This window comes from Toxotes jaculatrix, chromosome 18, assembly GCF_017976425.1.
Source record: "Toxotes jaculatrix isolate fToxJac2 chromosome 18, fToxJac2.pri, whole genome shotgun sequence".
Classification (NCBI taxonomy): Eukaryota; Metazoa; Chordata; class Actinopteri; family Toxotidae; genus Toxotes; species Toxotes jaculatrix.
Window position 1 is genome coordinate 2,297,431 of NC_054411.1, and position 109,938 is coordinate 2,407,368.

The 109,938-nt window shown below is 42.6% G+C and overlaps 9 protein-coding genes across 11 annotated transcripts; 5 read left to right on the forward strand and 4 right to left on the reverse strand.

Annotated features, from left to right (window-relative positions):
• Positions 1-5,547: 5,547 nt before the first annotated feature.
• elac2 (elaC ribonuclease Z 2) lies at positions 5,548-13,818 on the reverse strand. Its single transcript, XM_041061756.1, has 24 exons — positions 13,270-13,818; positions 13,075-13,125; positions 12,900-12,970; positions 12,591-12,655; positions 12,428-12,485; positions 12,270-12,338; positions 12,057-12,176; positions 11,736-11,791; positions 11,571-11,629; positions 11,138-11,210; positions 10,925-11,037; positions 10,714-10,812; positions 10,466-10,604; positions 9,843-9,928; positions 9,444-9,565; positions 9,242-9,338; positions 8,782-8,920; positions 8,634-8,672; positions 8,387-8,496; positions 7,833-7,932; positions 7,619-7,739; positions 7,089-7,167; positions 6,553-6,697; positions 5,548-5,973 (listed from the first exon to the last, which is right to left on the reverse strand). The coding sequence occupies exons 1-24, from the start codon at positions 13,641-13,643 to the stop codon at positions 5,725-5,727; spliced, it is 2,634 nt and encodes an 877-aa protein (XP_040917690.1). The 5' UTR covers positions 13,644-13,818; the 3' UTR covers positions 5,548-5,724.
• A 497-nt stretch (positions 13,819-14,315) lies between these two features.
• map2k4a (mitogen-activated protein kinase kinase 4a) lies at positions 14,316-24,326 on the reverse strand. 3 transcript variants are annotated; one of them, XM_041061757.1, is made up of 13 exons: positions 23,885-24,326; positions 22,923-22,958; positions 21,861-21,893; positions 19,818-19,920; positions 19,506-19,680; positions 19,225-19,344; positions 19,017-19,136; positions 18,869-18,920; positions 18,642-18,769; positions 15,823-15,900; positions 15,473-15,621; positions 15,230-15,275; positions 14,316-15,085 (listed from the first exon to the last, which is right to left on the reverse strand). In XM_041061757.1, exons 1-13 carry the CDS (start codon positions 24,033-24,035, stop codon positions 14,972-14,974), a joined length of 1,305 nt encoding a protein of 434 aa, XP_040917691.1. In that variant the 5' UTR covers positions 24,036-24,326; the 3' UTR covers positions 14,316-14,971. The 3 variants fall into 3 exon arrangements, with proteins under 3 accessions (XP_040917691.1, XP_040917692.1, XP_040917693.1); XM_041061758.1 differs by lacking the exon at positions 21,861-21,893; XM_041061759.1 differs by lacking the exons at positions 21,861-21,893; positions 22,923-22,958.
• A 969-nt stretch (positions 24,327-25,295) lies between these two features.
• tmem220 (transmembrane protein 220) lies at positions 25,296-27,309 on the forward strand. The gene is made up of 6 exons (XM_041061761.1): positions 25,296-25,431; positions 25,547-25,576; positions 25,654-25,714; positions 26,011-26,134; positions 26,444-26,503; positions 26,618-27,309. Exons 1-6 carry the CDS (start codon positions 25,324-25,326, stop codon positions 26,748-26,750), a joined length of 516 nt encoding a protein of 171 aa, XP_040917695.1. The 5' UTR covers positions 25,296-25,323; the 3' UTR covers positions 26,751-27,309.
• Positions 27,272-31,134, forward strand: LOC121197969 (protein SCO1 homolog, mitochondrial). Its single transcript, XM_041061760.1, has 7 exons — positions 27,272-27,549; positions 28,086-28,205; positions 28,422-28,512; positions 28,663-28,860; positions 28,947-29,039; positions 29,630-29,745; positions 29,878-31,134. Exons 1-7 carry the CDS (start codon positions 27,403-27,405, stop codon positions 30,004-30,006), a joined length of 894 nt encoding a protein of 297 aa, XP_040917694.1. The 5' UTR covers positions 27,272-27,402; the 3' UTR covers positions 30,007-31,134.
• A 1,661-nt stretch (positions 31,135-32,795) lies between these two features.
• LOC121198246 (myosin-1B-like) lies at positions 32,796-45,864 on the forward strand. The gene is made up of 38 exons (XM_041062239.1): positions 32,796-32,996; positions 33,163-33,306; positions 33,430-33,586; positions 33,824-33,851; positions 33,936-34,050; positions 34,164-34,256; positions 34,446-34,509; positions 34,643-34,741; positions 34,840-34,943; positions 35,160-35,298; positions 35,479-35,597; positions 35,683-35,832; positions 35,920-36,090; positions 36,170-36,476; positions 36,561-36,634; positions 37,006-37,093; positions 37,170-37,287; positions 37,375-37,498; positions 37,877-38,013; positions 38,529-38,784; positions 39,179-39,421; positions 39,501-39,677; positions 39,785-39,930; positions 40,223-40,313; positions 40,411-40,800; positions 40,886-41,012; positions 41,106-41,224; positions 41,409-41,605; positions 41,685-41,868; positions 41,978-42,143; positions 42,245-42,369; positions 42,455-42,763; positions 42,860-43,063; positions 43,477-43,602; positions 43,716-43,886; positions 43,960-44,064; positions 44,186-44,281; positions 44,377-45,864. The coding sequence occupies exons 1-38, from the start codon at positions 32,796-32,798 to the stop codon at positions 44,518-44,520; spliced, it is 5,808 nt and encodes a 1,935-aa protein (XP_040918173.1). The 3' UTR covers positions 44,521-45,864.
• LOC121198247 (myosin heavy chain, fast skeletal muscle-like) lies at positions 44,244-59,781 on the forward strand. The gene is made up of 40 exons (XM_041062240.1): positions 44,244-44,281; positions 48,955-49,166; positions 49,665-49,808; positions 49,902-50,058; positions 50,340-50,367; positions 50,485-50,596; positions 50,695-50,787; positions 50,934-50,997; positions 51,083-51,181; positions 51,261-51,364; positions 51,440-51,578; positions 51,655-51,773; positions 52,098-52,247; positions 52,337-52,507; positions 52,588-52,897; positions 53,006-53,097; positions 53,281-53,368; positions 53,503-53,620; positions 53,711-53,834; positions 53,965-54,101; positions 54,176-54,431; positions 54,521-54,763; positions 54,891-55,067; positions 55,146-55,291; positions 55,381-55,471; positions 55,561-55,950; positions 56,054-56,180; positions 56,266-56,384; positions 56,478-56,674; positions 56,925-57,108; positions 57,192-57,357; positions 57,455-57,579; positions 57,674-57,982; positions 58,152-58,355; positions 58,454-58,579; positions 58,673-58,843; positions 58,931-59,035; positions 59,148-59,243; positions 59,329-59,463; positions 59,758-59,781. The coding sequence occupies exons 2-40, from the start codon at positions 48,963-48,965 to the stop codon at positions 59,779-59,781; spliced, it is 5,844 nt and encodes a 1,947-aa protein (XP_040918174.1). The 5' UTR covers positions 44,244-44,281; positions 48,955-48,962.
• Positions 59,782-60,821: 1,040 nt separating this feature from the next.
• Positions 60,822-71,872, reverse strand: LOC121198243 (myosin-4-like). Its single transcript, XM_041062237.1, has 38 exons — positions 71,669-71,872; positions 71,114-71,257; positions 70,722-70,878; positions 70,610-70,637; positions 70,411-70,519; positions 70,216-70,308; positions 70,052-70,115; positions 69,867-69,965; positions 69,656-69,759; positions 69,415-69,553; positions 69,175-69,293; positions 68,727-68,876; positions 68,464-68,634; positions 68,063-68,369; positions 67,776-67,852; positions 67,163-67,250; positions 66,950-67,067; positions 66,750-66,873; positions 66,527-66,663; positions 66,177-66,432; positions 65,828-66,070; positions 65,563-65,739; positions 65,333-65,478; positions 65,094-65,184; positions 64,613-65,002; positions 64,401-64,527; positions 64,186-64,304; positions 63,913-64,109; positions 63,650-63,833; positions 63,231-63,396; positions 63,010-63,134; positions 62,614-62,922; positions 62,317-62,520; positions 61,816-61,941; positions 61,567-61,737; positions 61,311-61,415; positions 61,123-61,218; positions 60,822-61,019 (listed from the first exon to the last, which is right to left on the reverse strand). The coding sequence occupies exons 1-38, from the start codon at positions 71,870-71,872 to the stop codon at positions 60,822-60,824; spliced, it is 5,862 nt and encodes a 1,953-aa protein (XP_040918171.1).
• Positions 71,873-75,412: 3,540 nt separating this feature from the next.
• On the forward strand, positions 75,413-102,218 carry gas7a (growth arrest-specific 7a). Its single transcript, XM_041063523.1, has 14 exons — positions 75,413-75,502; positions 79,004-79,127; positions 81,677-81,754; positions 84,029-84,105; positions 86,280-86,342; positions 90,803-90,892; positions 92,054-92,169; positions 94,376-94,450; positions 94,868-94,946; positions 95,683-95,814; positions 97,225-97,348; positions 98,869-98,948; positions 99,281-99,379; positions 100,252-102,218. Exons 1-14 carry the CDS (start codon positions 75,500-75,502, stop codon positions 100,363-100,365), a joined length of 1,254 nt encoding a protein of 417 aa, XP_040919457.1. The 5' UTR covers positions 75,413-75,499; the 3' UTR covers positions 100,366-102,218.
• A 3,470-nt stretch (positions 102,219-105,688) lies between these two features.
• Positions 105,689-106,721, reverse strand: rcvrna (recoverin a). The gene is made up of 3 exons (XM_041062956.1): positions 106,341-106,721; positions 105,898-106,009; positions 105,689-105,807 (listed from the first exon to the last, which is right to left on the reverse strand). The coding sequence occupies exons 1-3, from the start codon at positions 106,719-106,721 to the stop codon at positions 105,689-105,691; spliced, it is 612 nt and encodes a 203-aa protein (XP_040918890.1).
• Between the last annotated feature and the right edge of the window lie 3,217 nt (positions 106,722-109,938).

Here is a 109,938-nt window from a genome sequence, read left to right on the forward strand (position 1 = left end):
AAAGGGGCAATTTCAGTTGCCAGGCGTGCAACAGCTTCTGACGAATTGTCTTCAGATGGGTGTTTGGCGTTGTGGCTTCGCTTCCCATGCTGCCTCCTTCCCAACACGCAGAGTTCAATCTGATTGGGCTGATTGTTCGTTTGTTTGTCTATATTCGTCTTTTATAAATACAGGGTGGAATGCTGCAGGCAGCAGAGGAGAGTGGATGCTGCTTGGCTTCAGGGACAGAGACAAAGTGTTCGATAAAATGTTTTTTGACATTAACATTAACAACTACGATAATAACTGTGTGGACTGTTGTTGTTTTCCTGTCGGCCATCCTCACTCTCGCAGTTTATGTTTACACCCCTACCCACACTCTTTCCTGCCCCCTCTTGCTTTTCCAGTTCACACAAATACATTTTCCCACACAGCTTCAGATTTTCTTAGAAAGCCAACATCTTCTATGGCACCTTCTAAATGGGAAAACTAAACAGAACACAGCTGCCGTTATATGTATTAATTACACCTGTGCGTGTCCTGCTGTGCCAGGTCAAAGTGTCTGCAGCAGGAAAAGGTCCATTCTCACATGATGTCCTCTCTCTGCAGATGAATTGTGTGTTTTCTTTGCGTTGGCTTCTCCCTCCGGAGGCACAGACTGACATCTCCTCTGTTCAGAACACCTGGATCCAGTGCCGATTGACTGAACGTTTTGATGAGCAATTTGCTGTTATTCTACTCCTGTCTGATTTCAGTTCACAGACATACATCCACAATGCTCTAGTTAATTGCTACAAGCTAGTAGACAGTCAGGCGCTGGCAGCTGTGTGCAGCAGCGTCTTCATCCCGCCTGTCAGAGCCCACACACGTGGAGTCCTGACGCACATAAACGCATCTTTGTGTGCTGTACGTATTGCAGGCACCTTCACGTTTCTACAGGCAGTAACAAAAGCTGAATCTTTTCCTTTGGAAAGACGCTGTGTTTTCCCACCTCTGTCAGCTTTCTATACAATTCAACTCAAAGCCAACAGGGTGTGAAGAAGCTGTCACACATGATGCTACGATCTGATGCTGCTTCATGCCTCTCTCTCTTCTCTGACGTTCTCCAGCCAGATTATTTTTACCAAATTACTCAACTCTAAAAACATGTATGTATATACTTGTTGCTGTTTTCTGTTCACATGGACTCTTGTCTCTTTTTAATTTTGCCTGCAGACACTAAGAGACGGTTAATATTCACATTTACATTTGTTGGTCCTAATCCCTCAGTTCTGGTTCTGTATCAGACCAAAAACCTACTTCTTTGGAATAAGGTGCATTTTATTTAGAAATCCAATGTAACATGTTACCTGGTCGTATTCACACTGGTCTGGTGCAGTAAACAAATGAATGAGCCCCTTTTAAAGTTTAATCAATGGGATTAAAAATCACTTCATGAATAACTATGAGGATAATTATACTGTTCAATGAATACAATAAATGGATCAGCAGAGAAATTATGCCCAATGTGTGATTTTGTTGCGACGTACTTTATTAATAATATTGAACTTAAACGGGAAGAAAATGAACTGAAAGCTGCAGGAAGGGCGGCATGCAGTGGATAACCACTAAAATAAAAGTCTGAGTTAATGAAGGGTGTAAAATCTGTTGAAAATGGGGTTTCAACAGCTCAGTGCCAATAATATAATGATCACTCATATCCTGTTGAATTATTCCTGTCCTGACAGGAGTGGCCTCTTCTCCTCCATCTGCAGGGCATGAGTGCTCTTTGATGGTTTTCATTATTACGTTAAAGAGCTTAAAGCGCACCATTCAAATTAAAAGTTCACATGTTGTTTTTGTATCGTATAGAACAAAGTCAGCAATTTTACCCCAACACCTGGAACACAAAGCAGTGCTTCACCTTCATGTCACCTCTGAGATAGAAAGTATGAGGTTGTTACATCTTGTTCTTTGTCATTTTCTCCAGTATTACATGCTGTCCTGGGGTGTAGCTTTATTTTTTATTTTTTTTAAGCTGAAATTCATCAGTATTCCCCACAGCATGAGCTACAAACCACATCTGTGTCAGTCACCAGCTCTCAAACACTGAACCGAGAGATTCTGGAGCAGCAGCTACGACGTTTTCCTCCATGAACAAAGCATCAAAAACATGAGAAGCTTGACCCAAAAAAAAGCTGCCTTATAATCCTCAGCTTGAGTGATATTTTGAGGAGAATCTCCCTGAACCACACATTGCACACAAACTCTCATGGGAACTTTATTTCAGAAGTTGAGAATAATGCATGTAAAGCATCTTTTTCTGTTTCACTACGGGCTCTTTAATCCTCTGTGAGTCTTAATCTGAATGTCAAAATAACAAACACAAGAAAAAAGAAAAATCAATGTTAGTTTATCCAGCTCACCATGTAAAAACAAAGATTTTCAATGCTTCTTCTTTCTCCCTCTTTATCGCTTTCTTTTCTTTTTTTTTTTGTTTTTATAAAGGAGCAAGCAGGCGTGATTTGTGTGACGACCACTTGTGAATATCAGAGCAGCTGATTGTTTTCCTGGCTGAGGGAAGGTCTTTACTTTATTCACATTCAGGTCCAGGTGAGTGCCAGTGCTTCCCGTGCCTCCTGAGGTTTCTCTCTCAGACAGTCTGTTAATGCAGAGCAGCCATGCTGTGGGAGGTGGAGGGGCTAACCCAGGCAGAACTACATGGAATATTAATGCCCCGTGTCGCACCGCCTCTTCTTTCCTGGCACAAAGGCTGCTTTACCACGTCTAAAAAAAGCCATTTTCAAAGTATTCTTCAAGCTACCGAAGTTTGGTTTCAGATCTTTGATCTCAATTTTGTAGTCTTTTTCATGCTATGGTGCAGGGAGGGAGGGGTGGAGCGCTGGATTTGTCCCCTCTGGCTTTAGAGTGCTTTACAGCCGACGGATAAAGGTGTCTGAGCAGCCTGAATGAAGATCTAGATGTGAGGTGACAGCTGACGGACAGTAATGTGGGAATAGATGGTCAGATCAGCAGGGATAGATCGTCTGCCCACAATTACCGACCTGTCCGTGTGAGTGTGCCGCGCCGGTCTGGACTGTGACCTCCAATCTGAGAGGCTCCGGGCCCCGGTGCCTCCCTCTTTCCACACAAGTCCCCTCAGATTACCTCACACTTTGATTCCTGCCAGAGCAGAACCGGGCCGCTCTCTGAATCAGCAGCCAGGCAGAAAATGCGAGGAGAGGCGAGCAGGCTGCATAATTGACTTTGGACTGAAGCGGAGGATTCAGGTGGAGGAGGTGTATCTGATTAGTGGCGTCCCGCTCTGTTCAGATCTGTCTCCCCTCATTCCACGCCAAATAAACAATGACAAACATGAATAACGCGGGTGCCTGTTAGTTTGATGATGTTATAGTTTAATGACTTCGCCTCTCATCCACAGTTATTTCTGCTCCTCAGTCTAAGGCCCGTAGATGTTGAACGAAGGGGCGTCAGAAAAGTTTCCTCTTTTAGTTTTAGGAATTTTTAAAACGAATCAAGTGACAAAACCCTGTTCACAAATATCTACAACAGGAGAAACAGCACAACACCTGATGCTGTGTAAATGCTGCTTTTTCCAGAGAGCAGGCTGAAGGGTCCATTCAGCCATATCACAAAAGGTCATATTTCCTCATTCTCCTCTGCTGATCTCTGGCCATGTGGATAGTTCAGGTTTTATTTCTCTGACTCCTTCCAGCACAGTAGAGGTCAATGAACTTCTATTTGTGGGGCTAAGAGCAGTTTAAAAAAAGAAAGAAATCAAAAGCGACATCTCTTGTCCCTGCTGTCAACAAGCTGGAGCTACTTTCTACCACGGAGGTGTTCAGCAGTCTGCACGTAGGAATGAATCTTTAAGCTCCAGTACACTGATCGTCATTGACTCTGAGTGAATCAGTAGTTTTTTGAAGAGAAGTCTGACTCACTGGAAACTAAAAACTGATGTGATGTGAACGGTTCGGAACCATTCGATTATTTTTGGGAAATAAGATCGGTGTTGAATTTCTGATCCACCCGGAGCAACCTGTGGAGCGCCGCTGATACGTGGGACAAGCAAGCTTCTGTCCGAGCTACACGGCGAAGCATCATTGACAAAAGAACAACTAATGAGCCAGAAAAGCAAGAACTGCTGGCACTTTCTCACAGTCTGTGAGTTCCGGTCTCACATGGCCACCAACCTTCCATGCCACCAGGGTTCATAGGTCACCAATGCACTCAGCTCTAACAAGGGAAAAAGCTTCGATGAGCTGGATCATCAACGACGACCAACTCTCTGGTTCAACTTTGACTCGATAATTTCTGTTTTACCTCCAAATCTACGGACAATACAGTGTTAGCCTGCATCTATAAACAATAGATATTTTGGTCAAACCTGCAAAAATAACTGCTAATAAATTGGAATAAACCTCAATTATCCTTCAAGTAGTAGAATACTTGACCACTTGAAAACGTATTACCAAAAAAAAAAAAAAAAAAAAAGAGCAGGTCATTGAATCCTCAGGTGGTTTTATTAAATATAGCATGATAAATGCGTTTGAATTGCACCTTCAATATTCATTTGCTGTGGTCCACTGCTGGTCATGTGATGATTAGGTCTATCAATCCACCATTCTGACTCTGCAATGCTTGTGTCAAAACCCATTTCTGCCCCCCTCCTGCTTATCATCCATGCCTGCTTTGATAGAAGCGACCTCGGCAGAAGCAAAGGCCCCTAAATGGACTCCAGGCTCGGGAGCGATGCATCTTCATCTCACTGCTTCACACTCCAGAAAATAGGCTAATCGCCGGCCCACCGCTCAACCCACTAATCTCTGAAAACTCACATTTACTTCACAGTTCTGGCACCTGTCTTATCTGTGGAGAGAGGGGGATCCTCTCACTTTAAGTTTTACCTTTGGCCTTGAATTTAGAGCAGAACCAAACCAAATGGTAAATTTGACAAATTTAACTTAAACATTGGGCTAAAAATCATAATGCAGGCAACGTGCTGGGAAACAAAGGCAGCCGTAAATGTTGTCTCTGAGGTCTGCTTCTTCTCTGTAATTGAAAGGTCAAGCCTCTGAGATCAAAGAGCACTCACGCCTGCAGACTGTATGTGGATGTCATGTGTTAGATGTCAAATCAAAAGGCTACGTAAACAAACCAAACCACATTTAAGATTCTTCCCATACTGAGCAAAATCTTCAGCATCCCCTGGTGGTTTTACCGACACAGCTGACCCCTCTACCGGCTGAAAACCTCAGCCTTTTCCTCACTGCTGCTGTGGGCTGAGGAGATTCCTGCAGTCATCGCTCCCTCCAGTGGTGACAGATAATAAGTCACTCCTCATGAGCTTATTACCATGTTGGCTGAGCTTTTCCTTTAGGCCTCAGTAACTGGCTGGCATGAGCACCGACGGCTCACTGAAGCCCCCATGTGGGCTGAAGTGGAAATGTCCACTGTCACTGTGGACGTGTGAGCCTCACCTGCAGGTTACAGCTTAAATCTTCCAGTACACCAAATATACTGGGAGGTATATTTGATGTAAATGAGTCATGACTGTATGAAACTGCAGACTGTGTGGCACTGCTTTATTCAGTTTAATCAAAAACAAAAAACTAAACTCGCAGCTTAGCTACACTGCAACGAAAGAAACATCAAACCACACCAGCCAAATAAAAATCTCAGGTTCATTTAAATAAAATAGCTCAGGATGATCTCAGTTAAAGTCCTTTTCTCTGAGCTCATGTTTTAATAGAAGTTGCTGAAGGAGGTTTTTTGTCTCTTGGTTTCTACATCGTGCGTCGCTGCCTCCTCCTGGTCTCGTTTGGCGCCTCGGATCTCCTCCGCGGCTCCGGTCGTCCTCTGATCGCTGCTCCCTCCCAGATGTCTCAGCTCCCTCTTCTCTCTTCTCTCCTCCATCCCTTCGATCTCCTCGGCAAAGAGGGCTTTAAGTGCAGGAATGAGTCTGGGGAGGATTTTAAAGTCTCCAAAGTGAATCTGGGAGAAGAGGAAAGAGAGAAAATGGTCAAGAGAACGTACCAAGTCTGAATTTTAACTCCTGGAGGAGCGAGGCTCTGAAATACTGTGACAAAGGACAGAGTCTCATCTTACAACCTACTTCTTTCCAGCCTTTAATCTAAAACGGAAGATTTTTTTCTACACTGGAGGAGCAGCTGAACTAAATATAAAGCGCATGAATGCAACTGTTCAGGCAGATCTACTTTAACAAGGACAAGAAGTTCTACATCTAAATCAATTTTTTGAGCTCACACTGAATCTTCGCCTTAATAAAACCATCTGACATGAACAAAGTCTTTCTAGATAAATTTCCTGTCAGATAAATATCAGGTTCAAACAATAATTCAAACGAACTAAGTATCTGAGCATTTTAAGCCAGTTTTAGATAATTATTAAGTCAGAATGGAGCCAAAAACACAAAACATCCAGTGAAGCAGCAGCTCTGAAAACGAAGATGCTGTGTTGATGAGAGAGGTCAGAGGTCAGACTGGTTGGAGCTGACAGAAAGGCACTGCTAACTCACATCTAAATGTAAGTGCTGGATGAACGAACACTTACTCTCATGTGGTCGAATGATATTCCCACTTTGTCGCTGAAGTCTTCACTGAAGAGCGGGATCTTGGCGTAACGTTGGCTGAAGTGGTTCAGCATGATGAACTCGGCGTTCATACTCATGCCGATGCCGATGGCCTGGGAAGTTGTGCTGTCAGAAAACAAAGAGGCATAAAGCCAGAGGTTCACATTTCACTGCTCTCTCACTGAAGCTGTATTTCACCGAGCTTCAATGGGAAAGTTTCAATGGGAATATTGTTTTCTACAGACATAAAAGACGAGTCTGTGAAGACAGACGCTAGCTCCGCCGCCATAAAAAGGTGCAAAAATCAATGGCAATCGTCTGCGGAGAGTAAAGAAATTTAACAAGCCACTCAGAAAATAACTTCAACCTCCATGAGCCAATAAAGTGCGTTTCTTTTGTTGGCTGACGCGCAGCTTTAACTGCTGCCATTTCCCTTTTCAACCATTTTATTTATTTGCATAAATTGCATTTAAAGTCCTGCTTAGCTCTGTGGTGACACACAGTTTGTTTTCCTCACCTGTGCCTCTTCTCCACAGCTTCCTTCTCCAGCCCATCTTCCAGCGTGGCCTCGTGTATCAGTAAGGTGGAATTCTTTCCTGCACAAATCAGAAGCTTGAATCACAGACAAGCACTTGCAGTCTCTTCCTGTCCCACAGGAAATCAATCAGGTAGTCGGCGTGATCAAGAGCCGGCACGCCCCGTTTGTCTGGTGAGCTGAGCCATTTATAATGAACAGGCATAGGATACACTCGCTGTCTCTGGGAGACTCTGGACTGAATCCAGTCAAGCAATTTAAGAGGAGTCAATGAAGTGGGATCCCACAGGAACCATTAGAAGACCCTGCCAGCTATGAGAGTGATCGAAAGCATTAAGAAATATCGGATAAATTATTCAGAACAACCCGTGGAGTCGAGCTACAGTTAAGATGACCTTATATGAATCCCTGAAATATTGAAAGCATACGCTCAATTTGCTATTACCTACGCTGTGTCTGTCTAGATACACTTCAGTGAAATATGGACTCTAATCACTCTGAGTGGTACTAACCGATGTGTACAAATCTATCGCAGGGCATGGTGTCGCCGGAAAAGGCAAGTTTCCAGCCTGACTGATGAGTGAAGCTGCAGGCGAAGGCGTTCTTACAGTGATGCACCACGCACGTCTGGAACTGAGGCACACAAACAAAACAATGAGCAACTTTAAAACACGTACAACAAGTATTTGTAATGCTGAAGTGTGTGAGGCTCAAACAGCTGCAGACCTTCCTCAGACCATTCTCTTTCAGCATCGCCGTGATCAGCGACTTCGTCCACTCTGTGGGCGCCTCAGTGTTTCCACACAGAAATGCGTTAGGGACCAGACTGAAAACCAGAACAGATGACGTTAGAGACGACGACATCAACTCGACCAAAACAAAAGTCTACGGCCTAATTAACGACCCCCTGAGGCTGCGATGCTCATTACACGTCAGAAAACTAAAGAGGTGCAGGATGAAAAACTTTAGTACTGGAGAAATAGATGAAAGACCACGTCGTTAGTTAGATTAAAGAGGGGACTGTCTCTGTGCGATGGCCACAGCTTTCACTGCAAGCTTAATGATGAAGAAGTACTAAAAATGTTCAAAGTAACATGCTCATATTACCACATAACATGCTACCGTTATCATGTTAGCATCAGTACAGCAGCAGCATGGTTCACAGGTTTTAATCCAACATCACTCATCAGGAGCAAATACTGCATTTGTGAGGGACTATTTTCAGCTGCGGATCAATACACATTTATTGATTTTTTTTTTGTGTCTTCATGTCCACGTACTTGATGTGGCTCAGAATTTCCTCGCAGTGGTCATGATACTGGTTGAGCCAGGTCATGATCTGTACCGGGGCAATCAGGTAGACGGGGCTAAACGCCTTCCCTAACGTCGTCTACAAACATAAATAAAAACAAACAAAAGATTTCAACCTTGATCTTAACGTGACTTTAAAACATTAATGGAACAAAGGAATTAATAACAACTAAAAATTTGAAAATTCGTTTATTTATTTATTTATTTATTTTTTACCATCGCTCTTTCCCTCTGGTACAGCACTTTCAGCAGCCCCTGAGACAAAAAGGTTGAACATCAGAATCAGTATTTATGCTGAACAGGCCTGAGAGAAACGCAGGATTGTTTTTATATTATCAGTTCAACATGGCGCACGGCTGCTTACTGTGTGGTGGTCAGCATGCAAGTGTGAGATGAAGACAGTCGATATCTTGGACAGAGCATCGTCCACATCGTCGCCGTAGTGTCTGCAGAGCTGCCCGAAGGTTCCCTCTCCACAGTCCAACAGAACCGACTGACTCGGGCTACAAGCAGGTACAAACACAGACAGGAAGATCAGGCTAGAAAGGAGGAAAACAATTCGAATGCACTCACTCGGCAGTTTCTTAGGAAACGCCGAGCTAAAACCGACGCAGTCTAACAACAGTCCTGCAATAAATCCTTGTGACGAAACCGTTTTAGATATTGATTCGGCCCGTTCACGGTCTGCAAATGATAGTTTTATGATCCAGTTTTAATCTGGATTATATTCCACGTTTCATTTCATGTTATGGCAGCAAAACAATAATTATCTAAAGACAGATTAACAGACGTTTGTGCCAAAAAAAAAAAAAAGAGATTCATACCTGATATTAACTAAAGTGCCACTGACGTTTCTGATTTTCATTGGAAGTGCTGATCCTGTTCCCAAGAAAACCACCTCTGGGTATTTTTTTTCTTGCCCTGCAGCAGAAAACATAATCTTGTGTGTGTGCAAAGAAAGAACGCAAAGAGAAAAAAAGCAGTTTAATTTAAAATGAATAAAAATATACTATTTCCGGAACTGACCGGAAACCTCTGCGGCGTCAGCGGAGAGAGTCTTCCTGCACTTGTCCACTTCCTCCAGAAAGTTTGGGACCTCAGAAGCTTCTTTCACAAACTCCTCAGCGTTGCAGGAGGGGATGGCATCTCTAACGAATGAGATACAGAATCAAGAAGACACACACCACTGCCCACGAATACGCCGGCGGGGAAAACAGGGATTCTTTTCACATCTGACCTTGACACGCCTCCACAGCACTTGACAGAAACAGTGCAGAGAAAACACTGACAATTGTAAGACGAGTTTAAAGGAGAAGAAAGAGGCTGAGTGCAATGGTCCATTCCAGATTGTTTTCTGTGACAAGGCAGTGCTGGGAGCTGCAGAGTAATGTTGACTAAATTGGGGGGATTGAAGGACAAACCAACCTTTGCCACTCCATTACGGGTCTGAACTGGAACTTGAGCAGACACTCGGCTCTGACGCTGGGTACGTGCAGGGCAGCCTGAGGCTCCTGGGGATGAAATATGCTTTTGATGTTTTCTTCATGTACCGTACCTGATTTATTACTTTGAAAACTTTTGCTTTTAAAGCAACTCACCAAGCACTTCATTAGAAACACCACACTCTTACTGGGTGGGGACTCCCTTTGCTCTCAGAGGATAAAGTGTGACCTCAGTGACTTTGACGGCGGTGTAATTGTTGGTTTGAGTGTTTCTGAATCTGCTGATCTCCTGGGATTTTCACACACAACAGTCTCTAGAGTTTAACTCAGAATGAAGACAAAAACAAAAACCATCCAGCGAGCAGCAGCTCTGTGGACGGAGAGACCACAGTCTGAGTACTGCTGCTGACCATGTTCACGGCCACAGTTTACCATCGTCAAAGGGAGGAACTACCCAGTGTTAGTGTGGTGTCCCTAATAAAGTGTTTCTTAAGTGTGTAAATTAATTTTAATTAAGTAAATAATGTGCTGTGTGTATAGTTATTACAGATATAAGCTAAGAACTGTCCTGATAATTGAAGGATTAAATCTGACCACCAGTGTTACCGTTGTTTTGTAAGTCCTGAGTTCTGGAAAGATCTCGGGGTGAATCATGTTCAGCTGGGCCTGAATCTTGTGACTCCTGATGTTGTGGACTGTGCAGACTTGTTCGTTAAGGATCAGGTGTTGTGTGGTGCGTGGAAACCTGCACAAACACAGAGCAAACTCTCAGTTTGTCAAACTGAATGTCAAAAAAAAAAAAAAAAAAGAAAACAAAAAGCAGGAGTCTGGTTTCAAAGTGGGACAAATCAAACCTCTCCATCCACTCTTTGTATTGATCTGTTTTCAAAACAGACTCTGGGGTCATGTGGACCACCAACACAGCAGGGTCCTCCGTCCCTCCTGCTTGGTACCTAGAAGGGACGACAGACTGAACTGAAATACAGCTTTTTACATACATTCAGTTGAACTGAGCTACAGACACAATCAGTTTCTTAAAATGTACAACCAGATAATCAGCGTTACCTTCTCAGTTGGGAATTGGTGCAAACGGGTTTGACAAACTCCTCAGACGGACACTGGACAACAATGAAGGCTGGTCCCGGGTAAGTGGGAGTACAAACCTGCTCGGGTCGGATCTGCAAGCAAACAGCAACAGTGTCAGCTGATACTGATGCAGCTAGGAGCTGCAGGGTGAAAAGTCAGGCTCATATCAGAGACTCCATCTTCATACAGCACCTCTTTCCCTTCGAACGTGATGCTTTGCCCGGCCTTCAGAGTTTTGATCAATGGACCGATGGCTGCCGTGCCTCTGTGGGGAAAAAGATTTTCAGAGCTGGAATAATCTGTTTCACAGCAACGTTCAGCATCTTTACATTTTTGTTATTTACACCCCATAAAATTAAGTTTAAAAAAAGACAGTGTCCACCCACACTCAGACTGACAACAATAACAAAACTAATACAACTAACAACAGCAAGACACTGATGCTGTATGGATCTGTTGGTATAAACTCCACAGTCAACCCAGTTCAAGGGCTTTCCATTGATAACCAGTGTTAGTACTGAATTCAGTGCAGCCAATGAAACCTCACTATGTCAGACACCAAATTAACTTTAATAAAAGACCAATAGCAGTTTTTTTTTTTTATTTGATGCAAAAATCCACTTACACAGGCAGTCCAAGCTCCCTGGCCTGAGGGACCAAGAAATTTCCCTTCTTAGGGTGAAGCTGTAAAAGAGTTTGGAGAAGAAGAATCTCAGACACAAAGCTCCTTCACTTTCTACATCACACACTGGATGACTTTTTTTTTTTTTTTTTTTTTACAGTTTCCTACCTTGCATATAAAGGTAACCACCAATGACGCATCTCTAGTTGCTTTTTGTCTTTCACCTACAAGATACACAAATAACGACGTCACACCGGCGTCTACACACGTTTTTATTCCTTCTGTTCTGTAATTTTCACTGTGTGTTGAATTGTGGAGGAACAATGTCCATCAACACTCTCAAGAACCTGTTGGGGACCTGAGTTCCCCAACAGGTTCTTGTTCCCAGGGGAGGGTTCCTGCTGTGGAGCCAAACCTCATGATTACATCCTTCTCATCAGGACTCAGTTTGTGCTCCAGGTGAACCACATACTTGGCTCCTGGACTCACCTGGACTTCTTGGATTGTCTCCGCAGCTGTTGAGGTGAATGTTGTCTTTCTTTGAGGCAGGACTTCGAGAGGGGCTGCTCGTCCTCGGGGAGAGCTTCTTACCGTGATCCCTCGACTGAGCTGCGGAGCGAAGATTGAAAACAAGTCAACAGAGAATCAAAACATTTTCAGAAGTCGAGGTGAAAAAAATCAAAAAGAAACCTTTGAACTCACCAAATATTGGAACCTGATAAACTGTCATTGTTTCATCTGTGTAAGCCTCCTCGGTGTACGGTCGGACCGCTGTGAGAACACGACACAGTCAACAATCACACTGATATCATGAAAAAAACAATTTAATTATCTGATTCAGTTCAGCAAAGTCAACATACACAGCTTAATGTCTTCCAGTGGTCCAGAAAATGACTTGATGGCTTCCACATAATTCTCCTTTGATTAAATAAAAAACAGACAGAAGAGAGAGAACAGAAGTGAACATGTGTCACATTTAAAACTCCTGCAGGTGCGTTCGTACGGAAAGATTCAGTTTCTCACCAGCTGTGGAGGTCCAGAGAGGACACACTCAGGAACGCCGATGTCCCTCAAAGTTAATATCATCCCTGCAGAAAAAACAACAGGCATGGAAAAGTGTTGTTAAAAAAAAAAAAACTATCTTCAACCTCTGATACTGTTTTAATTGATTAAAACATCATACTATTATCAAAATTAATAATAAAAATCATCCGTAATGCTGCCATCCCTCAAGACAGAGTATACAACCAGTGTTACGATGGACCACCACAGTCAATAACATGGACTATTTTGTTAATTAATCTCTCAAATTATGGGACAGATGTTAATCACCGGATAAACCTCCCACATTCTCCCAGTTCAGTCTGGTCAGGAAGATGTTGTCCAAGCGAGCAGCTTTAAGTCTGTCAGAGGAAAATGAATTTGTATTAACCCTCAGTGTTTTTGTCCATCAGACCAACTGAGATGATGACAATGTGCTCACACCATGATGGACGAACCGCCTTACTTGTACTCCTGCATGAGTCTCTGTGTCCCTTCACCACAGTTGAACAGGTACCTGCAGCAGAGAGGAGGAAAGTTTGAAAGCTTTGTTATGTGCAGATGGTAAAGGAGCAGTGTGACCACTTTTCATGAAAGGTGGGTCTTGTGATTTTAGGAGTCTTACACCTTCCTCATCTGCTCATATCTCTGTGAACAGTACCTGTTAAACTCGGAGAAAACATAAAGTGACGCAGCATTATCTCTGCTTCCAGCGCCGATCACCTGCAGGTACACCGTGGATGGTCCGTGAACGTCTCCTCGTTCAGTCCGGATCTCTTTGCTTTTCAGTTTCCGCAGCGGCTCCTTCTGTCTGCCTTTCCTCGGACCCAGCAGCTGTCTGCTCCCCGAGTTATTATCATAATCTTTAGAATTATTATTATTATTATTATTATTAGTCGCCATTGTTCGGAAAAACTGTAAAACAGTCCGAGAATCCCTGCGTGCGAGCGGCGGAGCAGCAGCAGCAGCAGGGAGAGCTCTGCCTTTCACAAACAGAAACGTAAAGCACCTGAGCTTCAGAGGGGCCGTATTCATAATAAAAAACGTCAGTCGATATCTAAAACAACCAGCATCTATAAGTCACACGTACAAGCAGTCAGTTAACGCTTGGACAAACATTTCTACTCGCTTTTCGATGCATTATTTAGCTAAACGATGCTGAGCGTTCGTTCAACACGACCCTGAAGGGTTGGTTGACACATGTGACACTTTGTACGTCCGGCATCTAAAGATGACGTTGCCTCTATCTAATCGCTTATTGGTGTGAGGGATTGTTTGGCAGGTCTGTGGACCAATCACAGTGGGCTATTTAAAAAAGGAGGCGGGGATAGAACTACTACTCGACATAAACAAGCTACTACAAAATAAAACACCTGAAATGTAAATTATAAAAATTGTAACTGCTCTTTTAAGTATGTTAATGATCAAATAATCAAAAATGTCTCGCTCAGGAAATAAAGAGCGAATAGAAATGAATATAAATATTCATAGTGAGACATGAAAACATGTTTATGCTGAAGCCTGACTTTTAATAAATTATACAATTGAGAATATTTTATTAGCAATTTATTTTCTTTTTATTATTAGAATTCACCTTCATTCATCTTGTTAAAGCTTTGAGTTCAGTGAACTGACTCCTCCCCTAGCTTATGTTCGACACATTCAGAAAAAAAGACACACAACACACAATTCCCTTCTTTCTCTCTCTTTATTCATTTATCAGCATATAGTCCACTGCACAGTGAGCACTAACTGGACTGCAGGTCTAACATGACTCTGACGACCAACACTTTAACCTTTTAAACTGCTTTATACCCACAGAAGCAAAGTTCCATTAAGATACCAAACACAATGCTTTCATTCACGTACATGGAAGAGGTGGGACAATTCACAAAGAGCATGATTCCAGTATGTTGAAGAATCTCCAAGTCAGATACTCCACATGATTTTGGTTCTATAAATACAAGTTCCAGGTTATCTGCTTTTTTTTTTTTTTTTTTTTAAATCACTACTAATCACTGAGATGAGTCCTCATCAAGATGAGTCAAGACCATGATTGACTGATTCAGCTATTATACTTACGTGACTGTGCGTCAGTGTGTGTTTGTGAACAAGAGAGAAACAGAAGTGTGTTAACGTTTATATATTATACAGACATGACTGAAGTGAACACCATTTTTATTGCAAGTGGTGTTTTTTTTTTTTTTAGGCTTTACAATTCTCTTTTAACACTGCAATAAGGGGACCAAGCAAATTTACATGAGGATTTGTTTTGTTTACTTTGTTGTCTTTTTTTTTTTCGCTGTCTTTACTGTTGCAGACTTGTGTATATTTTTTGATGTATTTTTGTTTTCTTTCTGCATTCAGTCCATATACATAGGGGAGCTGGGAGATGCTGGCATCTGATCCAGGATTCTGCAGACGTAAGCGGCTACGTCGACCGGGCGCTCTTCGTACATCTGGATGAACGGATCTTTCTGGAAAGGGGAGAGAGATACATACAAACAGATTAATACAAACTCCTACAACATACTTCTGAACTCTATGGAAGATACAATGCACTGCAAAAAAACATGCTAAGAAAATAAAACCTAATGACTGGGACTGAGTTATAAGCTCACCAGTAGCTCTTTGTACTTTGGCCTTTTCGACTCATCCTTTGTAAGGCTTCAGGAAAGGAAGAGAAAAAAAGAGGAGTTATAACATTGGAGGCTGCAGTTCAGACATGTGTCCACCAGAGGGACCAAAGAGCAAACAGCTGGAGTTTGTACTCCATGACACAACAGTAGAACCAGTAGAGCCAATTTCCTGACATCAGAACATCACAGACACTGCTGAACACGTTCACGGCAGTCTCTCCTCACCACACGTTGACAAAGGCGATGAATTTGGGGGAGAAGCGCCTCTCCTCAGAGTTGCTGAGCTGTGGAGGGTCTCCTCTCACCACCTGGGTCAACTGGTCAAACACACTGTTCCACTTCGGGTAGGGAAACCGTCCTGTGGCCAGCTCATACTGAAACACATCATATACCTTCAAGTTAAATCGATGTTTAAGGAAAACCAATACTGTCGGACTTTTTGTGAGTGTTCCTCCTGACGATTTCGGGTGTAAAATTACAAAAAGTTATAATGCTAATACTCAGCTCAGAGATAATCAGCTCAAATTGATTCTTTCTGTTTACCAACAGAATCAGGATAGTAAGATAAGACTCACCAGTGTGATTCCCAAACTCCACACATCTGAGCGGACATCGTAGCCTTGCCTGGATGCGCTCGGGTCTATTCTCTCTGGCTGAAAGTTAAACAGGAAATTATATTAAAATTTGGGCCCAAACACGAGAGTAAAGAGCCAAAAGGTCCAAACTGAATTTCAAAGAAAGGTACGAAAAATGTTTTTTGAATGAGACACACAATTGTGCATTTGTACTAATGATTTTACTGGAGTACATTGAACTTAACTTGTAAACTTAACAAATAATGCTCCTTGGACATTTATTGGACACACGAGATTGAAACTGTCGAATCAGTTGGAGGACTGAGGTCAGTTTTTTTAAACCACCAGATGTCACTATGTTTCCTGGGTTTAAAGCCCAGAGGCTTCAAATCTTTATCAGCACAGTGATAAATGAATTTTAGCTGATGTTTTATGCTGTAAACACGTCAGTTTTTGAACCGATGAGGGAACCTAAGGTGATTTCATGCTGTTCTTTGTGTGAATTCTGAGTTCCAGACTAGATCATCAGAAAGAAACAGGTGTTCATGCCAAAAGGGGCCAAAACAAATCCTACACTAGACAAGCGCTCCCCTGAGAATACCAAGCCAGCTCATCACCTCTGGGCATGTTTTCACCTGCACAACAAGATGCCATCAGCTCCGGAGCTCTCACACAGGTTGCACGTTCCCTCATTCCTGTCTCTCAGGACTGCAGCGTGGCCCCGCACGCCTTAAGAGACTTACTTCTGCCCATTCTGTCATTTACAACCTCCTCTTTCGGTTCATCACAACTCACAGAGCAGACGTGGTAATGAAGTGTGGCAGGAGGCTGCAGAGCCCGCCTGCCTCTCCTGCTGCTGTGCTGAGAGGAGGGAGCACCTCGCTGGCCCATTTACAGGCCTGAATTAGATGCTGACGTCACCCAGCAGAGTGGGACAGTGTGTGCTGCAGCACTGATGGGTTTTATAGAAGAGCAGCTGACTACTGCAGAGAGCCTGCTCACATCTGCCAAGGCTGGAAGTGTTTGGTGTCTACAGTCATAGCATATACATTTCCTCGAATATAAACAGCATTAGTGGGGAAGCAATTAGATAATGATGCTAACATTTGTAAGTTGCACCCTCTCTTCTCTTATCTGTTGTATAAACCGTATCCCTGTGGGTTTTTTTAATTGCTGTTAAAACAAAATATGCAACCAGAGGGTGACACAGGAAACTTTCAATGGGTATTTATGCTAATTTTTGACATTTCAGACATCTCCCATTCATTTGGGAGATACATGCTGAACAGTCTGATCCTGAGATTCGTACCTTAGTTCACTGAAAAAGTGAACTAAGCACAGACAAGTACGTGCAACCAAATGTAAAAAACTGTAAAGGCTCTGCTTTGTGACAACAGATGTGTGAGATTATCACCACATACATAAGAACTATGACAAACAGCTACTGGTTCTACAGAATCCACATACCCAAACAGTAAGTCCGGCTCTCCAGCTGTACTGAGGTCACCTTTTCTATGTCATTAAGCCTGCAGTAACGCGCAGCGTGGTGATAAAACACCTGGTGAGCGTGCCAGCAGGAAACAAGAAACTGGAGCTGAGATTCCTGCACCCTGAGTTCACAGCCGCGGGAAGCTCCCGGGTTACCTCGCTCAGACCAAGTCATGAATGAAGCGCCCTGCCTCGGTCCTTCAGAGGGCAGAGCTCGTGTGGTGGTGTTGATGTGTGGCCAGGTCCTGATAGTGCCTAACCAAATTTAGAATGGAAACTGCTGTGGAGTGACCACGGAGGCTGGGGGGTGGGGGGGGGAGGTGCCCCCAGCTGACGTAACCCCGAGACAGAAAATAACCTCAAGTGATGACGACACCATGAGATCACCTCTTTGCACTGCCAAAGATTTGGTGCTGTTCAGTTATGTTGCATGCACACACATGCATACGCAACACACACACGAGAATCACTCTGGGCTTCAGGAAATTCTGATCTATCATCATATATCATATCATGGTGCCTTTGAGATAGAAATGATAATTCATTTCATCACATAGGATGGATCCACTTTTAAAAATCTGTCTCGTCAGTCACCAAAATTTTATGTTTTTATTTTATTTTCATTAGCTTTTAATGTTAAACAGAGACAAACGTGACTGAAATCCAATCTTTCACCTCTCGCTTGGTGACATTTTCATTTTGTCACTGTTAGAAGTAGAATTTCCTTTTCCAGCACAACACAGAGGCGGTTAATGGAACAAAGACTCAGTGTGTAATAAGATTATTCCTGCTCCAAAGCACTAAAGGAACCGGAACACAGAATTCAGAATCTGCAGCAGGTTGTTGATTTGGTTTCTGATCAGGTGCTGAGACTTCTAGCTTTTAAAACTCAGTATCTGGCTCAGACGTCAGAAACCAACCGCAGCTGACATTTCAGGACTCTTGCAAACACAAATCGAAGAGCGACTCCTGTCAGTGCACTGCAGCCCATCCACTGAACTTTTTCAGGTCATGCACCCGATGACCTTCTTCTCACAGGTCTCAGTCACAACCAGGTCATTCAGTTTTGTTAGTTTCACAGTTCTCAGCACCATCCATATCAGCAGTACTGATTCATCATGAATCATTTTATCGACAGCACAGTAAAATTTAACTGCCGTCAGCAGACGAGTCAGACGCCTGTTCTGACTCATATCTACCTTTTTTTTTTTTTTTTATGGGATCCAAAAGGTAGAAATGTTTGCTTTTGTGACCTGGGTCTCTGAGACTGTTAAGTTGATCAGCTCTTCTATGCTCATCTCCCAAAACCAGCATGACGTGTTCACACTTACTGCCATGTATGGTCGGCAGCCTGCATCTCTGGTTTTGGCAATGGAGTCCACCAGCTGACCACTGATGCCGAAGTCACACAGCTTTATGTTGCCGTTCCTGTCCAGGAGGATGTTTGACGGCTTAATGTCTGAAGGAGAAAGAAAAGACACAGTGATTGAAAAGAAGCCTGAAACCCAAAGTCAGAAAAAAGACAAAGACAGAGAGAGGTCCCCTGGTATTGTCTTACCTCTGTGTATTATTTTCAAGTTTTCTTTTAAGTGGTTAAGTGCTTTCACAGTCTGCAAAATACCAAAACAACTCATTAGTAGCAGCAGCTGATAATTAGGCTTATTTATTTTTTTTAAAAAAAGGATATAATCTTTACAAAAACTTACAGCTAATGTTATTTTTCCTAATATTTCTTCTGGAATCACTTCGTCTAATGAGCAATATACAAATTTGTAAAATTTGTCTAACGAGGTAGCCATAAGTTCCATACAAATCCAACAGTCACCCTGCAACACAAGGAATCCACAAATTAATTTCTAATTCCAGAAACAGAAAAAAGATTTAAATAAAGTTTTATATGTGACTTGAGCTCACCTCTCTGAACAGAGCACCATAAAACTGCACGATGTAAGGACAATCACTACTTCTCATGACCACGTCCAAGTCCATCAGCAGCTGCTTCTGCTCCTTTTCATCAACAGTTGAACGAATTCTCTGAGATAAAAACACAACACAAAGAATAATCAAAGACATGATCACACTGTAAAACAGTCACGACTTTACCTCTACCTGGCTGCACGCTTCAATTTTTCACTTTTAATCTAAACCTGGATATCTGTTCCCGTGTTCTGGCCTAGTCTGAGGTAACTGATCACCTTGACCGCCATGATCTGGTTACTCGGCTTGTGCACCATCTTGTTGACGGAGCCGTAAGCCCCGCGGCCAATCTCGCCCAAATCTTTGAGATCCTCAGCTGTGAAGTCCCAGTGCTGCTCCGGAGAAATCTTCAACTTTCCTGACGACTCGATACTGTGCGTCCTCAGCCTCTCTCTGAGAAAATCCATAAATATACAGCGAAGTGTGTAAAAGGAAAGAGAGAAAAAAATGCAAGATAAAAAGAAATATCTGAATATGAGGCGGCTGGATTTCTTTTCGGGGAGCCGACACGAGCTCTGCGGCTCACTCACATGTGCGGGTTTTGAAAAGGCGGCCCCGCCGTGTTCAGTGTGAACCTAGTTGTGGGTTTGATTGGAGGGTTGGCAAAGTTCAACTTCAGGGCTTTGCGTTTACCTGACCGGGAAAAGAAACAGTGACGTGATCGAATTTTTAAATGAAGCAACAAAACTTGAGGATTAAGCAAAAACCAAAAAAGCAAACTCACCCCACATGAAAGGTCACAGTGAGTGAAAACAACACAAACCATGAAACGAGATGACGGGATGAATGAGGAGACAAGTACATTTATCCAAATTTACTCAAATCCATGGATGTCATGCTTTCCATAGAACCACAGGATAAGAACTGGCAACATCTGCATCGCCATATATGGACATTTTACAGAATTAAGTCAAACTCTGCTGTAATATCTCCAAAAACATACTCATCTATGAGCCTTAAAAATCTAATGTTGCCATGACGCAGTGCTTCTCTCTGGTTTGTAATATTAAATGAAGATCAATCACTCCATACATTCAGTTTCCAGTTTGTAATTAGGTACACTTAGCTTAAACTAATGCATCTAATACAACGGTCATGCAGTAAATCCTACCTTCATAAAGGTCATTACGTTGTGATCACTTTGGCAGATGTAGTTTAACTGTTTGCTGTTGAAGCGTTCTGCATGATACAGAAGTGTGTAACTGATATAATAATTGGAGCAGACACAACAGAAACACCTGTCAATATGACACAGCACAGTTCAAATCTTATTTTATTTATTTACTGATATATACCAGGACGTAGCCTCTTTGTCACATGATGCAGGGAGGTGCTTCTGTTATTAAGCCTGTCCTCACTGGTTTAAATGGGGTGGACAAAATAAAACATCACAATCTTCACGAAGGTGGGATTTGCTTTAGATCGCATCAGTTTATGCTGAGCCTAATACACTGGCAACTGAGTGTAAATGATGTGGGAAAATCTCTGACAAATTTATATCATCTCACAGTATATATCCTCACATCGCTGACTTAAACAGGTGTCACCTGTTCAGCAGCAGCCTGACACATTCATTTATTTATCTGAGGCTTTCGGAGGAGAACTGAGCCTATCAACACCCACTGTATTTTCTTGCCACTTTCTTGCAGTGCTACCTACATCTGAATCCTTTATTTGATGCAGAAACAGAAACTGTAGCGTGCTGCTAAAATCCCAGACACCCACATTCACAATGCAGACACAAATCCACCACAAAAACAGGGTAAAAAGAAAACACTAATGTATATATCTTGATGAAGGCATGCTTCTCAAGGCCAACTGCTTTGATTTCACCTTGAATCGTAGGACAGCGTTCCCCGCTCGCTCCACCCAAAATACCACAAGAATGTGTGTTTGGATTCCAATAGGGTTCGATGGAAAACATCGCTTGAAATGACAACTTCTGAGTGTGTGTACCTTGTCTCGACAAGCAAGTGCTATGCTGAAGTGCACCCATGCCAAAAACAAAAAGAAAAAAAAAAAGACAAACCAGTTGAAAATAAAACGGTAAGGTGACAACACTACAGGCACTACTTTTGCTTGTTAGTGACACACTGAAAACCAGTGCAGTAGAGCTTCCATCACAGTATTTAATTTGGAAAACACTTCTTCAGTCTACTTCTTTGCTGGGAGAGCTTGTCTATCACACTGAGGAGGTGAATCAGCTGAGGGGATCTTGAGCCAAAATCTCAATTCAATGGAAGCTCTGAATTTTAGGCTTGTGCCGATGAGAACAAACACAACTTTTGACACAGAAGTTACTAAATTAACGAGACAACAAACGGCATTTTTCTGCAGCACAGAGATTTTAAGGAACGTATCTTACGTGAAAAAGCTGCAGCTTTTCTCTATTATCTGAGCAAGTCATATTAACCAATGAACTGTGAGCGACCGGCACAAGCCTACTTGAACCCATCAGAAGTCTTGACTTGGATTAGTTGAGAACAGCAGGACAGACTCCCCCATACCAGACTGTCAGGCGGAAACAAAGGGATGAGAACTGTTGGTGCTGAAGCAAAAGAGGTTTGGCTTACTTGGGGGAGCTCCAGACAGGTTTATCTGAAACCCTAGAGGTGAGAAGACAGCTTTTATTTTCTTCATATTTCACCTTCCACAATCTGCCAGCTTGTTATGTCTTCCTCAAGAGACTGCTTTGTTAGTAGACTTCCAGGATTTAATACGGCGTCAGGTGCTCAAAAGGCTCTGAAATAACCTCTTCCTGGAATAAAACGGTGTCCATTTCATTCAACAAACCCACGGCTAAAGGGAATCCTGCAGTTTCAGGGTTGACAAATAATCACAGAAATTGGCCTTGCTGTGCTGAGGTATTAAACATACTGGAGCATCCTATTGCAGGTTAAATGCATCATCTGGAGGGTAATGCATTAGCATGCACACGCATTTATGAAACAGCTACAAGCACTTCGCTAAGGTGAATTATGTCATGTGTCAGTCAGTGTAACAGCAAATGAAGGAGACAAAATGACCTGCAGATGTAACAAAAAAGGGATCTAGGAGTGAGTATGAATCACTGTCATGAAATGGTTTTGCAAGGAACATATTACAGTTTAATAAACATTTTTTTTTCTTGGGACAGCTCACCATTTTTCAGCACCATGTCAGAAGTTAGGAATCATTAGTTAGCAGCATTAAGGTAGAAAGTGAAATACGGTCAGGGAAAAGGTGAATGAAAACAGGATTACACAGCACGGATCAATGTCAGATACCTGATAAGTTATGATTATAAAATCATTTTAATCAAAGTATTTAAGCCCAATTCATTGCTTCTGGAAAATAATAAAAAATAACATGCAACTCAGATATAAATCCATAGGGTCGATGAGAAATCATCTGCTAACTATACAAACATCATGAGGCAGTAGCTCTAAAATCTAATTTGGTCTAGCATGAAAACCAGAGCACATGGCAGATGTGAGGGACTGACTAAAATACCATGCCTAATTTATGATTATGTTAACACTGATACTGATAATTAATATGACGACTGATGGCTCTTTAACTAAAATGAGCTTTATCTGGATTTCTAATTAAACAGCGAATCCTACTCTACTAAGTCAAATGAAGTGTGTAGCTACCTGTTTCACTCTGACATCTCCAGCAGGTGTTGGACTCTGAAAGTTAAAATGAGACATCGTTTGTACAAAAACACAGCATTTTAATGAGCATTTGGTTTAGCCCTGGTGTGAATGAAGAGACTGGTTTAGATGTTTCTGTTGACAAGCCCTTATAAGGACAGAACAGCCTCAGGTTTCACTGGGCTCACTCCATACAGGCGGCAACCAGCCTGCAACACAACACAACTCACTACTTTAACTAGCTGTAAAGAATGTATGGAAACCCACCAAACTTTGAAATTATATTTGGTATTTAGCAATTATATTTGGTATTGCATAATGTCAACCATAAACACCAAGTGTAACATGACTGCTGATAATTTCTCAGTTGTGAGGGTCTTTTGATAAATTCGGCATATTTAATACTAACATAGCTCTGACTCAAAAGCGGTGAAATGCATTGTATTAATACAGAGGTCGAATGAAGCCTAATTTGGGAGTAACAGACGCCATGAATGTCAAGGTAGCTGCAATTCAAATACAAGATGACACACAAATTAAATCTATGTGGAATCGAGTGTTTTTATGGTTTGTAAGGTTTTAAAAATGAAAAGGTTCTTCAACTGGCTTGTATGATATACGTAGCTATAGCTGCGATTTAAAATCGCTCATTTTTGGAATGGAGTTTGGTAAGATTCTCTCGAAACGAGAGAGAGCAGAATGTAACGGGGCTGTAAAATACCAAAATGGTAACACGCACATTATTTGCATTTTGAAATGTATTAGAAAACTATATTACTCGGGCAATTAAAAGTCAGTACGTTCCTCTTGGGAAAATTACCGGTCCGTTCCCCTGGGAGTATTTTTCAGTCCTGGGAGTAGCCTCAGCCTCCCACGGCTAGCCCTGCTAACATTAACCTTCACTGCAGCAGAATGAGAGCCCCCAGCTACGAGCACATATCCCCAGCTTCACCTTCACTTACCCTGCATGCTGCTCATGGTGGTAATGTGCTGAGACTGGGACTGGTGGTGGTGGTGTGCTGCGGATCCCGCGTTGTTGCTGCTGTTGTGGCTGCTAGGTGTTGTTGAGTTGTTAGGACTGGGAGTCGCCATTGTTGTGTGTTTGAATTCCATCAGCAGCACCGGGCTGCAATGCAGAGACACGGAGAGCAACTTCACCCTTCCCTCCCAGCCTCAGTAATTACTGCCTCACTAACGGAAACTTCACACCGCAAAGCGAGCGGCCGGCGACCGCGGAGTACTTCCGAAATGCTTTAAATTATCTAGGATTCCTAAAACTTCGGGGCTAGATTGAGCGCTACCTGTGTGGTAACGTTAACAAAAACAAACATCCAGCTAGGCTAGGCTAACTAAACTGGCTAGTGAAGAGGCTTTACGACCCGCAATCAGCTGACCAACTGACACTGACATGTCAACACCCACAGCCGCTGCACGCTGTTAGCCACGACCGCACCGGATGTTTGTTTCAAAATAAAACGAGACTCGTTACTCGTTCAAAACGTTGTTTGAAAAAAAAATGGGCCAGATTAATCCAGTCCTACACTGTGGGAAAAACTTTAGATGTGGGCCTGTAACTCTCTAATTGCACAAATGAAAGCATTATACCTGCCTCTGCTCCTCTGTTCTCCTGCTGGGGTTTTTTTCTGCCTCAGCTTTGTACCACGCACAGTTAGTATAACTAAAATAAATAAATAAATAAATAAACAGCATTAAATGTTCCTGTACTGTGAGATATTGATCATATAAGAGTGATCAGCTTCTACACATACACAGCTCTCTCTAATATTGATGATTATGTGTATGTCGTGCCGGGCCATAACTGCAAAGTATTAAATTCACATCCGTTGGTGATTTTGTTTTGTAAAGAGCCATCAGAGGCAGCGCTTCTTCATTGTGTCCGCCTTGACTACACTGCGGTCTGGGGGGATGTGTGCTCGTTTTGTTGTGCGGGGCAGCAGGAGAGGAAAACGTCCGAGATTTACTCTAATGTAGTTATTTAAAGATAGACCTGTATGGGCTGATTTTACTTACACATTACAAGACAGCTCTGTCAGAGTACGTATGAAAACGGCATTGTAATCACAGGGCCGTATTCTTGGGTGCAGTGCTGACAGTCATGCAACACAAAATTTAAACAGCTTTAAACATCCGCCTGCGCCTGAGGTCTGTGGGCTCACATCAAATCAAAAAGGAGTGTGTGTGACTCACCTGGGAGACTGTGGCATTGAATCATCGGTGAATCGTAGTTTTAAACGGTTCACTCCGGGTCTGGGGTGATAAAAATCAAACACACCCTTACTGAGTCAGGAGACTGGGGGCTGCGGTGGGACCAGTGCGTCTGCTTCCTGACGTCTTTACGTCCCGTACGCGCGGGCGGGGACGCGAGAGGTTAGAAACGACAATGGGAGAAGTTTGTGAAGCGCAGAAGTCCGGGACTTGGCTTTTTGTGATTTGGCAAGTCTGCAACGTTTGCATGTCTTTATTCTTCGCTCTTGCCACGTATGTACAGGTGAGGGTTATACCCCCGACCGCCCCCCCCACCCCCGACCTGACCCCGCTATTTTTCTCCTTTATCTTTGTAATTCGTGATCAGTAACAAACATTTAACTGTGTCTTGGCCTTAGATCAATGATCCAGACGCGGGGTTGTGGATGGTAAGATAACGACCATGCCTCACTTCATTATGTCTTTGGGGATTCTTTGTGTTATTTACACCACGTTTCTGTTGCAGGTTGGTTACGGTGTTCCCGCAGCCCTGTGTGCATTTATTGGCTTTAAACCCCATGTGACAGGTAGGGAGACAGGTGTGGATCTGTAGTTGATGCATCGTGCACTGAGAATAAAAACCGTACTGGCATGTTCATGGACACAGTTGTTTGGTGAGAGTTTCTTTTCCTGTGGCACTGACAGTTCGCATTTTCCTGTTTTCCACATTTCACAAGCTGCTGAACTCCGCTCCAGTGCAGTTTTCCAGTGCTCAGAGCGCCATCAAGTGGCTGTATGATGTCTGTACAGCTCTGTGAAGAACACCTGCAGAGCACGATTCAGCGCATGTTTACTTTTGTTTTTGTCTATGTTTTCATTGCAGAGACTTTGCCCTGGAGGCGCGTCGCTGATCTCCATGTGATGATATCCAGTGCCGTCACTGCCATGTTAGGATGGACGCTTTATAAACAGAGGGTCACACAGATCTTCCAGCAGGAGGAGGGAAGGTACCACACCTTACTGTTCTACTGAGACATAACAAATCAGAAATTATATTTGAAAATCACATCAAAGCAAAAAATCTCAAAGTGATATTGTATAAAAGGATTTTCCAAATCAGCCTTATATATCTTTACTGGAGTGTATAGACTGTACTGTACTATTGTCATTATCTTACAGTGAAAACATGATGATTGAGTTTCACAGTTTTACCAAATGAGTTAAATTAATGGCAATCAAAATTTGAAATGAATTTGAAAGCAGAACTGATTTAGGTTAAAAAAAAAGAAAAAGTAATATGTTTTTTTCCCCTTTAGAGAATTTTCTGGCCTCATGCTGACGGTTGTTTGGCTTCTCCTGTGTCGTCACTCTGGAAGGTAACGTGAAGATGTAACCAGGCGATTTAAGTCTCATTTCTCATGAACTTAATTTTTAAGAATTATTTCAGCGTGTGTCTGAAAGATTGAAGCCATTCCGCTCCTCTCTGTCAGGGCTCCAGTCGGGATGCTCAGAGTCTTTACAGCTGCTGCCATCACAGTGTTTCCCATCGTGGCCTGGCTTTACTACTACATCAATAAGGAGCTGAGATCAAACTGGCCTTCACATTGTAAAACTGCTATTTAGACAAAACGCTTTGCCTGTTGTTTAGGTGATTAAGTGTTAATTTTTGTGACATTATGACTGAATATCCTGGACCAAGAATGCTGCTTCTATCATTCACTATATACGAACATATGGCAGCCGAGCTGCATTGAAAAGTGTTATTTCCCAAAAAAGTACTTTTTATCTAATGTTTACCTGCAATCTCAATCGCATCAATAGTACAAACTCTCTTTCTCTTTAAAGTTCAATTTAAAGCATAATTCTGGACTGATGAAGATAAATAGATGTTAATAGATGTTGATTTTTACATTAACGCAGATATTTTTCTTTCAGATGAAGTGCACTGTGTAAATAATATAGAATGTAATAATGAAAAAGTGAATAAAGTTGGCCTTAAATCCAAAGTTTCAGCCACCAGGAGGCAGCAGAGAGCAGAGGCACTGACAGGACCGTAGAAGAAGATATACGTCATTTCCTGTGTTCAAAAACACCTGCCTGAGCACCGATCTGAGAGCAGTCTTTTCATTTTTGAATGGACCATGTTGGCCTATGCTGAATATGAAGAACTGACTTGAGAACAGCAGTCTGTGTGCCGTCTTCCCTCTCACTTTTCACGTTTTGTAAACCAGTAACCGCTTCCTCGTCTCAGCAGCGGCTCTGCCAAGGTCCAAACATGGCCCAGAGCGTTTTATATCACAGGCTGTTTCACAGTAACGCCAAAGTCTTACAAAAATGTACCGTCAGATTCACACACACTGTTTTACGGAGAGAAACTGGGCCGAAGAACGCACTGTCACCGCGGAGAGTTCACTGCTGCCTGGTAGGTCAAAGCTAGCTACCGAGATCAGCTGTGACACCAAACTCCATTAAGAAATTCCATAATTAAGCGTACGCATTACTGACGAGGCTGTAGCCACGCTTCTTAGCGTACAGCCCGTCATGGGACACTGTTTTCACTTTTATACTAATCCTAAGACTTTAGAAATACTAGAAGGAACACTTGAAACACTGATGTGTGGTAGGTCAAACGCTAGCTACTAATACTTTGCATAATGCAGTATGGATATAATATTACACCAAACTCCATTTAGAAAATTGTCAATTTAGCATTTGAACTTGGTCTTGAAATGCTGCTTTGCTTTTCCGCCCGCTAAGTTTTATTTTTATTGTAGAAAGCCTTTTCATACGAAACCATCAGTCGATCCATGAAACAGCACCACCTTAAATTTGTAAATGTTTGAATAGAGTCTGGTATGTTGCGAGCTGTTTTGAAGTTTTATAAGAGCTACATTTTGTGATTCATGATCTTAACTCTAACCACATCTCCTTTCCTGTGTTTGTTCATTTATTTAACAGGTGAATGTGAGTCAGTGGTACACCTGCAGAGCAACACAATGGCTGAATCAGCACCACTCAAGAACATTTTCCTCAACACCTCCGCCACCTTTATCAGGGGGTGAGCCGAAGAAGTTTGGGGTAGGTGATGAAAGTACACAAAAAGGTTTTAAATCCCCAGTTTTATCGTATCTCATCATCATTAAGTGGTAAATAGTGAGTGTAGTTTGAAGGGTCAAACAAAGAGTATTCACACGTCCTTAAAAAGTTTGGAAAAGTGTTTTAAAGTATTCTCAAATTTAGCAGCAGTTCATAGAGGCATAATTGTTTGTTTTTCTCGTTGTCTCCTCTGTTAAGCCTGTGACATGGAAATCTTTAGCAATAACCTTTGCTATTGGAGGAGCCCTGCTGGGAGGGATGAAATTTTTCAAAAAAGAGAAGGAAGAGAGTAAGTATTTTACTGAGCAATATACTGTTAGCATTAAGGTCTAGTTAATATGTAATACAGATTGATTAGTTTAATGAAGCAACTGTGTCACATCTGAACCAAGTAGATTAATTTAACGGCTGAATTCTGTTTAACGATTGAATTCTGCAGTGCTTGAGAAAGAGAGGAACAAATCAATAGGGAGACCAGCGCTGGGTGGTCCATTCTCGCTCACGGATCACAACAACAAGTCCGCCAAGAGTGAGGACTTCCTGGGCCAGTGGGTCCTCATCTATTTTGGGTTTACTCACTGCCCGGACATCTGCCCGGATGAACTGGAGAAAATGATCGAAGTAGTCGATGAAATAGGTAATAAAACCGTTTATATCACAGACTGTGACACACGACAGGAATTTATCTTACCAAACATCCTGTTTGTGTTTGGCTTCCCACAGATAAAATAAAATCTCTCCCTAACCTGACGCCTCTGCTCATCACCATCGATCCTGAGAGAGACACACCAGAGGCCATGGCTGCATATGTGAAAGGTACAAAAAACACATAACCTGCCTGTGTTTGTATCTGAATTTTCTTTTTCATACTATAGGTGTGGAATGACCTGTGGTTCAGTAATAGGGTTGAATATTGAATAAGGGAACTTGAGATCCTGGAATTTCCCAGGAATTTTCACAAAAACCAGCTCCCTTTTCCCAGGAAAAGGGAGCTGATACCTCATCTGGTACTGTTATGCAACTGTTGTAGGTATGCTCTCATTACAGTAATATAACTGGATTACCGTTCATGCAAAAATGGGAGCTTACAGTCCATCTGTGCTCAGACAGCAGCAGAGGAAAATTCCACAGATGAAACATCAAGTGCAGAAAGTCTAAACTACTAAATGTCCAAAGACAATTTATAAAACCACGAAAAAAGAGCCCCCTTCAGCTTCGCAGGGCTGCGAATGTAAGCAGCAGTAAGTCTGATGAATCTCAGCTAAAACACCACCGTTTAGCTTCTCCCTTCTCTTTCATTAACTGTATTTCTGGATATGAATTTTTTTTTTTATCTTGTCCACTCTACTGAGTGTTGAACCGCGTCTACCATGTTATGTCTAATATATAGATAATGTACTTTTCAGAGTTTTCCCCAAAGCTGATTGGTCTGACGGGAACAACAGCTGAGATTGAGCAGGTTTCCAGAGCCTACAGAGTGTATTACAGTCAGGGACCAAAGGACGAAGACAACGACTACATTGTGAGTGATGATCGGCTTGCTGTTTCTCATACTACACATCTTAATGATGGAAGGATAATGCAGGACAATAAATTCAGGATTCTGTGCATTAAGAGAAGTATGTGTCTGAATTCCGCCTCTTGTTGTCTTTAGGTTGATCACACCATCATCATGTACCTTGTGGGACCAGACGGACAGTTTATGGAGTATTTCGGACAGAACAAAAGGAGCGTGGAGATCACCAACTCAATAGCGGCGCATATGAGAAAGTACAAGAAGTGAGCAGCAGCCTGTTAAAGCCCACGGACAGACTGTCCTCAGGTCCTTTGGTTGACTTAAATCATTATTATAGTCGTTATTTATTTTGGATACGCTATTATATAAAGTTAATGTGTCTGCAGTAACATTCCTGTAAATGGATGATGTGCAGATGGAGACAGGTCTACAGCCTGGTGCTGTCATTGTCCTCCGTTATCATCTACAATACATTTCACTTCTGCTGCTGCATTCACGTCATTTGGAAAAGACTGAAAGATCCTGAGAGAACTGAACACATGAGCTTCAGCTTCTCAGTGTCTCAGATTTCTGATGTAAATGAGAAGGAAAAACAAAACCTGAAGACACAAATGTAGGAGACACAATAAACATTTAAGTTTATGAAAAAAAGCCAAAATACAACACACTTTTTGGCTTTGTTTTGTTTGTACTTGACAGGCAGTGCATGGGTTAATATAAGGTAAAAACTAAAAGTAGAAACTCCACATGGAAAATGTTGTGTCTGACAGAGGTTAGCCACAGATTGATAATGCTGAGAGATTCTGATCACCTCCAGCGACAGTCTCATTTAACATCCCTCCCTTTGGACAAATGTTTCAGTATATGAATATTTCATAGACAATAGGAGCTAAGTTTACATTCAGAAAAACGTTTATTCAGACCTGAACTTAGCACCAGCCAGTACTGATTTATTAATATCTTGTCTGACTGCACACCTGTCGTGTTCCTCCTTTAGAAATCAGATTAGAAAAGCAAACACAGCCAGACACCGCACTCATTCCTGGAGGAGAGAGGCCTTTGAGCTCAGACTGCTGTCACATGGGGAACTCAAAATGGAACAAATTGATTTCTGGATTGATAAGTTATTTTAAAAGCCCCTTCAGTGCCTCTCCTGAGCCTTAATTCATTTCACTCATAACACAAAGATCTTTGTATTCCTGACTTTTTCTTTGCTGTGGTGATTAAAACAAACAATCAACTAAAATCTTCTTTCTGACATGTTTTATATTCAGGACCCCGTCACTTTTTGCACACTGATTTATTTTTAAATGGATAAAATTGCTATTTTTGATAAACACTCAGCGACACACCATTCAGCTTCTGCACCATTTTATATTTACTTGTAAACCTGAACTGCAACAACAGTGAAATCGAAAGTTAAACTGCATTTGGACTGACAGCGTGATGGATCTGTGAGGCCTCCAGGCTCTGCCAACGCCTCCCACTATCAGCCCACCTCTGAGCAGATCAGTCACGCGGTCAATCCAAATGCAGTTTACTGATTGTTTTCATGGTTCTTGCAGTGGAGGCTCACAATTGACACAGATCGGTGAAGAAGCAGTGTCTGCTTTGAGTGCTGGGTTTAATCCGTGTCCAGGAAAGTGGCCTATGAATGACAAAACGCCTGAAGTGTAACATGTAAATCAAAGAAAACCCACGATGAGATGTTTTGTCTTTTTGTACATTTATCCTGTGTGTGGTTTGTAGTAGCTTTGCTCTGAAGCGGGTCCTTGTCTCTCCCGTCGACCCCCTAATCCCGTACAGATGCACCCGTCGTCAGATCTATTTTCCACCGGGGTGAAGCATTGGCCTCTCCCCAACACGCCCAGCTCATGGGATTTTCTCCCTGCTTCTTCTCTTTCTTGTCCTGTGACCCTTGGATTCACATGTCATGGCCTCCTCGCGGTCAGACTTCCTCATGTACATTTGCTGCTGTGTCAAGGCGTGACGGGGGGGTCGGCGTACTGTAGGTCCCTGTGCTGGTCTGCCTGCCCGGACCGTGCTTGTCTACCCAGAGCCAATTATAATCGCAGCTGTTGCCAGACCTTCAAGTGACATTAAGAAGCTATTAACTCAGCACCAATTAGACTGTCTGTGATGCACTGCCAGACAAAATGCCCATATCATTCATCTCCTTTCCCTTTAGAACACATATGATTTCCTCAGCCCTGAGCAGGAGAGCAAATCATAAAAGCAGCAACTAAGGCTGCATACAAAAGACTTTATGTGACATGTCAAAGAGCAGATTTCAGTTTCAAATGGACAATGATGGACAGCCCAAGATGAATATAACGCTAAATATTAATCAAAACCGTATTTAATGACAAATACCATAAGAAACACCTTTAATAAATGTGAGTTAATGGAGGCCGGCCTCTGTCTGGAATGTGCTAAACGTTGCCGGCGAACCCCGGCTGCTCCCAACACAAACCCAAACTGTCGTGTGATCAGCTCTGCTCTCCAGACAGCCAATGCCAGAATTTCAACGATGCCCTAACAGACCTAATCTTCCCTGATCCCAGAAAATGAGGCCCGCCGTGTCGGCACCGTAAGCCGTCTAAGCCGGCGTCCTTAGCATTCATTGCTTTTTAATGGACAGTCTGAAGGATTACAATTGAAACCGTTTAAAAATGACACAATACAGCTATACATAGACAGTTTGAAATACAAAATGGACATATTGACTTTTCCAAGGTGGCGTTGCAGCCATCTCCAAATATAGGAGAAGGAGCAGCCACAAAATAGGCCAGACCACGGCTTATAAAAAGCTGCCAAAGTCTTGTTAGGACGAGGGACGTCTGTGGTGTTCTGTTGGAACAATTAACAACAGTACAGAGCAGGTAGTCTTACACGAGTTGAACCTTCGAGCATCTTGTGAGTTGTCTTTCTGGTCTGCAGCACCCAGGTAAGTGTGATGCTACAGAAAACCAACTTTTAAAATCATGTCTAATATCTGTGTGAGTCTTATTAAGTTTTCAGTGCATTTGTTTGTCTCTGTCATGCAGCTGGACAAAATGAGTGAGGCCGAGATGGAAATATTTGGGGTGGCAGCCCCGTACCTCCGCAAATCAGAACGGGAGAGGATCGCGGCCCAGAACATGCCGTTTGATGCCAAAACTGCCGTCTATGTTCCTGACCCGAAGCAGGAATACGTCAAAGGAAAAATCAGAAGCCAGGACGGCTCCAAGGTCACTGTGGAGACTGAGGATGGAAAGGTGGGTGTAGTCAGCAGCATTTGTTTTAAGCAGATAAAAAAAATCTTACCTGAGGTGGAAAAGGAGTCGCACAGATTTTAGAAAACTTAAAACATCCCACTTCCTTTACGTATTTTTGTTTTTGTCTGTTTCTGTTTGTCACTGCACCTTTGAATCCGTGTTTCAGGCAGTGACAGTGCACCTGGATGACATTCGGCCCATGAACCCTCCTAAATTTGACAAGATTGAGGACATGGCCCTGCTGACCCATCTCCACGAGCCAGCCGTGCTGTTCAACCTCAAGGAGCGCTACGCTGCCTGGATGATCTATGTAAGAACAACAAATACAACATTTATATAAATTCAATTTCTTTAAAAATCAAACCAGCAATTTCTAAATGACTAAAAATCACAGATGACCTTTTATATAAACATATCTATATTATATTCACAGACCTACTCTGGACTCTTCTGTGTGACTGTGAACCCCTACAAGTGGCTTCCAGTCTACAACCCAGAGGTGGTTGCTGGGTACCGTGGGAAGAAACGCCAGGAGGCCCCCCCACACATCTTCTCCATCTCCGACAACGCATATCAGTACATGCTCACAGGTGTGGCCTCATCATAACACGACATAATGTGCCTGACTAACTCCAGCTGCTTCAGTTTTCAGGAAATGCATCATTGAGTTTTAACTATTGATGAACTTCCTTAGAAGAAAAGTTAAAGGAAAGAAAACATTTTCTCATTCATCTTGTTACTGTTGGTGACGGGGTCTTAGATGAACACACTATTCTCTGCCAAATATAAACGTATCAGCTTCCACCTAATTTCTTTCCTTTCCGCAGATCGAGAGAACCAGTCTATCCTGATCACGTAAGTACGATTTAATGTGCTCTATCACATGTACTTTCATTACTTTATTTCCCATCATTCATTGAAGTACTGTACATGTGTCAGCGGAGAATCTGGTGCCGGGAAGACAGTCAACACGAAACGCGTCATCCAGTATTTTGCAACAATTGCATCAATCGGAGACTCGAGTAAGAAAGAGCAACCTCCCGGCAAAATGCAGGTTTGGTATTTTATAATTTAACAACAGATGATCAGAAACATATCTGAAATCACATGCTGAAAAAAAATGACATTGAAAATTAAGTTTTTTTTATTCTTGAATTTCTTTTACAGGGGACTCTGGAGGATCAGATCATCCAGGCTAACCCGCTGCTCGAAGCTTTCGGGAACGCCAAGACTGTGAGAAACGACAACTCCTCCCGATTTGTGAGTTCATTATTCATTTTTTAAATCCTGATATCATCCGTCATCATGAGAAAACAATCATGTTGATTTAAAGAGTCAATAATATGCAGTGATGGCTGCTCTCAGCTTCCATATGTCCAAGCAGTTTTTATTTGTAATATACTGTGACTCATCTGTCAAACATAAATAATAATTTTATAACTGTTCCAGGGAAAATTCATCCGCATCCACTTTGGAACAAAGGGGAAACTGGCATCAGCTGACATCGAAACTTGTAAGTTTGCTTCTGTCCGTGTCGTTTACAGATATATTCCAGATAAACAGCAGTGATATTCCGCTGCTTTTCTAAGATTTGCAATATATATTTTATCAGTTAGTTATCAGTTAATCTTTATATTTATGCTTAGACCTCTTGGAAAAATCCAGGGTGACGTTTCAGCTGCCGGCAGAGAGGAGCTATCACATCTTCTATCAGATCTTGTCAAACAAGAAGCCTGATTTAATTGGTGAATATACTCGTTGTGAATTTGAAGATTATGATTAAATGATTAGTAGATTAATGCTGCACGGAAACATCTGGACTGTGGACTGCGTTTCATTTCAGAGATGCTGCTGATAACCACCAATCCATATGACTACCCTTTCATCAGCCAGGGTGAAATCACTGTGCTGAGCATCATTGATACTGAGGAGCTAATGGCCACAGACGTGAGTGAATATGGATCATATCATGTTCAGAAACAAATTCAGACCAGGCATTATGCTTAAAATCATGAAATCAGCCTGATGTTTGGTTCACTGAACTCTGTAAATAATTCAGTATCAATTAATATTAAAACAAACAAGCAAAATGAGTTCAAGTTCATGTTTATTTGTACGGCATAAGATCATACATATGTAACGTATTCTGTTTCTGTTCCACAGAGCGCCATTGACATCCTGGGGTTTAACATGGAGGAAAAGGTGGGCATCTACAAGCTGACCGGCGCTGTGATGCACAACGGGAACATGAAGTTCAAGCAGAAGCAGCGAGAGGAGCAGGCAGAGCCCGATGGCACTGAGGGTAACGCTCCTGAGCCGTTACAGTCGCCTCACGTTCAAACCGAATTAGGCTTCAGTGTTATTAACATCACAGCTTCACTCTCCATATCTATCACAAATCACGATTGTTATTCTATACGCTGCTGAAGCCCGGCGTGTGCTTTATAATTTGACCTGTCCTCCTGTGATATAAATCCCACAGTGGCAGATAAAGTTGCCTACCTCATGGGTCTGAACTCGGCTGATTTGCTCAAAGCGCTGTGTTACCCTCGAGTCAAGGTTGGGAACGAGTATGTCACCAAAGGACAGACTCCACAGCAGGTACTGTATGTTTCTACATCTGAAAGCAGGTCAACTGTGTTCAGTCTGATCAGAAATTCAATTCACAGATTATTTTTGATTTTAGGTGAACAATGCCATGGGTGCTCTGTCTAAGGCCGTGTATGAGAAACTGTTCCTGTGGATGGTCACGAGGATCAACCAGCAGCTGGACACCAAACTACCAAGGCAGCATTTCATCGGTGTCCTGGACATCGCAGGGTTTGAGATATTCGAGGTTAAACGGGATTCACACCAATAACAAATCAAACAAATCTTTCTTAAAGCGCGAATGTTAATTTAATCTGTGTTGTGTTTAATTCAGATGAACAGCCTGGAGCAGCTGTGCATCAACTTTACGAATGAGAAGCTGCAACAGTTTTTCAATCACCACATGTTTGTGCTGGAACAAGAAGAATACAAAAAGGAAGGGATTGCGTGGGAGTTCATTGACTTTGGCATGGACTTGGCAGCCTGCATCGAGCTCATAGAAAAGGTACATTCCCCTAAATATAAATATTCATGTTAACCGCAGACACATTCAGTCCAATGCTAATCAGCTCTCTGTCCTACAGCCAATGGGGGTTTTCTCAATCCTCGAGGAGGAGTGCATGTTTCCAAAAGCAACAGACGGCTCCTTCAAGAACAAGCTGTACGACCAGCACCTGGGGAAGAACAGCATCTTTCAGAAACCCAAGCCCTCCAAAGGAAAGGCGGAGGCCCATTTCTCACTGATGCACTACGCCGGCACCGTAGACTACAACATCAGTGGCTGGCTGGAAAAAAACAAAGACCCTTTAAACGACACCGTGGTGCAGCTTTACCAAAAGGCTGCCCTCAAACTGCTTTCTCAGCTTTTTGCCACATATGCAACGGCTGACGGTCAGTTCACCTTTAATAACAGATATCACAGGGTTAAAGTTGATAACACAATGAGAATGTCTTGACTTTCTTACGTCTCTGTAGCTGCTGCTGATGGAAGTAAGAAAAGTTCCAAGAAGAAGGGATCTTCTTTCCAGACCGTCTCTGCTCTTTTCAGGGTAATAACCAATAATAAGATCATAATTACGTTGATAATATGCATTTTTGGTAGTAAAGGTATTAATGCATGGACTTAACGGACTTAGGACCTAGTCAGGATAAACAAATCAGATATAATGTGTTAAAGTGTTAGTGAGCTTTAGAGGTGCTGGTAGGCAAGTTTTGTTGGTTTCAGGCAGAGCCAGGCTAGCTGCTTCCCCAGTCTTTATTCGAAGCTAAGCTAACCAGCTGCTGGCTGCAGCTTCATATTAACCTTAACAGACATGAGAGTGGCATCAGTCTTCTCATCTAATGCTTGGGCGAATAATCGTTTTCCCCCAAAATGTGAACCTGTTCCATTAGGAGATCATAACCTGTTAATGTCCTGCAGGAAAACCTGAACAAACTGATGGCCAACCTCAGGTCCACACATCCACACTTCGTGAGATGCATCATCCCAAATGAGACCAAAACACCAGGTAAAAAAAAAAACCTTGATCCTTGATTACTTTTCAATATGAACTTACCCTGAGAAGAAATGCTGTCTTCATGTAGGGTCAATGGATCACCATCTGGTCCTGCACCAGCTGCGATGTAACGGCGTGCTGGAAGGTATCAGGATCTGCAGGAAGGGCTTCCCCAGCAGGATCCTGTATGGAGATTTCAGGCAGAGGTAACACGGCTCACTTTGCTTCTGTTGAACAAACAGCAGAACTCACTCGGGTTTGAAGCTAAGCTTCTCCATCTATCTGCGTGACAGATACAGGATCCTGAATGCCAGCGCGATTCCTGAGGGGCAGTTTATCGACAGCAAGAAGGCCTCAGAGAAGCTGCTCTCTTCCATTGATGTGGACCATTCCCAGTACAGATTCGGATACACAAAGGTATTTTTCAGATAAATCTGAGGTAAGGCTTTATTTTACGGTCCCGTATTTTCCAGATCATGTCCTACAAACCTTCCTCATGATTTCCTAAACCTTAGCTGGTATTTAGCTGCTAATTGCAAGAATATTTCCCTGACAGCCCTACAAAATTTAGCTCTAATTAAAAGAAAAATAAAGAAGGTGTTACGTGCTTCAGAAAGTAGTTCATAAAAAGATGTCAGTATTCACCAGAGTATCCTAAAAAGACTCCAGGTAATGACTGAAAACTGAGCACAACAGTGTCTTTTTCAGTCTGTAAATAGTGCTCAGTCTGTCCCAAGCCGCCCAAATGATATCAAACTCAGTTCCACTGAAATGTAATGTCTTGACAACATGCAGGTGTTTTTCAAAGCCGGCCTTCTGGGTCTTCTGGAGGAGATGAGGGATGAACGTCTGGCTGTGCTGATGACTCGAATCCAGGCTGTGGCCAGAGGTTATGTCACCAGGCTCAGGTTCAAGGAGATGTCGAAGAAAAGGTCTCGTCATCACATTCATTTCTTTATAAAACCTGGAACTTCAGGTTTATGAATGGGTGTGAAATTACCTGGGTTATTAAACAAGTTAGAGGCAGAGAAATTTAGGGAATTATATAAGAAATGTCAGGGGAATTTATGGAATGTGGGCAATTTTACCCTTTACAGTGGTACAGCAGAATATTTATTGTAACCTGTCTGTCATTTTCATATTTTCATGGTTGACAGCAGTGGAAAATGTGCTCTTCATTCAATAAAATTAGTTTTTTCAAATCTGCTCTGCAGAAACAGAAAGTTTCTCAAGGAGACACAACTTTAAACCCTTTCTGTTTAAGTACTTTGATTTTGTTCAGCTTGTCTTTATGAATGTAAGGAGGTATCCTCTGACATTGTTGGCAGTGAAAATGTTAGTTGTAGAAAACCTTGGAAAGTTTATAAAGTTTTTCTTCACATTCACAGTTGACTCCTGTCATGAGGTTGTTGAACATAATCTTTACTGTTTTGCGTTTTCACTCCAGAGAGTCCATTTTCATCATCCAGTACAACATCCGCTCATTCATGAATGTGAAGAACTGGCCTTGGATGAGGCTTTTCTTCAAGATAAAGCCTCTGTTACGAAGTGCAGAGGCTGAGAAGGAGATGCAGACCATGAAGGAGGAGTTTTCACGACTTAAAGAGGAGTTTTCAAAGTCAGAAGCCAGGAGGAAGGAGCTGGAGGAGAAGATGGTCATGCTCATCCAGGAGAAAAATGACCTTTACCTTCAAATCCAAGCAGTATGTAAACACCCAGCCCCGGGTAGAACAAAGTGGTCTGTGGTTTCACCCAGGTCAGGAGGGAAAAGACAAGTTTTAGCAATTCAGAAATTAAAAAAATCAGCAGTGAAGTAAGTGCAGGAAATTGGGCACCACAGAAAGAAAATCCATTAAAATAAAAAAATATAAAAGCAGCAGAGCAGGCAGAGGCATTAAACCAAAATTTAAATGATGATTGTAACAGTAGAACATATGAAGAGAGAAATATATGAATGAAAATCTTTAAAATCATTTGTATTTCTGCATAAATTTAAAAATAAAATGTTAAATAAAAATATATTTAAAGATATATCTGTTGGCTGTAGTTGAATAATCCACCTTTGCTGCAGTGTAATAATTCCCCAATGCATTTTAGGAAAGGGAGAACTTGTGCGATGCTGAAGAACGATGTGAAGGCTTGATAAAGAGCAAGATTCACCTGGAGGCCAAAGTGAAGGAGTTCTCCGAGAGGATGGAGGAAGAGGAGGAGATTAATGCCGAGATCACTGCAAAGAAGAGGAAGCTGGAGGACGAATGCTCGGAGCTCAAAAGAGACATAGACGACCTGGAACTCACCATCGCCAAAGTGGAAAAGGAGAAGTACGCCACAGAAAACAAGGTGCGCTGTGTCGGGTCTTTTAAACAGGCTGTGGTTTAAGTATATTAACACTGACTTAAAACAATGCTTCTCTCCTTAGGTTAAGAATCTGGTGGAGGAGCTGACTACTCTCGAGGAGAGTCTGATGAAGTCCTCAAAGGAGATGAAAGCTTTGCAGGAGGTGCACCAGCAGACTTTAGATGACCTCCAGGCTGAGGAGGATAAAGTAAACTCTCTAATGAAGATAAAGATCAAGCTGGAGCAACAGGTTGATGATGTAAGTGTGGAAAGTAATTCTTCAGTTATTGGACCATCCAGTCCATGGACATAATTTCCCAGGTTTGGTTTCCTTGGTTTACTGGTTGATATGAGCGTGTCTTGCAGCTGGAGGGCTCTCTGGAGCAGGAGAAGAAGGTGCGTGCAGACTTGGAGAGATCCAGACGAAAACTGGAGGGTGATATGAAGCTGTCCCAAGAAACCATCATGGACCTGGAGAACGAAAGGCAGCAGATGGAAGAAAGACTGAAAAAGTATTGTGTTAATTTGCTATTTAGGGCCACATCAGTTGTCACGCATCAGCTAGTCCTCAGCCTAAAAGGCTTTTATTTTGTAATGTTAAATGTGAAAAGAAGTATGTGAGCTGAGTGACTAATTATCTGCACACAGCCAGCAACGCTGAATTTTGATGATAAATCTGCCGCCGTTATCTCTGTAAACTGCATCGTGTGAGAAAACAAAGACTGACACGTGTAGAGAGAGTAACTGAGGGGGGGGGGCTACGCGTGTTGTCTGTTCTGATACAGAAAATTCAATTATTTTCAGGAAAGACTTTGAAATCAGCAGCATGCAGTGCAAAATTGATGATGAGCAAGCCCTCGGCACTCAACTGCAAAAGAAGATAAAAGAGCTTCAGGTGTGATTTATAACAACAGTGCTGCAGTTTTTCAAAGCAATTTCAGTAATATCTTAAAAACCCCCTTTCGGAACAAGTCAATACAATTTCCCTGCAGGCTCGCACGGAGGAACTAGAAGAGGAAATTGAGGCTGAGCGTGCGGCTCGAGCCAAAGTGGAGAAGCAAAGGTCTGATCTGTCCAGAGAGCTGGAGGAGATCAGCGAGAGGCTGGAGGAGGCTGGAGGAGCCACCGCTGCTCAGGCTGAGCTGAACAAGAAGCGTGAAGCGGACTTTCAGAGACTGCGCCGTGATCTGGAAGAGTCCACCCTGCAGCACGAATCCATCGCTGCAACTTTACGCAAGAAGCAGGCCGACAGTGCTGCCGAGCTCAGCGATCAGATAGACAACCTTCAAAGGGTGAAGCAAAAACTGGAGAAAGAGAAGAGCGAGCTGAAGATGGAAGTCGATGACATGGCAAGCAACGTGGAGAGTGTTCTGAAAAGCAAGGTAAAGACATTCTGCAGGGACGTGTTTGATTGCTTGTTTGTTTTTTTTTGTTTGTTTGTTCTTTAACCAGTGCTCCATATTTCAGGCTAATCTAGAGAAACTGTGCAGGAGCCTTGAAGATCAAATTAATGAATACAAGACGAAAGCAGATGAAGCCCAGAGATCTCTGAGTGACTATACCACACTCAGTGCTCGTCTTCAAACAGAACACGGTCGGTTTCTGGTCTTAAAAACTGAAAAAAAGGTACAAAAGAAAATGTAAGGTCGACAGAAAAGTCACTTTGCTTCTTCTTTTTCCCGAACAGGCGAGCTGACACGTCTGCTGGAAGAGAAAGACGTCAGTCTGTCCCAGCTGAACAGAGTGAAATCTGTGGGGAGTCAACAAATCGAAGAGTTAAAGAGACTTTTGGACGAGGAAATTAAGGTCTGAAAAACCAAAATACTGCAAATATCATAGAGCATATACGTCATTCGCAGCCATATTTCTTAACAAAGTGCATTGTGTGTATCTCTGGGGTCTGTTACTTGATATCTTGGTTAATGCAGCTGTAACTCAATAAACCACTTGTTTACTGTATATGTACTGTATATGTTTTTGTCTTTGTCAGGCGAAAAATGCCTTGGCGCACAGTTTGCAGTCTTCTCGTCACGACTGTGAGCTGCTAAGGGAGCAGTACGAGGAAGAGCAGGAGGCCAAAGCTGAGCTGCAGCGCTGCCTGTCCAAGGCCAACGGTGACGTGGCTCAGTGGAGAACCAAATACGAGACCGACGCCATCCAACGCACCGAAGAGCTGGAAGAAGCAAAGTAAGAACTGTGCAGCGGGTTCTGAAGTCAGCGCTGATTGGTTTCTCATGCTTTAACACAATTTAACTTTGGTTCAAAGGAAGAGGCTGGCCCTGCGGCTGCAGGAGTCTGAGGAGATGACAGAAGCAGCAAATGTCAAATGTGCATCACTGGAGAAAACCAAGCAGAGGCTGCAGGCTGAGGTCGAGGATCTCATGGTTGAGCTGGAAAGGTCAAATGCAGCCAGTGCCACCCTGGACAAGAAACAGAGGAACTTTGACAAGGTGTCTTTTCTTCATTTTTCCTTCCCTCCTTCTCTCTCTTCAGAAACGTGTCCTCACTTGCATCTTGTTGAAGCTGCACTGATTTTACATGTGGTTTTTCCTCTAATAGATTCTGGCTGAATGGAAACAGAAATATGAGGAGTGTCAGTCAGATCTTGAAGTCTCCCAGAGAGAGTCTAGAGTGCTGAGTACAGAACTTTTCAAGCTGAAAAACTCATATGAAGAAGCTCTGGATCACCTGGAGAACATGAAGAGAGAGAATAAAAATCTTCAGCGTAAGAGCTCTGCTGAAAGCAAATCTTTTTGCTTCGGTGCTGTGGAAGTTGTAGCGATTGTGTTCTGTTTATGATGAGCGTGTTTTTCTGTACATTTTTAGAGGAGATCACAGACATCACAGAGCAAGTTGGACAATCTGCCAAAACTATTCACGAGCTGGAGAAAGCTGCAAAGCAAGCTGAACAGGAGAAGAGCGACACCCAGGCTGCTCTTGAGGAGGTTGAGGTCCGTGTTATGTCCTTAAACCACAATAAATCTCCACTATCAGTAATGTGACCACAAGCTTAGGTGTTTGTTTCTCTCCCTTTAGTCATCCCTGGAACATGAGGAGGCCAAAATCCTACACCTCCAACTGGAGCTGAACCAGATCAAGTCAGAGGTGGACAGGAAGGTGGCGGAGAAAGACGAGGAAATCGACCAGCTCAAGAGGAATCACCAGAGGACGGTGGACACTCTGCAGAGCACACTGGACGCCGAGACGCGCAGCAGAAATGATGCTATCCGAATGAAGAAGAAGATGGAGGGAGATCTGAATGAGATGGAAATGCAGCTGGGCCACGCCAACCGACAGGCATCTGAGGCCACCAAACAGCTGAGGAACCTGCAGACTCAGCTGAAGGTTTGTGAACGCATCAGTAAATACTCAAAGGTAAAGCCGAGATATCTGGCTGATGCTGGTCCCTTTAAATCCTCCGACTCTTGCTTTTTGTCCCAGGACACGCAGGTCCATCTAGATGAAGCCCTCCACAGTCAGGAGGACTTAAAGGAACAACTTGCAATTGTAGAGCGCCGCAACAATCTGATGCTGGCAGAGAACGAGGAGATGAGGGCGGCGCTGGAGCAGTCTGAGAGAAGCCGCAAGCTGGCTGAGCAGGAACTGATCGACACCAGCGAGAGGATTCAGCTGCTGCACTCTCAGGTTAGGAGGCATTATTTAGGACAGAACCGGAACAGGAAAGGGCAGGAGACGCCATGACAGGGCAGCACTGTGTGTCACAAATAAGTCTGCTCCTACACAAGCACTCTCTGTGACAGCCCACTCTTCACTCCACTCAACCTTCTGGTGCGGTTGTCCTGAACAGGTACAGTATAAACATGGCGTAGATGTGGTTGGACAACACGTCAATTGAACTAGTTCTAATCAAGCAATCATCAGTCCCAGAAAAAGACACTGTCATGCAGCATGGGACATGTGGGATCCAGGGTTTTAGGTTCTTGGATATCAGACAGTGGCTAATTCAGACCATTGGCTGTGTCATTTCCTTTTTCCTGCAGCTGTCATTCACTGTCATTCATTTATTTTATGGCTCTTAAATGTTATGTGTTGATCAGAACACCAGCCTCCTGAACACTAAAAAGAAGATGGAGTCTGATGTAGCTCAGCTGCAGTCAGAGATGGAGGACACCGTCCAGGAGGCGAGAAATGCAGATGAGAAGGCCAAAAAAGCCATCACGGATGTAAGTCTCCCCCTCCGATCCGATTTACCGCAGAGACTCATTTAAATGAGCAACTGCTGGACTTTGATGTTGCGTAGATTAAATTTCACGCTGAGTTCTCCATTTGTGTGCAGGCTGCCATGATGGCTGAGGAGCTGAAGAAAGAGCAGGACACCAGCGCTCACTTGGAGAGGATGAAGAAGAACCTGGAGGCCACAGTGAAAGACCTGCAGCAGCGCCTGGATGAAGCCGAGCAGATGGCTCTGAAGGGAGGGAAGAAGGAGCTTCAGAAATTGGAAAGCAGGGTATGAATCAACAAAGTGATTCCGTAAAGTAGAAAAAGAATAAAAAGTGATTTAAACTAAGAACATTTTTAAGGTCCGTGAGCTGGAAAATGAATTGGAGGCGGAACAGAAACGCAGTGGCGAGGCTATGAAAGGTGTGCGGAAATACGAGAGAAAAATCAAAGAGCTCACTTATCAGGTAAGAGGTATATCCCATTACGTAACAGTGCATTTCGTAAGCTCTGATTTGACTGCCTGAAGCTGAATACAAATTATGCAAAATAAGGTGTGAGAGTAAAACCTCAAATGTTTTATTTTAGGGTGAGGAGGAGAAGAAGAATGTGGCAAGACTCCAGGATTTGGTCAACAAACTGCAGCTGAAAGTGAAAGCATATAAGAGGCAGTGTGAGGAGGCGGTGAGTAAAAATACATGGATACTGTGTGAAGTGTTGGCGTGATGTGCACCTTAAAAAGAAGTCTCCTTTCGTATATTGTTTTCTGTGACACACAGGAGGAACAAACCAGCATCCACTTGGCTAAATTTCGGAAGGTGCAACATGAACTGGAGGAAGCTGAGGAGCGAGCTGACATCGCAGAATCTCAGCTGAATAAATTACGGGCCAAGAGCCGTGATGTTGTTGGTAAAGGGGAATAGGAAAACACACTGTCTCTTGAAAACCATGTGTCTCCACAATCTCACATTCGGTCTAAACCTATAAGAGGACATTTAATCTTTTAGTTTGTCTGTAAAAATCAGAATCATCACTTTTAGAAATACATGGTTTTCTTTGGACAGTGACGGGGATTTGGACAAAATCTTTCATATTATTATGTTATGTTGTTTGATCATGAGATGGCAGATAATAAACACACATTACAGTAAGCTAAAATATCATAGATCCCTCTGATGTATTCAGCTTAACAGAATCGTATTATTACATTAAAGGGACACCACTGATTTTATCCATAGTGGTTCAGTTTCCTCAGCATGTAGAGCACTAATCAGCCTGTGGAAGCAGTTGTGTGACGTCTTCATGCTGACTGACAGAAAGCTCAGCTGTAATGCTCTGTAGAAATGATGAGAGGCCGCTGAACTGAATGCACTGGCAGGAGGTCGAGAATCTCTGATCTGACACCAAATCCATGAATAATAATTACGTACAGATGCACAAAACAACACATGAAGGCAGCCTGTGAGCCGTGATGAATAACGAATGCTCTGCACATGTCGCAGTCACGTCACAGGTGTCGCTGACAGCGGGTGAAGTCAGGCACATGCACATGACAAGACAGTAGAATTTAATTTGAGTTTCTTCTGTCAGTCGTTGCAGCATTGGATGGTTATTTATCAGTTTGCGAGCTCAGGTCTCTTTTGAGAATTTTTTCTTTTACCTTTTCTTTTTTTAGAAAAGATTTTCTGACATTTTTATCTTCACTTTATTCTCAAGCCAAGATTCAGTCACATAGGAGATAACATGAAGACTGTCTATGGGCAGACTAGTCAGAGCTGGAACAGGTTTAAAAGAGAAATCTTGAACTTAAATCAGAAAAAAAAATATCTTGCATATAAACAGAATCTGGTCACCATTCTGTCGTTAATCCTGGGATCTGTCTCGACCGAGCAAAGTAAACAGTGACGGCTCAACATGTTCCAGGAATAGTGTCTGCGCTGCAGATATTTATGCTCTGACCTGAAATAATATGGCATTCTTACAATGTCAGAGAAAAATGCATTCAGTGAAAGTCTGTGTAACTGTGAAGCACTGAGAGGTCCCACTGAACTTATAGCTAAATGGATAATCTCTCATTGATCCTCCGTCAGTGGTAAAATCTCCCTTTATTTTGTTAAAGAAGATCATATTTTAATCAATAAAAGAAAAATAAACAGTAACATTGTTAAAAAAAACAAATATCACAGTTTGTATGTAAAAGGCTCATTAGAGGAAAAAAAAATCTTCATTTTCAACCATACTTTAATTATTAGTCTTTTACAAATTCTTCAGAGGCTGAAATGGATAAGAAATAACTCACCAGTTGTCGAGTCCTGCTACCTGCAGTGGAAACTGACTGCCAAAAGATGGAGACACTTTATTCATGTTCAACATTATTCATCAACCATTGTTTAGTCCCTGGAACCAATAAAGACCACAAAATCTGATGTTTATTTCCCACGAGAGGCCGTTTGATTTGCTCACCCACATTCACATCCTGAATCCGTCAAGTATTTTTATTTCATCCACTAAGAACAAAAAGGAAAAGCAGCACTTTGCAGAAGATGAATTTGTGATAATACCACTCCAGATGAAGATATCTGTAAAACTGAATCTGATCGGATTGATGAAAAATGTAGATACTTACCAAAACTTTGTGAGACATTCACCAGAAACAGAGAACTCTGATCTTCTGCTTTTAAAAAAATGAAACGACATAGTCTAGTATCAACAGTAAAAGTACTATAAATGCAGTATTGTGCAGAATGGCCCCTTTTCACAGTATAATATTATAGAATATTATATTATCCTGTTAGCAATAAATAGATGTGAGAGCATTTTAATGTTGTAGTTTGTCAATGTGGATTTTATGTGTTGTACTTCCTGATACCCTATCTGCATATGTTGTTATGGGTATGCTTTGATAAGCATCAAAGCTGAATATATTAATTTTTAAAATTCATAACACACCATGTATGTAAGCACCAGCTTTGTATTTCATGAGCTCATTTTAGGTTTTTAAAATATTCATCAGCAAATTCTAAAACTGTCAGATAAACATGGTGGAGTGGAAGTATAAAACAACAAGTACAACACTTGAGTAAAAGTTACTTGCCACAACTGGAGACATGCAGTTTGATTAAAAAAAAAAATAATAAAAAAAATGCAGACACAAACAGACAAGTCACAAAAGATAAAATGAAAGCATTAAGCCAGCACGGTTACACTCAGATGTCACTGCCACACTGCTGATTTGAGCTAAAATCCAAGGCACATAACTGATAATGAAAATCTGCTCATTAACACCACAGTCACTCACCAGTTCAACTGCAGAAATCACATTAGCGCCGGCTCACAGTTATAACTGAAAACTGAAACATGAGATGAAACCCCCAAAACACAGGACTAACATTTGTTTTGTAAAAGAACCTGTGAGTTGAAATGGACCATCATTAAAATCCACCTTTTTTTCCCTCCTGTCAGCGGCGCAGTAATCAGCAGCAGCTGGTATGTTCATGACATTTGTAGAAATCCCTGTGAAGCAGGGTTAGAGTTACTGCAGTGCATATGTGACTTTCAGCAGGGGAGGGCTAGGCACAAGTGCTGAAGGTAACCTCCATGAGAGGAGACAGTACAAGGAGGAGGACTTGAGGAGCTGACAGGTTGTTGTTTGCACTAACAGAAACAGGACACTGAGTGGACAGGCAGGGACAAACACTGTCCACCAGCTCGTCAGCATTTCAGCCTCTCACCTCACTCAGACAGGAAGGCTTGTTTTCACACTGAGAGCATTACAGAATACAGATTTCAGTTCAGTACAGTTCACATCAACTATAACATTAATATGAAATCAAGCAAAACAACATTTCTATTTTATCAGACACGGACAAAACTGACTTTTAACTTGCACCAATTTGTATAAAGAACAGAAAAGCTTTGATTTCGTGTAAATTCCCTTGCTACAGAGCCTATAAACACACTCTCTGCCTTAGTGTTGGATATTAAGAAATGATGTGATGTATTTTCAAGATGACAAGCTGCCATTCACACTTGCTTCCGCCCCACTGCTCCCCCTAATATGATGGGAGCTCAAGTTACACACTGTCTCGTATGCTTATTCTAAATGTGGTACAAAGTGGTCAACATGTGTTTCCACTCACTTGTGATGTTCACACTTCCTTAAGTACGGCGCACACAGGACACCGTTATGTGTTAACTTGCAAACATACCAGACAAACCAGACAACTCCCCTCAAGGTGGCTGGTTCTCGCTAACCTTGGCATGGAACACAGTGAGAAAACAGGCAGACAAATTAATTATGATTTGAATAAGTACTAGTAATGTATTTGTAGTAAATTAACATAAAGGCAAAGTTAGTTAATGTAGTCTTTGTCCAAAAATATTAAAATCTTCTCTTTATAATCAATATCATCAGTGTACATGTCTCGTGTCTCTGTACGTGATTGTGTCTTCACCGTGCCTGTTTAACGGGTGGTGTGGCACAGGACGCGATCCTCAGTCCATTTCTGTTCTCTGTGTAGAACGTCTAACTAAGCCACGTTATCAGTCTTTTAGATATGTCTTTCTATGTTGACGATACACCACTGTGTGTCTCTTGTCTTGATTTTAAACCAGTTAATCCAAGCAAGGTGTTTTAGAGGTGAATGAGCAGCTGGTCCCCAGGTCCAAGGTCATGATGCATTACGGAGACACTGAGTTACATATGGCTAATACCCATAAATACACACTTTCTAATGCTAAATCAGCATTATCACAGTAAATACACTGATCAAAGAGTTCACCAGGCATTGAACACAAGATGAAGACCTGCTGCACAGCAAACCCAAGATGAGCATTAAGTGGCTAACGATGGTTCCTGACAGTATAGAAGGCATGTAAAAATAGTGCTTGAGGATCATCACCTGTCACTGCTGACATGTTCCTATTACCACTGGAAGATCCTGTGCCATATTTAAGTGTTGAGCAGAGATCGATAATGCGACTTCATTGACATTCGAATACAGTGACATTGCCAAGTTTGGAGAATCCGGTTTGCCTCATCAGCACATTCATCTTGATAAAAGGAGCCTCAGCCTCCCGCTGGTCTCCACTTAGAAAGCTGCCATTCACTGACCCTTGGTAAGATCTGTCAGCTACCCCTCGGACACAGGCATCTGTCAGCAGTGGTGCCTGGGAACTGCTCGTCTTCATTATCTTTTTTTTTGTGTGTGTGTGTGTGTCTTTTGATTCAGTCCAGCTGGGTTGTGTAGACCTGGTAAGTTGGAAGCAAAAATATATTAAGTTTCATTGAAAATATTTTGTATATTTGAATTGGTTGGGCTAAAGTGCGCTTTGGTTTCTTGCCTTTTTGTCTTAAGGTATCAACATGAGCAGCGATGCTGAGATGGCCCAGTACGGGCCCGCGGCCGTCTTTCTCCGCAAACCTGAGAAGGAGAGAGTCGAGGCTCAGAACCGGCCGTTCGATGCCAGAACTGCCTGCTTTGTGCCCGATGCCAAGGAGCTGTACATCAAAGGTGTCATACAGAAGAGGGAAGGTGGCCAAGTCACCGTGAAGACTGAAGCTGATGAGGTGATGTACAGCATCAGTGATTCATCCCTTTTTCTAACAAGCCCTGCATACTTTAAATTATTATGAGGTGTAGACTTTTCAAATCAATTTGCTCTTTAAACTGCAAAAATAAGATTTCTTTCAATGCAATGAAAACATACTGCACAGAAATGAATTGGAACCTGTGGCCTAAACACTGTAGAACACTACAGGATGCTTTATAAACTATTTAGTGTCGTGTAAGGGACACAAAGAAACCCGCATTTTATTTATTTTGAATTTAATTGTTTTTTAAATTAAATTTTCTTTGTTGCTAAATCCTGTAAGTTATACAGCAGGAATATTCTATTTGTTCAGTTCAATTTTATTTCACGTTAATTTCACTTTCTCTTCCCTTCTCTCCTCTCCTCTCCTCTCCTCTCCTCTCCTCTCCTCTCTTCTCCTCTCCTCTCCTCTCCTCTCCTCTCCTCTCTTCTCCTCTCCTCTCCTCTCCTCTCCGCTTCTCTTTTAATTCTCCAGACTGTAACAGTCAAGGAGGAAGATTGCCATCCTATGAATCCGCCAAAGTACGACAAGATTGAGGACATGGCCATGATGACCCACCTCAACGAGCCCTCTGTGCTGTTTAACCTCAAAGATCGTTATGCAGCCTGGATGATTTATGTAAGTAATGACAGCCATGTTTTCACCTCTTTAGCTGCCTGGGTGATTCTCTCTCTCTTTCTCACCTCACATACTGTATGTTCTCCCGTGCAGACCTACTCTGGGCTCTTCTGTGTCACTGTTAATCCTTACAAGTGGCTGCCGGTGTACGACCCACAGGTCGTGGCAGCCTACAGGGGCAAAAAGCGCATGGAGGCCCCACCACATATTTTCTCTGTCTCTGATAATGCGTATCAAAATATGCTAACAGGTAAGAAACAGTAATGAGCATTTAACAAAATCACACAGCTTTGAATGGCACTGAAACATGTTCTTTAAACCAGGACAGCATCAGATATTGGCCTGGTTTGTAAATCCTGGCCAATATCTGAGGCATAAGAAACTATGGTTGAAGTTTCTTACTTCCAAAGACATTTCATGTTTATTTCTATATTTAGAATAGGGCCTTTAAGCTTTTACCAGTTTGGCACTTTAACCAAGCGAAATGAATCAGGTCACTGAAGCTTGCTGATGTTTCCCTGTCACTGACAGATCGCGAGAACCAGTCTGTCCTGATTACGTAAGTCTGCTACATATAAACTAAAAAAATGTGTTTTCAATTCAATTAATAAAAGATGCAAGTGTGTGTTTTTTTCTATTTAGTTGACCTCAGGTCTCGTTTATTCTGTGTTCACAGTGGAGAATCTGGTGCAGGAAAGACTGTCAACACCAAACGTGTCATCCAGTACTTTGCGACAATCGCAGTGTCTGGAGGTGACAAGAAAGAGCACTCATCTGGAAAAATGCAGGTAGTGGAAGCAGGATGGAAATCCATCTCATCATCCCTAAGCAAGATTAAATCCTAAAGAAATAATGGGATTCTGATAAAGCTGGCTGTGTTTTCCAGGGGACACTGGAAGATCAAATCATTTCAGCGAACCCTTTGCTGGAGGCTTTTGGGAATGCCAAGACTGTAAGGAACGACAATTCCTCTCGATTCGTACGTATGAGCTCTTAAAGTGTGGAAAATTGATTTATTTTTTTTAATGACCCACAATATGTTACAAAAAAGAAACCTTCCTTATTATTTAAAACCTATTTTTAACATTTTTTCACATGCAATTTTGCTGATTTTAAATTTCATAGGGTAAATTCATCAGAATTCATTTTGGAACAAGTGGGAAATTGGCTTCTGCTGATATTGAAACCTGTAAGTTTGTCTTTCCAAATTAATAATGTTCATAATTTTTATACTTGCGCTTGTTAATCATTGCATGATTCATAATTTCATGTAGACTTACTGGAAAAGTCGAGAGTGACGTTCCAGTTGTCTGAAGAGAGGAGCTACCACATCTTCTATCAGATAATGACTGGGCACAAACCAGAGCTTATAGGTATGGAGGCCATCATATCTTGCATTATAAGATGTTCTTTAAACTATTTTCAAGTGATTTTATTTGTTTCCCTCCACAGAAATGCTTCTCATAACAACAAACCCATATGACTTCCCCATGATAAGTCAGGGGCAGATCACTGTGGCCAGCATCGACGACAAAGAGGAGCTGGTGGCCACAGACGTGAGCTGTCTCATTTCAATAACATTTACCTGCATTTTATTGGCTTCTACTGATACTGTTAATCCAATTTAACAGACTGCCACTGATGTGTTGGGCTTCACCAATGAAGAGAAAGTCTCCATCTACAAGCTGACTGGCGCTGTGATGCATTATGGGAACATGAAGTTCAAGCAGAAGCAGCGGGAGGAGCAGGCGGAGCCTGATGGCACTGAGGGTGAGACTGTTTCCTCAGGTCACTTTGTTAACAGTGAAAACAAAATTAACAGAAAAAACTTGTGTTTGTCTCTCAGTTGCAGACAAAGTCGCTTTCCTCATGGGGCTGAACTCTGCCGACCTGTTGAAGGGCCTTTGCTACCCGAGAGTGAAAGTGGGGAATGAATATGTCACCAAGGGCCAGACAGTCCCCCAGGTACAGTAACAGCTCAGAGTTTTAACAAGTCACAGTGCAAAATGATCTGTCCTAATATAATTCACACGGCGGAGGTAGATATCACCATGACGGTAAGTGGCAGGGTGTGTCCTCCCTTCACCAAGACTGTTAGTTTTATTATCACAAAACCTTGTTGTGCGTTGTGTATGTACAGTATACCATGAGCAAAGGAACAAATGCTAGAGCGAGATTTCTTTTATCAAAGTTAATAATGTTAGGTAATTCTAATGCTAAACCTGTGAGTGAAATCACCCAAGCCAGACCCTGTTAGAGATTCATGTATCTTCAAAATCTGCAAATCAGGTCACCAATGCAGTCGGTGCTCTGGCCAAGTCTGTCTATGAGAAGATGTTCTTATGGATGGTCATACGAATCAACGAGATGCTGGACACGAAGCAGCCCAGACAGTTCTTCATTGGAGTGTTGGACATCGCTGGATTTGAAATATTTGATGTGAGTTTGATGTGAGTTATCTATCATGTCTGTTGTTTCTCAGTTTTATGTGGATGTGTCATAAGTTGATGGTTAATTGTTAATCTCAGTTCAACAGCATGGAGCAACTCTGCATTAATTTCACTAATGAGAAGCTGCAACAGTTTTTCAACCACCACATGTTTGTTCTGGAGCAAGAAGAATACAAAAAGGAGGGGATCGACTGGGAGTTCATTGACTTCGGTATGGACCTGGCAGCCTGCATTGAGCTCATTGAAAAGGTAGGATTAATCTACCGCCCAGTTTGATATTTCACTTCTTGAAACACAATACCTCAACTGGGCCTGTGATACTTCAACAGCCAATGGGCATCTTCTCCATCCTTGAAGAGGAGTGTATGTTCCCCAAGGCCTCGGACACTTCTTTTAAGAACAAACTCTATGACCAGCATCTTGGAAAGACAAATGCTTTCCAGAAGCCAAAGGTTGTCAAAGGCAAACCCGAGGCTCACTTCTCTCTGGTGCACTATGCCGGCACGGTGGACTACAACATCGCCGGCTGGCTGGAGAAGAACAAAGACCCACTGAACGAGTCTGTGGTGCAGCTCTACCAGAAATCATCCATGAAACTGCTGTCCTTCTTGTATGCCTCGTTTTCTGGTGCTGAAGCAGGTACAACATTTATGCGATAGAAACTGAAATCCTCGGTAAGAGACCAGTGGGTGTCTGGGATGGAAACACCTTAGCAGAGGACCACTGATATTTCTGTTTTTCTTGTAGAATCAGGCGGTGATGCTGGAGGTGGAAAAGGTGGAAAGAAAGGTGGAAAGAAGAAGGGTGGCTCCTTTCAGACGGTGTCTGCTGTTTTCAGGGTACAGAACTGATATTAATCAGTGTAGTTTGTGCCTTGCAATGATCCTCCAAGGTTGTGCATTCATATAATTTTCGTTGTCATGTGATGCGTAAGTTTCACTAGTCAGTTATTAATGACAGGTTGGATCGTTTAATTATTGTTAATGAAAAATAATTGTTTTTTGTTAATTGTTCATTTGCAGGAAAATCTGGGAAAACTAATGACGAACTTGAGGAGCACACATCCTCACTTTGTTCGCTGCCTGATTCCAAATGAGATTAAAACGCCAGGTACAGATTCATGAGCAAATACTGGATATCTCCAAATACAATAGCTGTTGTTTGTCCAATTAAAAATGAAAATGTGATGTTTAGATGTGTTTCTAGAATCTGTTTCCAATCAATACATGCTGACTTGTCTGCAGGTATCATGGACAATCACTTGGTCATCCACCAGCTTCGCTGTAACGGTGTGTTGGAGGGTATCAGGATTTGCAGGAAGGGATTCCCCAGCAGGATCCTTTATGCTGACTTCAAGCAGAGGTCAAGATTAAAAAACTATATCAATAATACTTGTTTTTCATCTACACTATTCCCGATTGTGATAATATATCTTTATCCAAATCTTCACAGGTACAGAATCCTGAATGCCAGTGCCATCCCTGAGGGACAGTTCATTGATGGAAAGAAGGCTTCCGAGAAGCTTCTGGGTTCGATTGACATCGACCACACACAGTACCGATTTGGGGCTACAAAGGTATGAGTCCGAATGCCTCACAGGGTAAAGTTGTTAAAGCTTTTGGTACCGCTGAGAAAATACTTTCCAAAGAACAAATGGATTCATTTTAATGAGCTGAATGCAGCATTACCACGCCATGTCGTTGCAGGTCTTCTTCAAAGCCGGTTTACTTGGCACTCTGGAGGAGCTGCGAGATGAAAAACTTGCTTCTCTGGTGACGCAGACTCAAGCCCTGTGTCGTGGTTTTCTGATGAGAAAAGAATTCTCCAAACTAATAGCACAAAGGTAATATTATCAGCAAAAATAGTCTTTGATTATTAAGGACATTAACATAACACTGATACCGTTGTATCTGACAGAGATTGCATCTGGATTCTGCAATATAACTTGCGCTCATTCATGAATGTGAAACACTGGCCGTGGATGAAGCTGTTCTTTAAAATAAAGCCACTTCTGAAGAGTGCAGAGACCGAAAAGGAGATGGCAACCATGAAAGAGGACTTTGTCAAATGTAAGGAGGATCTGGTGAAGTCAGAGGCCAAGAGAAAGGAGCTTGAAGAGAAAATGGTTTCTCTGCTGCAGGAGAAAAACAACCTCCTGCTTCAAGTACAAGCTGTGAGTATTACAACACATGAAAACCCCTGATCTCAAATCTTTGTCCAAGCAATCATACGTTAGTTCTGTTCTCTCTGGGTTTTTCTTAGGACTCGGAAAATCTTTGTGATGCAGAGGAGAGATGTGAAGGCTTGATCAAAAGCAAAATCCAGCTTGAGGCCAAACTCAAAGAGGTGACCGAGAGACTGGAGGATGAGGAGGAAATGAACGCTGAGTTGACCGCCAAGAAGCGGAAGCTGGAAGACGAATGCTCTGAGCTTAAAAAAGATATTGATGACCTGGAGATTACACTGGCTAAAGTGGAGAAGGAGAAACATGCCACAGAAAACAAGGTTTGAGATTTCACTTGGACTGGTTGGTTGGTACATCTGTTTTCCTACTGCCTTATGTTTTTGGGCAAGTAGCAAGTTTCACGGGAATCCATCCAATCCATGTGTGTATTCACATTACTCATTGCAGGTCAAAAATTTAATGGAAGAGCTGGCTGGTCAGGATGAAAACATTGGCAAACTGACCAAGGAGAAGAAAGCCCTTCAAGAGGCTCATCAACAGGCACTGGATGATCTTCAGGCAGAGGAAGACAAAGTCAACTCTCTGACCAAAGCCAAGTCCAAGCTTGAACAGCAAGTGGATGATGTGAGTTGCTGACAAAGACATTTTCCAACAGTGATGCCGCTAAACATTTTAATTAACTTTGTGCGATTTGTTTTCAAGCTTGAGGGTTCACTGGAGCAAGAAAAGAAGATCCGCATGGACCTCGAAAGAGCCAAGAGGAAGCTCGAGGGAGATCTGAAGCTCACACAGGAGTCCCTGATGGATCTGGAAAATGACAAGCAGCAATCCGAGGAGAGAATTAAGAAGTACAATAATTCACTGATCATGGGCAACATGAGTGTGTGGAGGAAGCTTTGGGTTTAAATTGACAGCTTTTTTGTTTTTGTTCTCACAGAAAAGAATTTGAAAACAACCAGCTGCTCAGCAACGTTGCAGACGAGCAAGCAATTAATAACCAGCTCCAAAAGAAGATGAAGGAACTCCATGTAATAAAGTTCAGATTTAAGTCAAACAGATCAGATTCATTACAACCAGTTTTCCCCTCATTGTGGTGTATTGCATCTTCTGCTTTAAGGCCCGTATTGAAGAACTGGAGGAAGAAGTTGAGGCCGAGCGAGCAGTTCGGGCCAAGATTGAGAAGCAGAGGTCGGACCTCACCAGGGAGATCGAGGAGATCAGCGAGAGGCTGGAGGAGGCCGGGGGAGCCACCGCCGCACAGATCGAGATGAACAAGAAGCGCGAAGGTGAGTTCCTCAAACTGCGACGCGACCTGGAGGAGTCCACGCTGCACCACGAGGCCACGACCGCCGCACTGCGCAAGAAGCAGGCAGACAGCATGGCCGAGCTCGGAGAGCAGATCGACAACCTCCAGAGAGTCAAACAGAAACTGGAAAAGGAAAAGAGTGAAATGAAGATGGAGATCGATGATCTGGCCAGCAATATGGAAACCGTTGCAAAAGCCAAGGTGGGAGTTCTAAATCTGAAATACTGTATTTGAGCTGTAGGGAATCCAGAACTCATGTAACTTGCTTGAATGTCTAATTTGTGTTGATTTTCTGTACTCACAGGTCAACCTGGAGAAGATGTGTCGCTCACTTGAAGATCAGCTAATGGAGCTGAAGACCAAGAATGACGAAAACACGCGACAGATTTCTGATCTCACCAATCAGAGGGCCCGTTTTCAAACTGAGAATGGTAGTCCTGTCCTCTCCCCTTTAGTTCAGTCCATTAAGTTAAAGAATTTTAATTAAAATGTGGTTTCCTGTTTTGCTTGTCGTAGCTGAATTTTCGCGACAGATGGAAGAGAGAGAGAGTCTCATTTCCCAACTGACGAGAGGAAAGCAGGGATTCACGACGCAGATTGACGAGCTAAAAAGACTGATTGAAGAGGAATCAAAGGTAATCAAAGCTCACAGCAGCAAACACGGTCACTTCTCTGGTTTTCTGGGCTTTTTTCTCCTGATTTCTCATATTCACACGTTTTCCTTGAAGGCCAAGAACGCCCTGGCTCACAGTTTGCAGTCAGCTCGCCATGACTGTGATCTCCTTCGTGAGCAGTATGAGGAGGAACAGGAGGCCAAAGCTGAGCTGCAGCGGAGTTTGTCAAAGGCGAACTCTGAGGTGGCTCTGTGGAGGAACAAGTATGAGACTGATGCCATCCAACGCACTGAGGAGCTCGAGGAGGCAAAGTAATTGCACACAAAGATTAGATTAAGAAATCAGTTGTGCTCTCACCACTCTCATCACTTCCAGTGCAAATGAATGTGCATTAATATAAATATTTTCTTTATAAAAACGCATTTGTTTGAAGGTAGCCGTCAATTCCAAAGCTTTAAAGACTTTTTTCCCAGCTACACCATTTAAATCTGAGTCCTGTCAAACATGACACCTGTGTTTGCCTGGGTCCCTGTATTCTGACTGTCTCTTCACTTGTCAAAGGAAAAAACTTGCCCAGCGCCTCCAAGAGGCCGAGGAACAAATCGAAGCAGTGAATTCAAAGTGTGCCTCCCTGGAGAAAACTAAACAGCGACTCCAAAATGAAATGGAGGATCTCATGGTGGATGTGGAAAGGTCCAACAGCTTAGCTGCTACCCTTGACAAGAAGCAGAGAAACTTCGACAAGGTATTTTCTATGACAGTTGTGCTTAATACCCCATCAGCTGTTACATCCTTAATTATTACTGGTCAATGTTTCAATAAATTCAGATTCTAGCCGAGTGGAAGCAGAAGTACGAGGAGTCTCAGGCAGAGCTCGAAGGCGCCCAGAAAGAATCTCGATCTCTGAGCACTGAGCTCTTCAAACTGAAGAACTCATATGAAGAAGCTCTAGATCATCTGGAGACGATGAAAAGAGAAAATAAGAACCTGCAACGTGAGTGAAATCTTTCTATGAGAAAAAAAAAAGAGTTTGACACATTTTTCATCAGTTAATTAAAAACCTCTATAATGTGCCATCTTCTGAAACACAGAGGAGATCTCAGACCTGACAGAGCAACTTGGAGAGAGCGGGAAGAGCATTCATGAACTGGAGAAATTCAAGAAGCAGGTGGAGACAGAGAAATGTGACATGCAGACTGCGCTGGAAGAAGCTGAGGTACTGAAAACAGCAGAACAGTAACAGACGTATCCATCAAATATGGTGTTTGGAACCACTGACATTCACATGCACAAACTAAACTGTTTTTAAGGCCTCACTGGAACAAGAGGAGTCTAAGATCCTGCGCGTACAAATGGATCTGAACCAGGTGAAGGCTGAGGTGGACAGAAAAGTAGCAGAGAAAGACGAGGAGATCGACCAGTTGAAGAGGAACCACCAGAGGGTGATGGAGTCCATGCAGGCCACTCTGGACGCTGAGGTCCGGAGCAGGAACGACGCCCTGAGAGTGAAGAAGAAGATGGAGGGAGACCTGAACGAGATGGAGATCCAGCTGAGCCATGCTAACAGGCAGGCGGCCGAGGCCCAGAAACAACTGAGGAACATTCAGGGGCAACTTAAGGTACAACTACACCAGCTTATTATCATTGATGGTGGCTCTAAAGAAAAGATCAGATAGTCGCCATCGTCATTAGGAATCACCCTCTGAAGATCGTCAAGTTTTTAAGATACTTAAAAACTTGACGCAAAGTCACGTTATGTCTATTAACTGTGACAAAATGCACTTTCAGGATGCCCAAATCCACCTGGATGACTCTGTCAGAGGGCAGGACGATATGAAGGAGCAGGTAGCCATGATGGAGCGCAGAACTGCCTTGATGCAGGCCGAGATTGAAGAGCTTCGAGCGGTGGTGGAGCAGACGGAGAGGAGCCGCAAAATGGCCGAACAGGAACTGGTCGATGCCAGTGAACGTGCAGGACTTCTTCATTCTCAGGTAGGTTGTTCACCAGCACTGACATATTGAACAGACTGTCCTGATTTGCATTGCATTTATACAACAACTGTATATAACAACTGCTTCACCTTTGGCAGAACACCAGTCTTCTGAACACCAAAAAGAAACTTGAGGCGGATGTAACTCAGCTTCACGGTGAGATAGAGGAAGCGGTTCAGGAGGCCAGGAATGCTGAGGAGAAGGCCAAGAAAGCCATTACTGATGTAAGCTGTTTTTACAGGGTTCTAATTTTACTTGTAACATAGAAATCATAAAATTAAAAAGAATAATCAGTTCAATGGCTGTGGCGCCTTTAGGCTGCCATGATGGCTGAAGAGCTGAGGAAGGAGCAGGACACCAGCGCTCACCTGGAGAGGATGAAGAAGAACCTGGAGGTGACGGTGAAAGACCTGCAGCATCGATTAGATGAGGCTGAAAACTTAGCCATGAAAGGAGGGAAGAAACAGCTTCAGAAACTGGAGGCGAGAGTACGTGTACTCTAGTCTATAATAAACATTGCATTCACATACTGAGAGGGGACAAGAGTTATGGCCATTTATGTTTATCATCACCAGGTCCGTGAGCTGGAAAGTGAGCTGGAAGCTGAGCAGAAACGGTCTTCTGAGGCCATTAAAGGAGTCCGTAAATACGAAAGGAAGATCAAAGAGCTGACCTATCAGGTAAATCCAAGATCCTTTATCTTTGTAATAAGTTTAACCTTCTGCATTTGAATGAGACAGAATCTTTTGATGTCCCATAAACCGAGAGAAATTTGTCTTTGTCTTCTTTCAGTCTGAGGAAGACAAGAAAAACAACATTCGACTGCAGGATTTGGTGGACAAGCTCCAGATCAAAATGAAGGCTTACAAACGGCACGCTGAGGAAGCTGTGAGTGAATCACTACCAGAAAAAAAAGAAAATCAATTCACTGATTTATCTGATCACCAATACACTGAACATGACTGATTTCCAGGAGGAGCAGGCAAACATGCACATGTCGAGATTCAGGAAGGCCCAGCATGAGCTGGAGGAGGCCGAGGAGAGGGCTGATGTGGCCGAATCTCTGGCCAACAAGATGCGAGCCAAGAGCCGTGAAATTGGAACTAAGGTACTGAGCGGTTTGTATTTGATATAAACTGTGAATACTGGTCTTTAGCTTTTTCCTCAGAAAAGAGAACTGGGATATTTAGATGTCAGTGCCCGGTGTGACCACTGTCCATGATCATGTCCATGCAGTCTGAACTGTCCATGAGTGGAAGTTCAGACTGCATGAAAAAAGCTTTTTCAGTGAACTACTTTTATGTGTTTGGCTTTTGTGATTCGCACTGATGTTCAAAGTTAACTCTTCCTTTTCAGCTCTGTGAATTCAAACTGTTTAAATATGAACATGTTTGTTTTCCAGGCACAAGAAGGACAGGGCGAGTAACTGAATGTGGAGCCAGATGTTTGACTGCAGTTTGAACACAAGTGGATATAAATGTGCATGACAGTCACATCTGACAGTAAATCATATAGACATAGTAGTTTGTAGTTTAAAATACCATATTAATGTCACAGCATTTTAACTCATATCAATAAATCAAAATAAAATATATTAAGCAATCAATTTTTAACAATAGCTACAACATAAATAACATCATTTACTACCTACAACTACCTGCTTCTAACGTGTAGCCACAGAATTCATGTCTCCAAATAATAAAATGTTGAAATTAAATTCCCTATAACACCTGTGAGATAAAAGGTAGAGTAATCATGTGATTTTAATTGGAGAATAAATAAAAATAAAAGAACAAATATCCAATCGTTTTGCAAGATTTTGAATCTTTCTCCACTTCTAGATGTTGTATACATACATCGTATATTAATTATCCATTATATTTAGCAAGACTGGCAAGAGCTATAGTCTGTATAAGTAAGCATAATATGTTGTAAAATTAAAGTCAGATTGTAGTGTGTTTCGCTTGCTCACATTTCAGTCTCTGAGTAATCATCATTTTAATAATAATGGTAATTTATCTGTAGAACAGTGAAAGAAATCAGACAGTGGATTTTTCCTCTAGATTTTATTTCAATTAAGGCAACATACATCCACTACCACAAAATAAAATAATGCTATCAGTTCCAGGTGCTGATCCTCATATTTAAAGCCACTATGTGTAGAATTGGAAAATTTCCTGCTTTTGCTCCCTCCGGTTGGTAACAGGCACTGAGGTACTGAGGTGAATGAGCTGAAACCAGCATATAGCCTGCACCAACTTTGGCCATCAGAATAATTTGAAAGTCACCATGATCACATGCAGTTATACACACAGCAGCTTTAAATTTAGAACCACATGCATATTTGATGAAGAGTATGTTGCATACTAACTCCAGAGGCACAGCAGACTTTCTCCTCTTCATGGCAGCCTGTCATAACTACTCTCCGCTGTCTTTTGCCTGGTGAATGAAAACACGAGAAAGACGTCAACAGTTAATTTTTCTATCAGTATTTATGAGCTGCGGTTTGTTGCCAGAAGCCGACTGACTCACCTTGCCCATGTCACGACTCTTGACTTTCATCTTATTGATCTGGGACTCAGCGATGTCGGCGCGCTCCTCAGCCTCCTCCAGCTCGTGCTGCACCTTCCTCAGCTTAGTCAGATGAGTGTTGGCTTGCTCTTCCTGTCAGATACCAAACAAGTGATGAATACAAATCTCTGAATCTCACATTGGTTCCAGAGTTGGTTTCAGAGTGAGACTTGACAGAAAAAAAGAAGTCTCTCACAGCTTCTTCAGCCTGCCTCTTGTACACTTTGACCTTCAGCTGGAGTTTGTCCACCAGCTCCTGCAGTCTCACCATGTTCTTCTTGTCTTCATCAGACTGACATTTGGTAACAGAAAACAAATATTGACAACTAAATATTCACGCACTTTTTTTGCATAAACAAGAATGAGGTTTTTCCATGAGTTTACCTGATAGGTGAGCTCCTTAATCCTGCGCTCAAGTTTGCGAACGCCCTTCACAGCATCTGATCCGTGTCTTTGTTCTGCTTCGAGTTCGTTCTCAAGTTCTCGCACCTGCAAAGGAGTTAGCAAATTTATTTAACCGACTCAGTCTTTTTCTGGAATATATGTTTGGATATGTAACAGTTTCATAAACTGAAAATTATCAATCCGTCATTAAATCAATCAGGATATTGATTAAACTGATTAAAGTTCAATACGTGACCCTTGCTTCCAGTTTTTGGAGTTGCTTCTTTCCGCCCTTCATGGCCAGGTTCTCGGCCTCGTCGAGACGCTGCTGCAGGTCCTTCACCGTCACCTCCAGGTTCTTCTTCATCCTCTCCAGGTGGGAGCTGGTGTCCTGCTCCTTCTTCAGCTCCTCAGCCATCATGGCGGCCTGTAAAATGGAGTCAGATGGTTAGTTAGACTTCTGCTCCTGCAAAATCTAGACACAAAACGCACACACAGCACTTACATCAGTGATGGCCTTCTTGGCTTTCTCTTCAGCATTTCTGGCTGCCTGGACACTATCGTCCATCTCACCCTGAATCTGAGACAGATCAGCCTCCAGCTTCTTCCGACTGCTGAGCAGGCTGGTGTTCTGTCAGAGATAATGTCGTTTGACATTAGACTATTAAAATATGATCATTTCAAGGTTTCCGGTACGGTGTTTTATGTAATACAATGGTGCTAATAGTGATACAGGGATACTGTAAAACAGGCTATGGACAAATGTCGTTTGAAGTCAACTTTAATATATGCTTCACAGTTCTTTCCTTCGACCCAACAAACCAGACAGTACCACCTGCTGAAATATGATCGGTCTTTGGCTTTTGTTAATTTAGACCCTGGTTCCTCTGGTCCAAAGCCAAGTAGGGGAATTGAGTATCCAAAGGTTCCTGTTTCCCAGGAAATGTTCAGCGAAAAGCTTGTGAAAGTGGAGGCTGATGAAAACATGATAAAAGTAGATGTGAACCTGTGAGTGAAGGAGCTGGACTCTCTCGCTGGCGTCCAGCAGCTCCTGCTCCGCTAACTTGCGGCTCCTCTCCGTTTGCTCCAAAGCCGCTCTGATTTCCTCCATTTCAGCCTGCACGAGGTTACTCCTGCGCTCAGACATGGCCACCTGCTCTTTCAGGTCGTCGTTGTTTCTCAGGACATCGTCGAGGTGAATCTGAACTTCCTGCACAGTCAAATAAAAACTACTGTCTTTCTACTGAATGTGCTGATGAAGGAAACACTGTTCAGCCTGTACAGCTTCTTATAAGTGACTCACCTTGAGCTGAATTTGTAAGTTCCTCAGTTGTTTCTGGGCCTCGGCCGCGTGCCTGTTAGCATGGCTCAGCTGGATCTCCATCTCGTTCAGGTCTCCCTCCATTTTCTTCTTCATTCTCAGGGCGTCGTTCCTGCTCCGGACCTCGGCGTCCAGATTACTTTGCATCGTGTCAACAATTCGTTGGCTGTTTCTCTTCAGCTGTTCAATCTCTTCATCCTTCTCTGCTATCTTCTTGTCCACCTCAGACTTCACCTGGCTCAGCTCCAGCTGGACTCGCAGGATCTTGGATTCCTCGTGCTCCAGGGAGGCCTAATTACAAAGGGACATGCACAGTCATATTGACCAGAAATGGCTGAGCATCTTTACTTATGATTTAGATGTTTTTCTTCCACGTACCTCGGCCTCCTCCAGAGCAGTCTGAGCCTCTAACTTCTCCTGCTCGGCCTGTTTCTTTGATTTCTCAAGCTCATGGGTGGTTTTGCCCGTTTCTCCCAACTGTTCTGTGAGATCCATTATTTCCTCTGAAACAAAGAGAAATGTGCTAATGTTCTACGATTGCCACTAATAAACATTGGCCGCTGTTTTATTGTAGATTAACAAAAAAGGTGCTGACATACGTTGCAGATTTTTATTTTCCCGTTTGAGGGTCTCCAGCTGTTCCAGGCATTCTTCAAAAGCGTTCTTCATCTTGAAGTTCTCGGTACCTAAGGAGCGCACCTCTTTCAGAGCTGACTCCAGCTCAGCTTGACCTTCCTCATATTTCTGTTTCCATTCAGCCACAACCTACAGGTAGGCATTAGACAGTTGAATATTTAAAAACAACCACAAAAGAAGTGCAGCCCCTACGTATATCTGTCCAGGTACAAAGCTGACCGAGCAGAACACAGTTTTAGCACCTACCATGTTAAAATGGTTCTCTCCTCATCTTTATACTTTCTGTGTAGTTGATTACATTTTACCCAATGAGCAGCTCAGTTATTGTACCAGTTACATTAGTGCATTTACATGGCATCTTGTAAAGTATAAAGGTTAAAACCTTGTCAAAATTTCTCTGCTTCTTGTCCAAGGCAGCAGCAACAGCATTGGACCTCTCAACGTCCATCATCAAGTCCTCCACCTCTCCCTGCAGCCGCTGCTTTGTCTTTTCAAGAGAGGAACACTTGGAGTTAACGGCCTCCACAGCTTCTTCAGCGTCCTGCAGCCGCAGAGCAAGCTTCTTCCTGTGGGAAAACATACGGGATATCATCAGGTCCCCTAACATTATATCCTGTTTTAAACTGAAGTGGAGATTCTTCTTACTTCGCCTCCTCGAGCTCCTCAGTGCGTTGGATGGCGTCGGTCTCGTATTTTGTTCTCCACTGAGCCACCTCGCTGTTGGCCTTGGACAGGCAGCGGTGCAGCTCAGCTTTGGCCTCCTGCTCCTCCTCGTACTGCTCTCGTAGCAGCTCACAGTCATGTCGGGCTGATTGCAAACTGTGAGCCAGGGCATTTTTAGCCTCAAAAGAAATTACAGAAAAAGCATAAACGCTCAGCTCCATCATCAACATGGATCATGCTTGTCTCTTCACTTACCTTCACCTCCTCCTCGTGAAGTCGTTTCAGCTCCTCAATCTGCTGAAGAAAGGCTTGCTTTCCCCGAGTTAGCTGTGACATTAACGATTCTTTTTCTTCAAGCTGGCGAGACATTTCAGCTGGAGGACAAGTTTAAGACAAATTAGAACTGGCTTGTCTGTGAGTGTATGAGACGACGCGACTTTATGGCTCAGATCTGATGAAATATTCCTCACCGTTTTCCGTCTGCAGCCGAGCTTTCTGACTTGAAAGGTCATTTATGAGTCTCTGATGCTCCTCCTCTTTGGTTTTTACCTCATGCAGTTGATCCTCAAGTGAACGGCACATTTTCTCTAAATTAATCTTTAAGTGTGAAATAGAAACTTGTCACTTGTCATCTCTTAAAATGGAAGTGAACATTGAGGTCATGATAAATATAATAACCAACCTTTGCTTTAGCCATGGTTTCCATGTTGCTCGAGAAGTCGTCCAGCTCCAGCCTTAACTCGCTCTTCTCCTTCTCCAGTTTTTGCCTGACCCTCTGGATGTTATCCAGCTGTTCTCCAAGCTCGGCCACGCTGTCCGCATGTTTCTTGCGCAGAGCAGCAGAGGTGGCATCGTGCTGCAGCGAACACTCCTCCAGCTCCCTGCGTAGCTTGAGGAACTCGGCTTCTCGCTTCTTGTTCAGCTCAGCCTGAGCAGCGGTGGCTCCTCCGGCCTCCTCCAGCCTCTCACTGACCTCCTCCAGCTCCCTGGACAGATCAGACCTCTGCTTCTCCACTTTGGCTCGAGCCGCACGCTCAGCCTCAATTTCTTCCTCCAGCTCCTCAATTCGAGCCTGAGGATACGGGATTACAATGATGTGATCCTCCAAGTAATTTAGCTTTGTAACATCACCTCAAACCTATAGTAAGTAAATGATCTGTTACCTGGAGCTCCTTTATTTTCTTCTGCAGCTGTGTACCAAGGGTTTGCTCATCTTCTATCTTTGTCTGCAGCTGTGACAACTCAAAGTCTTTTCTGTAAAGTGAAACGAAACCCACTGTTCATTCTGTTTTGACTTAACTTTATTGGTCACAATACAGTACGCTAAAGTATACTGTAAATGCCCATTGAAGGTTTCTATCATCGACCTTTATTAAAGAGATGACACTGGGACAAAACTCACTTTTTCAGCTTCTCATCCAGCTGCTGTTTCTCATTTTCCAGATCCATGATGGACTCCTGAGCGAGTTTCAGATCGCCCTCCAGCTTCCTCTTGACCCTCTCCAGATCCATACGGACCTTCTTCTCTTGTTCCAGTGAAGCCTCCAGCTAAAAATACAAGCCTTGTCATCATATGCATCTTAATTGTCGTATACTATACATTTCCTTTCCAGCCTTTACTGTGCAACTCACCTCATCTACCTGCTGTTCTAGTTTGGTTTTGGCTTTGGTCAGAGCGTTTATTTTGTCCCCCTCTGACTGCAGGTCGTCCAGTGTTTGCTGATGAGCCTCCTGCAGGGCTCTCTTCTCCTTGGACAGTTTGGCGATGTTCTCGTCTTGGCTCATCATTTCATCTGTGAGGTTTTTCACCTGGAGCCATTATTAAGAACAGACGTGAGAGTTCTCCTCCAACATGTTGGTATAGCCACGGTAAGTAGAACGCAGTATAAAACATTACCTTGTTTTCGACGGCATGTTTCTCCTTCTCCACTTTGGTTAAAGTGATCTCTAAGTCATCGATGTCTCTTTTCAGCTCTGAGCACTCGTCCTCAAGTTTTCTCTTCTTGGCGGTCAGCTCAGCATTCACCTCCTCTTCGTCCTCCAGTCTCTCTGTCACCTCCCTCAGCTTGGCTTCCAGCTGGATCTTGCTTTTGATGAGTCCCTCACATCTTTCCTCTGCATCCAGCAGGTTGTCTGCCTCCTGATATCAGGTTTTTTCACCAAAATTAAAGTTAAAGTAAAAAATGTAATAATAATAATGATGCTGACTGTAAGCTTCTACAGACTCTCTCTGTGGTTTAACTCACTGCTTGGACTTGCAGTAGGAGATCATTCTTCTCTTGCACGACGGAGACCATTTTCTCTTCGAGCTCCCTCCTCCGATTTTCTGATTTGGCCAGATCATCTTTGAGTTTTGTGAAATCCACCTTCATCTGGGCCATTTCCTTCTCAGCCTCTGCGCTCTTCAGAAGAGGTTTGAGCTTAAAATACAGCTTCATCCATGGCCAGTGTTTCACGTTCATGAAAGAACGGAAGTTATACTGAATGGTGTAGATTGCCTCCCTGTCAAAATAAGACCCCGATAAGTTGCATTTGACTTTGTATCTGTACATGTCAACATGTGAAGTTGCAGCTTTAACACATTAAATATCTTTACTTTCTGGCCATCATCTTCCTGTACTCCAGCCGGACGAGGTATCCTCGACACAGGGCCTGAGTGGATGTCACAACCTGGGCTAACCGCTCGTCTCTCATCTCCTCCAAAGCTCCCAGCAGACCAGCTTTAAAAAACACCTGGAATCACAGGTAATTATTAATCTGCACAGCTCATTTGCTCCTGATCTCCACCATTTAACCAGTGAGCTTTAACAAAAGGAAACCTTAGTGTGTCCAAACTTGTACTGTGTGTGATCCACGTCGATTGAGCCCAACAGTTTCTCTGCAGCCTTTTTGTTATCCATGAACTGTCCCTCGGGAACAGCACTGGCGTTAAGAATCCTGTATCTGTGGGAGGAATAGTGGGTCTGACTGAGCATGAGACCAAACATTATGAAATATTAAAGTATGAAGCTTCATTTACCTCTGCTTAAAGTCCCCATAGAGGATTCTGCTCGGGAATCCTTTCCTGCAGATGCGGATGCCCTCCAGCACGCCGTTACAGCGCAGCTGGTGGATAACCAGATGGTTTTCCATGACACCTGTGATGAAGACAGTGGTTTATTTTTATTCATGTTGTTTTTGGGGACATGTATCTATAACTGAAATTATTTTTTAAAAAAAGAAAAAAAACTACCTGGAGTTTTGGTCTCGTTTGGTATCAAGCATCGCACAAAGTGAGGATGAGTTGTCCTCAGGTTGGTCATGAGCTTCCCCAGATTCTCCTGCAGAAACATTTACACGTGAACTGTTGAATCTGTAGGTTTTTTTAATTTCTAATGTTCACTTATCAATATTCTCTTTTTCACTGAAGGAATAGAACAATTTTGGGAAATATGTTTATTCACTTTATGGTGATGAGTTAGATAAAAAGGATTGATACGTCTCATATTCATCTGTTATGTGAGGCTACAGCCAGCAGCTGCTTAGCTTAGCACAAACACTGGAAACTGGGGCAAACAACAACCAGCTGCTGGCTGTAGTTTTTTATTTGGTGTACAGATATGAGAGTGGCATCAATCTTCTTATCTAACTCTCAGCAGGAAAACAAATTATTTTCCCGAAATGTTAAATTTCCACTGTAAGTTTTATTATTTATTTTATTGTAAGAAAAGCAATAATTAACACCCCACAAGTTATGATGATTTAGTTCCAGTGCAGTTGGCTTTCCTTTGTTTGTAGAGAAAGTGAAATAGCGTATTTCACCAAAAACTTCATTTTACTGTGGTACTGTTTGACTTTTATCTCACCCTGAACAGAGCCGACACCGTTTGGAAGGATGCTCCCTTCTTCTTGGATCCTTTCTTTGCTCCTGCTGCAGCTGCATCTGCATGATGGTGAATTTAAATATTCAATTACTTATTGGTTGACTTATAAAACAGTGTTTGATAGATCTTTGATAGATCACTGTCTTTTTGCATGTACATTATTTCTTCATTTGTGTCCATAATCAGAAATCACCGCTCTTCTTGCTATCCTCCTGCAAGTACATGGAAATATTCAGAAAAGCCCACAGTGATTTAAAAAGCTTAGTTACCATCTGATCCAGAGAAGCTTGCATAGAACATGGCTAATATTTTGACCGATGACTTCTGGTAAAGCTGCACCACAGACTCGTTCAGTGGGTCTTTGTTCTTCTCCAGCCAGCCGGTGATGTTGTAGTCCACGGTGCCGGCGTAGTGCACCAGCGTGAAGTGAGCTTCAGGTTTCCCTTTGACCGTTTTGGGCTTCAGGAAGCAGCTGTTCTTGCCAAGATGTTGGTCGTAGAGTTTGTTCTTGAATGAGGCATCTGATGATTTTGGGAACATGCACTCCTCCTCAAGGATGGAGAAGATTCCCATCGGCTTGGAAACAAACCATTTTCATCAATTATTATTATGACAGCTGGAACGTTTAATTCCATTTGGGATAATATTTAAATGACAGAGTATACAATACCTTTTCAATGAGCTCAATGCAGGCTGCCAGGTCCATACCGAAGTCAATGAACTCCCAGTCGATCCCCTCCTTTTTGTATTCTTCTTGCTCCAGAACAAACATGTGGTGGTTGAAAAACTGTTGCAGCTTCTCATTAGTGAAGTTAATGCAGAGTTGCTCCATGCTGTTGTACTAAAGGAAAATAGTAAAGACCACATTCAAGCAAAAGCACATCACTGAGCGAGCCTGTGGAAAAAAACATTTCACAGACTTTAATCTCCTACGTCAAAGATCTCGAAGCCGGCGATATCGAGAACGCCGATGAAATGTTGTCTGGGTTGTTTTGTATCCAGCTGCTGGTTGATTCGTACGACCATCCACAAAAACATCTTCTCATACACTGACTTTGCGAGAGCACCGATGGAGTTGTACACCTGGAGAAAGGGAAAGATAAAAAGAGACAAGTGTTTGGACGGTGACTCATTTTTAACATGTTGGCTCTGCAGCCCAGCACATTGGATTTGAAGTGAAACTGTGACTGAGGCGTTCAAGTTTAATTTCATAAACATCAGATTATTGATAATTGTACTGATTTTTATACACAGCCCCTCAACTTGTGCATTTTCTCATTTATAATTGACGTCATTGTTTTATCTACTATGTGGTCACTTCATTTGGTCATTTATTTCTTATTCACTATTATTATTCAGAGATTTTTGGTTGCAGTTTTACCTGCTGCACATTTTGTCCTTTGGTAACATACTCATTTCCAACCTTCACTCTGGGATAACAGAGGTTTTTCAGCAGATCAGCAGAGTTCAGGCCCATCAGATACGCTGCTTTATCGGCTTCTGCAGTGAAAGAAAAAAAAAAATCACCTCAAACAAAAAACCTGTTTTAATTTATCTTTTCATTTATGCTGCTTCCTTTTATTTTTGCATGACAGCATGAGCGTTGATGGATGGTCCTCACCCTCAGTGCCATCGGGCTCCGCCTGCTCCTCCCGCTGCTTCTGCTTGAACTTCATGTTCCCATAATGCATCACAGCACCAGTCAGCTTGTAGATGGAGACTTTCTCTTCATTGGTGAAACCCAGAATGTCACAGGCCTCCTGTGTTTGAAAGAATAAAAATAAATAAATAACAAATAGGAAAAGTCATGTGTGAACTGAAAAACTGAGCAGGCTCCATGTGCTTTCACTGAGCCAACTCACATCTGTGGCCATTAACTCCTCTGCATCGTTTATGCTTTTGACACTGATTTCCCCCTGACTGATGAAGGCGAAGTCGTAGGGGTTGGTGGTGATGAGAAGCAAATCTTAAGTGAGAGAAATCAAGTTAGAATCTCTGTGTATGAACGTCTGCATCTGACTTCATATGAGAGAAAGAATAATTAAACCAGACAGAAAGGATTCGTCAGAATACCAATAAGTTCGGGCTTCTTGTTGCAAGTAAGCTGATAAAAGATGTGATAACTCCTCTCAGCCGCCAGCTGAAATGTCACTCTCGATTTCTCTAGCAGATCTTCCAGGAAGAAAAGGCAAAATTAACTTTAAATCTTGCTGCAACATAATCAGGCAATATTCTGCAAAACATTTGCACAAACTTACATGTTTCAATATCTGCAGATGCCAGTTTCCCTGTCGTGCCAAAGTGTATCCGGATGAATTTACCCTAACCAACAAAAAAAAAAAAAAAAAAGTGACATCAACTCTCTGCGTTGAATAAATTCCTGCTGAATCAAATCACCATGAAGTCCCTCGGGCTCACTCACAAAGCGAGAGGAGTTGTCATTCCTCACAGTTTTGGCATTCCCGAAAGCCTCCAGCAGCGGGTTGGCTTGGATGATCTGATCCTCCAGAGTCCCCTGTAGAAGAGTACACCTGTAAGTCTGACACCCAGCCCCCTCTGAAAAACAGATGAGGGGCTCCACGAGCTGCACGGCCTGTCAAAACCTGCATGAGCTCACCTTCATTTTACTGCTGGTCTCCTTTTTCTTGTCTGCTGACACCGCGATTGTCGCAAAGTACTGAATGACTCGTTTGGTGTTGACAGTCTTGCCTGCACCGGATTCTCCACTAAGCAAAACCATAAATACATATTTCAGCTTTTGGTAGTTTGACCTGCCAGTAGTCTGTCATTAGATTCAAAATGGCTGCTTTACTCACGTGATGAGTATAGACTGGTTTTCACGATCTGGGGAGGAAAAAAAAGAAACAACCACAATTACACGGTGAGGAAAATGATTCCATTGTATTGACTTTTTGGCTGCAAACGCACCTGTAAGCATGAACTGGTAGGCGTTATCAGACAGGGCGAAGATGTGAGGGGGAACCTCCATCCTCTTCTTCCCCCTGTACGCCTGCACCACCTCTGGGTTGTAGACCGGCAGCCATTTGTAAGGGTTGACAGTCACACAGAAGAGCCCAGAGTAGGTCTGCATGGAAAACAAAGCCATGAATGTTTAAATCCCAGAAAACTGGGCAAACTGGAAAACTGTAAGAAGGTAGTTTCACGTTTTTCTTAAATTAAAGCTGTAATTTTATGAGATAGTGACCTGCATGTGTTGAAGACTAAACTAATTTTAAGTTCTGGCTTCTGTTTTTAAGCATCTCCCTCTTTAAAGTTAACTGTGTGCATCTGCTTGGCATCATGTGTCTTGCAGGACTTACGTAGATCATCCATGCTGCGTAGCGTTCTTTGAGGTTAAACAGCACTGCAGGCTCATGGAGGTGCGTCATCATCACCATGTCTTCAATCTTATCAAACTTTGGGGGGTTCATGGGAAACACTTGGTCCTCCTTCACGGTCAAAGTCTGGGAAACAGAAACAGAAATGTCTGTATGATTAGTATGACGCTTAAAGCTGAATGATACTGCAGACAAATTAGAGTTTTTTTAGGACACAGGATCTTCGCCATCATCACAAACTTTAAAAACATCATGTAAAGTCAGATTTTCTTACAAAATATTACTCCTGTGGAAAGTGAAGAAGCATTTAAAGCTTCAGGGGAGACTGAAAGTCTCAGCTGAGAGCCAGACTAATAAAAGTCTGCAGGCTTTTTTAATGCAGGTTTTGCAGACAGTCACCATGAAGCTGCGTAAAATCTTCTCCACCACGCTGGAATCAAATCCTGCTCAAACATCCTGTGTAACAGAAAAGCCACATTCACTGTTCAGTGTCTAACAAAAGGTCATTTCATGGGTGTAACCCTTCAGTCCACCCACTCTGTCATCCACGGTCTTGACAGTGACTTTGCCGTCCGCCCTGTCCTGGATCTCAGCCTTGACATACAGCTCTTTCTCATCGCTGACGAAGCACGCCGTCTTACTGTCAAACGGGCGAGACTGAGCCTCCGTCCTCTCCCTCTCAGACTTACGGAGGAACTGGGCAGCCGGCCCGAAGATTGCCATTTCCCCATCTGTGCTCATTTTCTCGTCCTGAATCAAAGACAAATCACCTTCAGCGTCTCTTCATTTCGTTTACATGGAGATAATGAATAAGAATTATACTCACCCACTTACTGTGATGCTGTTTTCACCACAAAGTTCAGGACTAAAGTTTGAAACAAGTTTTTTTTAAAGACGCAAACAGAGAATAATCCTGCACAGTTGAAGCAGCAGCTCTTAGATACTGAAGGATCGTGGACTCTTCGTGATTGTGCTGCAATAACAAATATAACCAGTCACACTGTCCCTTTTTATATCTCGCCATTGTCCTTGGTGTGAAGCCTGCTTCCTTTACATGGGCATGGACCGGTAGAGTTACGCGAACCTGTTGCTCATCATGGATAAGGATGGATCCTGGATTAAGCACAAGATGCTGGACAGTTATATATAGATCCTGACACAGCAAAATGTCACATCTGAAGAAGAGAACGTAATAAGCAGACATTTGTCCAATGTGGCCCTGATTTCAACATGTAAACTTGGTCTCATAGTGAGGACATTTTTTCCTTAATGCAAGAAAACAATGTTTGAAACAAGGTGAGATAAGTTCAGCTGTTCTTTGTGACATGTCTCTTGTTCAGGAGTCAACGGGACATAAAATAACACAGAAACCAACAAATATTTGATTCTGATAAAACAATACTGAAACATGTTTATATGTCTTGAAAGTAAATGTAAAATAAAGTAATAAAGTAAAGTAAAATCTGAACACACTGGTCAATATTTTAGACATTCTAATTGTAGTACACAAAGTTTTGATTTGATAAGACAAATATTTGTTTGGAGAGTAGATAAATTTATCTATAAGATCTCTTCCACTCTCATTCAGCAGAAAGCTGAACATTCCCTTTGATGACCCAGCATGTTTTGAGGGTCTTACAGCTGCTGTTTCGGTGGATAAAGCAGACTGAGGTGATTAGTGCCCGGACACGAACAGGCAGACAACCTTTAAAAGTGGATTTGAAGAGGATTGATTATATTCCTTTTAGAGGATTATTGCCGGCAGCTGCTACGGAAATAAAGGCCATCAAAGCCTGAGTGGGATACAGTTGTTTAACAATGAGAGTGCGGCAGAGGTCCAAAGTAAACAGTCCAGCGTGAGACGTCCATTGTGATTCATGTGTGAGGACGCGCCGGGATCTTCAGTGTTAACCAATCATAGCTCAGAGTGAATACTTCTGTCTGTTGTTTCTGGCCCGTTGGAGGTTATCGGGTCATGTCGCTATAATGTCACAGCAAGGTGAGGCGAGACGTGGTGTCTTTGCCAGCAGGTTTAGGTTTCACTCTGATTGCACAGCTGATATCAGCTGGACAGCAAACGTTTCTTCTGTCGGAGTGAGGCTCTTTGAACTCAGCTTTATCATCTTGTAAATCAAGTAACACGGAGGAAGATAGAAGCCTTTTCAACCATTATGGGTTTCTTCAGCAGCACATAAAAACGTTCACTGTGTGTAGATGCTACAGCAAGGATTTTTATTCAGGTGTAGCTCGAAGGTTACAGGACACTTGGGTCCTGAGTAATTCTCTTCTCTGAGGTTGGAAACAAAGTGGAGGCAAACCTGCAGCACGCTAACATGCTACATTAAGATGGTCTGTATTATACCTTCTAAACATCAGCGTACTGGTACTGTCATTATGACTGTGGTGTGAAGTAACTAAGTACATTTACTCATGTTTTTCTAGATGATAGACGTTCCACCTTCTCGTCGGAAAGGCTTCCTCAGGTCTGACTGACTGCTGGAGTCCAGGTATTTACCTTCCTTCAGGGTCGTTAGCACCTTGAGAGCCGCTGAGGTCACATGAGTCATGGTGTGAGTGGGTGTTAATCTGCCTGGGGCGGGATCTCAAGACTGCATGGTAAGTAGCTAATAAGTGGTGTCGCAGACCACCACCTCCTCTGTTTAGTGGTGGGGGTTCCAGTTTGACGTAGGTGGCTTCTTTCATTCCTCTTTTCAAACCACTGCTGTCCTCAAACAGGTGTCACTTGTCCTTCAGGTGCGGGTGGACTGCTGAGTCCTGATTGGAGGAGCTGGTCCTCCTGTGCTGTGCCATGCTCTTGTTAAGTGGTTGTTTTGTTTCTCCAGTGTTCAGGTCGGTGAACTCCTCGCTACATTAATCTGTGGACACTGCAGTGCTCTGCTTATGTGTGGGTGTTTTGTCCTTAGGAACTGCATCTGATTGACCTCTGACCCTCATGAATCACTATAAATGCTATTGACAGTTCATAGAAAGTAAAATGTCAAGAAAATGCCTGGAGGTGATCTATGACTGATTCAGAACTGCTGTTTTCACACCTTCAGTTAACGTCAGAAGAAAAGCGGAGCAGGTAAAACTCAGGCAGGTGAGTAAACATCCAAATCCTGACGTTCAAGGTTCAGATTTCTTTGTTTGTCACATGCACAGAGACACAGAGTAAAACACGCAGTGAAATGAAAGCGATGCTCAGTTACTATGCGAGAATATCAGAGGGATCAGATAAAATACAGTAAAATAAATGTTAAAAATCTGTATGTATATAACTATATGTAGACACAAGGCAGCCATAGATGTTTCCTTCTGATCTAAGAAAAGAGAGAGATCAGTCAGGATGAGAAACTCAATCCTGTATCTGGTTGTTTCCCTCGTCTGCGGCTTAAAACAGCCCATTTGTGTCAAGTAGATGAAAATGGCATTAATATTAGATCTTTTCTAGGATTTTGCTCTGCAGCGAGACATCCAAGAGCTTTTGATCAGCAGTGAAAAAAAAAAAAAAAAAATGGACAGTGAAACAGAAATAGCCTAATTTTTCCCTTGTTTTCTTTTTTGTATCTTTCATTTCAGACAAAGCTGAGCTGTTTTACCGTGGTGACAGGATGAGGAGGAGACAATATACAGGTCAGGGAAACATCATTTATTAAACCAGTTTCTTTGTGATTTCTGCCTAACATTATCCACAGGAACACCACCTTTAACTTTGACCTTAGTAATAAAAATATAAATGAATTATTTTTGCACTTTGCTTTAAGTTGACAGTATTCTCGTTTTCCTCTGCACGTCTGCTCATTGCAAAATAAAGTGTAACTCTCCAAAGTCCTGCTCAGGGTCTCAAAAGACCAGGCAAAGCGCTGCAGTGGCCACAAGTGCCTTCATTCTCCTGAGGGGAGACAGACCTCATCTGTTTGGCCTGAGTATGACCAGACTCACACTCAATATATGCAGAGTCAACTCGCTGTAACATCAGTGTTCAGGCTGGTGAGACAGGAAGGTCCTTGTTGTGTCCCAGTGCATCGCAGCTCTGTCTCACAGTGTGATCTTTTGTGTTTCCCGACACAGAGTCACAACCACTGGATGTTTCCTCCTCACGACAAAGACTCATAGAAAATGTCTTTCACTGATCCAAACCAAAGCGTGTCTCTCTGCCAGGCCTCTTGTTTTTTACAAGTGGGAAAAAAAGGGACTTAGCTTGAAAGAAATTCAGTGTCTTTCGTTTCCCTGTGGGCTGTTAGCTGTGACCATACAGGCTCTGGATCATTTTGGGCAGTAATGAGATCCAATAATCCTCTGTCTCCTCATTCATGTTTCCAGCGGCTGGTTGACTGACACTGTTCCTCAGCACAGCACCGCAGCAGCATGGTAAGACCCTCGTTTCCATGGATTATTTAAACAAGTGAAGGGCTTGTATCTGTATCAAGAAATTATAGCAAAAGACTTGAAGTCTTTTGCTATAATTACTCTTCTTACTCTACTCTAACTTATGTTGTGACTTATTTATAGTAGAGAATTTCATTTCTCACCTCACACCAGTCCAGCTGTTATTGGCAAACAACACATTTCGTGTCCAGCCTCTTCAGGTTCATTCATGATTAAACTCGATGTCACCGGGTTTTGTTGATAGTGTGACATCTCCTCTAATTTCACATCTTTGCAATCGTCACATCAGCTACTGATCAAAATAAACTGAAACTATACTTTGATCCCATGCCGACGCAGCGTCTTCAGTCACATACTGTGACCGTCAAAGTCTTTCAGTGTCTCCGTTTTAAGATGCCAGATATTTCTCCGCTGATAAACTCAGGCTTAGAGCAACTTCATCTCATTTACATCCCGACCAAAGCTCTGCCTCCCTTGCAGGAACAGGCTGACTAATGCATTGCTATATGCTCATTTAGCCTCTGAGAGAATAAAGGGCTCATTGCTTTTTCCATGCCCTCCGCTTCTTTTTTTTTTTTTTTTATTAGCATCCTGTGCGGAGTGACTGTACATTCCTCTCTAAGGCTGCCTCTTGTTTTTTTATAATTGCTGCTGTTTGAAACTCTCAGTTGCCGCCTCGGGGCGAGGAAACAAACCATGTGAAAAATTGTGCTTTTAGCTTTGGTTGGAGCCATCTAAAATTATACACAGAGGCTTTTTCCTTTTGATAATTTAGGTCTGCTTATACAGTGCATTCAGATTAGCAAGTCCAAAATAGGTTTATGATAATGAAAAACTAAAAACTTTATTCTTTTTTGTGATGAGATGCCCTATTTTTAACTTACATTTCATTTCATTACTGTCTCACTGCAGTTTTACCAAAGTATCTATTGCTGCATGAGTTTTTTTTCCCCAGGTATAAAATGGGCCTGTTTGAGGAGTTAGAAATGATCTGATCTCCTGAATAAGCAGCTGAAATTGCAGACAAAAGCACAGAAGTGTTTACATCGGCTCCTCTCCTTCACCTCCATAAGAAGGCTGAGATTTATTAATCGTGTTTTCCAGGTAGAAAAGGATCTGAATTCTTTCCCTTCTGCAGGAGTCTGACACAGCCCGTCTCCTTAGTTTCTTCCCATTCAGAAAAAAAGTGAGCTAACAGGAATGGAGTGGAGATCAGGGTTTCAGGGTTACATTGGGAGCTGCACCCCAAAGGATTGTGGGATTTGGCAGAGATATCTTAGAGCAGATCTGTGTTTTTTTTTTTTTTCTTTTCTAAAGAGTTTCTATAAAGGCTCAGATACCACTGGGCTGCACTTCTCCTTGCCAGCCAGAGGACGTGTGAAATTGTTCTGAAAAAAAAAAAAGAGATCAGTGGGTGATGATAAAACTGTCATGATAAGGGTTTATCTTTAAACCTTTGGATCATTCAGCATTAATGCAGGAATTCTTTGATTCTGCTCGCTTTTATGATCATGAAAAGATGTATGCATGCTCTTTAGTGCATTTAAATTTTAACCTTTTCTCCCACAAACTGCAAAGTGACGTGTTTGCATCCAGTCTCAAGCTAATTGTTGGCACTGACTATGACCACGTCTCTCTTTGACCTTGTCTAATATGGAGTCATAGGAACATCATAATAAATAAATAAATAAATAAATCTATTTTATTTTGTTCTTTGTCTTAATATTTCCATGTTTATTTTATTGTTCTTTCACAGATTTATTCCTTTGCATGGCACTCCTGTGACTCCGTAGTCTAAGGGCTTTAAGTTGCCTAGACTTAACAATATGTCAACTAAAGCTGCAACTAATGGTTATTTTCATTATCCATGAATCACTTCACAATTTATTAAATGCATTGATTAATTGTTAAAACAAAAAAAAAATAAACAAATAAAATAAATGTGAAAACTGTCCTTTTCAAGAGGTCAAGGTGGTGTCCTGTCCTCTAACATGCAGCCTCTTGTTGTCCTACAAATGACTGTCCTCACTTTGGTCCACACTGAAACATCTCACTCTGGAAGTCAATAACAACGACTTATTTTGCCGTTTAGTCATGGAGACCTGTCAGTTGTCGATATGTATGTTGTGTCTCTGTTATTTTCCCACTATAACGTGGAGCACACAATAATATGGGACTTCCTTACAGTAGATGTCGAGAGAGGATGTCACATATCTTCTCTGTGCATTAAACGTCCCCTCGGTGTGAAACCACAGCTGAAGCTATCTACTGCTCTCACAGCAAACGTCAGCGAGGAGCAGAGATAGAAAAGATCCAGCGAGTCCCTTTAATGTTACACATCAGTCAGCTCCATCCACCCACTCTGCCCTGCTGCTCATGCAGGCAAAAGAACATGATATGACTTCTTTATCATTCGGCTAATAATCTCCCCATTTATATATCTGTCCCATCGCATCCGCCCACTCCCCTCAGATGTCTGATTGGAGTGCACTGTCCTGAAGTTCAGCAGTCCCTCTGTCATATTCAGAAGACAGATTTGAACGGGCCATGCACCGCTGCGTCTGAAAATGAACAGCCAGCCGGCGAATCCCTGCAGATTAAAAACGACTTTTCCCTTGTAAAGCACACTGCAGTAATTTGTGGCCCAGTGTACTCAGAGTGCAGCCTGAATACAATGGCTTCACGGTGGTGGAGGCTCCTGGGGACTGCTGATAAGGTGGAGCGAGCATTTATCATTATTTATCCATTTAGTGGATCATATTTCACCATATGAATAACACCATTATTTAGCAAGTGAGAAGTGCTGAAAAGCATTATGGGAATTTGATGATAATAACACATTAACTTATTGCAGAAGCTGTCATGACTCCTGCATTTACATTTTCTGTATATACAAGCTTGTAGAAATGTTGGACTTCTAGATAAACTTTATTGAAGCAGCAGCAGCTTCACATTACAGACTTCTCTACTCAACGTTCCCTTACGCAGGATAAATGAAACCATCCATTTTCACAGCCCACAGGATCCTCTGTAGTTAATGGCCACATTATGTAGTGAACATTACACCAAAATCCAGGAGTTACAACTTCTTCATTCATGGGCACAGCTGCAAATGTCCCGGATTAATCAACTAAATGAAGTTTTTACTGATTAGAAGAGATTGCTCTCGTAAAACACGCCTTCTTGTAGCCTCCAAGAAGTCGAAAGCACTTTGTAACTTGATGGAGAATTAATGAGACAAACATGTTAATTGCAAATATTGTGTAATTAATATACTGTTGTGCAACCCAAACAACAGAAACAACCCAAACAACAAAAGCATCAGTTTCAGGGCTTTTGTGTTTGGATCGTGTTGTGTGGTAAGCTGTTGTTTTGTTCGTCCCCTGTAGGTTTTATTGGCCAGTTTGAATAATTTATGATAATATTTTACAGGGAGGAAACACCAGTTTATGTGGAGGTAAAATTATGGTTTGTTTATGACAGAAGTCTGCGGCCGAGAGCTCTGCTGCGCCCAGAGAGGAGACTGACAGTCGGCTACTTCCCCCAGGATGGAGGAGCTACACGTCACCTGAGGGACTGAGGTATTACGTCAACAGCTGCAGTAAAGGTGAGAAACACCAGTTGATCAGCTGGATTCATGCTGGCAAAGAAGCAGTTCTGTTTGGAAAAATTGTTGGGGGTGGCTGACCCGTTACACGATGGTCGAGGTTTAATTTTCTGGTTCTTTAAACCTTAAATAAGTTCAAGTGTAAAAGTAGCTGAAACAGAGACTGTAGATACAGGATCACTGATGAATCTCTTTCATCATCTTGTCGTAAAGTGATTTTGAACCAAAGTTACAGAGCTAAAATGCTTCATCCAGATAAAATGATGAGACGCAGAGCTTTCAAATGATGTGTATTTTGTCCGGGTTTTGTGAAGACTGAGTCCAGTACAGACCAGAACACACCTAAAGTAGTGCTGCAGAGGCCAAAACATCCCACAGGTGGGACGATGTATTTGTAGAGTCGTATTATTTCTGCCTCCAGCATCATTCTGCCTGTGAGGAGTCTTGTATGTACAGGATGTTACTGTTTGCCTCCTCGTGCAGTTCAGTTTAGATCTGACAGCATTCGGCTCTCACTGCCCCAACACCGTGAAAACCTCATTATCATTCCTCCCCATCATCGCGTCTCCGCAGTCCATTCATGTGGAGACAGGCCTGCAGATTCGATCCACTTTAATCTGATTATCTTAAACGTGCGGCACTTGAGTCCGAGCGCGGCACAGCCAGTATCTCAGCTGTGAGGTCGGTGGATTCAGAGGTGGACGGATGTTTCTGTTGTTTGTCTTCTGCTCTAATACGCTGCTATGTAACAAGAGGCTGAAGAGTTATATTAAAACAGAGGCTTGGAGGCAGGCGACCTTTCACAAACATCTGCTTTGGTGTGTGTGTGTGTGTGTGTGTGTGTGTGTGTGTGTGTGTGTGTGTGTGTGTGTTTTACACCTCATTTGGGAAGGAATCCAGAGGGATAGGAAAGGCTCCCACAGGACAGACCAAGGCTGCATCAACAACAACCCTGGCAGTGATTGCACTTTGGCTCACAGTACACACACACACACACACAATGGGCAGGAAAAAAAAAAAAACACCCAAAAGCTATTTTTACATTCAGAAGCCATATGCTGCCACAGTCACTTTTTATTTTGTTAGAATTTGTTGTTGTTTCATGTCTGAATATGGAGCTTCAAAAAGCTGCCATGGAGACCGTGTGGGTGTGCGCGCGTGTGTGTGTGTGTGTGTGTGTGTGTGTGTGTGTGTGTGTGTGTGTGTGTGTGTGTGTGTGTGTGTGTCGCAGAGATGCCAGAGTGTATTACTGTGTTTATTAGAAAGCTGCTTGTTGTTTACAGTCTGTGTCATTTAATGAAAGAAGTGCACAGATGAAGATCAGTTAAAATCTTTCCCTTTAATCCCTTTGGAGTTGCGAATATGACGGAGGGATTAGGAATGATGAGAAAGAATTACATGTATGATGACATTTGTTATAATATGAAAGCAACTGATATGAGAGACAGTTTACAATCAGGCTGAAGCTTCGTGGCTACTCTGCAAGGACAGTTACAGGGAGTTTTCTATGTGTATGAGTTTCATAGAAATGCTTGTTCTTTCTGAATTTGTACAGTGTTATTTGTATTCTGGGTCCCACAGGACTCTGGCAGCAGGGGACCAAGGGTTAAAGAGATATGAATATTGATATGAATGTGAATAGAAAACAATTCCACTTCATACAAGACGTGTTTGACGTAGAGGTAAAGTCATTTTTCAAACAACTGTACTCATGACAGAAAGCACAAATGGCCAGTGCAGGTTTGTTACACAGCTGTTGTAGACCAAGTAAAAAAAATAAAATACACAGAGTTGAATATGTATTTCTCTGGATTACAGTAATACACATCTTACAGTTTCTGTATTTGTTAATGAAAATCTTCACATTAACAGATAATTATGATTCTTGGATTTCTGCTTTCTGTCCACACACACATATATTTGCGTTTGAGTTCTTGCCACGACAGAAACAGCGCTGCCAAAACATTTCTGCTGACACACGCTCCAGTATTTCTGTTTGAAGAAGCAGCTTGATTGCACTTAAGGACCCACAGCGTGACGGAGTAACACTGATTCACCCACAGCTATTACAGCTCAGAGGACTTCCTGCTTTACAGAGTGGAATGATTCGTGATGATCTGACAGCTAAACTACAGGAGACAGGTCAGAAATTACCCAGAGGAGCGTTTTTACCCCCAAAAGCTTCAAAAACATGCTCCAAAAGAATCTTCCTGCTTTGTTCTTCAAAAAATAAACTTTACGGACGTTGTATTGCCCTCACCTTGAAGTCACTCATGGTTATGCAGTTTTTCTTTACTTTTACTGAATGGTGTTTGAGGAAAAATAAAACACAGAAAACCACGCTGCAGGTAGCAGAGGGAGTTTGTGGTGTGTATTCATTTCACCCACAAAATCAGAGCCTTTACTGAGATTCTTTCCTTTGTTGAACTTTGTACAGACAAATGTCATTGCTGCAGTTTTTTCTGTTGAGGAGCTGATGTGCTGTGAAACTGTGGCGCACTCTTCTTTTCTTCAGCTGCTGTTTCTTCCTTTTGCTCGTATCGTTCCAGAAACAACGTGGCGACGTCCCTCCTCGTCGGCTGAGGCCCCGCAGAGACCGCTGGCACGACAAAACTCCTCACCATATGGTAAATCCGAGCCTTTATCTCCTCAGCCCTCCATTTTTTTTTGACACAGTTTCTAAAGGCGGTAACACATAGAAAACAAGAAACAGCTCACAGAAGAAGAATTGCACAGGCACAAACACTGAAAATGGGTTTTAAAGGTTAGGAATGACAAAGATAGAGAATTGGGAAAATAGGCAGAGAGCTGATAATAAGTATAATTTCTGTATTCATTGGATAAATTGCTCCTTTTATGATGATTGTTTCCATTTGGAGCTACAGGCCATGACTTAATGTTTCAGCATATTTCCAGCCAGACAGTTTAAGCCTTTTGGCGATCATTTATCATCAGTAGTTTTCTGCTCATTATGCCAAGACCAGATTCCTTCGTCTGAATCTGACACAAGGCAAACGATCACACTGTGTTTCCAGGAGACTTAGGAACATTTTCCCAAAAGGTTTTTACAAAACCTTGGACAAATCCCGTGTAATACATTTGTCTGCTGTGTCCTACATGGTCATGAACCTCAAGTAACACTACTGGAGGAAATCCCAGGTTTTCTTAATGAGTGGCTTATTATGTTTCATCGCTGCCAGCATCCTCACCAACAACATCTCAGCAGATAACAGATGGTTTTCTTCTGTCTGCTGGCATGTGGCCTAAACACACTTAGAGGAAGAACGAGCGGAGAGGCAGTCAGCTGCAGGGGAGTTTGTCAGCGTTCAACCTGACAAGTGTGATCCACCTCAGAGAGAAAGGCATTTAATGAAGACCAGGTTTAGATCTGAGCTGGCTCGACGTCTGCATCAGCCCCTGGACAGGAAACCGGGGATTTGACCAACTGGGCCAGAGAGGAAGAAATAATGAAGCAGCATCCAAAGGGAAGTGGATGAGATAAGACTGAGCTGCTGAACACGTGCCTCAGCATCACGGATGCACATACAATCATGGACACAAACAGAATACGCACAACAAATACTTTAAAAATACACTTCTGCTATTAAGTTTGAGTCCATGAATGCATGTGCATCCGTGATGCCGAGGCAAACTTTACGTTTTATGTTACGTGTTGGAACTATTTCGTTCTGCCTTCAGTTGTTATGCTAAGCCAGGCTAACTGAGTCCTGATTCCAGAGCTGCTAAACAAGATGTTTTTAACTCGTACACTTTCCCTTCACAAATGGATCTTGATACACACCCAGCCCTACCTCTCGCGGCTCTGGCCGAGCAGCATCTCAGTGTCGAACCTCCTCAGGACCAGAGTCTTTCAGACACCAGGGTTTTAATAATTTTCTCTGGGCAAACACTAGAGACTGGGAACAGGATCGATAGACGATATAATAACGTGTATTTGTAATTTTCAAACACAAAAAGATGTAGTGTTAAAGGTGCAGACATAAGCTCAGTATGAAAGCTTCATTTTCATCATAAAGATAACGGTTAATATTCCAGTGGCTTCGTGGGTGAAAGGTTTGGTCTGTTTCTGATGTCTCTCTGCTCTCCTTTGGGTAAGACTGACTCGTGATTACTCATGTCAGTCACAGCACATGTGTCAGAGACCGGTGGATGTTAAATTTTACCGGACACCAACAGAGGTCGCCGAAGGTCGTCGATTTCTTAATACCCCTTTAAGCAAAGTGGCTGCCGTCTCTATTTTTGGAGTCACCTCCATTTTCCTGCAGACGGCCGTGGTCCTGGTCTGACCAGCGTCCATGGCTGTGATGCGTGGCCTCAGGGGTCACGCTCTGCCGGGGCTCACGTGTTTACCTTCAGCTGGAGATGGGCCGATGTGATATGCAACGAGCGGACAGCTCATGAATCACAGGCGACGAAGAACCATTAAGGGCATGTAGGATGAAACCAGGGGCGTTACTGCAGAACTGCTCACAGAGCATAAAGCCCCCGGGACCATTCTCGTTAATGACACTCATTTCATATGTGTTTAGAAATGGATCTGGGGGGAGGACGCAGATGATACAGACCTGAAATAAGAACAATTCATTGCTTCCAAGCACTAAAAACTGCCCAGTGTAGCCTCCAAAGACATATAAATGAACAAAAACTGAATGAAATGGTCATTGTTTTGGAGTTAGTCGGAAAACCACAGTCTGGACACCCCAACATTAGGATGTCATAAATCAAAATCTCAGTACAATATGACCTTTCTGCTCTAATTGAGTTGAATTGCCAATTGCTGTCTCCCCATCGGCTCATTGTTATCAAGTTACCTCACAGAACTGAGAATCCAGCCGTCACTTCCATCAATAATGTGTGGTTTATGATCGGTTTATCTTCAGCCAACGGATGTTACAGCAGTACGAAGACCAGTCGGCCCACGGACACCACCAGTGTTGCTCTGAGGAAACCGAAACAGGTACGAGGTCGTTTAACACCGTCAGCTCCGTCTGTGCACAAAGACCCTGAAGCATTAGGTTTAGTTTGTTTTTCTTCGGTTTGGAAGCGACTAACAAACGATAATCTCTGTGTTCTGTTAACCCATCCATCCTCCCCGACCTCCTCCCTCTGTGGTCTTTGTTGCTGTATAACAACTTCACACTACTTGCTCCTTTGCCACCAGTGCACCAGATGTATAATCACCTGCTGTGCCAAGAGGGTTCAATCACTGTGTTGCAAACTTAGGTTGTCTTTGGCAATTTGCTGAAATTTATGTTTTTTTGGAGAAGACAGTCGTCAGTTGACTTTGTTGGCGGATTATGTCTAAAGCAAATTACTGGATATTCACACTTTCCAGTCTCTCAGAAATGAAGATTTGCTGCTTTTTTTGTTTGTTTTAAATTGTTGTAAACAGAACAGGACAGTGATAGATGAATCTCTGGTGAAAATAGTCATCATCTTCATCAGCTGAAGCCCTCGGTGTAAAAATGTGAAGCCCACACTCGCTGCATTCTCCCATTTAAACTGTGGTCTCAGTTCACAATGTGATACCAGTATTTCCATATTTGCGCGCTCTGCCCGCTGAAGGCAGGGCCGCTCCTGCAGCTCTGATGAACCCGGGCCAACATCGATTACATGCCAACCCACGTGACTAATTGCAAGTCAGATGAGGGCATACCGTGTCATGATCACACAGGAGAGTATAGATGGACAGACACTTGGGCCATATGGGCGGCTGAGATTTGGACTCCACGTGTCAGAGTTTGTCAGGTTTGGAAAAGGAGGCCAGCCAAAACAGTCGAAGCTCAAGCTGGGAGTGCTGGGAGCGCTGGGGCCACGGATCACGGAAACCTGGACTTGGAACTGTGGCGGTCAGAGCTGCCCTCCGCCATGTTCTGTACAGCGAAGGTGAGAATGTGAGTGGATGTAGGGTTTGTTCTGGCTGTGATGGTGTTGTTGGACCGGTGCAGGTGGGTGCTGTGGGAAGGTGTGAGCGCTGCAGCGATCGCGTGTGCCGTCCTAGCTGCTTTGCTCTGCACGCGGCTGGTGTTTGGTGCCTCGGGTGAAGCTCTGTCATGTGAGAAAGATGATAGCGATGTAGCTGCCGCCGTCTTGCACACACACACACTCAGTGTAAACACCGGCGCTGCACTGAACACACAGAAATACTCGCAGATATTTCAGATATTTTCTGTTGACACACAGTCCGTGAATTTGCCTCCTCAGCACACCTTTTTAACCCCTTCTGTCTCAGACACACACACATACATTTCTTCCAACACACAAACACACAATCAGAGAGGCTGCATCTCATTGGCTGCCTGTTTTCCCTCCTGCTTTCCCTCACTCTCCTCCCCCTCTTCCAGTTTCCCTCCCAATCGTAATTAGTCTCTTAAAGATCATCATTCAGCCATTTCCACCACACCAACCCCTACCACCGCCGCCTCCACCACCGCTGCTGCTCCCTCCTCCTTCACTATCAGGCTCTCTGGGGAGGGAGGTGTGGCAAGGATCATGTAAATAAACCCCCCCTCCCGTTCTCCTCCCTCTCCTCCTCCTCTTCCTCTTGTCACTCTCTTAACTCTCCCTGCCTTTTTCCATTTCTTTCTTTATGCCTTTTTTTTCCTTCACATCCTCGTCTTTACGCTCCAGCATCTTCATCCATGAACTGGCTCAGTGGTCTCTCTGTCTGTCTCTCTTCATGGACAGCATTTGGTGAGGGGTAAGGGTTGTAGGTGAGGTGGTGGAGGGTGTTGGGGGGGGCAGGCATACGCAGAGCTCCCTCACAGGCAGCATCCATCTCTGTGCAGCCCTCAACCTTAAAACTCATGTGACAGCAGCTTAACCGGAGGCTAGACTTCGTCACGCTTCCCTACAACCCTCCTCCTCACCCCTAACGCTACCTTCCCAGCGCTACACACCCCCTCTCCCACTCCCCCTCCCCTCCCCCTGCAACGCGACTCTTCTCCACTCACTCTGTAGCTTGTGAGACTGAAGGCAGCCTCGGTGCGTGGAGGGAGAGAGAGAGAAAGGAGAGAGAGAGAGTGAGGCTTTCCCAGAATAGAGAAGCAGGAGGAGGCGAGAGGGATGATGATGGAAGCCAGCTTTGACACTGAGGAGAGTTTTGACGATCCCTCCTGTCTCGCCCCGCAGCCCCCTGGCTCCGTCTCACCGGCCAAGAGGCAGATCAAGGAGGTCAAGGAGACCAAGATCACTGTGAGTACCCAGGAACTTAATCCTCCTCTTTTTCTTCTTCTTCTTCCTCTTCCATCTACTCCTGTCGCTCCATCCTCGTCCTCTGAGTGTCTGTGCGGCTCCTCGTGCTACAGAAATAAGTTCATGTCTCATCTTTTCTTTCTGTTTTCTATCATCTGTTGACATTGTTTGTGCAGCGTGATTGGTCCTCGTGGAGTAACATGGGCTTCCCTGCACATTGGACACCACACTGAGTCTGAACGAAGACGAAGCGGTGAAGGAGTTTTGCACTAATTTCCATCTCACTGTCTCGGCTGATCTCTGTCTGTGGATCTCAGTCTTTGTGTCGTCAAAGATAAATTTATGCTCTCGAGATGCTCGGATGCGTTTCCATCATGCTGAAATGTTGCTGAGTGAAGTGAGTGTAAAGTACAGAGCTGATCTTGTAGCCCACAGACTGATGTTGGTATTTTTAGCATCGCGTCTTCTGTCTGTCAGATAAAGCAGCAATCTGAGTGTTTCTGCCATTGAGTTGTTGCTCAGTGTGGTACTGAATTCCCCCCTTTTTCCTCCTCAGAGGGCTCCACATGTAATTTGCAGGGCAGTGCAGGTCACACAGCGCCACTGTTTGTCATCGTCCAACCCCGAAGAACTCCCCCTCTGATCGTAGTAGAATTTAGGCTGCAAACTCCTCGGTATCAGGTTCTGATGAAGGAGGAACTAAATGTGTAACCTATACAGTATCTTTGTCTCAAGATGCCCAGACAGTAGCAGTGGTTATGTAATGTCTTAGTCCATACTGATGACTGTTGGAGGAGGAGGGGGGCAGCAGAGGGTGAGGCGAACCTGTGGTGGTGGTGGTGGTAATGGTGAAGGCAGACAGAGGTGGTTTTTGTGTCTTGCGGGGGCTGATTTTGCGCTCGGTGGGCTCGCTGACCTGCTGCAGCCACGGGAGCCGTCAGTCTGGCTATTGTGAAAAACCCCAACCAGACCTTGTGAGAGATGCAGCAAGTCCAGTTTCCATGGTGACAAAAGCAATAGCACTGATTAATGGGTGCTGAAATGGAAAACTCTGGCATAGGAGAAGGTGGCTGTGGGGGGGTTGAGGGGGTAGAGCCATTCAGAGATTCAGAGAAGACATACTGTTTGGAAGAAAAAAAAAAGATGATTTCTTCCTCTTTCATTGCGTGGCCTTTTCAAAGGGTTTCACCGCTCATGGATGTGTTCTTGGCACAGTGTGCTTTGGGTATGCATGAGTATGCAGGGAATTCTCAGGCGTGAGAACTGAGGCATGAGAGCAGTTTTCATTTTCTGTATGTGAACATGATTTCACCTCAGCAGCGTCTGGATGCAGCGGTGGAAACAGGAATCATGCATATTCAGTGTTTCTGCTGCAGCGGGAAGAAAAAACACAGGTGATAGAATCTGCAGTTGTGGCTGGATGACGTCAGTCCACAAAGGTGTCTTTTTGTTCGCCATGGTGCACCTCACATTACACAACCCCTCCACAGTTGTCATGGAGACGCACACATCCATGACTGTTGGCAAAACGGACCCTCGCAGGGACGCCGAGGCTTCGCACATCAGATAGCAGCATTCAGGAGCCTCGCTGTAACCTTGTTCTCACCTTCACCGAGGTCTGACCAGTCAGACCACATTCGTCCGTTTCTGCCTTTAATGTTTTTCAGCTTATTAAACATTCATTTGGTTTGACCTGTTGCTATGCTGCGTGTGCTCGGCGTAGGCACCCGGGGAACAGCAGCTCGTTAGACGAGTGTCATCTGGCTTCGTTGGCGGGACTCGAACGGCGCGTTTCGATTGGTCGGCAAAATAGGGAAGGGAGGAATGAGGGAAGAAGAGGCAATGGAGAGGAAGTCAGATTGTTTTGTTATGGGAAGGTGTGTGTGTGTGTGTGTGTGTGTGTGTGTGTGTGTTGGGGGGGGGGGGGGGTCTTTTACAGCAAAAGTAATTTGTCGCTTAGCAACAGCGGCAGAGCATCCTACAGTCTCATCTGCTGAAATATGCTGCTCAGAGATGGATGTTGGAGAGAGAGAGAGGAAGTGTTTCAGTTGTGTTTCAGCACCAAACCATCATTTTTTATGTCCCTCATGGGCCATTTGTTCTTTGACTGTGTCGTGATTTTTTTCCCCCTTGTATTCAGCAAAGAAAAAGAAGAGGAAGGGAAAAATAAATAAATAAAAACATTAAAATGTGTAATGAAATAACAATAGCCTGCAGCCTGGATGCAAAACCCTCATCAGAATGCATGTTTATGAATCCTGAGCGAGGACAAAATGTCCCAATTCACTCGACAAATCGGCACCGTTATATGCTGCTCGCAGCTTTGTTTTGTGCTAAACTGCAACATGCAAGGGAGCAACACGGCAACACAGCCTGCTGCAACATCCCACGTCCAACGGCTGGACTTCAAACGTCCCTACAGCAGCCTCAGATCCCTCAGAAGGATTTATTACGTGCTGTGTCACAAAGGTAATCTAGATTAATATTTCATTCCCAACCCTGGAGTACCTCACTGAGCAGCCATAAAGGAGGAGTACGTTAGCCAGACAGCCTTCCTGTAGATAAATGGTCTCATTTTCTGCGGGATGTGAGAGGCAGATAAACAACAGTCATGATAGATGTGGAGCCAGTGTAATGGAAAATCTGGTGCCCATGACAATCAGGATGATCTCTGAGGCAGAAAATGAACAAAGTGACTGGTCAGCACACGGAGTAAATCACGCTGCTGCTCCTTTAGATTACTGCCAGTTAATGTGCCTCCTGTTTATGCACATCACTGCCTGTGTTTCGGTTGTTTTCTGCCGTATCGGTATGCCCGCTTGGCAAGTGGCCATATCAGTATTTCCTCTGGATTTTAGTGATTATATAACAGAGGAAAGAGTATTACTCATCTTTTTTTTTTTAAGTTGTTTGTTGGAAGCGGCTCAGATGAAGTGCTGCGGTGGCAGAGCAGAGAATGAAGAGGTCAGCGTCGAGTGTCCACTGGAACTTCAGCTCTGTCGTGTTCAACGCTTTATGCAAAAATACACCAAAGTTAACATGAATTACAAAGCGAGGCAGCGACAGAGAAGACACTCTCTCTCTCTCTCTCCCCCCTGACAGAGATGTTGTGTATAGAAGTGATGTTTTTTTAAATAAATCAGATGTGTCCACAGGGCTCTGCAGCACTACACTGATTTTACACTCTGCAGTGCAGCTGTGAAGCAGCTATAAGGACATTTTAAATGTTTATTAATGTGCAGCATTTATCAATAATTATAACTTTTCAAAAAAAAAAATTATATTATTACAACCGTGTTTTACTGTGCTGTCACTCATCTATTTGAGGAGTCATAGTTGCCGACAAATACATAAACTTTTAACTACTTTACAGTCTGTTTACTCGGGGTTTATACTGCTTAGAAATGCTGCAGGGGCTTAAAATAAAATATGACAATCTGTTTGCGATGAGATGTATGTCCTGGGTCAAAGTGTGTCACACGATCTTGCACTTTGGGCTGTGGCCACAGCACTAAACTCGCTGCACATCCCGGAGGTGTTCCTGGGAAGTTGGTGAAAATTCTGTCCACAGAAAATTCGGCTCATCGGCGTCTTCTTTTCCTCAGCCTCTTGCTTCCCGTCGGGATTCTTTGCAAAGCATCGCGCACACACACACACACACACACACACACACACACACACACACACACCGCGAGCTGGCAAACACAAACACCCTGACGTTACTTTGTTCAGATGAGTGAACTTATCCGTCTCCCACCTTCATTTGAAGTGTGAAGGTGAAAAGAATGAAGCGGTTCAGCTGAGCGAGCTGTTAAATGTTGCATGTTGTTCTTCAGTGTGTGTGTCAGCAGTACAGTGGTGAAACACTGTGACTCAGTGTGCTGTTTTTGTTTTTTTTTCTTGTTTGTGGATGAGGCATGCTGTCTGGATGCCCATGTAGTTTGCAGCAGCGGTTGACATGGCACAGAGGGTATCTTGCAGTGCCAGGAGGGAGGGCTCACAGATGGTGAACATTACATAATTGCAGCCCCAAGAGTAATTGAAGACGCTGTGGACCATGGAGTCTGTATTCGGGCTGAATGCTGGGTGTGTTTATCTGCAACAGCACATATTCCCAAGTGTATAAAGTTTATTTGTTCAGCGTGATACTGTAGAAAAGGTTTGTCTTTGTTTTTGACTGGACAGGCTTGTCTCTCTCTTCCACGTCCACTCTCTGTTTTCTGTCTCTGTCTCTCCCCTGAAGGCCCATGGGTCACCTCCTGGATGGCCAACATGGGCTCGTTCATATGTTTACTCATGTCTGACCTTTTTTCTCTCATCTGCATGATCCAGACGGAACCCAGGCCCGTTAGCTCACTCTGTCAGAGATAACATTTCAAAGCAGCTCTGTTATTCCTCGCTGTTTTTCATTTTTCATTCAGGTCATTGCTCTTCATCTCTGTGGTTCTCTCCTCTTTCAGATCAACTGTGTGACCTTCCCGCTGCCTGGAGAAGGTCCGGAGCAGCAGCTCCTCAAACCCGACGAATGGAGCTACTGCGATTACTTCTGGGTGAGTTCTGCTGAAACACAGCAGCTACGGTGGAGCTATCCATCGTCCATCGTCTTACTAATGCAGGAGTGCCTTAAAATAAAATACAAACACCTCCCATCAACCATAGTCCATCGTTCAATGTAATTAAACCAACATTTAAAGGATATTTAATGGTGTTATTTTGTCAATGCACTGTACTTTCAACATCATGCAAACAACAATATTAGATTTATTTTGTAGAGCCCGACTGGTTCTACACTCGGCTCAGCTTGTATGTGTTTGGTTCAACTAACCGCCCACGAAAAAGCTCCAGAAGATTCCCTTCAAGTCTTGTTGACTGGTAGAATATATTCATGCTGGTAAATGTTTTCTGCAGTTGGAAGCTAAATGCCTAAATTAAATTATGTGACTAAAACATGGCAGAAGTCAATACACTTTTTTTGCTAGTTGCAAATGGATCCGACTCTCTTCTTCTAATTTAACAAACGATGCTATTGGCTTTCATGTTGGAGGAGAAGGATCACAGGTGGAAGGCTGATCGACCGGCTTCTCTGCAAACACAATGATCTTCCTGCCTCTAATGTCTCCCCAGTGGCTTTTGTAATTTTCAGTTTCCATACATTTCCATCCTAAATTAGATTTGTATTGAAAACCCTTCAAACTGCATTATTGACTGAGATCCGACGCCTGTTTCCTCCTCTCTTGTTGCTGTTTTTCTCCTTGTTTGCGGCCCGTCGTGTCACATTGCTCGTGATGTTTTGTTCGTCCACTGAGCCGCTGCTCAAACCAGCTGTGTGAAATAAATCTGGCACCTCTGTTCCACGTTATAACGCACATCACTCCTGTCACAAATGAGACAAAGTGCTGCGCATCGTCGGATCCTGTTTGACATTTTTGTGCTCACAAAAACACACACACAGACACACAATACACATCCACCCATCGGTGATTGACGCACACACACCAACGCATGCCCTCCTTGACATGCAAGTGTGAGTCACACATTCATGCTCATAGTTTCTGACTCACCACTCAGAGCTCATTCTCACAAACCTACATGCTCTCAAACGTAAACAACGCGGAGGTGTCGCAGAACGTTCTTGTCCATGAACTCATGGCCGCGGTTGCTGATTTGTCGGCTGCTGTCTTTGAACGATGCTCTCTCCTCTTCTTCTTCAGACCGACAAGAAAGACCCCCAGGGGACGACCTCGGTGGCGGGCTTCGAGGTTCTTCTGCAGAAGCAGCTGAAGGGCAAGCAGATGCAGAAAGAGATGGCAGAGTTCATCCACGAGAGGTAACAGCTTTGATGAGACTGGATCATAACAACCAAAAGGACAGAGTGGCTTGTTCACCGGGATTTTCATTAATTAATGAACAGGAGTGTCAGACGCTGAGCTGCTCTGGAGGCAGAAATATTCCCACTGCACAAACCAGAGAACCAGGTTATTTAACATGGAAGTTAGTTTGAGCTTTTAAAGTTAGTGAACTACTTAATAAATCAGTGACGTGCTCTTTTAGAGAATAAGGCTGGTGATATTCTATATTTTTCTCATTGTAAGCAAATCCCATTAAAAGACCAAAACCATCAATGAATTGATCTAAAGCCTGATAGATCTGATTCCTCTGAGCCATAGAGCTCCATTGTTTCCGGAAACATTAAAAGCAAATTACTGAGCCACACTGTTGCTCCTGGCAACAGTCCCTCATCACCATAAACACACACACTGTTGTTTATTTTGACTTAGTCTCACAAACATCGCCCTGCTGCCCCAGATACTCACCAGAGGATCGACTGTGTATTAATTCGCCGCTGAAAATAGTCCCCCCCAAAAAAATGCCCCAAATATCATGTTTGAGTAACGGTTTTAAAAACCTACAGCTCCCAGCGTGTTTTTAAAGAATGAACCTAAACATTTGTGACAAGTTTTTAAAGATTTTATTTAAAGGTACATACACAAGGAAGTGGCTGAAGTGCATATCTGTCTTTATCATCATCATCATCAGCATCATCATCAGCATCTCCTCTGAGACTGTGTGGAGACATGTAACAGCCTCCATCATGTAAATGGTTTGTATCAGAAAAATGAAGGAATTTTAATCTATAAACAAAGCATGATGGGAGGTGAATGCTAACAAGCTAAAAATGTTTCTAAACAACTTAATTTGATGAGTTAAGGAAACAATCCACTGGACGCTTTCAACTGATTTTAAGTTCTGAACGTGAAAATAGAGACACTGAATTAATAATTAAAGAAACGTTTATTTAACACAATTTATTATGGGATTTTACAGTTCAGATGCAACTTGGTTTTCCTGCATTCACCAACTGAAAAAACAAAAGTTAACAGAAGTTTCTCACTTTAGAATGAATCAAGGTTCAAGATTCAAAGTTATCAGGACTCACTCACGTACACTGAAATAATCTGTTGGGACAATTTATACTTAAAATCCAGATCATTTAAGCTTCTAATGCTTAACAGCTTGCACCTGCTATTTATGCCAACAAATATAAGCTGCATTTTGCACAGTGATAACAATAATAATAAGAAATTGGATTTTAGGCACCAAGAAAAAGATGAAAAAGCTATTAATGAAAAAGCTTGGCTAAAAAATATCGAGTCTGGGTTTAACAACAGACGTGGACTCATCATGATGGACTGAGGCAGGGGGAGGCTTCCAGAGGACACAGGAGCCAAGCAGTCTGGGCAGGTCCACAACAATGAACAGAGAAAGCTCCATTTATAAAAGGATCTGCAGGATTCTGGTGTCAGACTTTTGTCTTACAGCCGAGGGCAGCACTTTATGCCTGAACCCAGTAATTAAAGGGAGCTATAGATCTCAACTCAGCACCCGAACATACAGGGCTTGTCCCTGCTGAATCTGAACCCCGATGTCAAAAGCAACACAGATAATAAGGCCTCTTGATAATTAGCTCCACCTAAATCTACAAAAGCTCTATTCACGTCCTGCTCTGAGTCGTGGGAAGCTAATGAGTGAAGTTTCTCCAGATTCACGAGGAAACCGTCTCCCAAATCCTTCACGAGGATTTCTGTCCCGCTCTGACCTTTTCTGTGTTGTTACTCTGTGCAGCGAGTATCCGAACATCAAGTTAAAGAATGTGTCTCGTGACCTTCTTCAGGTGACGGGTTTATTCAGGTGTGGATGGTAAATGTGAGAGCGGTGGAGGAGGTGAATGTCACAAGGGGCACAAACATGGCTGCCCCCACATCGAATGTCCCTCAAGGCAAATAAGACATCTCATTTCCATCTGTAAAACGGAGATGAGTGAACAGCCGCAGATTATTGATGTGCAGGAGTCAGGGCTGTGTGTGAAGTCTGGATTTCAGCCTTTGCAGTAAACTTTAGAAGAAGTTTTCGGTCACAGTGCTGCAGCGAGCCCCGGAAATTATCCCTGTTTAAGCTTTTTTTCCACTTCATTAAAGCGGCTTCTGTCCTCTCCTGACCCACGCGGCTTCCACATCTTGGTGTTTGTGTTTCAGGATAAAGATTGAAGAGGAATATGCCAAGAACCTCTCCAAGCTGTCTCTGAGCCCCCTGGCAGCACAGGAGGAAGGGTGAGTGCAGAAAACATTCACTGTAAGACGAAGCAGCTCCCGCAGCAAAACAGCAGATAGTGTCAGTAATTAACAGCACTGTGTCTAAAGATAGGAGAGTTTAAAATAGACTCAATCCCACGTTACCCTTTGTGTCTGATGCACCATTCAAAGACGGATACCTCGAGAAAGAGTGGATGTTTGTTGTGTTTGTCAGGAAAATAGCACAGAAATCTTTGAGCAGATCTCAAACTCATTAGAAAGAGAAGATGAGGCTTGGCTCAAGGAATCAGGAGATTTTGGTTGCTTTCCAGATCCGGAAATTCTGTGATTACTGAGCATTTTTGTTGTTTTCAGCCATGAAAATGAAACTAATATAGACATATATGAGGAACACCTGTTTATATTTCATTTATTTCACCTCAATCTTTTTCTCAGGACTCTCGGAGAAGCCTGGACTCAGCTGAAGAAGAGTCTCCACGATGAGGCCGAGGTTCACCTAAAGTTCTCCAACAAGGTAAGATCCAAGCCGATTGATGGACTCGATGATTGACAGAAAAAATTACTCTGCAATAATTTACAGCTTCCTCTGAACTGCAGACATTACAAAGAGTTTACTTCCACCCCTGGGTGGAAGCTGGACCACATCCTGGGGGGACGGGGCTTGTTTACTTACTTGTTTACAACCTTGTCGGTGTTGACCGAAGGAAATGACCCGTCCAGGATCCGATTACCAGCGATGCACAAACCGCACACTGGCCTCAGATACAGCCTTAAATAATGCAGAGGCAGCCTTTTCATAGCCCTCTGTTGTCTAATTAATTAGTTGCATGTTCTGACGAGCCCCCACTCAGGGCCATGCAGGCTCTTCCCTGCTCCACTGGCACTCTGACCCTCCATGCCTCATGATGAGGGGGCTGAGGAGAAGGTAATGTGTGGTCAGGCAGGGAATGAGAGGTGTTATCGAGGCTGCAGAAGCTCCAGCTCATTTTCTCCTCTGAGTTTCTAATAAGCTGCATTTCATTGATGGCATTTTTACAAGCTTAGCTTTCGGTTTGGAAGCACCAGCGCCGCTGACAGACACTGGAAATGCTTTGTTTTACAGCTCCACCTAATTTCCTGCAAACTCCCCACACTCCCTCACTTTCCAGCAGCTTTAAAGTTTTGAAACAGAGAAGTTTTTCTTCAGTCAGGTCCTTTCAGAAACACTGCTCCTACACTGGGCTTCACTCACTCTGGCTTTGTCTTCACAGCTCCACTCTGAGGTAGAGAAACCTTTGCTGACGTTCAGAGGCGACAACTTCAAGAAGGACCTGAAAAAGTACGACCATCACATCGCCGACCTCAGGAAGCAGCTGGCGAGTCGCTACGCGAGCGTGGAGAAGGTATTTTCTTTTTTTTTTTTTTAATGCCTGCCAGTTTTCCTTCAGTTCGAGCTGTACTGACTGTGCAGTGTTTTCAGTCAGTAAAAGAAAACACAGATCAGTGTTTCATCAGAAAGATTACATAATGAAAAGAGCTTCAGTGACGCCTACACTCCGAACATCTTGGTGCTCGGTACTTTACTGCTGCTTCCCACCTTTTAAATCGTTTCATGAATGAATCTGTTTCCTCTGTATGGAAACACACAGCATGTTTGTTTGTTGTCTGGTTTTGTTTTGTTTTCTGTGTTTTGTTTTTTTTTTTTTGGTGGGGGGGGGGGGGGGGCATTTCCTGTTGGAATGCTGCAGTGGGTGAATGGCAAATCTTGTGTAAGATGTAAACTAATACAAGCTAAAGATTAATATTAATATCAAGGCAACTATACAGCACTTTAGAAAAAAAAATGTTAAAATGATCAAAATAAATAATAATAAATAAAAATGACAGTGAATAAAAGTGCACAGTGCAGGGGGAAATAATCATCAGAACAACTTGTGAATAAATCTCATAGATTCTGTTTGAGGTTTAAAGAAAAGTCAAACTTCGGTGAAGCCTTAAAGGTGTTTCTGAGCGATATGAATAAATTTAACAAAACTTGAGTTTGTTTATTTTAGAATTATAATATCACAAACTAAGCCTCCATCAGTTTTATCAAAAATGGAACAGCTGAATTCGTCCCAGAAGGTTTTTACTGTGTTTCCTTCTTTAAAACGACGAGTAATCGTTTCTCTTTACACACACACACATCAGACAGATCCATAGATTCTGCTGAATGGTGGTTGTGTATATTTGAGACCAGCTTAAATTATTCATCTGAAATGTTATGGTTTGGCGAGATTTCACCGCATCTGTTGTTGTTCACAGCAAATGTAACTGTTTTTTCATTTGGTTGTTTTTACTGTCCAACATCAAAGTTATCCCAACTCTGAAAACAATTTCCAGCCAAAAGCTAAGTGACCTAATCAGTGGGTTTAGGATGACTCCGTCCCACGGGTTTTCCTTTTTGTTGTTGTCTGTTGAAAGGAATAAGATTTTCTTGGCTCACACATCACTGTTACTGCATGTTTACCTTTCAAACACCATTACACCATGACCTTGGTGAGGTGCTTCTGTGGAGAATAAGAGGAAAGACTCAATGATGTGGATTAAAAAAAAGATTAAAGGATGAGACCAGGATCTGAGCGTGGAGATCAGTGGCCAACATGAAAAGGCTGTAATGGCTCTTGTAATAGACGTAGGTACAGTAAATCTGAGGATTGTGCTGGATGACTCACTGTTTCTACGTTCACACATCCTGCCTGATGTGTGTGTGTGTGTGTGTGTGTGTGTGTGTGTGTGTGTGTGTGTGTGTGTGTTTGTGTGTGTGTGTGTAGGCCCGTAAAGCCCTGGCAGACAGGCAGAAGGATCTGGAGGTGAAGACCCAGCAGCTGGAGATCAAACTGAGCAACAAGACGGAGGAGGACATAAAGAAGGCCCGGCGGAAATCCACACAAGCAGGTCAGAGGTCACAGAGTCAGAGCTTAGATAAGAGACGGTGGCGGCGCTGCAGTAATTCAGATGTCACCAAATAAACTCTGCTGGGAGAGAGAAATAATACAGTAACCTGGACCAGCTGCAGAAAGAATTCACAGCTGAAAATGCACAAGGAAACAGATATTAATATCAGTTTTGTTGTTGTTTGTTTCTTGCAAGTGGTATTGAATTTGATGTCTTGAATAACAGGTTGTGTTGATGCATGTGTGTCTCAACTAACATTAAGTATCAACTTAATGTCAAGAAACAAAAAGACAGAAATCTGAGACGCTGTCCTGTGCTTCAGCAGAGAAAAAAGCTGAGCGGGAACTTACCTGGTCCTTCTCTCTCTCTCTCTCTCTCTCTCTCTCTCTCTCTCTCTCTCTCCCTCTCTCCCTCTCAGTAGATTAGTCACAGTCCACAGCTCTAATCAATATCGCTCATAATGCACAGTTAAATGATGTCAGCCTTGTGTCGGTGATCAGCGCTGCTGCCTCAGGGTTGGGGCCAGATGTCATTACAGCTCACTGCGCTCGCTCCCAGAGACGGGAAGGTGTTTTTACCTCCACTGAATAAATATCAATGAGCTTCAGTATTGGCTCCTGCTCTATTATCTCAATAAAATTCATAAAATGAAAATAAAACACGGAGATAGTTGTATCTCTGAAATGCAGTGCAGTTATAGGGCAGTAGTAAATATCTCAAGAGCCTCGAGGCATATTCAGGGAGGCCCTGACTTCAAGGTGGGAACCGTTTCTGATGGGAATATGGAGCGTTCTTTTTTCTTTGGGCCTTAAATGGTTATTTTTTTTGTTGGAACTGATAACAACTTACAGACATTTGAGACTACATACAAAAATATTGAGAGCCACTGGTTCAATTCTGTTTTTTTTTTTTTTTTTTTTAACTCTTAATCTGAAAAATAACAAACTTAACGCTCAGTATTTCCCTCTGAAATGTGGGGGAGTAAAAGTAAAATGTAGCATTGAATGAAATACTGAGGTAAAGTCCAAGCACCTCAAAACTGTATTTAAGTAACTGTTAACACTGTTAGCACCCACAGGTGCAGACTAATATTGTAGAACACCATTAGATAAAATATGTCTACACAATACTAAACATTAATAAACACATTATATTGTGTTATATACCATTAAATGTTTTATATAGTGCTTATAGATGCTACACTGGCAGACTAAAGTAAGGTGTCCTCTGTTTTAAACAAAGACATGGTAACACCACATGTCCTCATGAAACCATGGCGCATCTGTGAATCATTCATTGATGGGTGATTTCAGAGCGCCCTCTGCTGGTCCTTAAGGGTGTTACTCTGTATGTTTCACACATTATATGACTCATATATGAGATGCAGAGCTGAAAAATATGAATTGAAAAGTCTGGAAAAAGAAATACTCCCTGTAAACGCTGACTGCTGTTACACATGTGGACTGACAGCAGAGCTCTGTTGACCCCTGACCTCTCATGTTCGTGTCCGTGTTCTCCAGGCGACGACCTGATGCGCTGCGTGGATCTGTACAACCAAACCCAGTCGAAGTGGTTTGAAGAAATGGTCACCACCAGCATGGTAAAACCCTCCCTGTGGAGTCCAGATCAGACAAACAGTTCTGTGTGTGGTCCTCTGTAACAGCTCCGAAAACTGAACACTGGACAATGTTTGTTTTGTTTTTTCAGGTTAAAATTTTGGAGTGAAACTTAGATTCACTCCAAACAAGTTAAATTGATTTTTTCTTTGTGAATGGCTTTTTGGCAAACGATATCAGTACATATTTGTTCTCACATAACATATAAACATGAAATATTTCCTTATTTGGTGCAAGCCCAGTTAGTGTCACCATAAACAATGGACGAACCTTGTCACAGGGGTTCACTGGCTGTTCTGTCTTCCTTCCACTTCAGGAGCTGGAGAAACTGGAGGTCGAACGGATCGAGTGGATTCAGCAGCATTTGCGCCAGTACACGACTCTGCGACATGAAACAGACATGTTCAACCAGAGTGTGAGTCTGTGTTCGTTTTCCTGCATTTTACTGCACATTCACTTCGTCAGTACTGAAGAGAGGAACTCTGACCTTTTACAGTTTGATTCTGTCCTTTGAAAATGAGAATTAGGAAACAGTAATCAAGTCTTTCAGTGGAAAACAGTTATTTGTTTTTGTAGATGAACGTTCCCACCTTCCCACCTTCTATCAGTGTTTAATTTATTCTTACTTTTCATACTGTAACAGAATGTGGGAAAATACATTTTCCACAAGTGTTCATAAACTTAAATTCTGTGTCTGTTCATCCATCTGCTCTTCAGCAGACTTTATTGGTGCCAATTTGACAAAATGTAAAGTAATACAGGTTGATTTGCATTACAGGAGTATTTATATGAGATTCTGTATTTGCTATGAATCAGTTGATTAACAAGCTAAACGAACCATCATTAGATTTCTAAGTGATGTGGACTGGATTTGACGTGACTTGTGTGCCACTTCGGCCGCGCCCGGCGGGGAGTGCAGATGTGTGGTGACAGACTGAGCCGTCGGTGCTCCTCTGTCAGACTTTCATCCAACGCTCGCCGTCATCACTCGGCGCCTTAGAGAAACCCTGTAAATCTCACCAGGCATGTTGTGTCAGCGCAGTGGGAATCTACCGCAGCTAGGGTGTGTGTGTCGGCTGACGAGACGAGAAGCTACACACACTTCAGATCAGCTTAATATGACGATCTGCTGGTGGAGTGTACAGACTGTATATCTCTACTACACATGGAACGTTTTAACGCAGGTGTAAATGCATACAAAACTCAGAGTTATCAGAATGCAACCTGATTGGTCAGGAACCGAGGCTGATGTTTGATGGGGTCGTGTTGCTCTTCATGTATTTTTAGACGGTGGAGCCGGTCGACCAGCTGCTGCAGAACGTTGATCCAGCCAAAGACAGAGAGCTGTGGGTGAAGGAGAACAAAACCGGTGAGGTTCGACCTGTGGATATGGACATATAAACCATCCTGACCTGAGATCAGCTGTTCTGTCTTCAGTATTATAACACAGTCCCAGAACACTTCTAATAACACTGATCCAGGGACAGTGCATGTTCAGACTACAGAGGTCTGCTCATCCTCTCTCTGACTGGTGTAACAGGAGGAAAGGTTCATACTTAACGCAGTCTGAGGCCAGGGAACGGTAACGGATCAAAGTACCAGCATGTTCCTTCTAAATTTTAACCCTATCATAATCAACATTAGCTTATTGAATGCCATTTAACATACTCTGCTGTTTACCTGTTGTAAAGTTGAGACTATTAAAAAAATAAATGTATTTTGAATCGTTTAGTTTAGCTTCAATCGACACTTTTCCAGTTTGAGTAAACCAAACAAAAAAAAAAAAGTCTGATTAATGATATTTCCCTTTATTTTAGATACAGATATTGAAGCATATCGAGATCTTAGAATGAATATGATATATTTTCATATTTTGCTGGTTCGTTTTGGTGGAAATGCATGTTTTGAATATCTTGCTTTTACTGTATATGGAGAGCAGCACAATTTGTGGAACCATGATGGTTGTTTTGGTATAGTCATTGAATTTACAAGGTATTCTGTATCTCACAAGTGATAGAATCAATTTAGGAGCTTTCTCCGAAAAAAAAAAAATTAGACTCCAAGTGTACAGCGTTAATATCCAGTAACCTCAACTGTTGGCTAAAAACACACACACATACACAGTGTTTATGGAATGTGAAATTGATTATGCTCGCCACAAGTCCCAACGTGTGGTCGATCGGATTTAGGCCAGGGTCTATTTTGGATCAGTCCGGAGGAAAAAGGTGGTCCAAGTTACACTGAAACACCTTTTAGTGCCTAACGGTTATAAACCTGGAATGTCCTTGATATATTCTACTCTGCATCAGTGTACATTTGTACATACAGGCTAGATGTATTTTGCTGTCAAATGTTTAAAAGGCCCCACATCTTCGGGCCGATGAGGTGTTTGTACTGTACTGTACTTGTTTGTTTTATTTTTGGTAAATGTACAGAGAATATCTTTATGATGGTGTTCGATAAAAGGTGGCGACGTGCAGCAGAAACAGCGAAATTCACCAAATTACAGAAAAGATGAAGTAAATTTTTGATATGAATCAGTCCAGTGGAGCAAAAGCCAGCTGACCCATCCCCGTTGCATAAATGCGGATGAAACGCATTTTATCAAAAACTGCATGTACAGTACGTGTCTGTGTTTACGTGTGTGTGTGTGTATGTGTGTCTTTCTGTCTGTCTTTGTCTTTACATTTTGTTGTGGTCTATCTGCTTTGGATTTATTTGGATTATTACCTTCCTGCGGCCATTCATTTCAATTTCTTTAGGAGGATGAAGCCGATCAAGTAACAAACATTTGAGCTGTAATCTTCATCCAGCTGCAGGCACAAGAAAAAAATTGCTGTGGAAAAAAATAAATAATTGCTTACCTGCCCTATCACCAACACACTGATCATTTGTTTAGTTGTAAAACAAAGAAGAGTCACCTTTATTTGAATCTTGGTGGATTCATTACGTTCAGACCTTTCTTTGAACTCAAACAGCTTCGTGCTCAGGTTTAAAATAGCATATCTGTTGTAGAGGTTTTATCAGTGTGTGTCAATGTTGTGTGGTAAACGTAAAGGTTATTATGTTCCAACTAAATGTTCTTGATGAGAATCGACAGTTTCATGATGACGTAACGGTTGAGTTAACTGCCCTTCTGTGGTGAACATTTTCATAACATGCATTAAATCCGATGTTCCCGATGTTTTAAGAATGTTTGATCATAGGTGACCTCTGTCCCAACGGTGTACTGTGGAATGCAGTGTCCAAATTAAATCTCCTCTTTGAAAATGACATGTGGCAGTGTGTCTTTGAGAGGATAGGATTTTAGAAATGGGCAGTTACATTTTCATGTTTTTGAGCTACTGTATTAAACAGAGGGACAAATGCACCACCTGACCCCCTCAGCTGGAACTTCTGACCTTGTGGTCGGCTTACATGCTCATGAAACACCACTGGATCCAGTCCAAGTCAGACTGGAAGGGAAGAAAGGCAGGTGGATGGACAGTAACTTAGTGTGTCTTCTGAACATGTACTATCCCAAGCTAAAACATCCCTTAGGATGAGATAATGCAAAGTTAGCCACTGTACACTGATGAGGCAAAACCTGATGGGCCTCAATGTGCTGCCAAACCCCCCGAACGTGAGCAGCAGATCCTTAAAGTCCTGTCACCGGTTCACGGTTTGCCCCTTCTCGGACCGCTGTCAATAGGAACTCTGACTTGGCCTTGGCTTTTTTCGAAGCTGCTCCCAATGAACCTTAATATGGAAAGTATCCACTAACCGCAGCCATCAGTTTAGCCTGACATGAATGCTGGTATATGAGGCAGTATGGGTAATTTGTATTCCCAGCCTTATTCTTGGCATGGGTTGGAAATAATCTCTACATACACAACAAAATTCAGATTAGGTAATATTTGACTTTGTGGTTTGGTAGATTACTTTGCTTGGTAAATGTTTGATGTTCACTGATTACTCAAGGAGACATACAGTTCTGTTTTCTGAGGGTTTATTTAAGCAGAGCTGAACTTCAGCGTGGGATAAAATAAAAAGATGCACATTAAAATTTACAGTCAGTATAACTTAGAGATTTGTGTTTGCAGAAGAGAACAACAGTAGGTTTATTTTCCCATGCAATTATAAAACATTACAAAATAATGCCAAACTATGTCTACCACTTTTTAATTCCGCTTGCATGCAAGAAAGTGTACTATTTTCTGGCTGTTCCACTGATTATTGGTGGCAGTAATGCACCATGAAATTTGCCAGCAAACATAACTATAAAGTAAGCCCCAAGGAACAGTGTTTGGCTTTGAGGAAATTTTGGCATATTAGCCAAACCAAACCTAAGTACCAAGCCAAACATAAGTAACCGTAAGATGGTGAATCATTTTTTCTGAACATCACAAACCCAGCAAAATGGCCGTTTAATATCAGAATTTGATCGTTTGGTTCAGTATTATTTGGAAAGTCTATGAAAGTCGTACGATTCATTTTACTTTATTCCATTCCCATGTCTCTAGCGTGCATGATCTCTTTTGGTGTATACAACTTAACTATGAATGTGAACAGCTTTCATGGGAATGAATGAGGCACCTACTGCTGCCACTCTGGCTTGGTGCTAATTCGTCCCAGTGGCCACTTGCGGTATTGCGATTCAAGTGTATGGGCGTCGTCTTTAAGTCCAGTATAAGTCCAGAAGAATTTTCAAAACTATGTGGGCTTGAAAATTCTTCTTTTTTCCTATTCCCAGGGTTATTAATGTTTTTTTAGATCCTCCTCTTAATTTAAAACTCAACATTGTTGAACTGGTACGACTTGTTCAATCACATAACCCAATTTAAACTTTAATATCTTAATATCTTAACCTTAATATAATGGAACTTCAAATGTGCACTGCCAGTGTACACATTAATAAATACAGAGCCAGAACTGGATATGGAAAATTGCACCTTTATGAACCATGGATGAATGGAGACCGAAATGATTTTCATACAGTACCTTAAAAGTTGTTTTTGCAAATGTTTTATGAGGCATTCGACATGTTTGTAGGCTTCAAGGATACACAGTGCATTAGAAAACTCAAAAGGGTACTATTAAATAAAAATGATGATTTCCAAAAACACGCTCAAAAATTACACAAAACGCTACATAATCCAAGTAAGCACAGGAGCTGCAGTTTTCTTCTATACCTGTCAGTGATTATCCATCCATCTATATGGTAGAAGGCAAATGTTTTTAGTGTTGTCGTTACATATTCCGTGCTTTATACACTCCTCTACTCGTTTGTGCTGATACATCCATTATTGCTTAGCTTGCCTAAAAATATTTTTAACTCAAAACAAAAATGATTTTTAAAAAAAAGAAAAAATTTAAAAAGTGGCAATGAGTGGATTTGAAGTTAGAGCTGGACTGCGAGAAGTACACAAGCTATTCAGAGGAGCATATGTATTCTTCACTGTGCCAAGTCCATATCCTAACTAGACACTTCAGTAAGGAGGTTGTTTGTCTCAACTGACCTTCAGCTCCTAATAGGATTGGCTGATACAGGCAGATTGTTAACCTGAGCCTAATTCCTCTTATAAGGAGCTCTCTGCCTGACTTTCTTGCTATCAACCTAATGAATAAATCCAAGTGTGAAAACCATGTTGGTACGCTGCCAGACATGAGAGAGTAAATTGGCTGTCGGTAAAAGCCTAGCATGCGAACACTGAGGGTGGCAGGTGCAAGGGGTTGTGATTAAGCTGTATTAAATCAGTTTGGACATTGATTTGGGATATTAACCCCCATACTGCCTTAAAGAGAAGAAAATACAGACACTGTGAAGTTGAGGAAAAGGGGTTTGAAGTTTGAAACATACATATAATGTGTAAAATCTTTACTTTATGCCATTCATGCTGATTGTCACAGACCTCATCTGCGACAAAAACATTTAGATACTGTAGTCTATGTTGTATCGTCAAACAAAATATGCTCATTTTCTATTCATTCATATAAATTAATAAGCTAGTGTAATAAATTCTTATATAATTGAGTACATTTAAATGTGTGATTTAAAGGTAGCTAAACTACATGAAATCATCCGCTAAAGTCAGAGGCCACAGAAATGGCAGTAATAATCTGCTAGCTAGCTGGCTAGCATTTAGCCTTTCGGCTTATTTATGTCGTATAGCAAATTCAGTTACTAATATGTTAAAGTATCAAACTTAATTTTTCGATTTTAGGAAACAGGAAACATTTTTAGCTTTGGCTAAGGCTCTTACTAGCTAGCCTTAACTAGCTGGAGTAAAGCTGGTGCAGTTTGGTTTTTACATTTGCTTCCTGGATCTTTCCATGCTGTTTTGCACCAAAAAAAAAAACAAAAAAAAAAACATAAATTCAGCATTAATTCAGTGGTATAATATTGTAATATTTGGTAAGTTTTGATCAAATATGTAGTTACTGTGTTCTGGCTTTGTAGGGCAGTATAATAAGACAGATACATATAACTTTACAAACTTGGGACTTAAATTGCCATTCCTCAGCTTATGTTTTCTAATATCAATTGTCTACTTGCTTTCTGTGTACGAAGACAAAAACACAAAACTTTTTGGCTGAAAAGACAAAAAAAAAAAACACCTCCCCCCCCCCCCCCCCCCCCCCCCCCCCATGAATCAAGCAAATAAGCAGCCAGGTCATGTAAGAATGTAAACAAAAAAATAAAACAGTCTTAAAACCACAAGAATGGCCTTTTCCTGCCCAGAGACTATTGCTTCTTCTCTTTCAGCTTGTCTTTAATTTTCTGAGGTTCATCATACTGTATCAACCGCAAGATGTCCTTGTTGTCCATCACACCCTGAATGAATTCTCCCTCTGAGATTTTATCTGTGAAAGGACAAAAACAGAATATGGTACAGAAAAGGTATAAACAGGTTTTGATACCAACGAGAGTGGAGTTAATGAAGAGTGAATTACCGTTCTCCTTCTTCCCAAAGAATTCCCAGATTTTTTCAGCCCTCTTCTCCGGTGTGTTTTCATCCTCTGGGAGGTTCTTCTGGTCATCAACAGGAATCATGTTGAATATTGACTGCATGACAGCAATTTTTGAACATCTTTAACTGTGCATGCAGAATTGATGTGCAATTTACCCTTTTTTTTTTACAAACTACACAATTATTCAAGGAAATGATTGGTAGATCATCATGACCAATGTACAATATATCATGTTGTTTTTAAAATATATCTATATATATCTTTGTTGTCAAAACATTTTGGATTGAGGCAAAATGGAATTCAAAAGATATTAATTATGCAGAAACAAAAAAAGGTTTAAATTAAATATACTTGAGGTTGTGAGTAGCAGCTACACAGCAGACTGTTTACTGCACCAGCACGTTGAAAGAAGAAGATATAAATACCCTAACAATCTCATGGATTTCATTTTTGCTGATAGTTCCATTCCCGTCCACGTCATACAGGGCAAAGGCCCACTCCAGCTTCTGCAGAGTCTTGCCCCCGGAGGTGAGGTGCAGAGCAACAATGTACTCCTTAAAGTCCAAGGTGCCATCTGCATTGGTGTCAAAACTCCTGAATACGTGCCGCGCATATGCTGTGGGATCTGCGTCTGGGAAGAAACTGGCGTAAATGCCTTCAAACTGCTCCTTGCTGATCTTCCCACTAGGACACTCCTTCAGGAAGGACTGGTACCAAGTGCAGAGCTCGGCCTCGGAGTATTTTGTGTTGGATTTCAGTTCGTCCAGGAGCTCCTTCGACAAAGCACTGCTCTTAGTATTCCCCATCCTGCTCAGAAAGGTGAAACTTCTTCTTTGTTTTCTCTCCTGTGTATGGGAGTAAAACCTCTGCGGCGTTCGTTTGCTTAACTCTGCCTTGTGTTCACCCCGGCAGCCCCTCAAGGTGCCAGATGGGATTATGGTCATCACTAACTAAGTCCAGGGATAAGGGGATAACCACGTCACACCACTATGACACCTTTTTGAAGACACAGTTAAATACTGGAGGTATAAGCAGAGGATTAAACACAACACTTTAAAGGTCAACATCTGGGAGACCTTTTCTGCCTTTTGCAGCATTATTGCTTAAACTGCAATCCCATCTGCCATCTCTGGGCTTCATAACTCACTTTAATATTTAGTTACATCATACTCTGCATATGTAACATGATTGGTAATACAAGTAAGATGTGTATCCAAAGGAGTTCCCCGAGGATCTATTCTGGGTCCTATTCTGTTTATCATCCAGCCTTATTTTGTACATTAGCATTCAAACCTTATAAACCTGGCTATTTAACAGCTGCAGTAATACATTGTTTTCTAAAAGGAGACAGACTTATCAGTTTGGATAGTTTTATTATTACCAGTTATCTTAGCTTCTTTTAACACTGCTTTCTATTCCTCTAATGTTTTTTCTTTTTGTTTGTCTGTTTGTTGCATGTATTTGTTTGTTTATTTTGTTTCTTTTTTTCATATGATTTGAACACCTGCAGATTGACAGCTGAAAACAAGGCCAGGACATTAGCAGCACCAACAGAGCATTAATGGACTCAGACTAGGCCGGCCAGACGCTGGGGGTCACGGCGCAGCCCCGTGTGGTGTGGGCTGCTCCTCTGCAATGGGACGAGATTATCTTTGTCTCCAGTTTAATAGTCTCAGGCCAGATTACAAGACCATCTGGTGCAGAGGAGCCAAAACCACAGCGAGTGAAGGTAATTAGAGAACCAGTATGAGTATATGTGCTGTGAAATGGCAGAGTGTTGGAGATGTCAGTGAGCCATTCTCGTTGCTCTCAGATAAAAACAACAGAGGTGTATTGTAGTGAAGTTAAAAGAGGCCTTAACCCACATTAATACATTTACGATGAAGGTATTATTTATTTTTTTATGTCAGCCCATCATTTATTACACTGTATGTAAATCACATATTTGTTCTTTTAACTTGATTTGCACATTATTTGCATTATGTCATTTGTGAAATACTTAATGTTGTAGAAAAGAGGAAGAAACAAACATGTAAACTCTTGGACATACAGTCATTAGACCTAAACTTTTATTATTGTATTTACAGGTGATGAAGGTGAGAGGACAACAGAATTCACAGTATATTGTAAGATGTTTGTGCGACAGATATTGTGAATGGCATCAGCATTAATCTGCAGTAATCTATCAGGGATTCTCATGCGTCAGGGACCAAGAGGCCACCGCTTAAATCTGACACGATGCTAAACAAAGTGATGCATGGCTCATTATAATCCTGCAGCGTGCTGCAGAGTGTAGAGCCAACACATCGGACGACTTTAAAGGACAGTTCATACACGTTTATTTAGGAATGTTTCCTCAACCATTGCGTGTAATCTGGGAGCCTGAAACTCGACATCTCTACCTTTGCAGAATCAGATTAGGAAACCCTACATGATTACGTACGTTTACATAATCGCATGTCATTTAGGTTTTGTCATAAAATGCACAAAACGTCAAGCATCACTGACTCAGGGGACCACGCTGCCAGCCGCTCTCTGACATTACAGCTTTTACTCCAGATGAGTTCTCCCCCGGCAGTTATTTCTTATGTAAAAAGGGATGAGTCCAGGAAATATTCACTGTACAACAGGCTTACTACTTCATCAAGTGTAATGCTGGACTGTGTTTACATTTTTTATTACATGGAAGCTAATGTTCAGAATAATCTCTTTGTGTTCAGGGGAATTACACTCGCTGATGTTCTTGCATTTTATGGATTCAGATACTTTAGTACTGGGAGAAGTTGCCCACATCAGGTTGCAATATAAATTGTAAGGGAGCAACACATAAAGATTTATTTTCTGTCCTAACAGACTGCCTGTGGGGACTCCAATATTCGCTCAGATATAAGTGTGTAAGTTGAGTTGAATTTAATAATTATAATTAATTAGTTAAATATAACAAAGAAAAACAATTGCCAACACTACTCGTGAAGGAGGTTTGTGGTGGTCTTGGTGGGCAAGCATTTAATGTGGCCTTCAGCTCTAAACTTCAGGACTGTTGTGGACCATGGCTGCTGTTACCTATAGGAGTTCGGTTAGTTTTGTGGCTCTCAGCTACATTAGAGGACTTAAATCAGAATAATCCCAGTGGACTGTGTCTTTTTGAGTTTGCGTGACTCGTCCAACCTTTTTCATTCAGTGTATTTTGGATTTGGGACAGAAAACATGACAAGGTTGCTGTGATTGATGGAGTTTCCAGGTTCATGCTGTGAGTCCAGACCACAGTTGTGAGTCTACAGCCTTTCACACGGATCTGTGGAGGCTAGATTCATATGTGACTGCGCACATTGTAATAACTTTGGTTAACTTTTCCTCCGGAGACACCCTGAGGTCAAAACTTTGGTTTGCGATTGAATGCCTGTGATTCTTACCTCTGCATTTCTGCTTTTTAACTGACAACAGTTTTCTTGCAGTAAATCACAGCTCAAACCAAAGGTGACACTTTTGTCACTGAGAGTCTGAGCTGCTGAATTTTATGACAAGTTAAATGGAGTGATGGAAAACTACAGAGAGGAAAAGACAAATGTATGAGAGTTAAGGCAGCAGATGTTTTCTCCTAACGTCTGTCATCTCCCTCACAGACTTCTGTACGTGATTTGTCTTCATTTGTGCGATCAGCAGGCCGTTAGACATGAAGAGATTTGCCCTGCATGTACACCCACACACATTATGGATGGATTTTCATATGTGACTGCACACATTATGTCCTAGGACACCAGCTTTAAGACTGGCATTTGATCTTATGCCTGTGGCTACAATCACTAAGTGATATGCTGTGATGTGAAATGCAGAAAAATTGGGACAATGTAAACAGGAAGAACCTTGTCCTGGATTATAACCTAAACTCGCAGTAATCTTTTTCTTATTAATATGCTCAAAGGAAGTCTGGAATATAATTTGCCATTTGTAATGGATAATATGGCAGGCAAAGATTTGTAGAAGGGGAGGAGCAATGGGGTTGGACGAGCAGCAGAGAGCGAA

What these genes read in the sequence shown, in the direction of transcription:
- gas7a (XM_041063523.1), top strand. An exon ending in CTCTGAGGAAACCGAAACAG is followed by an intron (nt 84,106 to 86,279) that starts GTACGAGGTCGT and finishes CTCGCCCCGCAG; the next exon opens with CCCCCTGGCTCCGTCTCACC. An exon ending in GCGGAAATCCACACAAGCAG is followed by an intron (nt 97,349 to 98,868) that starts GTCAGAGGTCAC and finishes CGTGTTCTCCAG; the next exon opens with GCGACGACCTGATGCGCTGC.
- rcvrna (XM_041062956.1), bottom strand. Translation starts at nt 106,721, where the DNA reads ATGGGGAATACTAAGAGCAGTGCTTTGTCGAAGGAGCTCCTGGACGAA. An exon ending in AAATCCATGAGATTGTTAGG is followed by an intron (nt 106,010 to 106,340) that starts GTATTTATATCT and finishes GCTGTCATGCAG; the next exon opens with TCAATATTCAACATGATTCC. An exon ending in CTTTGGGAAGAAGGAGAACG is followed by an intron (nt 105,808 to 105,897) that starts GTAATTCACTCT and finishes GTCCTTTCACAG; the next exon opens with ATAAAATCTCAGAGGGAGAA.
- elac2 (XM_041061756.1), bottom strand. Translation starts at nt 13,643, where the DNA reads ATGAATACGGCCCCTCTGAAGCTCAGGTGCTTTACGTTTCTGTTTGTG. An exon ending in AGGGAGCTTGGACTGCCTGT is followed by an intron (nt 11,211 to 11,570) that starts GTAAGTGGATTT and finishes TTTTCCCCACAG; the next exon opens with AGGCACGGCAGCCATCGGTC. An exon ending in ACCAATTCCCAACTGAGAAG is followed by an intron (nt 10,813 to 10,924) that starts GTAACGCTGATT and finishes CGTCCCTTCTAG; the next exon opens with GTACCAAGCAGGAGGGACGG.
- LOC121198246 (XM_041062239.1), top strand. Translation starts at nt 32,796, where the DNA reads ATGAGTGAGGCCGAGATGGAAATATTTGGGGTGGCAGCCCCGTACCTC. An exon ending in TATGGAGATTTCAGGCAGAG is followed by an intron (nt 37,288 to 37,374) that starts GTAACACGGCTC and finishes TCTGCGTGACAG; the next exon opens with ATACAGGATCCTGAATGCCA. An exon ending in ACAGATTCGGATACACAAAG is followed by an intron (nt 37,499 to 37,876) that starts GTATTTTTCAGA and finishes GACAACATGCAG; the next exon opens with GTGTTTTTCAAAGCCGGCCT.
- tmem220 (XM_041061761.1), top strand. Translation starts at nt 25,324, where the DNA reads ATGGGAGAAGTTTGTGAAGCGCAGAAGTCCGGGACTTGGCTTTTTGTG. An exon ending in CTTTAAACCCCATGTGACAG is followed by an intron (nt 25,715 to 26,010) that starts GTAGGGAGACAG and finishes TTTTCATTGCAG; the next exon opens with AGACTTTGCCCTGGAGGCGC. An exon ending in TTCCAGCAGGAGGAGGGAAG is followed by an intron (nt 26,135 to 26,443) that starts GTACCACACCTT and finishes TTTCCCCTTTAG; the next exon opens with AGAATTTTCTGGCCTCATGC.
- LOC121198247 (XM_041062240.1), top strand. Translation starts at nt 48,963, where the DNA reads ATGAGCAGCGATGCTGAGATGGCCCAGTACGGGCCCGCGGCCGTCTTT. An exon ending in ACCGATTTGGGGCTACAAAG is followed by an intron (nt 53,835 to 53,964) that starts GTATGAGTCCGA and finishes ATGTCGTTGCAG; the next exon opens with GTCTTCTTCAAAGCCGGTTT. An exon ending in TCAAAGAGCTGACCTATCAG is followed by an intron (nt 59,036 to 59,147) that starts GTAAATCCAAGA and finishes GTCTTCTTTCAG; the next exon opens with TCTGAGGAAGACAAGAAAAA.
- LOC121198243 (XM_041062237.1), bottom strand. Translation starts at nt 71,872, where the DNA reads ATGAGCACAGATGGGGAAATGGCAATCTTCGGGCCGGCTGCCCAGTTC. An exon ending in TCAAGACCGTGGATGACAGA is followed by an intron (nt 71,258 to 71,668) that starts GTGGGTGGACTG and finishes TCTGTTTCCCAG; the next exon opens with ACTTTGACCGTGAAGGAGGA. An exon ending in GGAAAATAAAAATCTGCAAC is followed by an intron (nt 63,135 to 63,230) that starts GTATGTCAGCAC and finishes TCTTTGTTTCAG; the next exon opens with AGGAAATAATGGATCTCACA.
- map2k4a (XM_041061757.1), bottom strand. Translation starts at nt 24,035, where the DNA reads ATGGAATTCAAACACACAACAATGGCGACTCCCAGTCCTAACAACTCA. An exon ending in CTTGAAAATAATACACAGAG is followed by an intron (nt 18,770 to 18,868) that starts GTAAGACAATAC and finishes TTTCTCCTTCAG; the next exon opens with ACATTAAGCCGTCAAACATC. An exon ending in GGAGTTTGGGAATCACACTG is followed by an intron (nt 15,622 to 15,822) that starts GTGAGTCTTATC and finishes GATGTGTTTCAG; the next exon opens with TATGAGCTGGCCACAGGACG.
- LOC121197969 (XM_041061760.1), top strand. Translation starts at nt 27,403, where the DNA reads ATGGCCCAGAGCGTTTTATATCACAGGCTGTTTCACAGTAACGCCAAA. An exon ending in GTGAGCCGAAGAAGTTTGGG is followed by an intron (nt 28,206 to 28,421) that starts GTAGGTGATGAA and finishes TCCTCTGTTAAG; the next exon opens with CCTGTGACATGGAAATCTTT. An exon ending in ACGAAGACAACGACTACATT is followed by an intron (nt 29,746 to 29,877) that starts GTGAGTGATGAT and finishes TGTTGTCTTTAG; the next exon opens with GTTGATCACACCATCATCAT.